General features: G+C 41.0%; 5 protein-coding genes across 7 annotated transcripts in view; 3 read left to right on the forward strand and 2 right to left on the reverse strand.

Annotated features, from left to right (window-relative positions):
• Positions 1 to 6,535, forward strand: part of LOC143289498 (ciliary microtubule inner protein 2B-like) — a 9,771-nt gene extending 3,236 nt beyond the window's left edge. Inside the window, exons 4-6 of the mRNA XM_076598484.1 lie at positions 3,364 to 3,502; positions 4,415 to 4,636; positions 6,407 to 6,535. Coding sequence (XP_076454599.1) covers positions 3,364 to 3,502; positions 4,415 to 4,636; positions 6,407 to 6,486 — 441 coding nt within the window. The 3' untranslated portion in view covers positions 6,487 to 6,535. The remainder of the gene's footprint in view (positions 1 to 3,363; positions 3,503 to 4,414; positions 4,637 to 6,406) is intronic.
• Positions 6,536 to 18,403: 11,868 nt separating this feature from the next.
• On the reverse strand, positions 18,404 to 85,575 carry LOC143289853 (superkiller complex protein 2-like). 2 transcript variants are annotated; one of them, XM_076599044.1, is made up of 25 exons: positions 85,489 to 85,575; positions 81,973 to 82,086; positions 74,072 to 74,178; positions 71,553 to 71,670; positions 70,700 to 70,814; positions 68,728 to 68,802; positions 66,558 to 66,760; positions 64,922 to 64,984; positions 64,324 to 64,461; positions 62,445 to 62,590; positions 60,568 to 60,714; positions 59,100 to 59,184; positions 58,412 to 58,518; positions 55,861 to 56,007; positions 55,109 to 55,202; positions 45,884 to 46,096; positions 44,192 to 44,302; positions 41,658 to 41,888; positions 39,373 to 39,648; positions 36,937 to 37,319; positions 36,113 to 36,323; positions 29,797 to 29,907; positions 26,355 to 26,573; positions 23,454 to 23,594; positions 18,628 to 20,272 (listed from the first exon to the last, which is right to left on the reverse strand). In XM_076599044.1, the coding sequence occupies exons 2-25, from the start codon at positions 82,084 to 82,086 to the stop codon at positions 20,072 to 20,074; spliced, it is 3,756 nt and encodes a 1,251-aa protein (XP_076455159.1). In that variant the 5' UTR covers positions 85,489 to 85,575; the 3' UTR covers positions 18,628 to 20,071. The 2 variants fall into 2 exon arrangements, with proteins under 2 accessions (XP_076455160.1, XP_076455159.1); XM_076599045.1 differs by lacking the exons at positions 55,109 to 55,202; positions 55,861 to 56,007; positions 58,412 to 58,518; ... (10 more) ...; positions 81,973 to 82,086; positions 85,489 to 85,575 and adding an exon at positions 50,933 to 52,241 and having other exon boundaries at positions 18,404 to 20,272.
• A 212-nt stretch (positions 85,576 to 85,787) lies between these two features.
• On the forward strand, positions 85,788 to 116,784 carry LOC143289854 (uncharacterized). Of its 2 annotated transcripts, none has more exons than XM_076599046.1 (4): positions 85,788 to 86,480; positions 99,726 to 100,005; positions 104,065 to 104,501; positions 108,813 to 116,784. In XM_076599046.1, exons 1-4 carry the CDS (start codon positions 86,397 to 86,399, stop codon positions 109,695 to 109,697), a joined length of 1,686 nt encoding a protein of 561 aa, XP_076455161.1. In that variant the 5' UTR covers positions 85,788 to 86,396; the 3' UTR covers positions 109,698 to 116,784. The 2 variants fall into 2 exon arrangements, with proteins under 2 accessions (XP_076455161.1, XP_076455162.1); XM_076599047.1 differs by having other exon boundaries at positions 108,816 to 116,784.
• Positions 116,785 to 121,475: 4,691 nt separating this feature from the next.
• On the forward strand, positions 121,476 to 142,800 carry LOC143289855 (multivesicular body subunit 12B-like). Its single transcript, XM_076599048.1, has 10 exons — positions 121,476 to 121,581; positions 123,197 to 123,287; positions 124,019 to 124,126; positions 125,603 to 125,693; positions 125,854 to 125,986; positions 129,172 to 129,309; positions 131,549 to 131,661; positions 133,709 to 133,770; positions 135,732 to 135,782; positions 136,067 to 142,800. The coding sequence occupies exons 2-10, from the start codon at positions 123,207 to 123,209 to the stop codon at positions 136,124 to 136,126; spliced, it is 837 nt and encodes a 278-aa protein (XP_076455163.1). The 5' UTR covers positions 121,476 to 121,581; positions 123,197 to 123,206; the 3' UTR covers positions 136,127 to 142,800.
• Positions 142,801 to 142,895: 95 nt separating this feature from the next.
• Positions 142,896 to 144,179, reverse strand: part of LOC143289856 (apicoplast pyruvate carrier 1-like) — a 26,053-nt gene continuing 24,769 nt past the window's right edge. Inside the window, exon 12 of the mRNA XM_076599049.1 lies at positions 142,896 to 144,179. This exon is cut by the window's right edge and continues 191 nt beyond it. The gene's annotated coding sequence lies outside the window, so the exon portion shown is untranslated.

Consider the following 144,179-nt stretch of genomic DNA (forward strand, 5'->3'; position numbering starts at 1 on the left):
ACATATAGACAGACAGAAAGACAGACAGATAGATAGATAGACGGGCAGATGGATAGGTAGACATACAGACAGACAGACAGATAGATAAACAGATGGGCAGATGGATAGGTAGATATATAGACAGACAGACAGGTAATACAAATAGACAGATAGATAGATAGATGGGCAGATGGGTAGGCAGACATGTAGACAAACAGACAGACAAACAGGCAGATAGATAGATAGATGAGCAGATGGATAGATATACATATAGACGGACAGACAGACAGACAAACAGACAGACAGCAGATAGATAGACAAACAGACAGACAGACAGACAGACAGACAGATAGATAGATAGATAGACAGACAAGACAAAGACAACGACAACTTGTTTAATGTGTTTCGACCACAGGCATAAATACACAGGGGGTGTTGGGGAGGGATGTAGAGTATTGTGAATTTCAAAATAACGATGTCATAACATTACTTTAAACACATCAGTTACATTTGATACACTTCAGTTCCCATTTTGTTCAAGCAAACTGCATGTCTTATATTCTGAGCAGTTGATGTCGTTGATATTCAAGGTTCGGTTGAAAAACTATAATCACATTTCTCATATATATATATATATATATATATATATATTCGCTTCATTCATTTGCATTAATTTGCTGTCTCCTAGATAGCTAGATGACAGATAGATAGACGGATACATAGATAGAAAGGCTTATCAAATCAATGTTATTCTTCTTTTTTTCTTTCTTTTTCTTTTTATTTATTTTTTTTTTTTTTGTTCAGACTTTCTTGGGTCGACCACCGTTTTATTTTGCATACAAATTACACAATCAACTAAAAAACGAGGCAACAATCAAAACTAATACCCGGTATTCACAGCAATCAATAGCACCCATGGAACAAACCACCCATACGAAAAAAGGCACACAACCCCTCATTTACTTTACACAAATATAATCATATTCATGCACTCGGGTATCATATAGTGGATTTGTCTGAGTTCAGTCGTTTTTTTTTTGTTTTTTTTGGTTTTTTTGTTTGTTTGTTTGTTTTAGTTGATTTTTCACAGAAGTACATAAAAGCAACATGGGAAACAAAGCAATGAAGATACACAAAACATGAAAACATGGTAACTAAGTTTTATATATACAAGGCTCATCCATTTATACATTTCTTTTTTTTTTTCAGGGACAAAAGATTCATCCTTTTTTTTAACATTTCAAATGACAAGACAGTCTTAAATGAAGTTTGAAAAACAAAAGAAGAAAAAAAAAGGTTATAATGTCTACGCAGACTATGCTGCACTCATTAATCATTGTTCACTCTGTTTAAAAAGAAAAAAAAAAGTAATTCTTTTTGATTTCCGCATATCTTGTTTTATTGAACATAATCTGTGTACCTTTGGCGATTGCGTTTGCTGATTGTATGAATTACATGATAAAGTACGACCTAAGCTCAAGCCTGCTTCTTTAATCAATGGATATCAACCGCTGATCAGTGCGCTGTGTTTATGCGGATGTCACGCATCTGTTCCTAATTTCAAAATGCAGCAGATGTGGTGTAGAGTATATGGATCAATCCGCATGGTTAGACACCTACTTGAAAGTGAAACTACTGAATCAGAACTTTTTGAACCCAATATCTGAGAAAGGTCATATCGAGGGAGCGAAGAAAGAAGGGCAGATAGAAAAGGCAGAATTATGGTCTGAATTTGAACTGAACTGATTATAATCATTTATTAAATTCAGATGATCAGAACTGGCTGATGGCAATAGTGTGTGTGTGTGTGTGTGTGTGTGTGTGTGTGTGTGTGTGTGTGTCTGTCTGTCTGTGTGTGTTCTCCATGGCTTGTAGCCGCTGCGTACGAAATAGCATTGTTTTGAGTGTCTGTAAAGAGGAAGGTGGCAGAATGGTTAAGACTCTCAGCTGCCAATACAGAGTCCGTGAGGGTGTGGGTTCGAATCCCGCTCTCGCCCTTTCTTCCAAGTTTGACTGGAAAATCAAACTGAGCGTCCACTGAGTCATTCGGATGCGATGATAAACCGAAGTCCCGTGTGCAGCATGCTCTTGGCGCAGTGAAAAAGAACCCATGGCAACGACAGCGTTGTTCTCTGAACGCAAAATCCTGTGGCAGAAATCTGTTCTGACAGGTGCACATACATACTCGCATGCACTCAAGGACTACTGAGCGCCTTGGGTTTCGCTACTGGTCAGGCATCTGCCTAGCAGATGTATTGTATCGTATCGTATCGTATCGTATCGTATTGTATTGTATTGTATCGTATTGTATTGTATTACTCTTTTCGTCACAACAGATTTCTCTGTGTGAAATTCGGACTGCTCTCCCCAGGCAGAGCGCGTCGCTACACTTAGAGCCCCCCCCCCCCCCCCACCTCCCCCCCCCCCCGCTTTTTTGTTTTTTGTTTTGTTTTTGTTTTGTATTCTTTTCTGCCTTCAGTTTTGTTTGTTTTCCTATCGAAGTGGATTTTTCTACAGAATTTTGCCAGGGACAACCCACTTTTGTTGCCGTGGGTTCCTTTACGTGCGCTAAGTGCATGCGGCACACGGGACCTAGGTTTATCATCTCATCCGAATGTTTAGCGACCAGACCACCACCCCGGGTCCAGCGGAGCGGGAGAAATACTGGCGACTTTGGGATTCGAACCAGCTAGTGCGCTCAGATTCTCTAGATTCTCTCGCTTCCCAGGTGGACGTTACCTCTAGGCCGGGCAACACTCCGCATAACATAGTATATAGTGAGGTATATAGTGTAGCGTATATGGATTTGTGTGTGTGTGTGCGTGTGTGTGTGTGTGTGTGTGTGTGTGTGTGTGTGTGTGTGTGTGTGCTGCCCTATCATCTGCACCGTTTCAGTGGCCGCTCAGTCATTCCGAGTCCCCCCACCCCCACACCCCCAATCTCTGCCCCCCTTCCCCCATACACGGCCACACCCGTATTCGTCTGTCGCAGTCCCAGAGCCGACAGTCCACAGGAACCATCGATGTTAGGTCGCTAGAAGGCCACACACCAGAGGAGACCCTGCACTGCTGCTGAGTCCCTTTGGTGGTGTTCGGTAGTGCCTGTTCTGATTCAAAGTGACATAGGACGCAGGGCGTTTATGGATATATGTCGAACGCCTCTTTGAGAAATCGAAACTGAAGCTTCATTTTTTGTTTGATACTTTCACGGCGTTTTTGTTCCCTCTGTCCTCTCTCCTTTTCCAACATGTATGTATTTATGTCGTTTTTGTCAATTGTCTATGTTTTATAAAATGGGAATAAAAAAAAAAGAAAAAAAAAGAAGAAGAAGAAGAAGAAAAGAAACTGAAACCGCTGCTGTGTGCCTGTCTTCTTGGCCGTGCAGCCGCTGAACACCAAGCTGGTGACGCCCTTGAAGGCCGTGGCGGACAAGGCGGCACCCTTTGTGTCCAGCTCTGAACCCCCTCCCACCGTCTCCCCCTACTACCTGGCCAACAACGACGACAACAAAAAGTTCATGTCAGGTGAGTACCGGCTGGAAATCACCCCGACCGCGGAGTATGGCTGCCTGTATACATGGCGGGGTAAAAACAAACAAACAAACAAAACAACAACAACACGGTCATGTACGTAAAATCCTACTTCCTGCGAAAGCCGAAGTAGAAGTAGTCAGAAGAGTGCAGGGTGGGAGGTGGGAAGGAAGGACCTGGATTATAATGGGAATGGGTATATATATATATATATATATATATATATATGTGTGTGTGTGTGTGTGTGTGTGTGTGTGTGTGTGTATCTAGAACTGAGGAAAAAAAAAGAAAGAAAAAAAAGATACAACACTATGCTATACTTCCGGGATTGGCAATAGCCGAATGGTTAAAGCGTTGGACTTTCAATCTGAGGGACCTGGGTTCGAAATCGTTGATGGCGCCTGGTGGGTAAAGAGTGAAGATTTTTCCGATCTCCCAGGTCAACATATGAGCAGACCTGCTAGTGCCTGAATCCCCTTTGTGTGTATACGCACACAGAAGATCAAATACGCACCTTAAAGATCCTGTAATCCATGTCAACGTTCGGTGCGTTATGGAAACAAAAACATACCCAGCATGCACATTCCCGAAAACGGAGTGTGGCTGCCTACATGGCGGGGGTAAATAAACAAAAAAACGGCCATACTCTTAAAATGTTACATGTCTGTCTGAGTGTGTATGTGTGCGTGCCTGAAATCTGATTGAATGACACAGGAAACGAATGATGAGTGCTCAGAGGCAGGTGGCAGTCGGCTCTACCCAGGTAGGTGGCAGCTTGTTGTGCAAATGACTCCGTGTTGTAAAACGCTTAGAGCCTGGTCTCCGACCGAGGGGATAGGCGCCGTAATATATGTATCCATATCAATCAATCAATATTATTATCATTATTATTACCACTTGTTCCAGGGTACACAGGGTTCGTACCCCGTTCCAGAGGGCAGCTGGGACTGGGCTACCCGATCATCACCAGCCAGGCGCTGAACGAGTTCACGGACGACACCTCGCGACAGGAGGAGGTGGCCAAACAGCCCGTGGTGGTCAGCCAGCCACCCGCCGCCACCCGGGACAGCAAGAAGATCTACCCCACCGAGTCCGGGCTGGTGCCTCACTACACCGGCCACATCCCGGGTAGGTTGGTGGATGGATGGATGGATGGAAAGAGGGTGCGGGTGTGTGGGGGTGTGTGGGGTGGTGGTGGGGACCGGATGGTGCCTATATAAATGTGTGTGTGTGTGTGTGTGTGTGTGTGTTGATGTCTGTAATGGTTGTATTTGTAGCTGTTATTATCATTGTTGTTGTTGTTATACCTATTATTATCAATTATGCCTATTGTTATTATCATTATTATGCATATTATCATTATGCTTATGCCTATCATTATTATCAGTAATGATAGCAGTTTATGTTCAGTGTGTAATTAATGATGCCCTTAGCCTAGTAGTAGTAGTAATAGCAGTACTGAGTAGAAGTCGTTGTTATCGAAATAGTTCAAGTGATTGGGTTATTGATTAGCAAATTGATTAGTGTATTGATTGATTATAAGCTAATTAATCGGTTCACTGATTGATTGTTTTGACTGTTAACTTTTCTTGAAAATGTCAAAATATCCTTGAACACGTCAGTTTTAATCTGATTTTACGTGACTCTTTGAACGCTTAGTTAAACATGTCGTGTTTGTCTTATATGTTTGCATTGTGTTCAGCATGACGACATGGTAATTATTTCTCTCGAGAGATAACAAAGCTGACTTGACTCAACCTGTCTGTGTCTATCTCTGTCTCTTTGATATTAATAAACAATGAGGCCAGGAGATCAAATAATTATCAAACAGTAAAGAGCAGTAACTCTCTCCCCACACACAAGGCACATAATTTCAAACCAGCGCTACCAATTCAGCTGGCACACAGGTAAATAAAAGATACATTGGAACAAACCCAGACGCTTCCTCAAAAAAGGAAGCGCCGGGCCTGTCCTCATACCGATCATTTGACATGTGCACACAGCAGCAAAGACAGGAGAAATGTGCAAACACAAAACTAGCTTTTATTCCAGATTGGCATAGCCTCTTTAACCCTGAACAAGCCACACAGAACACACATCTCTGTCTCTGTTCCTGTTTCTCTCTCTCTCTCTCTCTCTCTCAATCCTCTTGTACATCCCAATGTTATTAAAGACGTCTGTGATTGGCTGTAGGCCTATCTTTAATGCTGTATTGGCCGACTTGTTTGTATGCGCATGATGAACAGCAATGGCAAATTGTGAAACTGTAGGCTTTGGTCAGAACATCGATCTTCATCTTCGAGTATACAAGATCAATCGATCAGCCAGTGTCTCTCCTGCAAACAGAATTAAGATAATACTCCAAAGAGAGAGAGAGAGAGAGAGACAGAGACAGAGAATGAATGAATGAATGAATCTTTATTTTCCAACGGTGAAGATATTAGCACTTTGGCCGACTTATACATCTGCCGTTGTTCTAAGAGACACACAAACATATACGCATATAAATTTTGTTACACGTGTATAATGTACAAGTATAACACAGCGTCAAACTGAGAGACACAACATCACTCACATCTGTACGAAACGGAAGCGAGTAACACACACACACACACACCAAGGGAAAAACAACTACAACAAAACCCTAGCATGAATGCTTCGAATGAAACTGATACAGAAAAGTAATGATAAAATTTATAACACAGATGTGAGAGACATAAAAGATAGCAAATAAGGAGACGGGTAATAGGGATATGGACAGATGGACACATTATGTGGGGGAAGAGAGAGAGAGAGAGAGAGAGAGAGAGAGAAGTCTCAGTTCTAACTCTTGTAAGAGAATAACATATCAATGTACGGCAATACGCAAACAAACAAGTCTGTTCTTTATTTTTGCAGTGCAAAAATTCCGTTTCGGCGAGACTTTTGGCAACAGCACCCAGGATGCAATGAGCAAGACACTTCCGCCAGTGTCTTAAAAACAGTGACGTCACCAGATCACGTCATACAGGAAGATTACTCAACCAGTCGCAGACATCTCCAAAGAACAGACATTTACAGCCAACACCTTGTCAATATGGACATAGTTTACTTGGGTTTTGTGAAAACACAACATGCTTCTTCGTTATTCGTGTCTTTGAGAAACCTGTTGCGTCGGTGTTCGTTCAATCATTAAATTTGTACAAAAAATAAAACCAGTGGTTATGTGGATTAGATAGTGTGTGTGTGTGTGTGTGTGTGTTTGTATTTCTTTTTATCACAACAGATTTCTCTGTGTGAAATTCGGGCTGCTCTCCCTAGGGAGAACGCGTCGCTACACTACAGCGCCACCCATTTTTGTTTTTTTGTTTTGTTTTGTTTTGGGTTTTTTTGTATTTTTTCCTGCATGCAGTTTTATTTGCTTTTCCTATCGATGTGGATTTTTCTACAGAATTTTGCCAGGAACAACCCTTTTGTTGCCGTGGGTTCTTTTACGTGCGCTAAGTGCATGCTGCACACGGGACCTCGGTTTATCGTCTCATCCGAATGACTAGCGTCCAGACCACCACTCAAGGTCTAGTGGAGGGGGAGAAAATATCGGCGGCTGAACCGTGATTCGAACCAGCGCGCTCAGATTCTCTCGCTTCCTAGGCGGACGCGTTACCTCTAGGCCATCACTCCATATATATATATATATATATATATATATATATATATATATATATATATATATATATATATATATATATATATATATATATATATGTGTGTGTGTGTGTGTGTGTGTGTGTGTGTGTGTGTGTGTGACAAAATGAGGTTTGTTTTTTGTTGTTGTTTTTTTTGATGGAATGTGATGGCTTGTGGTTCTTATTCTTTATTAACAGCCTTGTGTTCTGCATTGCCCCTATTTTTTTTAGCTGTGGCTTCGTGGTAATGCACCCGACTAGAAAGCAAGTGTCCAATGGTTCCAGTCCCACACGGACCGGGTTTTTTTTGTTTTATTCCCCCCCTCCATATGACCATGGGTGGTGGTCCGGGAGCCAGTCTTTCGGACGAGACGATAAACCGAGGCCCCGTGTGCAGCATGCACCTCAGTACGGGCACGTAAAAAAAACAACCCAGCAACAACAACAACAAAAAACACCCCCAAAAAACCACACAGCAACGCGGAAAGGGTTGTCTGGCAAAATTCGGTAGAAAAAATCCACCCAAACTCTACTAGTAAAACAAACACACTTACAGACAGAAAGAGAAGAAGAAAAATTCGGATGGCTTTCCACTGTGGCGGTGCGCTTTCTGCCCGGCCGGGGTAGAGCAGCCTGGATTTCAAGAGAAATCTGTTGTGGCAAAAAAGTAATGCAATACAATACGATACAATACAATTTCTTTACCTGCTCAAGCTGTTCACCACGTATTCTCCCGTCCTTACTCAGAGGGCGTTTACCTGTATACCAAATCAAACGCTATGCATGATATGTTCGGCACAGAAATGCTGATTGCTGGTGATGGATGGGTGGACAAATTAGCTGAGGCGATCTGACCATCAGTTTTTTTAGGTTTCGTCATGCTATGACGACTCCCTGGGCAGTCCTGTCCAGTTTGATGTTCTTACCCCTGGACAACCACTGTGTCGACTGCTGTGAACCTGGTCAACGTCTGCTGTTCTTCATTGGGTTTAGACTGCTAACATCGTTGTTTTTAAAGAATCTGCTGCACCATATCTCGTTATAACGTTAATTTTGTACTTACTGGTCTGAAGAGCGCAATACCCGGGTGGTTAAAGTGTTGGACTTTCAATCTGAGGGTCCCGGGTTCGAATCTCGGTGTCGGCGCCTGGTGGGTAAAGGGTGGAGATTTTTCCGATCTCCCAGGTCAACATATGTGCAGACCTGCTCTGCCAGTGCCTGAACCCCCTTCGTGTGAATACGCAAGCAGAAGATCAAATACGAACGTTAAAGATCCTGTAATCCATGTCAGCGTTCGGTGAGTTATGGCAACAAGAACATATCCAGTATGCACACCTCCGAAAGCGGGGTATGGTTGCCTACATGGCGGGGTAGAAACGGTCATATACGTAAACGCCCACTCGAGTACAAAAGAGTGAACGTGGGAGTTGCAGATCAGGAACGAAGAAGAAGTACTTACTCGTCTAGAGAAATGGAAAGCAGAACTGAAATTTGACGACAAAATTTAATCATCATCTCCGCCTCTCATCTTTCCTTGTCTTCCATTGTCAGTTATGTCCCCTATATTTTCCGGTCTGCGCCCCCCTCCCCTCCCGCTCCACTTTCCACCCCCTTTTCTGTCCTCTTCCAATTGAGTGGCTGACCCTCCCTCTAACACCTGCACAATCTTCTAAATATTTCGCCTGCAGGTGTGATTTGGGGCTCGACTCTTACCCCTCTAATGGTTTCCGTTGGGTGCCTTTTCAATAGTTAGGTTTATGAACAACCATATCCTTTTCCTACTATGAGGGCAGTGGATACACACCTACTGTGTCTAGTGCTGGGTATTGGAAGGGGGTTGGGGGGGCGGGGGGGGGGGGGGCATCCAATCCTCTCCTTCCACCGTTTTAACCTTCCCCACCTGAAGTCAGGAACCCATTCACACCTGTGTGGAGTGAGGAAACTCGGAACAAAGTGTCTTTCCCAAGGACACAACACCATGCCGAAAACGGGGATATGACTGACGGGGACAGTCATCCCAGGGCAGTGAGGGGTGTGGGTGTGGGTGTGTGTGGCCGGATGAGGAGGGGGTGAGGGGGGTGACCTGACCTACCGCTACGACACTGACATCATCAGAACTGCAACACGTTCAGACCGGCAGTAAACATGACAGTCTGTATGTTGGATGAATGACTCGGACACAACAACAGTTTGACAGTAAGCTCAGCGCTCAACCAACCAGGCACTCAGCAGTGTGTGGACTGAGGTACATTTGTAACTGCACGTGATTCAGTGGTCAGGATCATCAGCACTTCTCCCCGGGGCTTTCAAACTCGGCCGAGCTGTCGGTCTGTGGGCGGCGCCGATTTCATTTCCTCCCTCGTCAGTATCGATGGCCTGCATTTCTCACCCCGTGTGTGGCAGCCACTGCACTGGGAGTGGATGTCGAGGTCGCCAATCTCTTGCAGTCTGCTTCAGAGACGCAACTTATCCGAAGGACGGCTGCCGGAGAGCGAGTATCGGCTTAACTTGTGACTGCTATCACTCCCTTTGCTAGACTAAGTGCTAGTGTGGTATTGTGGGACGCGCAGATCGTCAGAGGAGCATTAAGACAGGCTACCCAGTTGCCCTGAAGACGGCCAAAGGCACTCTGACTTCCTCCTCACACAACAGTGAAACCGCGGCTGCAAATTTTATCTCAATGCTGCCGAACAATGCAATGAACTACTGCAGTGAAAATTTCTGAAGATTACAGTTTTTGAACAACTTGACTAGCCAATAATTATGCCGTTTAACTTCGTGCACGTTAAAGCACCCATGGCAACAAAGTGGCTGTCCTTGGCAAAATTCTTTCAAGAGATCAGCTCATACTCGTGTTTGTGTGCGTATGACTGAAGCCTGACTAAATGACACAGGAAACGATTGATGAGAGTCTTGGCTTAATACCCTAAACAAAATTAACGGGGAGAGAGAGAAAAACAAACAACCCCCCCAAAAAAACAACAACAACAACAACAAAAACAAAAAAACACACACACAAACTGTTGACCTGCTTAAACCATTCTCCTTTATGAGTGCAATGATTTACCTTGATAAGCAAACTGTATCTCTATGAGCTGATTTACCTACAAAATCTGATGAATGTCTTACTTACATTCCATAGAAATATACACTTAAAGCATGTAGCCAATAAAAATAACTGAAAGCTTTTTAACTTGTTGCTAAATTTTTGGTAGATATGTTTTCCCCCCTCTAAATCTATTTATCAACCAACCAGTTGATGTTGCTATTGTTAATTGTGAGCACAATGCTGAACGTATTTCATATTTTGAACAGGCTACATGAAATATGTCACCTTTTCAAGTACTGCCGCAGGGTTTCCTGAAACAAGAATGTCTTGGATCTTATTTGGAAAAGTCATTTCAAAATAAAATGAGTCAGAAACGCAGACTCATGTATGCCGAGGACAAACCTTGAGTGGCCATTGATGGTAAAGGGCACTTGCACATTATAAGGGCCCGCCAGCACCCGCCTCATTATAACGTTTTGTATTGTACTGTATAACTTTTTATCACAACGGATTTCACTGCGTGAAATTCCTTCTCAGTGTAATGTATTGTATACCTTTTTGTCACAACAGATGTGAAATTCCTCCTCAGTGTAATGTATTGTATAACTTTTTATCATAAGATTTCACTGTGTGAAATTCCTCCTCAGTGTAATGTATTGTATAACTTTTTATCGTAAGATTTCACTGTGTGAAATTCCTCCTCAGTGTAATGTATTGTATAACTTTTTATCATAAGATTTCACTGTGTGAAATTCCTCCTCAATGTAATGTACTGCATAGCTTTTTATCATAACAGATTTCACTGTGTGAAATTCCTCCTCAGTGTAATGTACTGTATAGCTTTTTATCATAACAGATTTCACTGTGTGAAATTCCTCTTCTAATGTATTGTATAGCTTTTTCTCACAACAGATTTCACAGCGTGGAATTCCTCCTCAGTGTAATGTATTGTATAGCTTTTTCTCACAACAGATTTCACTGTGTGAAATTCCTCCTCAGTGCAATGTACTGTATAGCTTTTTATCATAACAGATTTCACTGTGTGAAATTCCTCCTCAGTGTAATGTATTGTATAACTTTTTATCATAAGATTTCACTGTGTGAAATTCCTCCTCAGTGTAATGTACTGTATAGCTTTTTATCATAACAGATTTCACTGTGTGAAATTCCTCTTCTAATGTATTGTATAGCTTTTTCTCACAACAGATTTCACTGTGTGAAATTCCTCCTCAGTGTAATGTACTGTATAGCTTTTTATCATAACAGATTTCACTGTGTGAAATTCCTCCTCAGTGCAATGTATTGTATAGCTTTTTCTCACAACAGATTTCACTGTGTGAAATTCCTCCTCAGTGTAATGTATTGTATAACTTTTTATCACAACAGATTTCACTGTGTGAAATTCCTCTTCTGTCTAATGTATTGTATAACTTTTTATCACAACAGATTTCACTGTGTGAAATTCCTCCTCAGTGTAATGTATTGTATAGCTTTTTCTCACAACAGATTTCACTGTGTGAAATTCCTCCTCAGTGTAATGTATTGTATACCTTTTTGTCACAACAGATGTGAAATTCCTCCTCAGTGTAATGTATTGTATAACTTTTTATCATAAGATTTCACTGTGTGAAATTCCTCCTCAGTGTAATGTATTGTATAGCTTTTTATCACAACAGATTTCACAACGTGAAATTCCTCCTCAGTGTAATGTATTGTATAGCTTTTTATCATAACAGATTTCACTGTGTGAAATTGGGGGTGCTCCCCCTGGGGAGAGAGATTACCACAGTTCAGCACCACACTTTTCTGGGTTTTTCTTTTTTTTTCTGTCTACAAGCATATTTGTTTACACTATCAAAGTGGATTTTTCAGCAGCATTTTGCCAGAAACAACCCTTTTGCTGCTGTGGGTTAAGCATGCAAAGAGCATGCTGCAAACAGGACCTTGTTTTATCGTCTCATCTGAATGACTGGCACCCAGACCACCTCTCCATGTCTAGTGAAAGGGAGGGTATGGGGGAAGGGGGGGGGGGGGAGGGGAGAGTCAAAATCCCGGTCCATGTATCGGACTCAAACTTGTGGACACTCCTTCCCAGTTGGGCCCTTTACCACTGGGCCAACATTCCACCTGTATAAAATTCCGAAACATGTACACTGTATAAAATGTACAAAACTATGTATAAAACAAATCAATTAAATAAAAGAAACATTTTCCATTTACCAAGCAGTCCTCTGACATACTGTATATAACTGGATAGAGGATTTCCATGTGGTCACGGGCGTGTGCAATGTGTTGTATCAATCTGAGGAGATGAAGTGGGAAGAGGGGTGTGAGGATGGGGGTTCTGGAGTATTGTGTGTTGTGTATATTATGTGTTACTTCAGTGGGGGGTGAGGGGGCTGGGTGATAAGGAGAATGAGGGGAGGGAGGATGTAAGCATTTGAGTAATGGTATTTTGCATAGATATACCTGTGCAAGTTTTGTTGTCTTTGATCAAAGCTGGACATGTCTGTTCCCATGCATGCACACACACACACACACACACACACACACGCCTGCGCATGTGCACATGCTCACATACGCACATACACCACGCATATATGCACATATACACACACACAACTACACACCACACACACACATGTACAGACATATACAGATACATACACACACCACACACAACACACAGAAGGATGACAAAGAAGGTGACATATATACATTATATATTTTTTTTTGCGATGCTTTTTCTCTCCAGCCCAAGCAATATTCATCATGCAATCACCGCCCCTTTCCCTTGTCTACACTTCTGCTCTCTCCCCTGTGCACACTCACACTTTCACACACAACACACCACACAATGTGGCGAGGAACCCTGAACCAACACCTCAAGACTGGGGAGCAAAAAGCTGTTGAGGCGCAGCGGACAACAAACAAGCATGCAGACAGGCGTGTGGCAACTCCCGACAGACCCGACACCGCTTACAGATGTGACACCTTGTGACAGAGACTGCCACTCCTGCCTTGGTGTGCACAGTCACAAGTGAGGCAACTCAGTAGCTGAGCAGCCAGCCCAAAACTCAACAGCCAGGAAGCATCATCCATGACCAACCTTGACCGGAGGAAGCCCCAATTAACACCTCCCTTGAACACTGACACACAAACTCGACACCATGTCCACCACAGCCGTCATCACCATAATGTTCAGTGATATTTTGGAACCATTTTTCTTTTTAAAGATGCTCAGCTCCACATACACAGGAAATATCATCCACACACCCTTACCTTCAAGGTCCCCCTCTACCTCTCGAATCCACGACACATGTCTCTCTAGCTCTCTCTCTCTTTCTCTCTCTCTCTATATATATATACATATACAGCATGGGTGGGAGGGACTGGTTTTTGTAATGCTGAAGAGTCTGCGACCAGAAAAACCAAAGTGCGTGTCTTAATACTAAAGCAAAGTAAAATAAAGGAAAAAAACTTTTAAAAAAACTATCAAAAAATAGAGACCCCCCCCCCCGCCCCCAACCTACCCCCGCACATTCAGAACATTAAACATCAGAACAGCAGACAAGGTACCACAGGTATATGTATGATAGTTGTGACTAACTATGGCCATTCAGAATAGTAGACGAGGTACCACAGGTATATGTATGATAGTTGTGTCTAACTATGGCCATCAGAACAGTAGACAAGGTACCACAGGTATATGTATGATAGTTGTGTCAAACTTTGGCCATCAGAACAGTAGACAAGGTACCACAGGTATATGTATGATAGTTGTGTCTAACTATGGCTATCAGAACAGTAGACGAGGTACCACAGGTATGCGTATGATAGTTGTGTCTAACTATGGCCATCAGAACAGTAGACAAGGTACCACAGGTATGTGTATGATAGTTGTGTCTAACTATGGCCATTCGGAACAGTAGACGAGGTACCACAGGTATGTGAATGATAGTGTCTGACTATAGCCATCAGAACAGCAGACAAGTTACCACAGGTATATGTATGATAGTTGTGTCTAACTATGGCTATCAGAACAGCAGACGAGGTAACTGCTGTCCTGACTATCTCTATCATAATGGAGAGTGTCTTAACCAAATTACATCCCCACTCTCTCAGCCAAAAGGGGTTTAGGACAATTGGTGTTGGGATGGTCCCCAAAGGCCAACTAGCCCCCAAGTTGCAGCACTAAGAGCCTGTGCAATATATAAAATGATAAACGAAAACGAAATGAAATAACATTAATCATTAACAACAGAATACCAACGAACACATGATCTCCTTGATGACCCAGTGCCAAATGAAATGTTTGGAAATCAATTTCCATTTCAGATGAGAGAAAAACTTTGCACATAAAATCATGATGCAATGTGGTACCTAATTTTCTGGACACAACAAAGACAGTCTTTGTCATTTATTTTGCGTAGGACTAAAGAAATACTGCTTCCACTCACGAGCAAATTTCAATGGGGCGCCTGTACAAAAAGAACGTATCTCACTCAAAGAAATGAGAATACTGGTTGATCATAATTGCAATGTTTGAATGTATTGATTCTGTCTTTTGGAAATGTTGCGACATGCAGGTTTTTTTGGAAACACATTCAGACTATATTACAGCCAAAAGGTATTACTCCAAAATATAAGCATGGTTTCAGTTTCAGTTTCATGGGCGTGGCAAAGCATGTACACTGATCCATACATTATAATTATGCTACACCACATCTGCTGTAAAAAAGAAAAAAAAAACCCAACAGAGCAGATGCCTGATCTTTGTATAAACCCAACATGCTGATCAGGCCTTTAGAGCCTTCCTTAGGTCCATGTAAACTATTAAAACAGAATGGATAATAACCCAAACAATAACAATAAAATACACCAAAGTGAAAAAAAATAGAATGGATAAAAACCCCAAACAATAACAATAAAATACAGCAAAGTGAAAGAAAACAGAATGGAAAAAAAAAAAGAAAAACAAGAACGATTACAATAAAACACAGCAAAGTGAAAGAAAACAGAATGGATAAAAACTCAAACAATAACAATAAAACACAGCAAAGTGAAAGAAAACAGAATGGATAAAAACTCAAACAATAACAATAAAACACGGCAAAGTGAAAGAAAACAGAATGGATAAAAACTCAAACAATAACAATAAAACACAGCAAAGTGAAAGAAAACAGAATGGATAAAAACTCAAACAATAACAATAAAACACAGCAAAGTGAAAGAAAACAGAATGGATAAAAACTCAAACAATAACAATAAAACACGGCAAAGTGAAAGAAAATAGGATGAAAAAAAACAAACAAACAATACCAACAAAATACAGCAAAGTGAAAGGTACACTGAGCAGCACATAGAAAAAAAAACTCACTCCATTATGCAACTTTCAGGTCTAAGTTCGGTTGCTCAAGGAAATACATCTCCACAAATTAGTGTTTATACTGTGTCATGCATGTTGTTGGTTTACAATATACAGCTTGCATGTGGAATCTGGAAAATTATCATAGTACTCTGAATACCATCACTAACATTTACTTGCAACAGTAGACAAGGTACCACAGGTATATGTATGATAGTTGTGTCTAACTATGGCCATTCAGAACAGCAGACAAGGTACCACAGGTATATGTATGACAGTTGTGTCTAACTATGGCCATTCAGAACAGCCATCAGAACACCTAGGAGGAAGGTGGCAGAATGGTTAAGACGCTCAGCTGCCAATACAGAGAGTCCGTGAGGGTGTGGGTTCGAATCCCGCTCTCGCCCTTTCTCCTAAGTTTGACTGGAAAATCAAACTGAGCGTCTAGTCTTTCGGATGAGACGATAAACCGAGGTCCCGTGTGCAGCACGCACTTGGCGCACTGAAAAAGAACCCATGGCAACGAGAGTGTTGTCCTCTGGCGAAATTACATAAAATGAAATCCACTTTCATAGGTACACAAATATGTAAGCATGCACTCAAGGCCTGACTAAGCGCGTTGGGTTATGCTGCTGGTCAGGCATCTGCTCAACAGATGTGGTGTAGCGTGTATGGATTTGTCCGAACGCAGTGACGCCTCCTTGAGAAAGTGAAACTGAAACTGAAACTGCAAATGATTATAATGGGTTTTTTTCCGTATTTTCTATACTTTCACTGATAGAAAAGTTTTGTTCTTGTGCTTTTCAGGCTTTTAAACTTGTATGCATGTGTGAGTGCATTTCTTGTGAGTGCATTGTCATTAAAAAATAAAATAAAATAAAATAAAAATAAAAATAAAAATATCTCACTATCCTTCCAATACCAAAATATCGTGTTTGACATATACCTGAAAAAGTGGTGACACTACTCACTGTTAGGTCAAAACCAGAAGTCAATATAATTTAAATTTTCATGACTCAAAATAATCATACAACAATGAAATTGAAACGAAAAAAGAAACATTCATCTTGTACAACAATAAAGAGTTTGCCTCGTCTCATGGAAACTAAGGGAAAATGGAACAAACATGCTCTTAGTCTTACACAAATTACACTACTGAAAAAGAACAAAATGCTAACTTCATTTGGCACAACGATTCAGATTCTCTTTATAAGCTAACAAGGAAATTTTTTCCATACTGCATCAGCACAACATGCGCACACACAATCTGAAAACACAACCTCAACTTAATACAAGCAATGAATACAGAATGGTTAACAGCATACTGATGGAAGACCACTCCATGGGATTGGACACACCACACTAATGCACACAAAAAGCGCGCACACACACACACACACACACACACAGGTCAAAATTGTAGCCATTAGATCAAGTAAAAGAAACATGTAGGCTACAAAATAAAAATCTTTCGAGTGATATCAAAGAATCTGGGTTTTTTAAACTGCTAGATTCACCGTTTTAACTCACTCAGTACGGCCAGTCCTCTCTTCTCCTCTACACAGACCCCTGGGATGTCCAGTGGGTGTCTCAATGACCCAACCTTTAGCTTCCGTTGTCAGAATTGTGGTATTCTTTGTCAACATTCACCTCTTCAGTATAAGAGCCTTCCGCTTGCAATATTTTGATGGTGGTAATTGGGGTGAAACGCTGTTAACGTTGTCTCTTTTGCCGTTCGTATGGAGAGAGTTAAGGTGCGAAAACAGAGTCAGACAAACCACCTGGTCCTAAACACAGTGAAGAAATGCAAACGGTGCAAAATAGTTGGAGCATGTCCCAGGATCAGCAGAACTGGCCAAGACGATCCTGACAATGCACAGTGCAAAGGAGAAGGAGAGGCAGACAGAAAAAGAGATGGGAGGACAATATCCCACAGTGGACAAAGTCTGAGACTGATACCCGAGAGAGATGAGGAACAGGGAGGGATGGAGAGAGCTGGTTGAGACTGATACCCTGAGAGATGAGGAACAGGGAGGGATGGAGAGAGCTGGTTGAGACTGATACCCTGAGAGATGAGGAACAGGGAGGGATGGAGACAGCTGGTTGAGACTGATACCCAAGAGAGAGATGAGGAACAGGGAGGGATGGAGACAGCTGGTTGAGACTGATACCTGAGAGATGAGGAACAGGGAGGGATGGAGAGAGCTGGTTGAGACTGATACCTGAGAGATGAGGAACAGGGAGGGATGGAGAGAGCTGGCTGAGACTGATACCCTGAGAGAGATGAGGAACAGGGAGGGATGGAGACAGCTGGTTGAGACTGATACCCGAGAGAGATGAGGAACAGGGAGGGATGGAGACAGCTGGTTGAGACTGATACCCGAGAGAGACCAGGAACAGGGAGGGATGGAGACAGCTGGTTGAGACTGATACCCGAGAGATGAGGAACAGGGAGGGATGGAGACAGCTGGTTGAGACTGATACCCGAGAGATGAGGAACAGGGAGGGATGGAGACAGCTGGTTGAGACTGATACCCGAGAGATGAGGAACAGGGAGGGATGGAGAGAGCTGGTTGAGACTGATACCCTGAGAGATGAGGAACAGGGAGGGATGGAGACAGCTGGTTGAGACTGATACCCTGAGAGAGATGAGGAACAGGGAGGGATGGAGACAGCTGGTTGAGACTGATACCCGAGAGAGATGAGGAACAGGGAGGGATGGAGACAGCTGGTTGAGACTGATACCTGAGAGATGAGGAACAGGGAGGGATGGAGAGAGCTGGTTGAGACTGATACCTGAGAAATGAGGAACAGGGAGGGATGGAGAGAGCTGGTTGAGACTGATACCCTGAGAGAGATGAGGAACAGGGAGGGATGGAGACAGCTGGTTGAGACTGATACCCGAGAGAGATGAGGAACAGGGAGGGATGGAGACAGCTGGTTGAGACTGATACCCGAGAGAGACCAGGAACAGGGAGGGATGGAGACAGCTGGTTGAGACTGATACCCGAGAGATGAGGAACAGGGAGGGATGGAGAGAGCTGGTTGAGACTGATACCCGAGAGATGAGGAACAGGGAGGGATGGAGAGAGCTGGTTGAGACTGATACCCTGAGAGATGAGGAACAGGGAGGGATGGAGACAGCTGGTTGAGACTGATACCCTGAGAGATGAGGAACAGGGAGGGATGGAGACAGCTGGTTGAGACTGATACCCGAGAGAGACCAGGAACAGGGAGGGATGGAGAGAGCTGGTTGCCAGGTTGTCAGTGGTGACCACACAGCTGGAGGCTGCGGGACAGAAGAAGATTTATATTTTGCCCACATGGACAAGCTTCAATGACTGATTACCATCTGGGTTAAAACTAATAAAATGTAAGATTGTTCTTGCTTCACATACAGGCTGAATATATCATACATGGGTGTGAGTTGACTGACTCAGCTGAGGGACAACGTTAGCAGTATTATCACCATAATCATTGTCAATCTTGCCTACAGCCAAGCTGACCACAAGGGGCCATATCAGGGCTGCAGACATAATCAATAACAATCCCCAAGAACCTGAAAATAATCAAAAAAACAGGTCTTAAATAAATGGAAATGGCACATGTTTTTCATGTTAACATTCAAATGTGTACAATTTATTGTAATTTTTTAACCCATTCCATGTAAAGTCACAATCATGACAACTAATTTCTGACTGATTCTTTCGATCAGGCAGACATGCTGTAGCACACACACACACACACACACACACACACTCAGAGCAGAAGCTAACATCGTCCAGCCAGAATCACTGTATGCATGTAACAACTGATGTTCCTTGTGATCCATGACACCTGTCTGCTGTCGTGAGCTAATAATCGAGGCATCATGTTCTTTGTGCTAATCCATATTTTGTGGTGTTTTTTTTAATTGTGTGTGTGTTGGAAAAACCATCTGTTACTGCACTGCACATGTACTGCCATTGCTGAATGCATCACAAGTTGTCATTCTGCGATACTGATGCGGTGTAGATTGGAGCTGTGGTGGTGATGATGCTTAAGAGAATAAAAAACATTCTACGCAGGAGGGGGGGGGGGGGGGAAACAACTCTGATTCCTACCACCAGACACACATCAGCACACAACTGTCTTCATATACATAACCAGCGTGAAGCTTGCATCAATCAAAACTAAATAAAACTGAATGCAGATGAGTCCAGCACGAATCACGGCATGCAGAGACTTATGACCAAACACAGGAGCTGTGGCTCACAACCATCTTCAAACACACATACACACACACTCACACACATACACACACACTCACACACATACACGCATACACACACACACACACACACACTCACAGACACACACACTCACAGACACACACACACACACACAGAACTGGAAGCATGCATCAATCAATTGCCCCCACACCCTCACCCTCCCCTCCACCCGTCCCCCTCAAAACCGAAAGCAGAAGATTCCAGCCAGAATCACTGCGTGTAGAGACTTGCAGCGAAGACGATGTCCCGCTTGATCAAAGTCATGCACTCCTCCATCTTGTTGAAGAGGACGGGTTCGCCGATGATGCGGGCGGCATTCCTCACATCTCGCAGCAACTCATAGAGGCGCTGGATGCAGCGCACGATGATTCCTTCCTGGACGTCTGTCAGGGCCGTGATCTCGGAGAACGGCTGCCGACACATTGGTAACGACGATAATAACTGATGAATCACATTACAATACAACACAACACAATACAATACATATCTATTCATCCATTTGGAAATTAACTGCGCATCCATAGGCTCGTCACTTACCCAACACAATATCTCAGCCCATAGCTGAGTCCAGTACAAACACACACACAACATGACAAAGGTTGGACCAAAGGATCAAAAAGCAAAAATACATACAAACAAGTAATACATGACAGCCGCTTCATTTCTACACACACCCCTAATCACCCTCACCCTCCACACACACACACACACACACACACACTAACACATACAGCATTCATAAAATAACATGTATACAAAAAAACACATTTTCAGAATAAGTCATGCTTCTACAAGAACATCATAATATGTCAAATGAAAGGTTGATTGTTAAAAAAAAAAAAAAAACAAAGACAAAAAAACAAAACAAAAACGTACACTGTATAGCGTTTTCAACATGTTCATAATGATAGTACCAATAATAACACTAACAATACACTTATACAACATTTTCAAATCCTCTCAAAGCACTTCCAATATACTGATAATGATAATAACAATAATGATAATAACAGTATACTTACATAGTGCTTTCAATTCCTCTCAAAGCACTTTCAATATATTGATATGATAATGATAATTACAACAATGATAACAGTACACTTATAGAGTGGTTTCAATTCTTCTCAAAGCACTTTCAAAATATTGATATGATAATGATAACAATAATGATAACAGTACACTTATATAGTGCTTTCAGTTCCTCTCAAAACACTTTCAGCATATTGATAATAATAATAATAATAATAACAACAATAAAGATAACTAATAGTACAAGTATATATAATGCTTCCATATCCTCTAAAAGCACTTACAATATACTGATGATGATGATAGCAACAATGATGATAATAACAGTACATTTATACAGAGCTATCAAATCCTCCCAAAGTACTTTCATCACACTGATGATAATAATAATAGTAATAATAATAACAATAGTAGCAGTACATTTATATAGTACTTTCAGATCCCCTCAAACACTTTCAAGTAACACATTGTCATAATAACAATAACAATAGTAACGGTACATTTATATAACACTTTCAAATCCTCTCAAAACACTCTTGACATGATGATGATAATAATAATTATAGTGATAATTACAGCAAATCATATAGCGCTTTCAAATTCTCTCGGAGCACTTTCAACATGTTGGCAATAATATAAAGAAGAATGATAGTAACAGTACATTCATATAATGCATTAGAATTCTCTAAAAACGCTTTAACTCACTCAGGATGGATAGTTTTCTCACATGCTTTTCCCTACAGACGGCCCATTTGTTAGGGTTTGGAAAGAAATCACAAAAAATACAAAACATAAAGTAACTGAATGAAACTCACTGTACCTGACCCACTGACCCCTCTCCTCACGTCATGTGAACGCCCACCCCCCTCGCTCTTCACTGCCTTCCGAATCTGAGTCACTGTCAGTACCTTCTTGCTGGTAGCTTTCTTCACTGCAGATACTTTATTCAACATCTTCATCATCCTTGTCGATGTCGGACTCTTCAGTCTGAAGCTTTTCAATAACTTCAGCAGCAGTAAAAAGCCGCTGTTATGACCTATTTTGCTCCAAAAATTTTCATTGTTTCGCCTGCAACGCCATTTTCGATACATATGCAGATTAGCTTGTCATGTGGGGTGCCGAAGTCAATCGCTCGCCGGTGAGTTTGTTGTTACAGAATCTCACGATGAAACTTTCCATTTGACCCTTGACACGTTCACAATGCCTGGTGTAGCTGCCATTGTTATGCTACCTCATGAGGAAAACGTGGAAAAAAATTTTAATTGCTGAAATCGCTATCGCGTTCCGTCGTCTGGAACCGCGCCTTACATCAGGAGCGCTATAGTGTTCCATCATCCAGAGTGAGTTAAAATAAACCAAAGTCAGATGCTAAGTGCACAAGAATATGCATATTGATAACATGCTTGGAAATTGTTGTCTCAGTGTTCAAAAGCACGTGTCACACATTGGTTTTGACAATGCATGGCGCATGCGAGCATATTTTACATAGAAAGGTGCTAAAAAATGAATCTATCATTATCATTTACAATGTGCTCTGCCTCTTTAGCACATGGGCCTAAAGCGCAAAAAATCAACATCAATATGGGAAAAAAAGATTTACATTTATACTTTTGTATAAGCACACTCCAGACGATGGAATGCTATAGCGTTCTGATGTAAGGTAGCGTTCCGGACAATTTAAATTTTGTTCATGTTTTCCTCATGGGGTAGCATAAAAATCGCAGCCACACCGGGCACTGCAAACATATAAAGGGTCAAATGGGAAGTTTCTTCGTGAGGTTCCGTAACAACACACTCGCCAGTGAGCCTTTGAGTTCAGCACCCTACATGACAAGCTAATCTGCATACACATCGAAAATGGCGCTGCAGGCGATACAAGTGGGAAGTTTTGGCTTTTTACCGCTGCTGAAGTGATTGAAATGCTTCAAACTAAAGGTTTCGACATCGATGAGGATGATGAAGATGTTGAATAAAGTATCTGCAATGAAGAAAGCCACCAGCAAGAAGGTACTGACAGTGACTCGGCTTCTGAGGGTTGTGAAGAGAGGGAGGGGGGTGGGTGTGTACACACAATGTGAGGAGAGGGGCCAGTGGGTCAAGAACAAGGAGTTTCATTTAGTTACTTTTCGTTTTGTATTTTTTTATGATTTTTTTCCTAAACCCAACAAATGGGTTGTCTGCAGGGGAAAGCAAGGGAGAGAACTATTTGTCCAGAGTGATTTAAAATGAGGGATCACACATGTTCTTTGACACAATGAGATAGGATTGCGAATAAAAAATAAAAAGTTTGTCGTGTTGTTTGAAGTCATGCTGACAGCAACAGACTGACACTCAGTCACACACACACACACAATCACAAACACACACAAACATACATGCATACACACACACACACACACGCACACAAACACAGCGACACTCAGTCACACACACACCCACAAAGACATACTCACACACACACAGAGTCATGCACACACATACACACACACACACCCTCCCAAACCAACACAAACATCCCCCACCCCACTACCCACACCCCCAGTCCCCACCCCTCCCCACTCACCATTCCTCTCGCCCACTCAAAGACGACCTCCATCAGCCCGAAATGAAACATGTCCTTGTAGTCGCCCACAGCAACCTTCATGCCAGCTTCCTTCTGCAGGCCACCTATCTGCTCTGCTTTGGACAGCACCTTCTGCTTGCCCTGTTCAACGTCTGTCACTTCAGTTTCACTTTCTCAAAGACGTGAAGGAGGAAGGTGGCAGAATGGTTGAAACACTCAACTGCCAATACAGAGAGTCTGTAAGGGTGTGCGTTCAAATCCTGCTCTCGCCCTTTCTCCCAAGTTTGACTGGAAAATCAAACTGAGCGTCTAGTCTTTCGAATGAGACGATAAACCGAGGTCCCGTGTGCAGCATGCACTTGGCGCACTGAAAAAGAACCCATGGCAACGAGAGTGTTGTCCTCTGGCAAAATTGTGTCAAAAGAAATCCACGCTGATAGGTACACAAATATATAAGCATGCACTCCAGGCCTGACAGGCGCACTGGGTTATGCTGCTGGTCAGGCATCTACCAAGCAGATGTGGTGAAGCATATACAGATTTGCCTGAACACAGTGACGCCTCCTTGAGAAACTGAAACTGAAAACAAAGAGGTGTCACTGCGTTCAGACAAATCCTTTTCTTTTTTAAAATTCTTTTTTTAAAACTTGTTTCATTCAATATAAGTACATTATAAGCAACCACATTCAACTACCTGTTTTATTATATTTGTATGTGTGGGAAAAGACGGGAAAAATATTGGATAATCAATGCATTCATAAACGAGTGGGACTCCATTACTCTGTAATGACATACAGACTGCAGAATTACAACACACCATTTCCAGTGGGACTTATACTGTCAGGTCTTAAGGACATTTTGTAACATATTAATAATGGAGACATTCCATGTTCACATTTCTAGTAAATAAATTCAAAATATGGGGAGGAAAAAAACCCATCTTTTGAGCAACAATTATTCAGGTAGCAGATGGGAAGAAAGAAGTTACTCAAAGAATATAGGCTTATATGGTGACCAGGTGTTCTGAAAATCAGAATATCTTGAATTTATTCCTGCTATATATTCTTCAATTTTGTACCTATGCTTGATCTTACTAAGGAATACGCTTAAAAGAGGGATTATTTTTGTTCATTTTACACTGGTACAAATACTTTTTTGCTAGTAATAATATACAGTAAAAAGTAGCATCTGTGCATATGTTTTGATCAAGTCCAAGAATAACAAGACTTTCCGTCAACTGCATGCTGAAAGCATTTGTACACCTTTCATTCACCACTGCACTAAAGTCCAAATCAGAGTGGATTTCCTCAGCACAATCTTGCCAGAGGACGTCACTTACGTTGCCATGGGTTGTTTTTCAATGCACCAATTCTGAATTGCGCGCTGCATGTGGGACTCCAGTTTAGTGTCTTATCAGAGTAACTAGGTGCTCAGTTCGATTTTCTACTCTAACTTGGGAGAAAGGGCGAAACTAGGATTCAAACCCAGACCCCCACAGACACTGTATTGGCAGATAAGTATCTTAACCATTCTGCCACCTTCCTAGCGTCATTCATCACTGCAGCATATTGACATTAAGGCACATTACCTCTTTAAATGCAATGAAAAATAAATATAGTAGTAAACATGTCCAATGCTTATATGGGATGAATAGACAGATAGATTGATATACTTTTTAAATCTGAGGTCTTAACTCACTCAGTACGGCCAGTCCTCTCTTCTCATCTACACAGACACCTCTGATGTCCAGTGGGTTTCTCAATGACCCAACCTTTAGCTTCCGTCGTCAGAATTGTGGTATTCTTTGTCAACATTCACCTCTTCAGTATAAGAGCCTTCCGCTTGCAATATTTTGATGGTGGTAATTGGGGTGAAACGCTGTTAACGTCGTCTCTTTCGCCATTCGTATGGAGAGAGTTAAAGCCTTTCATATCAAACTCTTCAGAAAAAAAAAAGATATTGTTTACAATTTCTTGTTACCGTTAAAATGTTCTGATGTTTGTATCACAGTTCACTTGGACAAGTTTTCATGTTCTTGGTTCTTCATATATGTTCATGAGGCTGTCCAAAATTTTGTTTGTTTTTGTTTTTGAGGCATTAGAAGGCCTTTTCCTGGCTGATAATATTGGTTTTTGATTCTGATTTAGAAAATTTCTTCTCCTTAGCATACCTCTTCTAGTGTTTTGGAGTTCAATTCTAGATTCAGTGTTAGGGAATTTCTTCTACTTAACATACCCCTTCCAGCATTTTGGAGTTAAAGTTTGTTTCCAAGATAGGAAATTTCTTCCATACAATATACTTCTTCCAATGTTTTGGAGTTCAGTTTTTGATCCGGAGTTAGGGAATTTCTTCTGCTCAACATATGTGCACAACAGCCCAGTGGTTAAAGTGTTGGACTTTCAATCTGAGGGTCCTGGGTTCGAATCTCGGCACATCGCCTGGTGGGAAAAGGGTGGAGATTTTTCCTATCTCCCAGATCAACATATGTGCAGACCTGCTAGTGCCTGAACCTCCTTTGTGTGTATACATACACAGAAGATCCAATACGCACATTAAAGATCCTGTAATCCATGTCAGCTTTCGGTGGGTTAAGGAAACAAGAACATACCCAGCAAGCACACCCCCAAAAACAGCTGCCTACATGTCCAGGTAAATAAAAAAAACTGTCATACATGTAAATGTTACATGTCTGTCTGAGTGTGTGTGTGTGTGCAAGCCTGAAATCTGACTGAATGACACAGGAAGCGAATGATGAGCGCCCAATGACAGCTGTCAGTCAGCTCTACCCAGGTAGGTGGCAGCTTGTTGTGCAAATGACCCCGTGTTTGTAAAGCATGGAAGAGCTTGGTCTCCGACCGAGAATAGGCACTATGTAAGTATCCATATCATATCACAACATACCTCTTCCAGCGTTTTGGACAGCTCGGGGTCGGAGCAGTGCTTCTGTTCAAAGACCATGCAGGACAAGATGGCAGCGATGTCAGTGGGGTGCAGCTCCGTCAGCACATTCTCGAACACCAGCTCCGTGATCATCAGCTCGTGGTTGGAGATCTCACAGGCCACTCGGCCCTTCAGCTGCACCGCATTGTGGTCGTCAATGTAGTTCAGCGCTCGCAACACCTGGGTGGAAGATAATGATAATAATAAGAAGAAGAATGACAATGATGAAGATGATGACGATGATGATAACATACACATTGAGTTCGTCGATGTAGTTCAGCGCTCGCAACACCTGGGTGGAAGACAATGATAATAATAAGAAGAATGACGATGATGATGATGATGACGATGATGATAACATTCACATTGAGTTCGTCAATGTAGTTCAGCGCTCGCAACACCTGGGTGGAAGATAATGATAATAATAAGAAGAAGAATGACGATGATGAAGATGATGACGACGATGATGATAACATACACATTGAGTTCGTCGATGTAGTTCAGCGCTCGCAACACCTGGGTGAAGATAATGATAATAATAAGAAGAAGAATGACAATGATGAAGATGATGATGACGATGATGATAACATACACATTGAGTTCGTCGATGTAGTTCAGCGCTCGCAACACCTGGGTGGAAGACAATGATAATAAGAAAAATGACGATGATGATGATGATGACGATGATGATAACATTCACATTGAGTTCGTCAATGTAGTTCAGCGCTCGCAACACCTGGGTGGAAGATAATGATAATAATAAGAAGAAGAATGACAATGATGAAGATGATGATGACGATGATGATAACATACACATTGAGTTCGTCGATGTAGTTCAGCGCTCGCAACACCTGGGTGGAAGATAATGATAATAATAAGAAGAAGAATGACAATGATGAAGATGATGATGACGATGATGATAACATACACATTGAGTTCGTCGATGTAGTTCAGCGCTCGCAACACCTGGGTGGAAGACAATGATAATAAGAAGAAGAATGATGATGATGATGATGATGACGATGATGATAACATTCACATTGAGTTCGTCAATGTAGTTCAGCGCTCGCAACACCTGGGTGGAAGATAATGATAATAATAAGAAGAAGAATGACAATGATGAAGATGATGATGACGATGATGATAACATACACATTGAGTTCGTCGATTTAGTTCAGCGCTCGCAACACCTGGGTGGAAGACAATGATAATAATAAGAAGAATGACGATGATGATGATGATGACGATGATGATAACATACACATTGAGTTCGTCGATGTAGTTCAGCGCTCGCAACACCTGGGTGGAAGATAATGATAATAATAAGAAGAAGAATGACGATGATGAAGATGATGATGACGATGATGATAACATACACATTGAGTTCGTCGATGTAGTTCAGCGCTCGCAACACCTGGGTGGAAGATAATGACAATAATAAGAAGAAGAATGACGATGATGATGATGATGACGATGATGATAACATTCACATTGAGTTCATCGATGTAGTTCAGCGATCGCAACACCTGGGTGGAAGATAATGATAATAATAAGAAGAAGAATGACGATGATGATGATGATGACGATGATGATAACATTCACATTGAGTTCTTCGATGTAATTCAGCGATCGCAACACCTGGGTGGAAGATAATTATAATAATAATATGAAGAAGAATGATGATGATGATGATGATGACGATGATAACACACGCACTGAGTTCATCGATATAGTTCAGCGCTCGCAACACCTGGGTGGAAGATAATGATAATAATAAGAAGAATGACGATGATGATGATGATGATAACACACACATTGAGTTCGTCGATGTAGTTCAGCGCTCGCAACACCTGGGTGGAAGATAATGATAATAATAAGAAGAAGAATGATGATGATGATGATGATGACGATGATGATAACATACGCACTGAGTTCATCGATATAGTTCAGCGCTCGCAACACCTGGGTGGAAGATAATGATAATAATAAGAAGAAGAATGACGATGATGATGATGATGATGACGATGATGATAACACACACATTGAGTTCGTCGATGTAGTTCAGCGCTCGCAACACCTGGGTGGAAGATAATGATAATAATAAGAAGAATGACGATGATGATGATGATGACGATGATAACACACACACTGAGTTCATCGATGTAGTTCAGCGCTCGCAACACCTGGGTGGAAGATAATGATAATAATAAGAAGAAGAATGATGATGATGATATGACAATGATGATAACACACGCACTGAGTTCGTCGATGTAGTTCAGCGCTCGCAACACCTGGGTGGAAGATAATTATAATAATAAGAAGAATAATGATGATGATGATATGACAATGATGATAACACACGCACTGAGTTCGTCGATGTAGTTCAGCGCTCGCAACACCTGGGTGGTAGATAATAATAATAAGAAGAAGAAGAATGATGATGATGATGATGATGACGATGATGATAACACACACACTGAGTTCGTCGATGTAGTTCAGCGCTCGCAACACCTGTGTGGAAAATAATTATAATAATAAGAAGAATAATGATGATGATGATATGACAATGATGATAACAAACGCACTGAGTTCGTCGATGTAGTTCAGCGCTCGCAACACCTGGGTGGTAGATAATAATAATAATAAGAAGAAGAATGATGATGATGATGATGAAGATGGTGATAACACACGCATTGAGTTCGTTGATATAGTTCAGCGCTCGCAACACCTGGGTGGAAGACAATGATAATAATAATGATTATGGTTATAATGACAATAATGATAATTATTATTGTAATAACAATCATAATGAACATCTGGGTGGAAGATACTACTACTACTAATAACGATGATGATTATGATAACAATGTTAATGATTGTAATGATAATCATAATAACAATAAATAATAATGATGATGACACTGATGAAGATGATGATGATGATGAAAAAGAAAAGATGGTGATGATGATAATAATAATAATGATAATAACAAGAACAATCATCATCATCAGCAGCTTGATTATAAAACATATTGGCTAGCGCTTACTACTACTGCTACTACTTCTGCTGCTGCTGCTATTACTACTACTATTACTCCCAATGACAGTAATAATGATGATGATAATGATGATCATAAAACATTTATACAGGCTGGCACATAACAATACCACTGCTTCTACTACTCCCTCACTACTACCACCCCCCCCCCCCAAGAAAATCACACGCACAAAACACACCCTACACATCACATCTCCCCTCTCCTCTCCCTACACATACCAACTCCACCCCGCCACACACACACACACACACACACACACATCATGGCACCCCCCCACATCACAACCACATGCCCCCCCTAGGCCCCTCCCCCCCCACACGCCCCCTCCCAAATCGCCCACTCACCTCCATCCTCTGATGGTACTCAGGCAGCAGCTGCAGACTCTGGTCAGACAGCAGGAACTGCAGGCGTCGGTACTCCTCCTTCAGACCCATGTTGTGGCTCAGCTGTGTGAACTGTCCACACACACACACACACACACACATATTTACACACACACACATGCACACATGCGCACACACATATTTACACACACACACACACACATGCACGCACTCATACACACATGCACACAGACACACACACATCATGTTACTGCTCAGCTGTGCGAACTGTAAATTCACACATACATGGTGTATGCGCACACACATACGCACATACACATGTGCATGCACCCACACACACATATCATGTTACTGCTCAGCTGTGCGCACTCTGAACATCAGTCACACACACACCTACACATACACAGTTACTGCTCAGCTATGCAAACTATGCCACCACACACACGTACACACACACACATACATACACACACACATACGCACAATGTTACTGCTCGCACACACACACAAACACACACACACACAAACACACACAACATGTGACATGCATGGCAGATGGACACACACAAAAAATTAATGCACACAACTTTCCAAAATCAACTCTCTCCATCAGAACATTCACATGCACAACCAACACCAACACCCATACACACACGTACCCACACACACATACACAACTACACATGCCCATCTCTTCCGCACACACAGAGACAAACACACACAAAAACAACCAGAAACAGTGTTTATCACACAGGCTCACCTTTAACCCCACTCCCACATCCCCTAAACCCATTCTCTCTAAAAAAAACACACCAAAAAACCAAAACAAACAAACAAATAAAACAACAACATACAACCCACACACAACAGATGACCAGACTTACAAGCTCCTCAAATTTGGTGCAGTACATATGCACAGACACACAGACACACACACACAAACACACACAACCCACACGACACACACCACCAGACTCATGTGCTCCTCAAACTTGGCGCAGTGCACACACACTCTCACACACAGACACAGACACAGACACACACACACACAACCCACACGACACACACCACCAGATTCATGTGCTCTTCAAATTTAGCGCAGTGCACACACACACACACACACACACACACACACACACCCCACAACCCACAGGACACACACCACCACACTCACATGCTCCTCAGAGGAATTCGAGTCTCAACGAAAAAGTCACCCAGTTAGAATTGGTAGATGTTCTGAAGACTCAGTTCTTAACAATTACGGAAAACTGTTATTGAATATGTGTACTGCAGTTGATTTGTGCATGCATACTTAATGGAATGTGTCACGGCGACCAGAAAGGTTGCTACACGTATATATCGGACAGTGGATGCAGTGTGAACGATTATGTTATTACTGAAAAAATCAGTTTGATTATCATTTTGTATTAGAAAAATATGTGTGGAATGACGACTTGGCTGATACAAACATTCGTAATGTAAACTCTGATGAATTTCAAGAAAAAATAAACTCTGCAATTAGCCTAATTAGTGTTGATATAAATCAGGCATTGAACGTTTTTAATGTATGTATTAAAGATGCTGCTCAACATATGAAAAAACAAGTAAGTATTAGAAATGCGATAAAACCAAGAGATTGGTTTGATGCAGAATGTCATAGCTCTAGAAAAAATGTTCACAGGTTACTTAACAAATACAGACATACTTTAGATGCTAACGATCATCATTGTTTTTGCAAAGCCAGAAGGGAATACAAACATTTACTAAAAAGAAAGAGAAAACAGTCTAACGACACACTGCTAACAGAACTAATTGCTTCTATTAAGAACCAGAAAGAATTTTGGAACAATATACATAAAATGTCGTTTAAATGAAAACAGCCAGTTAATAACATTACTAATGATGTTTGGTTAGAACACTTTAAAACTCTGCTGCCAAAAGATGTTATTTCTGACAATGTACTGCAATGGGAACAAGATGTAGAGGATGAAGATTATTTGAATCAACCAATTTCAATAAAAGAAGTGATGTTTGCTATAAGGAAAAAAAAATCGTAAAGCTGCAGGACCAGATTGTATAATTGAAGAATTGCTGAAATATGCCAGTAAATCTGACTTGATTCTGAATTTCTTTGTAACTTTTTTCAACTCGCTGTTTGACAGGGGAATTTATCCTGAAAACTGGACTCATCTATTGTTTTACCACTGTATAAAAAAGGCGATGTGAATAATCCGAATAACTATAGAGGAATTTCTATTTGCGATATAAGATAAGTAGTAAGTTGTACAGTACAATTATCAATCAGAGGCTGTAAGAGTGGGTAGAAGAAAATAATATCACAGGTGAATACCAGGCAGGGTTTAAATGCAACTACTCAGCTGTTGATCACATGTTTACTTTGATAGCCTTTGTTCAAAAACAGTTCTCTTTAAATCGAAAATTATATGTTGTTTTTATAGATTTTGAAAAAGCCTTTGACTCTATAAATAGAACAATTCTATGGCCTATTCTTTTAAAAGCAGGTGTTCGTGGCAAGTTATTGAAATGTATAATGAGCATGTATGTATGTGTGAAAGCTAGGGTTAGATGTGGAGATAAGATGACAGATTTTATTCACTGCACTTGTGGTGTGAAACAAGGTGATGTCTGCAGTCCTGTTCTTTTCTCTCTTTTTATCAATGAACTAACTCCAGAAATTGTTAGAAATGGAAAACACGGTGCAAAATTTATTGGTGATATTCTAGAGTTGTTTATCCTTCTTTTAGCTGATGATGTTGTGTTAATGTCTGAAACTGTTGTTGGTCTGCAAATTCAATTAAATAGTCTATCTAGAGCTGCACAATCACTTTAATTGAAAGTAAACATGTCAAAAAGTAATATAACTGTTTTTAGAAAAGGTGGATATTTAGGAATGAGGGAAAAATGGGCTTATAATGGGATAATGATGCCTGAAGTGAATGCTTATAAATACCTAGGTATATATTTTTCAACCAAATTGAGTTTCACGGTTGCATGTAAAGATCCTGCAAGTAGAGCCTAGCACGCATTACTCTGCAAAAACTGTCAAGTGTAGAAAATCATTCTTTAGATCTATTTATGAATCTGTTTGACTCACAAGTACAGCCCATTGTTCAGTATGGAGTGGAGATTTGGGGTCTTTCTAATGCTGCAGCTTGTTGTGAGAATGTCCATCTATTTGCACTAAAAAAAGTTTCTTGGAGTCACAATGAAAACACCAAATGATTTAATCTATGGTGAGACGAATAGGTATCCAATCTATCTCAATTCTGCAGAAATATGTATTAGTTATTGTTTAAAAATAACACAAATGGAAAATTCAAGGCTACCAAAAAAGCTTATAACATGTTATATGATCTCGACTCTAGGGGTAAGGTAAACTGGGTGTCAAAAGTTAGGGTTAGGTTAAATGAACTGGGGTTTGGTTATGTTTGGTTACAGCAGGGGGTAGGCGACATAAATGGATTTATTTGTGTGCTTTGTACAAGATTAACTGATTGTAGATGGCAAGAATGGTCAGATCATATTCAAGAAAGCGATCGTTTCAGGTTTTATAAGCAGTTCAATTATATGCATTCTATTCCAACTTATTTATCAATGAAAATGGCTAGGCATTTAAAATACATCACGACAAGGTTCAGATTAGGGATTTCTGACATCTTAATGCGCTGTCTTCATTATCGTAAGTTCAGTGTTTGTGATCTTATTTGTCCGGTTTCAGTTTCAGTTTCACTTTCTCAAGGAGGCGTCACTGCGTTCGGACAAATCCATACACGCTACACCACATCTGTTGAGCAGATGCCTGACCAGCAGCATAACCCAACGCGCTTAGTCAGGCCTTGAGTGCATGCTTACATATTTGTGTACCTATGAAAGTGGATTTCATTTTACGTAATTTCGCCAGAGGACAACACTCTCGTTGCCATGGGTTCTTTTTCAGTGCGCCAAGTGCGTGCTGCACACGGGACCTCGGTTTATCGTCTCATCCGAAAGACTAGACGCTCAGTTTGATTTTCCAGTCAAACTTAGGAGAAAGGGCGAGAGCGGGATTCGAACCCACACCCTCACGGACTCTCTGTATTGGCAGCTGAGCGTCTTAACCATTCTGCCACCTTCCTCCATTATGTAGATATTTGTCCATTATGTAGATGTGCTGAAGAAACTGAACTTCACTTTGTGTTATGCTACTCTGCTTTGGAAGACCTTAGATTTCAGTTAATTCCACAAAAATATTACACACGCCCAACTTCATTTGGACTTGTTTTGCTGATGTCACTGACAAGCGAAACCATTATAAAACAGTTTGCTGTTTGCTTGTATAAAGCGTTTAAAATATGCAATGCATTATGTAGTTAATTATTATTTGTTGTGTATTATCAGCTTGTAGTTGAACATTTACTGACGTGTATTGTTGGTAGTATGACTTTATTGTTGTGAATTACTGTTCACTGTACCCCCTTCATGAGGGGCCATGGCCTTATTAAATAAATCATCTGTATCCGTATCCATATCCTCAAAGTTGGTGCAGTGCACACACACAACACACAACCCATACCAGACAGATGACCAAACTAACGTACACAACACACAACCCATGCACAACACACCACCAGACTCATGTGCTCCTCATACTTGGCGCAGTGCACACATACTGACAAAACCCATAACGCACAGATGACTGGACTCTAAATCTCCTCAAACTCTGTGCAGTACATACACACACGCACACCACACATCCCACTGCTGACAAACCACCAGACTCACATGCTCCTCAAACTTGGTGCAGTGCACAGACAGAACACACACAGCACTCAACACACAACAAAAAGATGACCAGACTCATGTGCTCTCAAACTTGATGCAGTGCACACACACACAAAAAACACACATCCCACTGCTGACACACCACCAGACTCACGTGCTCCTCAAACTTGGTGAAGTGCAAACACACTCACAAAAACCCATAACCCTCAGATGACTGGACTCTAATTCTCCTCAAATTTTGCCCAGTGCATACACACACACACACATACACACAACACACACCACCAGACTCACATGCTCCTCATACTTGGCGCAGTGCACACATACTGAGAAAACCCACAATGCACAGATGACTGGACTCTTAAGTCTCCTCAAACTCTGCGCAGTGCACACACACACACACACACACACACCACACATCCCACTGCCGACACACCACCAGACTCACGTGCTCCTCAAACTTGGTGAAGTGCCAACACACTCACACAAACCCACAAACCTCAGATAACTGGACTCTAATTCTCCTCAAACTTTGCACAGTGCACACACACATGCACATACACACAATGCACAACACACCACCAGACTCATGTGCTCCTCAAACTTGGCGCAGTGCACACACACAACACACAACCCATACCAGACAGATGACCAGACTCACATGCTCCTCAAACTTGGCGCAGTACACACACACAACACACAACCCATACCAGACAGATGACCAGATTCATGTGCTCCTCTAACTTGGTGCAGTACACACACACAATAAACACCCACAACAAACAGACCACCAGACTCATGTGCTCCTCCAACTTGGCGCGGTGCACACAAACAATAAACACCCACAACAAACAGACCACCAGACTCACATGCTCCTCAAACTTGGTGCAGTACACACACACAATAAACACCCACAACAAACAGACCACCAGACTCATGTGCTCCTCCAACTTGGCGCGGTGCACACAAACAATAAACACCCACAACAAACAGACTACCAGACTCACATGCTCCTCAAACTTGGTGCAGTGCACACAAACAATAAACACCCACAACAAACAGACCACCAGACTCACGTGCTCCTCAAACTTGGTGCAGTGCACACAAACAATAAACACCCACAACAAACAGACCACCAGACTCACGTGCTCCTCCAACTTGGCGCGGTGCACACAAACAATAAACACCCACAACAAACAGACCACCAGACTCACGTGCTCCTCCAACTTGGTGCAGTGCACACAAACAATAAACACCCACAACAAACAGACCACCAGACTCACGTGCTCCTCCAACTTGGCGCGGTGCACACAAACAATAAACACCCACAACAAACAGACCACCAGACTCACGTGCTCCTCCAACTTGGCGCGGTGCACACAAACAATAAACACCCACAACAAACAGACCACCAGACTCATGTGCTCCTCCAACTTGGCGTGGTGCACACACACAACACACAACCCATACTAGACAGACGACCAAACTAACGTACACAACACACAACCCAGACACGACACACAACCAGACTCACGTGCTCCTCAAACTTTGCGCAGTGCACACACTGGAACTGGCCAATGCCCTCCTCCATGAAGCGCAGAGAGCGGAACTGCTCCACAAGGTCAATGTCACGCAGGTTCAGGTCCTTGACCGGGTCCAGTCCCTTCAGGCCCCCGGGGTTCTTCTCTGACAGACGCAGCAGCTCCTGCGTGGCCACCGTCACCGACTGGGAGGGCGGGTCGTCCCTGTGGTGCAAAGGGTTCAACCCCCCTGATCTGAGTGAATCTGTGTTGTGAGTGAGAGCAGCTGTACTTGGTGTGAGGTTGAAAACAATTCACAGCAAATAGAGCAATGATGCTCAGAACCATTCTGTATTTTCAGGGAAACTATGCAAAGAAAAAGGTTCAAATCTTTTCAAAGCAAATCTGCACTGTGAGAGCAGATGTACTCAGATTAAGTCTATATTGTAAAAGCAACTATACTGAGAATGATTCTCTTTTGCAAAAACAACTGTACTCAAACAACTATGCTCAGAATAAGGTTCCAACATTAACAGAGAAAACCTGTGTTCTAAGAGCCTTTCTGAGCAAATTTGTGTTGTAAGAGCAGCTATACCCAGAGTAAATCTGTATTGTAAGAGCAACTATACTCAGAATCATTGTGTATTTCCAGCCATGGAAATGGCTCTCACATTCTTCCAAGGCTTTTCCAGCCCTGGAAATGGTTCTCTCATTTTTTCCATGGCTTTTTCCAGACTTCTATGTTTCTGTAATAACCCTAAAAAAGCAACCACCATGCTTCCATCAAAGACGTTTATGAAAGAGAGAGAACTAAAAGCATCACCACAGGCTCACTCACTTAAAGCGCGGCTGCTGTCGCTTTTTGACGTCCTTGATAATTTTGTCAGCTTCCACCTTGATGGTCGTTGTGGTGATGAGGGAGATCTGAGCGGCAGTGACCTCCACAAGGTCATGCCAGCACACCCCCTCTGGAATGAACAGCGATAAAGCTTTCATGGGTGTCACCTTCATGTCATCATTAGTGGCAGGAGTAGCTTCCCTTGCATCAGAGTTGTGGCCCTTGTTGCAGATAAGCAGGACGGTGAAGGTGCGCATGTTGTTGCTTCCCATGCTGCTCTGAAGGACGACGGCCAGGACGTTGCTATGGTGACTGTTGTTGATAACAACCACTCGTCCGGCAGACAAAGACTTGATGGCAGCTGGGTGAGACAGCACAACTTCCTGAAAAATGAGGAACAAATGATAAAAGAAAGACTAATAATAATAAAAGAAAAAAAAGAACAATAAAAAAAAAAGAAAAAAGTTTTAAAGTAAATGATGATTCAATAAAAAAAAGGATATAAAAAAAGAAAACATACTAAACAAGCACACATAAACAGATGAGTAACAAAAAGCTAACAGCTTATATCATGGCTCCAAAACATGAGACAAATCCATTTGTCATTTGATTTAGTTTCAATGGCTGATGAATGGTGGTCTGGATGTTAGTCACCCCGGTGAGACAATCAACTGAGGACCCACACGTAGCATGCACTTATCACATGAAAAAGAACCCACAGCAACAAAAGGGCCATCCCTGACAAAGTTCTGTAGAAAAATCCACTTTGATAGGAACACAAATTCACTTGCAGGCAACAACAACAAAAAACAAGAAAGGCAAGGCCTTCAAGACTCACTTGTGACGCACTTTGAGAAAATGAAAAATAAATAAACAAATAAAAACTTATAAAAATTAGTTTGTTGAAATGTGTTCTCTATTCGTTGTTATAATCATATAAAGATTCACGTTAAAAAATTTAAAAAAAGGCTTCGAAGCAGATTCGAACCAAGGAGGTTTGGATCAAGAATGATTGGTTTTATCCATTAGGCTGATGCAGGTTCAACAGTGACGTTAAAAAATTATTACTTAAGCATGTTCTTTTAACAGAATAAATCGACAGCGGCAATCAAAGTGTTAACGCCGCTTAAATCATGTTATTTTGGTATATCTCCAGCATTTGAAAATTTCTTTCAAGTCCAAGGTAAAGGAGATGTTCCCACACACTGTAACATGTTTCTGTTTCTTTATAGATCTCCAGAGATCTGTGTTCAACAACTCTTTGCGGCAGTCACTGAGAAACTACAATATGGTCCATTCAATTTCTCTTTTCTGTTCATTCTAGTTAATTCAGTTTCCACTGTAAAACATTCACATGCAGTAAACACGTCAATAATTACTTAAGAAATTCTTTTAATTCGACAGTAAAAGAGGTTGCCATCGCGTCAGGCTCTGCATCAGTTTTGTCAAGATCTGCACAGACCAGTGTAGACAAGGACCTTAACTCAGTGAAAAGGTCGATTCAAATTTTCTTTTATGTTCATTCTAGATAATTCAGTGTCCACTTTAGAATATTCATATGCAGAAACATGTCAATAATGTAGTTAGTGTCACTGTATGTGCTCTGTCCAGAATTTGTATTTCTTTGCTTTTAACTGCGAACAAGAAAAACGAGGTCACGGCACCTTCTTACAAGAGATTGTCTTCATTTGGGCAGCTGCAAAGGGGTAACAGTGTTTTCGGATTCTGGATCGAGCATCAATGAAATAAACTGTTAATGACTCAGAAACACGTCTAAATTTGGGAGACGTACAACCTATTATTGGTATGACTGTGAAATTTTTTTCCTACTATGTTTAAGCCAAATTTGGTTTTGGACAGAAAAGTATTTCCTGAGAAAAAGGCAATATTAAAGTTTACCACGGACACACAGACACACACACAGACAACCGAACACCAGGCTATAACACACTCACTTTGTTTACACAAGTAAGTCAAAAAGGGTAGCGCTCTTGCTGCAGCGACATGCTTTCCGTAGGGAAGAGTAACAGAGATTTTACCCTGCCGGAGTCTGCACTGGTGGGTCACGGTAAAGTATGCGTAGTTAAACACAGATTTCACACAGAGACAGAAAGAGTAATATGGTCTCTATTTTCATGTTTAACACAATATTAAGTTATCTAATGCCACCATGAAATTATGTTAGTGAATATGCATTCTTCTGCTTACATTATGTTGTTGTGGACTTGTCAGTACATACATCATTATGTCATAACCCTGTACCTTCTAATGCACACAGTACATAAATTTTGTGTCTGTAAACCTTTGTCTGAATATAAAAAATGTTGAAAAAAACCCCCAGTAATATGATACATTACAAACAATACAAATAAATGTTTTCCAGTCGGCAAAAAAAAGAAAAGAAAAAGAAAAAAAACGCCCAAAACCACCTCTCACCTGCAGCGTTCTCTTCAGCTCCTGGTACTCCTTGCACGCCCGGTAGTAGGGCTCCAGGTCCTCTGAGCACATGTAGCACTCGATGTCCTTGACCTGGGCAATGCGACCCTTGAGGTCGTCCATGGCCTGGCGGTGGCTGCCCTGGTGGCGCTGCGCGTGGAACTCGGAGAAGCTGCGACGCATCATGTCCTCCACGCGGAGCTGCTCCACCCGCAGCAGGTTGAGGATCATGGTGTCTGTCAGCCGGAACTGCGACTCCAGCTGGGTGGGCCTTCCCTGGGGAAACAGGACCAGAGATCTATGCCAACCGCTGTCAGGTGTTTGTTGGAACACCAGCCTGGCCTTCCCTGGGGAAAAGAGGAGTACCAGAGATGCCAACCCCTGTCAAGTGTGTGTCTGAACAATCAGGAAATTTGGTAGGAGCATTCTGAATTTGGTAGCACCAACCTCTGTCAAGTGTTTGTAGGCACACCAGCTGGGCCTTCCATGGGGAAACAGGATCAGAGGTGCCAACACCTGTCAAGTGTTTGTCGGAGCAATCAGGAAATTTGGAAGGAACATTCTGAATTTGGTAGGAAAACACTCAGACTCTCAACCCACATCAGCTAACGTAAATTTTATCTACAAGGCTTACAAATACTTGGGCCGATCTGCAACACAGTGTAACTGCTATGATTAAGCTGATTGGTCCACTCAATGCTATTTCGATGTAAACATGCAGGCGATTAGCTGAGCATCATCACGTGAGATCAAGGTTACTGGTGATTGCCCTGGCTTCATGATCAATAGGTCTACAGCATCTGGGTAATATTATGACAGAAAAAGCATGTGACCAAGCTATATAGTCGAAATTTGAACTCATCGTAACAATTTTGACGTTGGCGTAACATGAGAACAAATGGCGATCGAGTGTAACAATATACCGCAAAATCATAACTGTTGGCATCTCTGGAGGACGGAGGGGGTTGTAGTTTGCTGTAGCTTCAGACATACCTACTCCAATCACTTCTACAGCTTCAGAAACTATGGAATGACAGGCACAACAGCCAAGTGGTTCAAGCGTTGGATTTTCAATCTTAGGGTCCAGGATCAAATCTTGGCCACTGTGCCTGGTGGGTAATGGGTGGAGATTTGTACGATCTTCTAGATCAACAGATGTGCAGACCTGCTAGTGCCTGAACCCCCTTCTTGTGTATATGCACGCAGAAGATTAAATATGCACGTAAAATATCTGATAATCTATGTCAGTGTTCTGTGGATTATAGACACAAAAACGTACCTGGTATGCATTACCCCTCTCCCTCTAAAATGGAGTACGGCTGCCTAAATGGCAGGTATAAAAACGGTTGTACATGTTAAAACCTACTTGTGTTACTATATGCACCATGAATACCTTGAAAAATGCGTTTGAAAAATCCATGTTTAAGCAAAAAATTACTATGGCTGTGTGGTTTTTCTTTGAAAAAAAAAAAGAAAAAAAAGGAAGTGCACATGCAATAAAGCACCTCTAGTCATGGTAGATGCATACACCACTGTTTGCTGAAAATCAGGCCACAGCTGCAGCAGTGTCTCTCACCAGCATCATTTTGTGAAGCTCGGACGTCTTTGGTATGTCCCCCTTATACAGTATGATGACCAAGCCTGTATTATAATACAACACAACGCAATACAACCCAACAAAAGGCAACATCAGCGACTCTCACCAGCATCACCTTGTGAAACTCTGACGTTTCAGGCATGTCCGCCTTACACAGGACAATGACCGTGCCTGTATCACAATACAACACAATACAACAGAACACAACATAACACACCACAACATAATACACCACAACACAATACAGTACAACACAATACAAAACAACACAACACAGTGCAAAACAACACAACACAATACAACAGAACACAACATAATACAACACAACATAATACACCACAACACAATACAGTACAACACAATACAAAACAACACAACACAGTGCAAAACAACACAACACAATACAAAACAACACAACACAATGCAAAACAACACAACACAGTGCAAAACAACACAACACAGTGTAAAACAACATAAGACAACACAAGTCCACAGCTGCAACAATGACTCACCAGCATCATCTTATGAAGCTCCGACGTTTCGGGCACGTTCTTCTTGCACAGGACAATGACCATGCCTGTATTACAACATAATACAGTACAATACAAAACAACACAGTACAACACAACACAATACAACACAGTACAACACAACACAAGGCCACAGCTGCAGCATCCGCGACTCTCACCAGCATCATCTTGTGAAGCTCCGATGTCTCAGGCACGTCCCCCTTGCACAGGATGATGACGGTGCCCGTGGTGTCCAGCCCACGCCTACCTGCCCTCCCTGCCATCTGAATGTACTCCCCCGGCAGCAGGGTGCGCAGGCTCGTCCCATCGTGCTTCTTGATGCTGTCGAAGACCACTGTGCGAGCCGGCATGTTCACCCCCATGGCGAACGTCTCCGTCGCAAACAGGATCTGGTCACACACAGAGAAATATTCAAAGCAACTTCCGGCCTAGAATGCTCAACTTAAAAAAAAAAAAAACAACCTCAAATCTCTGACCACTGCATCTTATCGGCTGTATGCACCCTATCTGTGTCTGAAAACTAAAATTATGACCGCCACTTGATGCTACCTGTCACAGCAAACTCAATATTTGACATTGTTTATCACAATAAATGCATGCCATCATTGTTGGTCACAATAAACGTGCATGATCGTTGTTGTCCACAATAAACGCACACGATCACACTGAACAGCAACACTTGTATGCTTCAGTCTTAACGCTGTTCCATTCAACATGGTTCATGTTCACCATCACATTGAATTAAAACCAAACCACATTTGACACCAAATATAAAGTGAACATGACTGCAATTCACCTGTACAGCATGAAAAAACAGAGCAGAATATCAGTTGGGGATAAATTCATGGTACGAAAATAGAGAAATCAGAAATGTGAATTGAACACCTTCCAATCTTTTCTAACATGGAAAGCAAAATGGTGGGCAGGACTTAATGCAGTGTTAGCAGACTGGATTCTGATTCGCAAGATAATAAACCATAGCTTTACAACAATGTTCATTTGACTAGAGGCTTTTGTAAAAAAATGTTTGAAAAATAAAAGATGACAAAAAATCAGCATATAACATAGCAGATGAACCAACAGAGCTGTGTCAACAAGCAGATGAAAACAATGTCGGATACCAAAAATGACGTCATTATTCAGATAATAAAATGCAGGATCAGCAGAGCCACTGCACCAGACAACATGGAGGACTTTCACTTTTGGGGATTATATGGAGGACTTTCACTTTTGGGGATTATATGGAGGACTTTCACTTTTGGGGATTTTCAGTCATGGTGCAGAAGAGGCTGTTCGGATGTTCAAACATCATACAAGTCTAAAAAAAACCTAAAAGATTAATTAACAGACAGAAATGATATTTACCAAAAAAAGATCACTTTACAGACAGAAACAGCAATACAAAAATTTCAGATTACGGACAGAAATAGTATCAAACAAAAACATCAGTAAGCAGACTAAAAACTGTCAAAAAATTATCCGTTTACAGACAGAAATAGTATCAGCATAAAGATCAATCTGTAAAAAAGAAATAACAAATCACAAAAAAGTTTAATTGTCATACAGAAATGATACAAAATATCAATTCATAGACAGAAATAATACAAAAATATCAATTTACAGACAGAAACAATATTTACAAAAAGATAATTTTAAAAAGATAGAAATAGCGTTTACAAAAATATCAATCAACAGACAGATAAAGCATTTAAAAACGATCAGCTCCATCAGATACTGGTCACGGCTACTGCTTTTCAAACGCAAAGCAACTCATCATATCAATTTATTTTTAGATTGTGTATTAGTATTATCTATAAAAATTCACTTTTACAAGTTCTGTCTTTCACCCCTTGTTACATATGTTATAGTTTACCTTGACGGGTGCAACGCTGGACATTCAATCTTAGGGTCCTGTGTTCAGGTCCTGGTCATGGCACCTTGTGGGGTTAAGGGTGGAGATTTTTTCTGATCTCCCAAGTCAACAGATACGCAGACCTAGCTGCTAGTGCCTGAACCCCCTTCATATGTGTACTGCATAAACTCTCCCCCTTCACTGGACCTTGAGTGGTGGTGCGGATGCTACTCATTCAGATGAGACAATAAACCGAAGTCCTGTGAGCAGTATGCACTTAGCGCACCTCAGGAACCCATGGCAACAAGAGAGTTGTGCATGGCAAAATTTGTTGCAAAATCCACTCTAAAATACATGTGTGTGTTCAAGCTTGTAACTGAAGCCTGACTGAACGACACAGGAAACCAATGATGAGCACCTAAAGGCAGCTGTCAGTCGAATCTACCCTGGCAGGCAGACTGTTGTGCAAATGACTCCATGTCTGTGAAGCGCTCTCAAAAAGTTTGGTCTCTGACTGAAGACGGGCGTTATATATCTTACAATACCACTACTACTGCTAATAATAATAACCAGATTCTTTTCAGTTTCCAGTTTCATTTTCAAGAAGCGGGGGAAAATATGTTTAAAAAAAATCATACAACAAATATCATGGGGAAATACGGATGGTAGGCAGCCATTTGTGCAAATGACTCTGCGTTTGTAAAGCGCTTAGAATCTGGTCTCTGACCCAAGACAGGCGCTATATAAGTATCAATAATGATGATGATGATATCAACCATGACCTCGAGACGTTACATGATGGTGGTGATAATGTTAACCATGACCTTGACCCCCACTGACCTTGACAAGCCCCCGCTGAAACAGCATCTCCACGACCTCCTTGAGGATGGGCAGGATGCCGCTGTGGTGCACCCCCAGTCCTCTCTTCAGCACGTTCTCCATGTGAAGCACCTGCACACGGCAAGCCATTGTGTTGTGGTGTGTTGTATTGTGTTGTATTGTGTTGTGTTGTCTTGCACTGCAATGTAATGTGTTGTGTGTATTGTACTGTTTTGTATTGAACTGAAATCACTGTATTGTATTGTACTGTATTGTTTTGTATTGTATTGTATCGTACTGTATGCAAAAAAAACCACATCAACATTTAAAAGCAAATTTAGGTATAGTATTTCACTGCTGTGCTTTGACAGAAAAAAAGGTTTTCCCCTGTAAAGAGAGCAAAAAAAAAAAAAAAAAAAAAAAATCAAAGAAAACGTTTATAAACCTAGTTCATTTTTTAAAAGAATGTCAAGGATTTAGGAAAAAAAAAGTCAATTTTTTCAAACCCCCCCCTAAAAATCAACCACCATAAAAACCTGTACAAACCTTGCAAAACAAACCCACACAACAAATAAACATCACAGACCTATGGCAGCTCATGGATGTTCTCTATTAAAGAAAAAAAAATGTGTCCCTGCAACACACACAGCAATAAACCAAACACGGCAGAACTATGGCGGCTGACAGTCATTCCCTGCTTAAAAAAGAACATTCTTTTTTTAATTTAAAGAGCATGTATGAACCCTGCAACACACACACACAGCAAGAAACCAAACATGGCAGACCTGTGGCAGCTCACGGTTGTTCCCTACTCGAAAGAGAAAAGTTGGTTTTTTGGGGGGTTTTTTAGAGCATGTACAAACCCCTGCAACACACACACAGAGCAAGAAACCAAACACAGCAGACCTGTGGAAGCTCACAGTTGTTCCTTGTTTAACTCACTCAGGACGGAAAGTTTTCTCCCTTGCTTTTCCCTCCAGACCTCCCATTTCTTAGGGTTAGAAAAAAAATCACAAAAAATACAAAACATAAGGTAACTGAATGAAACTCACTGTACCTGACCCACTGACCCCTCTCCTCATGTTGTGTGTAGGCCACCTCCCTCCCTCTTCACTGCCTTCCGAATCTGAGTCACTGTCAATACCTTCTTGCTGGTAGCTTTCTTCACTGCAGATACTTTATTCAACGTCTTCATCATCCTCGTCAATGTCAGAACCTTCAGTCTGAAGCATTTAAATCACTTCAGCAGCCGTAAAAGCTGCTGTCGTGATCTATTTTGCTCCAAAGATTTACACTTGTATCACCTGTGACGCCATTTTCAATACGTATGCAGATTAGCTTGTAATGTGGGGTGCTGAACTCAGACGCTTGCCAGCAAGTGTGTTTTTACGGAACCTCACGATGAAACTTTCCATTTGACCCTTGAGATGTTTGCAATGCCCAGTGTAGCTGCAATTTTTATACTACCTCACGAGGAAAACATGGAAAATATTTTAATTGTCAAAACTGCTATAGCGTTCCGTCATCCGAAACGCTGCCTTACGTCAGGAACGCTATAGCATTCCATAATTCAGAATGCTGCCTTATGTCAGGATCGCTATAGCATTCCATCATCCAGATTGAGTTAAGAAAGAAATGATAAAAGAATAAAAAGTGTACGAATGCCTGCAACACACACACACACACAGCAATAAAACCAAAAACATGGCAGACCTGCGGCAGCTGGCGGTCATTCCCCTTGAGGCGCTGGATACAGCGGTGGAAGAAGATGTGGATCTCTGCTTTCTCTGCCTGTGTGGTCAGGTCCACGCTCTGCAGGTTGAAGATGTTGTCCTCGATGCGCCTCTTGGAGAAGACAAACGCCACCATGGGCAGCTTGTCCTTCTTCTTCAGCATCTCAATCACTGACAACCACACGTTCTTGTCCTGTCAGGGCAGGGACACACAGTTTCAGTTTCAGTTGATGAAGGATGCAAGAAAAGTAACCTTCAGTTTCAGTTTCAATTTCTCTAGGAGGGGTCACTGTGTTAGGACAAATCCATTATACCTTACACCACATGTGCTAGGCAGATGCCTGACCAGCAGCACAACCCAACTCGCTTGTCAGGCCTAGAGTGCATGCGCATATATGTACCTGTCAGAGTGGATTTCTTTTTACATAATTTTGCCAGAGAACAATATGCGCGTTGCCATGAGTTCTTTTTCAGTGTGCCAAGTGCATGCTGCACACGGGACCTCGGTTTATCATCTCATCTGAAAGACTAGATGCTCGTTTCTATTTTCCAGTCAAACTCGGGAGAAAGGAAGAGAGCAGGATTTGACAAATCCACACCCTCATGGACTCTCTGTATTGGCAGCCGAGTGTCTTAACCATTCTGCCACAGAGGACACACACACAGACACACAGTACTGACGAACACAAACGGAAAGCAGAGAAATGATTGGGTTGAGGGGTGGGGGGAGCTATCATTGTAAACTCACAATCACACCACATTCACAATGACATCTCAGTTTTGTTTTCTCATTGTCTTAACTAACAAAGAGACAATTAATCACAGGGGTTTGGGTGAGTGGAAGTGTGTGTGTGTGGGGGGGGGGATGTAAGGGGGAGGAAACTGCGCCGGGGTGCAGGGTGTGGGTCCAGGGAGAGAGGTAACCCCTTGACTTACGTCAAGCAGGTCAAGTGAGAAGGGAGGGAGGGAGGGAGGGAGAAAGAGAGAGAGAGAGAGGAGAGGGAGAGAGAGAGGAGAGGGAGAGAGAGAGGAGAGGGAGAGAGAAGGGGGGAGGGAGAGAGAGAGAGAGGGGGGGAGTAAGAGAGAGAGAGAGAGGAGAGGGAGAGAGGGGTTGGAGGGAGAGAGGGAGAGAGGGGGGGGAGAGAGGGAGAGAGAGGGGGAGGGAGAGGGAGAGGGAAGGCAGGAGGGGGGGAGAAAGATAGAGAGAGAGAAGTCTGAAGTCTGAAGTCTGAATGGTTTATTGTTTAGGCCTTTCTGCCCGTGACAACAGGGGTGGGGGGGAGGGGGGGGGGCTTCCGTGTTAACATCCATTATAAAGAACAGCGCCAATATATGTAAAGCAAACAAAGGGTAGAAAAGAGAGAAAGGACAGAGTAAGACAGAGAGAGAGAGAGAGAGAGAGAGAGAGAGAGGGAGAGAGGGACAGAAAGAAGAAGAAAAAGACAAAAGATAGATGGGCTGATTGGTGTGTAATCATGCGTCATTAACCAAAGATAGACTTGTTTCTATGGGTGAAGGCTTTGGACAAGAACAGAGAGAGTGGAATGCATGTCTTCACATCTGCAAACAACAGTGACAATTTAAATGCATTGGGGCGCACATGATACTTCTTCGGTATATACTGTTCTCTGAGATTTTTGTATTCTGGGCATGTCAAAATAAAATGGAGTTCGGTTTCTTGTTCATCTTTACAGAATAAGCAACACATATTTTCACGCTTTTTTGAATATCTCAATCTATGCGGTTTCAATGGAGATACACCAAGTCTGACTCTTGTGAGAACTTTTCTTAAAACAGGGTTCTTGATTATGTTTAGATATTGCGGGGCGTTGTGTAGTTGTCTGAATGTAGAATATAAGGTAAATCTATCATGTGATGTTACACTGCTTTCCAAATCTTGCAGATGGCAATCAAATAATCTCTGTTTAAAAGCACACAAGAAACTGTTTATATTTTCCACACCCTGGTTTTCCCACACATAGCCAAATCCATATCTATATAATGTAAAACAAATTCGTGATGCCCAGTTGTATTTATCCCTACAATGGAGACCATACAACATTCTATATGCTTTAAATGGAATGCGAGTTTCATGCATCCTAGTAACATTTAACCAATATCTAATACAATTAGTGTAGGTCTGGATATATAAAGGATATCTACCCGTTTCACAGTAAATTAAAGTGCTTGGTGTTTTCACACTGATATTTAGCAGACGTTTGATAGCGAATAAGTGTACTCTCTCAATGACAGTATGGTCTGCCATTAATCCCCAGACTTCTGACCCATAGGTTAACATCGGTTGAATTTGACAATCAAATAATTTGAAGAAGATTTTCAGACAATTTTCCCCTAACGTCCACAAGAATTTAAGGATTCCATACACACCCTTTTTTGCTTTCAAAGACATTTCCTCAAGTGCATATGAAAATGTCAAACCAGTGGAAAAAACTACGCCTAAATATTTGTAAGTGTTCACAACTTCCAGTTTTTCGCAATTATAGAACCATTTCTCTCTTGATGCAATATGTCCTCCTTTCCTAAATACTACAATTTTCGACTTTTCAACGTTTACTGTAAGGTTCAGAGTCTCGGCAGTATTACTAAGTACATTTAACTGACACTGAAGACCTACTACTGTATCAGAAAACAGAATAACATCATCTGCAAAAAGAAGAATGAGGATTTGAATAATATCAGGAGAAAGTGTTATACCATGTCTACCTTGTTGCATGACTTCATCAGCTAGTTCATTTATTAGGAACAAAAATAAAATTGGACTGCAATTGTCACCTTGCTTTAAGCCTCTCGGGCACAGAAACGGTTCAGTCATATCGTTATTCACTCGCACTCTCGCTTTCACAACCGCATACATACTCTTTATCGCTCTGTACATTTTCCCATGAATACCGTTTTTTCGTAACACTAGCCAGAGATGATTCCTATCAACGAAATCAAATGCCTTTTTGAAATCAATAAAGGCGGCATATAATTTAGAATGGCTCGACAGTTGCTTTTGTACTAAGGCAAGTAATGTAAAAATGTGGTCAACAGTACTGTAACCTTTTCGAAACCCCGCTTGTGACTCATTCAATACAGAATTTTCTTCAACCCATGCAGTTAGGCGCTTGTTTAGAATGAAAGTATATAATTTACCAGATACGTTAAGCAAAGATATCCCTCTGTAATTGTCCGGATAATTAGTATCACCTTTCTTATGTAGTGGGTGTATAACTGCTTCAGACCAAGTCACTGGGAATGTTCCAGAGTCGAATAATTTATTGAATAATTGTGTAAAAAATGTTACTACAATTGGTGAACCATACTTATAAAATTCGCCACTAATCCCATCAGGACCGGCAGCTTTTCCTAATTTCAGAGCTTTTATTGCTCCAATAACTTCTGTTTCGGTTATGGTGGCATCTAAAATACTGTTATACATGCTAGAACTTTGCAAAGTTTCGTCAAAATCAGCTTCGTTTGTTGTGTTTTCGATATTAATCACTATATCATCCTCCAATACGTCACATCCAAATACTGACTTAAAATGTCTAAACCATTCATCGCTTGAAATACGACTAGGTAGTGTTCTACTATATGTTGCAGATTTGATCATACCCCAGAACTTTTTCTGATCTTTTCCACAACTCTCTAGAATTTCTAGAATGTGCTTTTTATAATCTGAGCTTTTCTTTTTCAGGAGCTTTTTATACTCTCTTCGTTCAATTGTATATACTGTTCTAAGTAAATCATTTTCATCTTTATTTTCAACTTTACAAGCTGCATGTTTCTTTAAAGCCTGGCGTACCTTTGCCCTGGTTTTTCTACATTCTTCGTCAAACCACGGACTGTTCTTTACCATACCAGTTTTAAAGTTTCTTTTCATGCACTTACCAGCAAGAAAAATACCTTTATTAAATGTTATTAAAGCTGCCTCAATGTCAGAATCAATTAAATTGGTGGCTGTGTTGAAGAAATCTAAAACTTCAGGGGATGCAAGTGCATCAGTATATTCGTCAGTTTTATCTTGGTTCCAGATGTATTTTTGGATTACAGTTTTTCCTAATGTATTTATATGTTGTGCTTGTATCTGATTGATTTTGAGAAACATTTCTACAGGCATGTGTTTTGATTCTATCTTATGGATTACTTGTAGTCTTAATGCACTTTCAATGAAACATTTAGATACCAAAAAATAGTCAATAACGCTAGCCCCATTATGCGCAATGTAAGTAAATTCACCAGACTCATCCCCTGGCAAAAAGCCATTCAAAATTAATAACGAGAACTGTTCACAAACATTCAAAAGATAACGTCCAAAACCATTAACAACACTGTCTTTCGAGTGACGTAAGTACTCCTCTGGTTCTTCGTCGTCCATCATCAAAGTGTCCGGCAGCAAGGCGTCTCTGCTATTTCTGGTTCCTGTCCTCGCATTCAGATCACCAAATACAATTATTGGGACCTCTCCGTGTTCCTCAAATATATCTAAAATACAGTGCTCTAACATGTAAACCCCATTATCAATTTCTGATTCCGAATAATAAATGCTGTCTGACGGAGGTAAATACAACCCTATCAGCATACAATCTGATGATAAACCTGTCAACTCGCCAGAAATCTTTAGGACAATGCAGTTATCGTATTCTACATGAATGTGTTTGACACAAGAAACAAATGACTGCCGTATTAGTAAGGCTACACCGCTGGACAGACGTGAGGTTGTAGCGTCAGATAATCTGATACCTGGTGAAATGAATGTTTTATATGATGGAAAAAGATCTGATGGAAAATTAGATGAAAACGTTTCTGTCAATAAAATGATATCATACTTGGACAAAAATAGTCTTATTTCTGGTTGATGAATGTTAGCAACACCCTCAATGTTATATGTTAGGAATGAAATACGCCCTAAACATGTATGTTCGGAATCACCAGGACAGTTTTCCATGGGACCAATGACACGGGCAGGGCCGTATCCCTATCCTGAGGACTGTTCTTGTGGACCTGGGGGTCGTGACGCACTCACACCGATGCGCGGAAAGCTGTCCGTCACCTGGGCCTGTCTGGATCTTGTTCTGCTCCGGGTTTCACATCCTCGGTGTCTGGGGGTCTCGCTTATCAATGAGCAGTCCTGTTCTGTGGATCCTATATCTAGCTGGCCTTCAGCTGCTTTACCACTTTCATGGATATTCGCTCGTGAGAGAACGGGGGACTGGTTTTCAATGTCTGCGTGCACTGGCTGAGCTTCCACCGGTTGCTTCACAAATGTTTGGCTGCTATCATCTTCACTGCGGGGTGACATTGCTGGAGTGAGTTGCGAAGGAGATGAACAGTCTGCAACTGCACCATTACCGTCACGAGGCAGGGGGGTACTGTTGGGGTTCGCCATGTCTCTTACAGCATTCAAAGAGGTAGGGATTGTGGAGGGCATTCCAGGGTTGGGGCTGGGATGGTCACCGGGACTCTGGGAGGGGACAACACGGAGGGGCTGCCCAAAGTTATCAGCAGTGCGAGTCTGACAGCCATCATGGGCGGCAGAGACAAAGTGAGCCGCAGTACTTGTGTCACTGGTATTTTCGGGTTCATCCACAAGCCTCACACCCCACTGGTCAATCAGTTTCCTCGTTCTCGGCTGAGGTGGACGCCGAGGTCGAGGGCTGGCTGGGGGAGGTGGTAAGTGCACCACATTGGAAGACAGAAAATCGTTTCTGTCTGTGTCATCCACAGTACGCTGTGTCTGGTCGGTGTGACGATCAGCAGCATGATGAGTGTCGACCTGCTGCTGGTAGGAGGGCTTTCCTCTCCAAGATGTTGTGATGCCTGTGGGAGCGGCGAGGGAGGCAGGTGGAGGATCCCTGTGCCTGTCCTCCAGCCGTTTCCGACCTGGGAGTGTTGGGAAGGCGTGCATGTCAAACATCGAGGGAGGGTTACCGTTCGTGACATTTTGTTCCATTGTTTCATGGTTTTGAGGAAAGTAGTGAGGTGGGATTTCACGGGGAGAACTGTTGTTTGCAGCATCCCGTCGTTCGTCTGCTGTCGTCTGCGTGAGGTCATCAGGAGTTGAGTTCCTGGTCATATGTCTACCAGGACGTACATGTGTGGGTCTTTCTCTGTGGTCTCTGTGGAGATTGCGTCGATGGGGTGATCGGTTGTTGTTGTTGTACTTGTTGTAGTACAGCCGACCTTTCCAGAAGTACGCCTTCTTCCCAGCTTCTCTTTCCTCCCTAAGAATTTGATTCTGGCGTTGAGTCAGATCGGAAGCAACCCTGACATTCAGCGTGTTTGCCATCTCTCGTCTGCTTTCGTTGGATTGTAAGATGGACAACTTGTCGCACCAGCGATGTAAGCGAGCGATGATGGGGCGGGGACGATTGCTGTCCTGGCTCTTTGGTCCAGTGCGATGGGCACGCTCCACGTCGTCTTCTGTCCAGCGTTTCTTGTCTGGGTAGAAGCGGTTCAGCAACTGCACCACCAAACTGACACACTGATTATTGTCCTCCTCGAAGCTTTCGGGCACATTGAAGAACCGTATGTTGTTGCGCCTCGAGAACGATTCTAATTTGTCCATTTGGATGTCCATTTTCTTGCTCACATCGAGGACATAGTCCTTCCACTGGCGCAGGTTGTCACATTCTTGCTCCAAAATGTGGTGTTTGTTTGCAACAGTTCCCATGTCGTGTTTCAGTTGGTGATTCTGCTCTTGAAGGGAATGACACCACGATTGCAGTTTGTGCACCGTTTCAGCTAAAGATAGTGCAGCAGGGCAGGAGCTTGAGTTGTGAGGAAAACTGTCGACTTGGTGAGGATAGCCTGCTAGAGACAGCATTCTTCTCTGCACTGAAGAGCTTGGGTCAAGGGTTTGAGCACTGCTACACCAACCATGCGTTGAAGTTCTTGGATCACCATGAAGATGATCAGGATTTTGATTGTAGTCAATGTGTTGCTCAAGCTGGTATCTCTGATCGTTCTGCCAAGTTGGTCCAGGGTTTGCTTCCACATCCCCACAAGCCAGTAGCAGCCAGGTGATGAATACTGCCGACACACCTGCAAAGCAGCAACTGAGATGTACAGTGTTATACCTCAACTTTATGATATGACGTGTCGGATTGCTGAATGTCAAAGTCACAAGATTGTGGAACCTGATGACTACAGCCCACATGACAAAACATCGTCTGACGTGAGAAACACCATCTTCCAGTGAGGGAGAGAGACCGTAGATGTTTTTACGATGTTAGAGAGAGAGAGAGAGACAGGGAGAGGGAGAGAGAGGGAAGGAGGGGGAGAGAGAGAAGGGGTGGAGAGAGAGAGAAAGAGAGGGAGGGAGAGAGAGACAGGGAGAGGGGGAGAGAGAGAGAGAGGGAGAGAGAAAGTGAGAGAGGGAAAGAGGGAGAGAGAGAGAGAGGGGGAGGGAGAGGGAGACAGAGAGAGAGGGAGAAAGAGAGGGAGGGAGAGGGAGAGAGGAAGAGAGAGAGGGAGAGAGACAGAACAGAGACAGAGACAGACAGACAAAGAGTTTTAGCTATTCAGCTGTGAAAAGCCAAGTTAAACGATACAGGTCCCATAACCTCTCACAGTCATGGAGGTGGTAAATTCATAACCACTGTGTTCAGGGCACGGCACAGGCAGGTGGGGCCTAGTCCTCTCCTCCCACTGTTTTTAACCTTCCCTGATGGAAGTCAGGTACCTGTTCACCAGCTGGGTGGGGGAGGTAAGGAAAACAGGTAAGTGCCTTTCCCAAGGACACCACACCATGCTGAAACGGGGGCCTCGAACCCTGATCATAATAATAATAACAATACCAATAATAATGGTATTTATATAGCGCTGAATCTTGCGCAGAGACAAATCTAAGCGCTTTCGCACCAGTCATTCTCACGCACGCATAACCCTAAAACTGGGGAAACTGAAGACAAGGAAGAGGCAGGGAAGGGAGGCTATTTTGGGAAGAGGTGGGTTTTAAGGCCAGACTTGAAAGAGCGGAGTGTGGAGGCTTGACGAAGCGAAAGAGGAAGTTCACTCCAATTGCAAGGCCAGAGAAAGAGAAAGAACGGCGGCCAACAGTCGAGAGTTTGAATCTGGGTATGCATAAATGGAGTGGATCCGAACCTGATCGTAGTGAGCGAGATGGAGTGTAGAGGTGAAGGCAGCCACAGAGATAGGAAGGGGCTGATATGTGAAAACATTTGTAGCATAGAGTGCTGATCTTGTACTTTATTCGGTGTGAGACAGGGAGCCAGTGGAGATGTTGCAAAAGAGGAGTGATGTGCTCAGATCTTTTCTTTCTGAGGACGAGTCGGGCAGCAGAGTTTTGTATGGGCTGAAGGGACTGAATGGTTGAAGCAGGCAAACCAGACAATAGAGAGTTACAGTAGTCAAGGCGAGAGAGAATGAAAGAAACGACAAGTCTAGATGTTGCGTCAATGGACAGATATTTCCGGATGGAACTGATGCGCTGCAGTTGACAGTAGCAGGACTGACATGTCTGACTGATAAATTTTTGCATGGACAGTGTGTTGTCAAGGACAACGCCGTCAAATTGGTGAACACTGGATCACGAGTCCAACGTCTAACCAATTCTGCCATGAGCGCCTACTGCTTTTCCAGCTGAGCAAAGCCAGAATGGAATTCACTGCCTTTTTCTGTCCATCACGGTCCCTCACTCACACCCTTTAAAACAAAGCTAAAAGCATTCCTTTTCAAACAGTCTCTACTTAAGTAAGGCAGTCCAATCCATGTCTATTTTGCTGATCCATATCTGTTCCCTCCACACGTTTGTGTGCACATGTATGTGTGTGTGTGTGTGTGTGTGTGTGTGTGTGTGTGTGTGCGTGGTCTTGTATGTTTTATATCTGATTGACATATTCTAGAGGTTTGAAAGTGCTATCTGACCAGCTATTAGTCATGTTCAATAAAGGGCAATTTAATGAATAATAATTAAAAAAAACAACAACATTTTGATCTTCATAGCCCAGAATGTTTGAAATTGATAAATATGTTTGCAAAGCCACTTTCACAATATCAAACTAAACAGCATGTTATACAGTTACACAAATTTCAGATCTATGCGTTTTTCTCAAAACCTACCCAGAACAACCGAAGAGCCAGTTGTGGCAGGAAAAAACTGAAGTGGGTTAACAAGAAATTTGCAAACTGATATATTTCCTGGAGCGGTTTGAAAATAAAAGATAAGATGTGAAGTTACCTGATGTGGGTTACCTCCCCTGGTGCCCTTGGCGCCAAAGTTCTGGGAGCTTTGACTGGCACGCTCTTTCTTGGCGGCCACCGCCTTGTTGTAGCTGTCACAGACATTGTTCTGCTTTCTCAATAATAATACTAATGATAATGGATATTTATAATAATGTGCTCTCTACCTCCCAGACTGCTAGCCTTGTTGTAGCTGTCACAGACATTGTTCTGCTTTCTCAATAATAATACTAATGATAATGGATATTTATAATAATGTGCTCTCTACCTCCCAGACTGCTAGCCTTGTTGTAGCTGTCACAGACATTGTTCTGCTTTCTCAATAATAATACTAATGATAATGGATATTTATAATAATGTGCTCTCTACCTCCCAGACTGCTAGCCTTGTTGTACCTGTCACAGACATCGTTCTGCTTTTTTAATAATGATAATACTAACAACGTATGATAGTCAGTTGCATCCAACTATGACCACCAGAAAAGCAGAGGAGGCAACAGCTGTCCCAACTATCTGGGCTAAAATTTGATTATAGTGGAGAGCGTCTTGCCCAAGTTACATCCCCACTCTTTCAGCTTAGAGGGCCAACCAGCTCCCAAGGCTGTAATAATAATAATGGATATTTATATGCACTCTCTAACTCCCAGACTGCTAACAGAGCTGGTACATACCACACACGCATTGCACAACCACCACCCCCCTCCCCCCCCGCCCCACACACACACACAATCATCAACACCCCCACACACACCCAGCAGTGAGGAAGCTCCCCTTGGCATCCAGCAGCAGGAAGAGTTCAGAGCTGGTCTTGTTGCTGTTGCCGGTGTACAGGTAGTGCTCCAGGGGCACCGGGCGTTTGGTCGTGCTGATCACGTAGATGTGCTTCCGCTTTGTTCTCCTAACAAGGGGGGAGGGGGGGGGGGGGGGGGAAGAAAATCATATGCAGGACTTCAGACTTCATTATGTCCTCATCAAAATACCAAAAATTTCATTGCAAGCATGTGAAAAGACAAAATGCAAGTGCGAAGACATGCTTGTACATGCGCTACCAAACATTGTGTTTTCTTTCGCGAGTGCAAACACACACACACACACACACACACATATATATACATAAACAAACAGAAGAGGAGGTGGAAAGGATCATAAGTATGTTTTCGCTTTGCCTTTGGGGTGAGGGTGGGAGTTTTACATGTGTGTATGTGTGTGTGTGTGTGTGTGTGTGTGTGTGTGTGTGTGTATGTATGCATGTGTGTGTGTTGAAAATGGTGTGTTTGTGCGCATATGTCTATGTGTCTTTGGCAGTGTTGCTCAAATTTCCTGACCTGTATTGCAGGTGTTTTTATCTGTCAGGAATGGTTGATGTGTGGATATATCATGAGAGTACAGCCGTGTCAAGTAGTCCAAGACCTAAATGGAAAGTACAGCCATGTCAAGTAGTCCAAGACCTAAATGGAGAGTACAGCCGTGTCCAGTAGTCCAAGACCTAATAGTCAGACCTAACAGACAGCCGTGTCCAGTAGTCCAAGACCTAAATGGAGAGTACAGCCGTGTCAAGTAGTCCAAGACCTAAACGGAGAGTACAGCCGTGTCAAGTAGTCCAAGACCTAAATGGAGAGTACAGCCGTGTCAAGTAGTCCAAGACCTAAATGGAGAGTACAGCCATGTCAAGTAGTCCAAGACCTAAATGGAGAGTACAGCCGTGTCAAGTAGTCCAAGACCTAAATGGAGAGTACAGCCGTGTCAAGTAGTCCAAGACCTAAATGGAGAGTACAGCTGTGTCAAGTAGTCCAAGACCTAAATGGACCCCTACAGCAGCAGTATCACCGCCCTCTTCCTATATCATCAAAACACAGGGCTCCCACACATGTAACCAAATAAAATTCCTTATCTTTTTCCAGACTAACTGAGAATTTCCCATACCAAACACAAAGGCAAACTGATTCAAAAATTTGTCAGCTACACTGATGCCAAAAGAGAGTGGCATATAACTCGCAATCTTCACCTTTTTTTTTTTTTTTTGTTGTTGTTGATTTTTAATGCATTTGGATCCTTAATGAATGGCACTGCACAAAAATACCCCACCCCACCCCAATCCACCACAAATACTTCTCCAGACTTCCATGAGTACTATATATACATAAACCCTGAACAATATATTAAACAAAACATCCCAAAATACTGATGGCATGAAGAAAAAACAAATAAATAAATAAACAGATAGATATAGAGATAGATAGATAAACAAATATGTGAATGAATAAATAAACAAACAAATAAACAAACAAAGAGATAAATAAATGAATACATACATACACAGATACATAAATAAACACACAAATAAATAAAAAACGAATGAATAAACACATACACATACACAAACACACCAATGAATAAATAAACAAACATATAAAAAAACACAAAAAAACCCAAACATATATACATATATAGATACATAAATAAACACACATATAAACGAATACATAGACAAGTAGATAACTAAACAGATGCACACACAGATACACGAACAAACAAGTTAAGAAACAAACAGATACATGAATAAACAAGCAAACAAACAAACAAACAGATACGCGGAATAAGCAAGCATACAAACAAGTACATTAACAAACAAGAGAGGCAAGGCCTTCAAGACTGACTTGTGATACACTTAAAAAAAAAAAAATCCAAGCTTCTTATGTATTGAGTATAATTTCAAAATGTAATGTTTAAAATGAGAAAGATCAGTTTAAAGCAAATTAAGTCCCCTAGCATTAATTACAGGGTAATTTCCCTTTTTTACTCTCTGCACCAAAACGTTTGCAAAATAAATAAAACTTCCATGCTTAGCAAAAGAAGTTCCTGTTTGAACAAAAAATGATAGTAATTACTGCTCTTGTTGTTGGGTCAGAATATCAGATCAAAGTGCCAAGTTTAGAGAATACAAAAAATATAAATATAACAGTAAATGCAGTTTGCAAATAATTAGGCTTCATTTTTTTTGTTTTTTTGTGCCCATCCCAGAGGTGCAATATTGTTTTAAACAAGATGACTGGAAAGAACTGAATTTTTCCTATTTTTACGCCTAATTTGGCGTCAACTGACAAAGTATGTGCAGAGAAAATGTCAATGTTAAAGTTTACCACGGACACATGGACACACACACACAGACAACCGAACACCGGGTTAAAACATAGACTCACTTTGTTTACACAAGTGAGTCAATCAACAAATAAACCAACCAACAAATACACTGACAAGAAAACCAGTTTTCCACTGGACAAGCACAAAGGCTAAAGACGCACCCGATCCAGTCAGCGAACTCCATGGTGTTGGGGACAGTGGCGCTGAGCAGGATGATGTTGACGTGCTGGGGCAGCATGATGAGAACCTCCTCCCACACCACCCCCCTCTGAAACCATTGAATGTGTGTGTGTGTGTGTGTGTGTGTGCACCTCCTCCCACACATCCACGCCCTCTAAAACCATTAAATTACATGTGTGTGTGTGTGTGTGTGTGTGTGTGTGTGTGATGTTAACGTGTTGGGGCACCTCCTCCCACACCCTCTGAAACCATTATGTGTGTGTGTGTGTGTGTGTGTGTGTGTGTGTGTGTGGTGAGGTGCATGCATGCATGCATGCGTTCATGTGTGTGTGTGGGTGTGATGTTGACGTGTTGAGGCACCTCCTCCCACACCCTCTGAAACCATTATATGTGCATATGTGTGTGTGTGTGTGTGTGTGTGTGTGTGTGTGTGTGTGGAGGTGAGGTGCGTGCGTGCATGCATACGTTCATGTGTGTGTGTGTGTGTGTGTGTGTGCAATTTATGGGCTGTCCTTGGCAAGATTATTAGGAAAAAATTGACAGTGAACGATAAAACATAATTCCAAAAGACCCTGTGGCAAACCATGAGGTATCCTTGACAAAACTAAGTGGAAAAAAAACTGACTGTGACAACTACAACATTATTCCACCAGATACACGGAATCTTACCTCAGCATCATTGATGTAATGCACCTCGTCAAAAATAACCCACTCCAGATCTCGAATAACATCAGATCCGTTGTATAACATAGACCTGTAAGATACAATCAACTGCTGCTGTACAATGTTCTCTTTCTTTATTAAAAAATAAAAGTAAAAAGATTAACATAATAAATAATATAAACACATTAATGGAAACATTCTCAATATAAAAAAAAGTATACCACCAATTATGTCGTCAGCTCTTGCACAAAAAGCTTTTTCTTATATATATATATATATATATATATATATATATATATATATATATATATATATATATACATACATACATACATATATATATATATATATATATATATATATATATATATATATAAAAAGAGGAACTAAACAAAATAAACAAATAAGTTAATAGGAAAATATAAATTAAATCAAGCTTATTAAAAACTTCACAGCCAGCTTCACACATTGTACATTCTCTTCCAAATTAGTAACTAAACAAACTGTATAAATCAATTAATGAGAAAATATCAAGAAAACAAGTTACCTCCAAAAAATTAGTAACAAAACAAATTATACAAAAAAATGAATGACAAAATATCAAGAAAATAAGTTACCTTCCAAAAACTTGTAACTAAACAACCTATACAAGCATTTTAATGGGAAAATATCAAGAGACAAAGTTATCTTCCGGAAATTAGTAACTGAACAAATTATATAAACAACTAAATGGCAAAATATCAAGAAAACAAGTTATCTTCCAAAAAATAGTAACCAAACAACCAAAACAAACAAATCAATAGGAAAATATCAAGAGAACATGTTATCTTCCCCATAGTAACTAAAAAAAAAAAGGTTATCTTCCCCACAGCAACTAAACAAACTAGCAAAATAGATAAAATGGAACTCATCAAACTAAACAAATAAATCAAAAGTAAAAATTTTCAAGAAAACAAGTTCTCTTCCACAAAAATAGTAACTAAACAAACAGATTAATGGGAAAAACATGAAGAAAACAAGTGTTTCAACAATGACACTGTTAACCTTTGTCATCATAAAAAACACTCATGATATTAATGATTATTTCACATGCCTATGTTCCTGATCCTCCCCCCGCCCCCAAACACTCCACCCCCCTTTCTTCTTCTTCTTCTTCTTATCATCATTATCATAATTAATATTATCATCATCGTCTTCATTATCAGTATCGTCATCATATTTATTATGATAACAAAATAAATAATAATAATTAATATAATAATCATTATTATCATTATCATCATCATCACCATTATTATCATTATTATCATCATCATTATTCCAATTATTCTTATTTTTGTTGTTGTTCTTCTTCATCTTAACATCATCATCATTTTCATTATCGTTATCATTTTCATCATCATTATCATCATTATAAATATAATTATTATCATCATCATCATCACTATTATCATAATTATCCTTCTCACTCTACCTTAAAATCTCTGTCGTCATGATCAGACAGGCAGCCGTGGTGTTGATCTGAACATCGCCAGTGATGAGGCCAACATCTCCAAACGTGGTCTTAAAGTCACGGAACTTCTGATTGGACAAGGCCTTGATGGGCGACGTGTACACAGTCCTGCGATGGAAACCAACAGCACATGAAGGAACAGGCGGGGGAATGATCGGACCAATGAATTAATTCAATATCAATGAATGAATGGTATCTTCTTCTTCTTCTTCAGCGTTCGTGGGCTGCAACTCCCACGTTCACTCGCATGTACACGAGTGGGCTGTTACGTGTATGACTGTTTTTACCATGCCATTTAGGCAGCCATACTCTGCTTTCTGAGGTGTGCATGCTGGTTATGTTCTTGTTTCTATAACCCATGCAACGCTGACATGGATTACAGGATCTTTATTGTGCGTATTTGATGTTCTGCTTGCGTATACACAGGAAGGGAGTTAAGGCACTAGCAGGTCTGCATATACGTTGACCTGGGAGATCGGAAAAATCTCCATCCTTTACCCACCAGGCGCCATCACCGAGATTCAAACCTGGGACCCTCAGATTGGAAGTCTAACGCTTTAACCCTTGGCTATTGCGCCCGTTGAATGAATCGTATAAAAACTAATCAAAGAATGAATTATCAAAGAATGAATGGTATAAAAAGTAATCCAACAAATGAATGAATTCAGTATCAATGAATGAGTGACGTAAAAACCAATAAAGTAATGGATGAATGCATAAATGAACGAATGAATGAACCAAATAACTCATTTAATCAAATTTTCAACAAAAATACACAGCTATTCCTTTCAAGACATCAATGAAGATATACTTTGATCACTGAATAACACACACACACACACACACACACGCACACACACATAAAATGAGAAAAATAAGTACACATCAGATTTGAAAAGAAAAAAGAAGAAAAAGAAAGAGGCTTGATTCCAGCCACAACATCACTCAAACCAAACTTTGTCCCACAGTGCAACATCCCACCCACTAGAGCTTGTACATTTAACTAGCATTTCAAACCTCTCAAAACGCTTCAAAATAATACATCAGTCATACACAGAGCACACAAAACACCCACACACATGTGCACACAAACACACACATATGCACACAAACACAAACACCCTCCCCCTTCCTCCAACCTCCCCTATACCATCTCCTCTTGACCAGTTGATTCTAAAATCACACTGAACCACCATCCCCTCATCCACCCTCTCTCCCCTAACCCTCGCTTCCCCCTCACCCCCCTCCCTCAGACCACTCCTACCTCCGACCTCTTCTACACCTCACCCTTTTTGCCAGTTGATACCAAAATCACACAACCCCCACACCACCCCCTCACCCACCCTCTCTCCCCTACCCCTCACACCCCCCACCCTCCCCCCATCCTAACCGCCCTCCTTTAGATCTTCCCTCTTCCTTAGACCTCCCCTACACCATCTCCTCTTTGCCAGTGGATTCTGAAATCGCACTCAACCCCCACCCACCCTCTCTCCCCTGCCCCATCCTCTTCACCCCCTTCCCCAAGACCACCCCCTCCCCCTACCTCCAACCCATCTCCTCTTAGCCAATTGATTCCAAATTCACACTCACCCCCCAAAAACACCCCCTTCACCCTCCCTCCCCTAGATCCCCCCCTCCCCCTGACCCCCCACCTCCCATCCAAACCATCTCCTGTTTGCCATTTGATTCCAAAATCACACTGAACCCCCTCCCCTTCCTTCACCAACCCTCTCTACCCTACCCCTACCCCCCCATCCTCCACCCCCTCCACCCACCCCTACGTCCATCCTTCCCTTCTAAAACCATCTCCTCTTTGTATATATCTCGCATGTACTTACTTCGTCATGTGCTTGAGGGAGAGAGCGATGGCGTACTCGGCGACCACGGTTTTCCCTGCGGAGGTGTGTGCGGCCACAAACACGCTCTCGTGTCTCTCCAGGTGCAGGATGGCCTGCTTCTGGAAGACGTCCGGTTCAAACGGCCACTGGAAACCACACCACACACAGCATGCAGGTCCCGTTTCACCTGTTCCCCTTTCGGCCACTACGCTCTGACTGTGCTGCCACCCTCAACGGCTCTTTGTCCTGTTTTGCCTACTCACCCTTCCTGTTTAGCCTATTCAACCTCTCTCTCCCTCTCTTTCTCTCTCTAAAACACACAAACACACATACACACAAGCACGCACACACACACACACACTCCATACATAGATGAGTATCCAAATTTGTTTGTTGGACAGATACCAATGCTCAGGTCGCCAGCAACACAGAGGTGCATGCGCACACACACACACACACACACACACACACACTCACACATCCATACATGGATGAGTATCAAAATTTGTTTGTTGGACAGATACCAATGCTCAGGTTGCCAACAACACAGAGGCATGCAAACAAATGCAAAAAATTTAACTTTTCTTTTTGGCATAAACAACATAAATTTCCACCTACACTCCTCTCCGTATCTTTCCCCTGCCACCCCCCCTCCCCCACGCCCTTCTTCTTTTTTTTTTAAATACTCGTTTTTGATGAGTTCAGTCTATTAATGCAGCTATTATGAATGTTAGTTACAATTTACTTTCAGAATGATAAAAAAAACATAATCCACATGATGAAAACAAAAAAGGAAAAATACGAAAAAGAAACTTTAGGAGAAGCTGAATGCCATAAGAATTGGAGGAGATGTGTATCCTCACAGCCTTTGGACCACGACACAGACAAACTGGATATAGGCAAATCAGGATCATCAGGTCTGTGACAGGCAAATCAGCAATAGGCAAATCAGGAATAGGTGAATTGGGATGACACCAAGCAAACTACCCGGCCAGTCATCATGATCACCATGCTTATTGCCCACCCTGCTGCCGACTGTACAGGGTCACATCGTGGCTTAAAAACACCCATCATTACCCATCCCATTGCAGTCTGTTTCTTAACATACATGTCATTTCATAAACTTTGTGTGTATGTGTGTGCGTGTGGTGGGGGAGGGGGGTTAGGAGTGTGTGTGGAAAAAGAAGCCGCTGTCTTTTATTACTTGCTTGTGTGTATTCAGCTTTATGTAAGTAGCTTTTTGATCTTTTGGTCCAACCTTTGTCATGTTGTGTGTGTGTCAGTGTGTGTTGGACTCGGCTGTGGGCTGAGATATTGTGTTGGGTGTGTGACGAGCCTATGGATGCACAATTAATTTCCAAATGGATAAATAAAGATGTATTGTATTGTACTGTATTGTACTGTACTTTATTGTACTGTATTGTATTGTATTGTATTGTATTGTATTGTATAGAGCCTGAAAAGAAAGTAACTCGGGAGGCAAAATGACACGCCATGTGAATTACTAATATGCAAAATGTGTAATGTGTCAGTCATTGGAGACAAATTTCCTTTTCATTCTGGAAAGTCCAAAGTATGCTGGAGCCAAATATTTTAAACTTGACGCTCTTGGTCACACAACGCAGTTGTGTCAAAACAACACAGCGGCACTCCCGCTTCAAACAAGATCAAGGGGGGAAGGTCAGTCAATTTCCTATAGCACAGGAAAGTTGGCTGCAGCTGTCAAACTTTGCTACAATGTGAAAAACGGTCCCCTGGACGTTGACTAAAGTCGCCTATGGTGGTGAACTGTCTGGTGGACTTAAGTCACCGATGGTAGCAAGAGAGTTGAAGACTTCTTGACCTTGAAAATATCAAAGATTCAGGGGACACCACTCACCTTGTAGGCCATGTCAGGGACTCGCTTGTAGAAGTTGGAGACGGGCGTGTTGACGTCCACCATCACTGCCCACTGCTCTTTCTTTCTCTCTGCCTTCCTCTTGGGCGCTGCTTCCTGGTCTACCTTCTTCTCTTCCACCTGCCGGACAGGTGTGACAAGGTGGGCAGGTGAGGGAAAGAATTCTGTTCAGTGTCCAATACTGGTGATTTTTATGTTGTTGTTTTTTTTGTTTTTTGTTTGTTGATCTTTTTTTTTTTTTACTACTTGAATTGATTGTACAGACTTGGCTCAGATTTTTTTCTTTTCTGATTGGATGTAAGTTCCTGAATATTGCAATTCAAACACTTTACATTATGATGTAAATTTTCCTTATCTGACGGCTCTTTTGTTTCATTTGATGCTCTGTATATGTGGTTATGTCTGTCAGTCTGTCTGTGTCTAATCATTTTTCTTTCTTTTTTTTTTTTTTGCTTTCTTTTTTTCTGTACATTTTTTCCTTCTAATGCTGCATTGCATAATCACACTTATATGTGTATTTTTAAACAGACGTAAAACAAAATGCACTGGAGGCAAAACGAGGGAGGGATCACCGACGAACCTGTACAAGGTTTTCCAGACTCTCACTTTTGCCGACCTGGGCCAAAGCAGCTGTATCCTCATTCTGCACATAAAAAACAACAACAACAAATCACATACACACACTGATATATATGATAGTCAGTCATGTCCAACTATGACCACCAGAAGAGCAGAGGAGACAACTACTTTTCCGACTATTTGGGCTAGAATTTATCATAGTGGAGAGTGTCTTGCCCAAGTTACATCCCCACTCTCACGGCCAAGAGGGTTTTAGGACAGTCGGCACTGGGATGACTCCCAATGGCCAACTTGCCCACAAGGCTGCAGCACTAAGAGCCAGTGCAGTTTTGCCTCCTAGTTTGAGAGTCATAATCCTTCACAAAAGACTAAGTTGGAAATGATTTCCCACTGACTGGTTTCTACACACACTTATGGTGTATACAAATGCATGTACACACACATACACACAGGTATACACAATGCCTTGACAAGAATAATGGCTATCCATTTTTTTTCTTTTTTTTTCAACTTATCACTGACTTGTTTGTGATTTTCTGTTTTGAAGGGGGGAGGGGGATCTTGTATCTAGCTCTGTTTCCTTCAGAATGATGTGAATTTGTACTTCATGTTTTGTTTATCTTTTGATAAAATGTTGAAGCAAGCATTGAACAAAATCAAAAAGTGTTCCGATCAGTCATTTCCAAACAATGTACACGCAACTGTATACATGTCACTTTTCTTGTTTCCTGACCATTTGCAGCTAACTCTGTACAATGATCACAAAACAAATACATCCGTCTGTTTGCATTCTGTGTAACAACCACAAAAAACACACAACTGTCCGTTTGCATCCAACTCTTAATAATGACCACAAACCACATACATCTGTCCATTTGCTGTTAACTCTGTGTATAACAACCACAAAAAAAACCCAAAACACATCTGTCAATCTGCAGCTAAATCTGTGTAACGACCACAAAACAAACACATTTCATGGATGAATTCATGAGTTGTAAAATGGATGAGAGAATAATGAATGAAAATAAAAACCAAAGCAATTCATTAAAAAAACAAAAAACAAAAAAAAAAACTATGAGCAACTAGTCTTAGACTTTTGTTAAAGTCAATAAATGAAGCTCCAAATGTCTCGGATAGGTAATGCTCAATGTCTCAATGCGTACATATGAAAGCATCCATCAGCATATATACGCACATAAAATTATTTGAATAATGTGTCAGCATCTACATCAATAATTCTATGAAAGCCTCCAAAGAGTTTGCCTTTCTCTGTGGTGAATATGTTGTTCATAAGCATTTAAGATTTGTGAGTGTGCGTGCGTGCGTGCGTACGTGTGTGTTGTGTATGTGTGTGTGTGTGTGTGTGTGTGTGTGTGTGTGTGTGTGTGTGTGTGTGTGTGTGTGTGTGTGTGATGCTGACATGTTGGGGCAGCATGATGTGCTGAAGATATATGCATTGTTCACAAGCAATTACGTTTCGTGTTTGTTTCTGTGTTGAGCTGTGGTCTTCAAAATTAAATGTGCATGCGTGCGTGCATGCATGTGTGTGTGTTTGAGTGGTGTGTGCGTGCATAGAGTACATGCCTGAGTGTGCTGCGTCAGTGCTGCTGTCATATTACACCCCAAAGTCAACTCACGTCCTTCTCAGTCTTTCCTTTCTCCTCCGTCCCCTCCTCATCACTGTCGCCAAGGTCAAGGTCATCAGTGGCCGCCAAAATGTCCGCCAGGTTGATGACATCACTGCTGGTGCTGTCCTCTGCAGGCAGAGTGGGCGTGGCTTCTTTGGTGGCATTGGCAAAGGTCATACCGTCCAGCATCCCTGGTGCCACAGTCAGCAGGTCTGCGACAAAAGCAGATGACTTCAGACATGAGTGCAGTCAATTCTTGAAATACACGCTCATCCAACTGTCCAGGACAACTACCATAAAAATTCCGACCATCAGCTGCAATTTTTTCCCTCATCAATGACTCCTGTAGCTAAAATAACGATGAGGTGTGTTTGCGCAGATTTTTCTGATGTTGCGGGGTTTCCTGTGATGAAATGTTCAAGACAAATCAAGTGTTGCTGTCAGTCTCCAGTCTATTTTTAAAGTCATATTAAGTTTCAAAACTGATTTTGCCTCTTTGTGAATTCAAAACCTGTAAAAGTGTATTTGTGTTAACTGTTCACATTTTTTCCCCAAGTTTACACATGGTCTTTATCAGTTTATGCACACAAAACGTTCACCTTACTAAGACAACTTCCATCATGCCGAAAACATGACGCAATGCTTACATATGCCACTTTCAAAGTGAAAGCGATCAAACTGGCCATTGGTTTTTGCACTTTCTTTCTTTTTTTGATGTCACAAAAATATCTAGGCCATGCAGCTTGTATGACGATGTGCTCAATAACCCTGATTTTCATGGTAAACCTGCTGGCAGACAAATGGAAATGCTGCCTTCACTTGTCTGCTGTGCATCCAGTTTTTGACTGCATCAGTTGAAGGACTGATCACACATCCCTGCTCCCTTTTTCTCACTGTAACACCACCACCACCACCCCCTCCCCGGGCCCACCAACTACCCCCCTCCCCCCAGTCTTACTTTTCTTGTTTTCAGTTTCAGTTTCTCTAAGGAGGCGTCAGTGTGTTCAGGCAAATCTACATACACAACTCCACATCTGCTTGGCAGATGCCTGACCAGCAGCATAACCCAAGGGGCTTGGTCAGGCCCTGAGTGCATGCATTTATACTTGTTCATCTGTCAGAGTGGATTTCTGCTACAGAATTTTGCCAGAGGACAACACCCCATAACACATACTATTTACATAATGAAAAATGTCTGCTGACCTGTTGTTGCACTGGCAGTAGTTTCTTCTATCAACTGCCTCTTTACATAGGGAGAGCAAGCAGAAACTGAGAGGGTAGAGGGGTGGGGGGCAAGCAGATTTATTTCTCTACAAACATCTCCAGGAGAATTAAAAATCACCTGGGAATTTCTAGCCCTGGACATACTACTGGGAAGACCCCAAGTTATTATCAAACATAAAAAATTGCCTCAAGAACCAGACAAGCACAACAGCTGAGTGGTTAAAGCCTTGCACTTTCAACCTGAGGGTCCACGGTTCAAATCCCAGTCATGACACCTGGTGGGCTGAGGGTTGAGGTGTTTTTTTTTCAGTATCTCGTGTCATTCCTGCAAGTACCTGAACACCCTTTGTGTGTATATGCATGGCATGCAGAAGATCAGATGCACACATTTAAGAACTCTGTTTCAGTTTCTTGAGGAAGCGTCACTGCGTTTGAACAAATCCATATATGCGACACCACATCTGCTAGGCAGATGCCTGACCAGCAGCATAACTCAACGAGCTTAAGTCAGGCCTTGACTGCATGCATGTGATTCTGTACCTAACAGAGTGGATTTCTTTGACAGAGGACAACATTCTCTTTTTCAGTATGCCAGTCCGAATGACGGGATGCTCAGTTTGATTTTCCAGCCAAACTTGGGAGAAAGGGCGAGAGCGGGATTCAAACCCAGACCCTCAAGGATTCTCTGTATTGGCAGATGAGCATCTCAATCATTCTGCCACCTTCCTCCTAAGAACTCATAATCCATCATTCCATGTCAGAATGGAGAACATATGACACACACACACATTGTTAGCATACATAACACACACACACACACACACACACACACACGACTACCCCCTCTCCCCAGCCCCTCGAGTTTCTGATGAGCAAGCAAAGATCTCACAATACCTGTTTTTCATGTCCATCTAACAAACGACAAGAAGAAGAAAGAAAGAAAGAAAGAAGATACCTGTTTCAAAATTGAGAGTTGTGGAACTGGAGGCTTCCTCATCAAGTTTGTCCAGTGACGGTTCCTCCAGCCCCCCTGAAGAACAGAGAACAAAATGACTGTTAACACCTGCATACCAGAGTAAACACCTGCCTACTGGCACACCAGAGTTAACTGTATACAGACACAACACCTGCATACCAGAGAAAACACCTGCCTACTGGCACACCAGAGTTAACTGTATACAGACACAACACCTGCATACCAGAGAAAACACCTGCCTACTGGCACACCAGAGTTAACTGTATACAGACACAACACCTGCATACCAGAGAAAACACCTGTTCACCACAGAAAACACCTATATACAGACAAAACACCTCCACACCAGTGGAAACACCTGCACATTAGATAAAAACACCTGTACACCAGAGAAAACATCTGCACACAAACACATATATATACACCTGAGAAAGCTCCTACATACAGACAAAACACCTGTACACCAGAGGAAATACCTACACACAGACAAAACACCTGTACACCAGAGGAAATACCTACACACAGACAAAACACCTGTACACCAGAGGAAATACCTACACACAGACAAAACACCTGTACACCAGAGGAAATACCTACACACAGACAAAACACCTGTACACCAGAGGAAATACCTACATACAGACAAAACACCTGCACACAGAGGAAACACCTACACACCAGAAAAAAAAACACCTGTGCACATGAGAAAACACCCATGCACATGAGAAAACACCTATGCACATGAGAAATGAGAAAACGCCTGTGCACCAGAGAAAACACCAGTGCACCTGAGAAATGGGAAAACACCTGGGCACCTGAGAAATGAGAAAACGCCTGGGCACCAGAGAAAACACCAGTGCACCTGAGAAATGGGAAAACACCTGGGCACCTGAGAAATGAGAAAACGCCTGTGCACCAGAGAAAACACCAGTGCACCTGAGAAATGGGAAAACACCTGGGCACCTGAGAAATGAGAAAACGCCTGTGCACCAGAGAAAACACCAGTGCACCTGAGAAATGGGAAAACACCTGGGCACCTGAGAAATGAGAAAACGCCTGGGCACCAGGGAAAACACCAGTGCACCTGAGAAATGGGAAAACACCTGGGCACCTGAGAAATGAGAAAACGCCTGTGCACCAGAGAAAACACCAGTGCACCTGAGAAATGGGAAAACACCTGGGCACCTGAGAAATGAGAAAACGCCTGGGCACCAGAGAAAACACCAGTGCACCTGAGAAATGGGAAAACACCTGGGCACCTGAGAAATGAGAAAACGCCTGGGCACCAGAGAAAACACCAGTGCACCTGAGAAATGGGAAAACACCTGGGCACCAGAGAAAACACCAGTGCACCTGAGAAATGAGAAAACGCCTGGGCACCAGAGAAAACACCTATGCACATGAGAAATGAGAAAACACCTGGGCACCAGAGAAAACACCTGTTCACTACAGAAAACACCTGCAGACCAGAGAACACACCTGTGCACCAGAGAAAACACCAGCACTCCAAACACCTGCACACCAGAGAAAACACCTGCAACCTAGAACAGAACACCTGCACACTGGAATAAAACACCTACACACCAGAACAAAACGCCTCCACAACAGAAAAACCACAATCACATCATAAAAACACATGTAGACTGTTTCATACAAAATCATACGAGAATGTGCAATTGTGTGTGTATGTGTGTGAGCGTAAATTAAATATGCATACATGTAGACATAAACATGGAAGAAAGGATCAGGAATTCTGTTTAACATTCCTTCACACATACCCATGATCGGAGACACATAAAAATTTTCATACTCTTAAAAAGAAAAATACAAGGGAAGGGAAGGATGAGGGGGTGGGGGAAGTTGTATGGTGATGAGGGAGGGAAACAGGATACATGTACACAACCTACACGCACAATCGTTCACTAGGGTGTGACTGGGTGATCTCACTGACCGGGCCAGAAGGGCATGTTGGCCGCCGAACCCCTCACGTCGCTGTAGGCCGGTCCTGGGGCCCTGCGCAGGGACAGTGAATTTCTGGACGTCTTGTTGCTGTCTGGCAAGTACTCCTGAAGACAGTTCAAGTTCAGTTCAGTTACTCAAGGAGGCTTCACTGCCTTCTGACAAATCCATATATTATATACGCTTCACCACATCTGCTAGGCAGATGCGTGAAGAAAAAACCCCTAATGATTAATCTGTTGTTGTTGTTTTTGTTTTGGTGGTGCTGTTTTTTAGGAGACTGAAAGAGAGAGAGAGAGAGAGAGAGACAGAAAGTGAGCGTGACAGAGTGAGAGACAGAAACAGAGAAACACAGAGAGAGAGCGAGGAAAAGAAGGAAACAGAGACAGAAAGAGAGAGAGAGGGAAAGAAGGAGTGAGAGACAGAGAGACACACACACACATTTGCACACATAAACATAATTAAATCACAAGCAAAGCACTTACTTCTACATACATACATTATACACATACACACACACACACACATAGCACACAGATATAACACACACACACACACAATGACACACATATACAACACACACACATGCACACACACACACATGACACACAAATACAACATCCACATCCACCCCCCCCACCACCCCCCCCCCCCCCCCCACACACACACACAAACTCACAAAACAAAAAAAAAAACACACACACAAAACTCAAACACACCCACCCACGCAGCACCCAAACAGCAGACACACCCACACACAACCCTTCTACAACCCCCTCCCTCACCCCTCCTACCCCTTCCCCCCCCCCCCCCCCCCCCCCCGACCCCCCACTCCCAAACACAACCTCTTTGTATCCTAGGAGGTGACCAGTGGCAGGATTTCTCTCCACCACGATGGTGGTCTGCAGTGGACAGACGTCACACAGGTACAGCGCCTCAGGGTCTCTTTCGCGGGGAATGTACCTACACACACATGCTCATTTCTTCTTCTTCTTCTTCTACATTCACTCGTATGCACACGAGTGGGCTTTTACGTGTATGACCGTTTTTACCCCGCCATGTAGGCAGCCATACTCCGTTTTCGGGGGTGTGCATGCTGGGTATGTTCTTGTTTCCATAACCCACCGAACGTTGACATGGATTACAGGATCTTTAATGTGCGTATTTGATCTTCTGCTTGCATATACACACGAAGGGGGTTCAGGCACTAGCAGGTCTGCACATATGTTGACCAGGGAGATCGTAAAAATCTCCACCCTTTACCCACCAGACGCCGTCACCGTGATTCGAACCCGGGACCCTCAGATTGACAGTCCAACGCTTTAACCACTCGGCTATTGCGTCCGTCGATGCTCATTTCATGGCTGGAGTACATTTGCACACACACAAGTGTCGGTGCCGGTGGTTGGGTGGGATGAGCGGCATCGTGATGATTGTTTGCAATGAGTTGGTGAACTGCTTTTATATGATCATTTCATCATTTCCAGTGTGGGTGGGGGTGGGGGTGGGGGGTGAGGGTTAAATATTTATATTTTATTTGCTGGATGTTTTCTATTGGTATACATTGTTGTGAAATACTTTATTGTCTTAAATGTGTGTGTATGTGAGGGTGTGGGGGGGTTGTTCTAGTCAGCTACTGTGAGTTTTTATCTGACTTGTTTTAGTGTATTGTATGGCACATATGTTCATTTTTATGTTGGTGTCTACAACGAGCCTGTGATTACACACATTAATTTCCATGTGGATTAATAAAGTGTTTTTGAATTGAACTGAATCAGTTTCATAAACATGTAACAGTGCTTGGAGCTTTATTTGAAAAAAAAGGGCGGCAAAAGTGTTCATTATCATCATCATTATTATCATCATTACAATTAAATCATTATCATTATGATTAATTTTTCATTATAATCGTGATCATCATCATCATCATCATAATATATGGAACAGGATTCTTACTCCCACCTCCACTATACCTTGAGTCTTGAGTGGTGGTCTGGGTGCTGGTCTTTCAGAAAGAAGGATAAACTGAGGGTTCTTGGGCAGCATACACTTAGCGCATATAATATATAAATATAATATTATATATATATATATATACATACATGCATACATACATACATATATATATATATGTGTGTGTGTGTGTGTACCACACACATGAAAAAAAATCATATAGAAAAATCCACTCTGATAATAAAACAAATACACTTGCAGACAGAAAACGAAAGAACTGATATAAATGGTGCAGAGCATCCCAAGTTTCACACAGAGTCTCTGCATTTTGGTGCAGGGATCAGGTTCGACATCGGTCATTGACGCATTTAATTTTGAAATGACCTATTGTTTTTCAAGTTGCCAGGTCACATGACTTATTGTTTTTATGACCAGTCGGTCAACCAAAGTAACCATCTCTCTCTCTCTCTCTCTCTCTTTAACAATCGCGATCGCTTTGTCGTCTGCTCCTACAGGAAATGACTATAAACTGGTTTATTAAAATACGGATCCGTGACGAAACGAAATCCGAAACGAATCTTTATCGCTGCCTTTCGTGAGCTTCGGCGAGAAGAATTGGCGTTCCCACTTTTGCATTAACCATTAGCCTGGGACGGGTGATATTTGACCTATTGATTTTCAAAATGACCTATTGATTTTATGTTCTTCCGGTCATATGACCTATTGTCTATTGAACCCAACCTGATCTCTGTTGGTGTGACCAAAGCAATATGATAACAAGAGAGGCAAGGCCCTCAAGACTCACTTGTGATCAATTAAGTCCTCTAGCATTAATTACAGAGTAATTTCCCTTTTTTTACTATCTGCACCAAAACGTTTGCAAAATAAATAAAAATTCCATGCTTAGCAAAAGAAGTTCCTGTTTGAACAAAAAATGATAATAATGACTCCTCTTGTTGTTTTGTCGAATAAAAGGTCAAAGTGCCAAGTTTAGAGAATACAAAAAATATAAATATAACAGTAAATGCAGTTTGCATATAATTAGGCTTCTTTTTTTTTTTTTTTTTTTGGTGCCCATCCCAGAGGTGCAATATTGTTTTAAACAAGATGACTGGAAAGAACTGAATTTTTCCTATTTTTATGCCTAATTTGGTGTAAACTGACAAAGTATTTGCAGAGAAAATGTCAATGTTAAAGTTTACCACGGACACACAGACACACACACACACACACACAGACAACCGAACACCAGGTTAAAACATAGACTCACTTTGTTTACACAAGTGAGTCAAAAACACAGAAATATCTGTTGTGACAAAAAGCATTACAGTATAAAACAATACAAAACAATACATATACAAAATTTGCTGCTCACAAGGAAAAGTTAAGCTCACAACTGAAGTCCCCTTACTTCTGAGTCCGTCTGAAGTCATGGATGCTCAGACACTCTGGCTTTGTTAAATACTCTTCCAGTTCATCCTGGATCTCTGGCAGCGCAGGGGGTAAGCCCACTGGAATCTGAAAAAAGCATCATGATATAAATTAAATCTCTCTCTCTCTCTCTCTCTCTATATATATATATATATGTGTGTGTGTGTGTGTGTGTAGATAGCTATATAGATATATATAGAGATAGATAGATATACAGATAGACAGACAGACAGATAGAAAGACAGATAGACAGACTTTTTACAACTCTTAAACCTAAGAAAAAATCAAGCATAAACTTTTGACATCAGCGAACGTAGTACCAACATTGCCGCGCCTTTTCACTGTGTTTTGTGCATGTGCTTTGGATTAAAAAGATCGATTTCTACCATGAAGCGTGCAGAGTCTCAACCTGACACGCCTCCTTTGATCAACTGATTCTGCATGCTCAGATTCATTTTCAACATCACTATCTGTTGCAAAATTATCCAATTTGAATTCCACCTCACTATCAGAGTAATCATTGTCATACTCTACTTCCGATAAATCAAGCATATCAATTACTTGCTGCATTGTGTACAGTTGTTTTCCCGCATGTTTTGTCCCTGATTTCTGCCCTGACAGGCCAGGTTGAGACTCTGCATGCTTCAAGTGTTTACGCACTGCTCAACCAGTGGCTGGGCATTATGTCATTTTTCTCTGCCACCGGTAAAGCGGTGGTCAGGGCTCAAAGGGTTTAATACCAATTATTTGCAAATTTTGGCTCAGGAGCTCAGGCAGAAGGGTTAAAATTGCTCAGGACCTCAGGGCTCAAAGGGTTAAAGGTTAAAGAATTAACCAAGACTTTTTTTTGGTATGTTCGCCATTCCATTATGGAAATACAAAGACATCTGGGCCTGGATTTAATATTTCTTATATATATATATATATATAATATATATATACACACACACACACACATATATATATAATCAAAGGATAAATCAAAATGTTTTTACAAAGGGCAAAATTAAAACGATAAAAAAAAAAAAGTGAAGAAGAATTCTCTGGTAACCTAAGCACCATGCAGTCAACCATCTTTATAACCTGTTCATTCAGCAAACATTATGAATGAAGATGAACATCCACACAAAGTAGTTTGTGTGTTTCTTCTTTTTTGTTTTTGTTTTTTTCAATCATTACCCTGGTTTCTTTTTTCTTTCTTTCTGTCAGGTGTATTCTACTCACAACCATTATCAATGCATGTCAATGTCTGCTATAAATTATAATGTAGAATTTGAATAAAAAAACATGTTTCAAACATATAAATTTTAGTTTTATAAGGCTAATAACAGTAATAATGATGATAATGATCATAATAATAATAGTGATAAGAAGAAGAATAAAAAGAAGAAGAAGAAAAATGATAATACTGATAATCCTAATATTCATTTATTCATCTATTCAGTTTTTATCTATTCAGGGGTTTTTGTTGTTGTTGTTGTTGTTTTTTGTTTTTTGTTGTTTTTTTTGCTGTACCATCATCTGAACTGCTTCAGTGGCATCACCCCAACACCACTCATTCGGAATCTCCTATACCTTTACAACCAAGCCTGGGTTTATCTGTCACACTCCCAGCATCAGCAGTCTACAGGGGACTATCGATGATAGGTTGCCAGGAGGCCACACACCAGAGGAGACCCTGCACTGCTGCTGAGTCACTTTGGTGGTATTCAGTTGTGACTGTTCTGACTTAATGTACTCAGGACACCATCCACTAGAATATTAACCACCCTACTGACATCAATAATGGCTTCGTCACAGAGCCAGACTGTGTGAGCAACCCCCTGAGTGTAGAGACCACTACCATGTTCCCCCAACGACATCCAAAGCACAGAAGTTTGGAGGTGGGGGGGGGGGGGGGGGGTGGGGGGGGGGGGGGGGGGTCGAAAATGAGGACACCATGAGAGCAGAGCATGATAGGACACAGAATCTGGGACATTTTTTTTTATTACTGATAATGGAGGAGGAGGAGGGTGACGATATTGCTGTGGATGTCTGTTTAGGTTTTGATCTATGTGACAAGACTGTACGCTTCCTTTCATAATGATATCCAGGCAAGACTGTATGCTTCCTTTCATAATGATATCCAGGCAAGACTGTACGCTTCCTTTCATAATGATATCCAGGCAAGACTGTATGCTTCCTTTCATAATGATATCCAGGCCCAAGTGATAAGACACTTGCAGTGTTGTCAGGAACTTTGAGCAACACACCCAAAGATGCATCTGTAAAGTGGATGATACTCAACTGTGTGGTCCTATTTAAGCCCATAGCACACTTAACTATGGGTAAGAGCTGGCTACAGGCCGAAAACCCAACTCTGCTGGAAATTGAACATGATTATTATCACTCAGTAGTAGTAGTTGTAGTAATGGTAGTGGTAATGGCTAGCCCCAATGCTCAGCTTATATCACAGATTGACACAAGTTTACAGTTAGGCCAACAGCAAAGTGAGAATGTATGATCAATGGCTTCTCCATTTCAAGTCATTAATTTACTCTCAGTCTTTTGTGAAGGACCATGAGTCTCAAAATGGGTGACAAGATTTCACTGGCTCTTTGTGCTGCAGCCCTAGGGGCTTGTTTGCCTTTGGGAACCATCCCAATGCCGACTTTCCTAAAACTCCCACTCTCTCCACCATAATTGAATTCTAGCACATATAGCCCAGACAGCAGTTGTCTCCTCTGCTGCTCTGATGGTCATAGTTGATCACAACTGACTATCATACAATGATAGTGGTAGCAGCAGCAACAGTAGTCGTACTAGTTGCAGCAGTAGTGGTAGTATACATGTACATATTCTCTTTGAACAGATAAATGGACTGCGTCAGTTGTGAACAGTTCAGCCAGGGGTTTACACATGCTGGGACAGGTTTCCGTTTATTCAGCAGTTCTGAAGATACCTGTTTCCTGTCTTCTTTCTGTCTTCATCTTTCCTCCTCTCCTTCTTCACCCACAGTATTTAGAAATAAAGTAATGCTCATTTTAAAAAAGTTATAAAAAAAAGAAAAAAAAGTAAAAGTCAGTTAACTGCAGAAGTTTTACAGACATTTAATGTGTATTTGTTTTAATTTCATTACAATTTGATATATATCTATATGGCAACATACCTATACATCATAATACAATCAATGAGGTACACACACACACACACACATATATATATATATATATACACACACACACACACCTAACATCACATACAAATTCTTATTGTTTACCTTTCCTCCCCCCCCCCTCCCTCCCCCACATTATTTGGCTTAGTTTTGTACTGCAATGTACCAAATTTAGTTGTTAATTGTTGTTGTTGTTTTTTTTAGTTTTGTTTTCAGATTTCAATCAATGGTTTATAGAAATGTGAACTGGTAAGGAACATTCAGAAAAGGAAATTTTTTTTCCTAAAGTTATGTTTACAATAATAATAATGGATGCTTATATAGCACACTATCCAGAAATCTGCTCTAGGTGCTTTACCAAAACGCTTTTGTTAACATAAAACAATCCATCAATGTTACATACACACACACACCAAAATGTGACTACACACACACACACACACACACACACACACACACTGCATACATACATTTTAACATACATGTGTATCTAACAGCTACCCTAACACATACGCACACATAGGCAGGCACAAACTTACATAAACAAAAGCACACACAATACACATTCATATACATGCATGTAGTTATGTACACATACATATGTATATGCACATAGTCAAGCACAGCTAACACAAAGGAAGTGGACCTGCCACAATTGAACTTATTGCTGAGGGAAAAGGTGAGTTTTGAGACGAGATTTAAAAGATGCGAGGGAATCAGAATGACGGATGTTATCAGGGAGCTTGTTCCACGTCTTTGGCGACTGAAAAGAAAACGATCTGCGTCCATAGGTCTTACTTCTGCCGTGAGGTATCCTGAGAAGTTGAGTATCAGAGGATAACGGAGCTGGCGAGACGGGGTACAGATATGGAGGAGTTCAGAAAGATACTTGGGGCCAGATCCGTTGACTGCAGAAAAGGTCAGAGTGGATAGCTTATAGTCTATTCGATCAGAAACAAGCAACCAGTGGAGAGACTGAAGGAGAGGAGAAACATGGTCAAATTTAGAAGCTCTGCAAACGAGTCTGTCAGCATTATTCTGAATTCGTTGGAGTCTGTCTAACAAATATTTGGGAAGGCCGACCAAAAGAGAGCTGCAGAAATCCAATCTTGAGAGAACCAGAGAGCATACAAGTGTCTTGGTTGCATCGGTTGAGAGATAGTGGCGGATAGAGCTGATTCTATGCAGTTCCAAATAGGCAACTTTACAGATATTCGAAATGTGCTGTTGGAAGGAAAGAGACTGGTCTAGGATTACACCAAGACTGCGAACAGAAGGAGAAAGTGAAACAGGTGTGCTATTGATCAGAACAGAGTCAGGAAAGGAAGGATGTTGATGAAACTTCTTTGGACAGGTTATCATAAATTCAGTCTTATCATCATTTAGTTGCAGCTTGTTGAGAGTCATCCAGTCCTTTAGGCCAGCAATGCACTCCTGTGTTTGAGTCACCAGTGCATCAAATTCAGCTATGGAAGCCGACTGATAAAGTTGTGTGTCATCAGCAAAGCTCTCATGCAGCATGAACATTGCATGATGACTGATGACATCCGACACAGGAGCCGCATACAGCACGAAAAGAACAGGACCTAGGACGGACCCCTGTGGGACACCATATTTTAAGGCAGATACTCTAGAGTATCTACCATTTACACACTCTTTCTGTGTACGATCTGACAGGTAAGACGTGATCCATGCTAGTGCAGTGTCAAGAATACCAAAGGAAGTTTTAAGTCTGTTCAAGAGGATAGAGTGGTCGATAGTGTCAAAAGCTGCTGACAAATCTAAGAGAGCGAGAACAGATATCTTATCCTCATCAAATCTGCTGACAAATCTAAGAGAGCGAGAACAGATATCTTATCCTCATCAAATCCCAAAAGCAAATCATTCACTATTCTAAGAACGGCCGTTTCGCAACTATGACCACGTCTATAAGCTGACTGGTGGGAATTAAGTAAACCATTTTGTTCCAGATGAGCTAAGAGCTGAGACAATATGATCTTTTCTAGCAGTTTTGATAAAAATGACAGATTAGAGACAGGTCGATAATTTTTCAAAAAATTATGATCCAAAGATGGTTTCTTGATGAGTGGACGTACAACAGCAGATTTGAAGTTTTCAGGGAAACAACCAGACAGTAAGGAAGAATTGATGACATGAGTAATATGTGGCAGTAGAACATCAATACATTCAACCAACAAAGAAGACAGGACAGGGTCAAGCTCACAGGATTTCGGACAAGCGCTCAGACACACTTTCTTCACAAAATCTTCAGTAACCGGTTGGAAACAATGTAAAACAGGACCACTGTACATGCGTTCTTTAACGGGTGAAGAAGAAGACACAACAGAGTCAAGCTTCTCACGAATGCATGATATTTTGCCGGTGAAGAAGTCAGAAAACTTTTGAGGAGTTCCTGCACCGAAAATGTTGTAGGGAGAGGAGTGTTTTTCATTTTACCTAGTAGATTGTTCGTAGCATTGAAAAGCTGTTTGGCTGTGGTGCATGCAAGGATTTTAGAAGAGTAGAACTTTGACTTTGCCCTGTCAACAATGTTTGTTACACTATTCCTGGCTGTCTGAAAAATGTCCCAATTGACGGTCAAACTAGTGGCGTGCCAGTGCCTCTCAGCTCTCCTTCTCTCCCGATTGGCCTCCAACAGCTCTGGTCCGACAGTGTTGTACCAAGGTGACGGGGGACAATTGGAGATCAGGTGCTGAGTCGACGGGGCATGCTTGTCGAGTACAGCGCGTAGGACAGTGGATAGCTGGTCAGCAGTTGGCTCAAAAGAGATATCAGTCAGCAGGTCAGCTCTAAATAAGTCTAAGTCAATTGAGGTCAATGTGCACACCTCCCTATACACATGGGGCGTGGGAGGTTTGGTGAGGTTCAGATGACACATCACACTGTGATGGTCAGGGGACAGGGTGTGATCAACGGTGGCAGACTTCAGGAGGCAGTTCTCATTTCTGTGCAACACCCAATCGATGATGTGACCACGATTACAGACTGGTTAAGATCGAACAAACTGATAATTTCAAGTAATTTAGAGGTACAAAACTGTGTGGGTGAATCAAAATGAAAATTAAAGTCACCGATAATAAGTAGGGAGCCTGGTAAACTGTCAGCATATTCTAAGAAGTCCAGAAACTGTTCTATGAACTTCATATCAGAAAGTTTATTTTTCTTGTTTGGTGGCGGGCGGTAGAGGCAGAACACATTGAGGTGGGAATGTGGCAGTGACAGTGAAAGCTGGGCCAGTTCAAAGGAGGCATGGTTGAAGGGGAAGGCAGTTGTGTACGTTGTGTGTGGGAGCAGCCTGTCTGACACAACGAAGGTGATTCCTCCCCCGCAAGTTGTTGTAACACGAGGGAAGGAGGTGGTAGTGTAGCCAGGGGGAGCGAGATCTCGACACTTAGCTTCATCCCCAGTACTGCGAAGCCAAGTTTCTGTGACACACAGGATGTCGAGACTGATCGAAAGCAGATGTTCGTTGATCGCCGAGCGTTTCAGGCAAAGACCACCTGACTGGGCGTTGAACAGACCTGGAGAAATTTGAGCTGAGCAGTGGGAGGGAAAGCAGGACAGAGGTACACGAATAAGGTTATTAAAGTTGATACATTTAACAGTATGGTCAGTGGAAGTTACATGTCCAGTACCACACACAACAGCTATCTTCCTCTGCTTGCAATGTCCTGCACAATGAGTGTGAACACGGGGGAGGTGACAACCTATACCCACACCTCTGATGGTGTCGATGACAGAAGGGTCAAGTGCTGCAGGAGGCACGGACAGGAGCTGGTCCCATGTGTAAGACACACGGGGAGAATGAACATCAAGCGAGGGCCTGTGGTAGAGGTACCTTCATCTAACATACTTACCCTGACCCACTAGTGTAGACTCCAGCAGGAAGTCCGATTCCTGCCCTGTTCAAACTACTATCCGCCTGTGTGGAGAACATGAAAGTAGCTATGGCCGATAACCTCCCGGAAGTAGGTTACCTCCCCTCTGTATCCCTGACTAGCTTCCTCTTTAGAAATTAAAATTTGATGTTTCCTTTCCTTTTCAGATAATTGAATAATTTACTTGTCATCATGGTAGACATTCATGTCAGTGCCTCTGTGTGTGTGTGTGTGTGTGTGTGTGTGTGTGTGTGTGTGTGTGTGTGTGTACACATGCACCTGAGTGTGCTTGTGAGCATGCATCCTTGCGAATCAATCACTTGGTGTATACATGTAATTATTGACTGTTGTATGCAACACACTCAGTTGAATGTTTTGTGTATGTTTGTTCTCACATTACTTTCTGTGTCCTTTTTCTGAATATTCACTGAAAATGAAATTAAAATCAAGGGAAAACAACAAAGATGTTACCAACAAATGCTGACACAGTCATATTAAAAGACTGTGTGGTTCACATCAGTCGTTTGCAACATCAAATAAATTGTTCCCTATGTTTCTCAACTCCATCATTTTCTTTTCTTTTCTTTTTTCTTTTTTAACTTGTTACTCAGAGACAAAAAGAATCTAGTTCTAGCTAATTCCCCATCACTCTCTCTCTTTCTCCCTCCGTGGGACCCTCTTTGGTTTAAACAAATTCATATTTTAATGAAAGTGCTTTTCAAGTGAATGCATTTATGCTACAAAATGGGAGTTGGTGGCACATTACAAGCAAAATGTTTCAGATGTACAGAAAATACATTCATATAAAAAGAAAGCAGCCAGGCTTACTGTTTTCAGCGGCAGACGTGAGACGCACTTTTCATCCTTCGTTACAAGCTCCAAGTGACCTTGACACCCCAACTCCAAAAGGTCAAGGCCTCTTGTCAGTTCTGTCTCCGCCATCTTGGGACAACAAGAGACAGCAGCAACAATAAAGATGATAACAAGAACAACAACAATTACATATAAAACAGCAGCTCTACCAGCTCCCACATGACATGACCTTTATCAACTCAAGCTGCTTCTACTTTTCTTATCTATTTATCAATTAACATTCAAATATGAAAATTGATACTTTCAAAAAATGTCCACCATCACCGGTATGTGTGGCAGGACATACTCAAAATTCTTTCTCCTCCAGAGCAACTCAGCATGGCAGAAAATAAAAAAAGGGAGAGACTATGTACACACCAACGAAAGGAAAAGGACAAAACCAAAGAACAACCAATAAAAAAAAATCAAATAAATAAATAAGAAATTCCTAGCATCTACTTTTTTTTTATATAAGAATTTCCTGATACTATTCTTACTGATCGAATAAGACCTCTGCCGGAGAAGACAGTACAAGAGACACCTCATAAACTGTGGGTTATTGTGTTGCTGTTCTGGAAGAATTGCAAAATATAATTCAGTGCAACAGTGCTGGAACTTGGAAAAATTCAAAATTGTAGTTCATCATTAAATAAATCATCAAACAGAACCTTAATGACACTGATATTTCTTACCTGTTGAGTGTTCAAGGAGGTTTTTGAATGTGTAAGTATTATATGCATTTCCAACAAATCCAGTTAACTTATTGCATCAAGCTGTGGTTCTGTTACTAAAAGGAAATATTCACATCTTGCTCCTTGACTTCTTCTTCTAGTTCATCGATCTTCTTCAAGATGAGTTGCCACAATCAGCACACAGATTTGGTCTTTAGTTTTACTTAGACCAAATTTTTACTTGTTGATAATTAATTTGATGATAATAAAAAAAAGAATAACAAAGTTTTTGGCTGTCAGAGAAAAAGACCTGGTGAGATAGCTGGCCTGGGACATGTTCCCTACCATTTTATAGGAGCCTGTCACATGTTGCTGTCTCATCTATTCATGCGGTGTTGGAACTTTTGGCTGCTCCCTCTCTCTACCTTCATTTCTTTGAGGCGACTGATGGAGTGATGGCCTTGTACCTGTTCTTTTTGGTATTCTTTGACTTTTTTCTGAGGATTTCCGATTTTCCTAGATGTAGGCCGCTCCTTGTTATTGCATTACCAGCAAGTCTGTCAGCTTGCTCATTTCCCTTAACACCTGCATGTCCCGGGCAGTATGACCATGCAAGTTTTTTAATCTGAAAGTTGCGCATTGCCTCATGCCACCCTGGGCTTCCCATTCCATTTTTGGTTTTCTGTGTGAGGTTCATTAAGTCCGTTAGAATCATGGCATATTGGTTTCCAGGCATATGGATAGATGATAGCCACTGGAGAGCATGTGTCACAGCTTCAACTTCCATCTAGCAAGTCTAGCATGAAAGGTGGAGCACGATGCTTTGCAAATCAAATGAATATTGGCATCATTTCCAAACCAATATTGCACATATTTCTTCACAATGGAACAGAGTCTCTGTGGGCTTTTCCAATTACAATAGACTGAGCAACATGCAAGACGCCATGTTCCTGGCATCAGAGATCTTTTCCCACCCCTCTTGCAGCCAATCAGTGGCAGCTTGTGTGTGTGTGTGTGTGTGTGTGTGTGTGTGTGTGTGTGTGTGTGTGTGGAAGGGGGGGGGGGGATGCGGGGTGTGTGTGCGCGCGCACACGTGTCTGTGTGTTTGTGTGCATATATGTGTGCGCAAGTGTGTAAGTGTACACATGTGTCAGGAGAGCTTTGTGCAACTGCGTGTACGTGTGTGTGTGTGTGTGTGTGTAGGCTGTATGTTATATATTTATTTGCTTATTTGTTTATTCATTATCACTATTGTCTTTTTATTTTATTTTTACTTATTATTATCATTATTTATATTATTATTCTTAATTTACCATTATCATTATTATAGCCATTATTATCTTTTCTTTTTCTTTCTTTTTTTCTTATATATGTATATATATATATATATATATATCTATATATATATATATATATTTATATATTTCAGATATTCATTTACCTCTTTTTTTCCTTCTTCTTTTTTTTTTCTTCTATCTCTCAAGGCCTGACTAAGCGCGTTGGGTTACGCTGCTGGTCAGGCATCTGCTTGGCAGATGTGGAGTAGCATATGGATTTGTCTGAACACAGTGACACCTTAAGCTACTGATACTGATACTGACAACTTTTTTTCACTCGATCTGCTTCAGCATGCTGGTGACACAACACAGACTATTGAGAAATGCCATAATGAGAAAGACCTAGAAATAATGTTTGACAATAACCTATCCTTTGATACACATGTGGATAATATAAATAAAGCCAATCAAGTGTTTGGTGTTATTAAGAGAACCTTCAATTACCTAGATAAAGATATATTTCTCAAACTATATAAAGCACTGGTCAGATCAAAAGTAGAATATGGTAATATTGTGTGGCACCCATATCTTAAGAGACATTCAGACAATCTATAGCAATAGAAAGGGTCCAAAGAAGGGCAACCAAAATTATTAAAAGAATGCAAGGATATGAGTTATCAACAAAGACAAGTTTACATACTTAAATCTACTCAGTAAAAGGTAAAGATTAAGAGGAGATTTGATCGAAACTTTTAAGATACTGAATAACATAAATGATGTAATTAGATATATCTTTTGAATGTCAGCTTATGACAGTACAAGAAACTCAGTAAAGAAAATTTGTTTAGAACACTGCAACATCAAGCTTAGAAATAAATCACTGGCTAACCAAATTGCACAAATATGGAATGCATTATCAACTGAAGTTAAACTTGCACAAAATACTAACACGTTCAAAAATTTCCTTGACACCAATATACCATCTTTTTTTTTTCTTTTTCTTTTTTTATTATGATGAATGAAAACAAAGTTCTTGCAGAAGCGTACTTGTGTATCCCGCCCAACAACAGACAAAAAAAGAAAACATATAAATAAAATAATGGATATCTGTGAAGATGAAGATTCGATAGGGACATAAAAAAAGGCCTAGAGGTCTAGACAGATGACCTGCCAGTCTCCATACTACTACTACTACTACGTCCTGGGAAACGATCTTAAAACGCTTATAGTTCATAACTTGTTACATTTGAGAAATAACACTCAGTGATGCAGATTCTTAGAATTGCTGATCCTGAGATCTTGCCATCATCAATCAAAAAGAGCGAATCTTTTGACGCTGATGTGACAGAAACGGGTCAACAGTAATTCACCTGACACAGCAGACCCGTCTTGGAATCGGGCACAGTTCTGCGACAAGCTCGACAGACACAGGGCAGAAGGCATAACTTTTCCTTGATCTTCGTCCAAATTATTCCATCATTGCAAATTGGATCATGTTGAAATTTAGTTTAGTTGCAGCTGTCGTCTAGCAAACCATAAATTACCTCTTGTATGTGACTAGTCCGTACTTTCGCTATTGAAACCAGACGATTTCACCACTGCCAACAGGGCGCCGCCATTTTCGGTATAAGCCTGATCTTTGTTAAGTCGTACAACATTTTCTTCGGAAAGAAAATCGCAGCTGTAATGTGTATCATATCATCGTGTCAGTGAAATTATCAGTAAGCTGCAACTTATTCATTTTTAGAGTGTATTATGCAATATAAAGCGTAAACGATAAGTCGTAAAAATACCAGGAAATAACCAATCTTCGCATCCCGACACCATGGGTTTGGAGGGAAACCGAAACCCGGAAGACATTGGCCTTCGCATGCCCTCACTCGGGAAGCCACCCCACGGATTTAAATAGATTTATCAATCACAAGTGCGCGGGTTGTTCTTCACGGACCTATATATAAGTCCGTGGTTGGTCCACCTTGCGACTCCATTCAGATGTCGATCAACAGCTCTTCTACACACACACACACACACACACACGGTCATGCTGGTGGGCTGGAACTCCACCCACACGCTCAATAACTTGATGTGCCCTTTGTACAGCCACGAGTAAAATTAGATATTCATGTGTGCTCCTAATTGGACATAACAAGTGAAGTGGTGTCTGTGGAAGACCAATACGTGTATCGAGTGAGTTAAATCAGACTGGCAAAGATATGTAGAGAGAGGCGGTGCTGAATTACACGAATTTGAGTAACAAAAAACAAAAAAGTGTTGATTTTCAAGATCGGAATGGTTATGCAGACCCTCCCTTTTTGACTTTGCAAAGGAAGTGCGTAATTCGATAGCCACATGAGGAAAAAGTCATAGTGAACAGATTGTCCACTGCAGTGATGAAGCAGTTGAAACTGTGTTGACCAACCAACAAGAATTTATTGTACTTCAGCAGTTCAGTATGGAGCAAAGGTGGTTTGTGAATGGACGTCCAGCTCTCCCTCATCCTTCAGAACAACAAATTTTTGATTTCATCAAGTGTGAGGTGAGCTTACTTCCTTCCTTCCTTCCGTCAAGAACTGACTATTCTATCACTGAATAAAAGGGGATCTGCGGAAGATACATTTAGGTCTATATAGGTTTCTTTAAAAAAACAAAAAAAAGTAAAAAAAAAGAAGAAGTATATTCTGTTATTTATATCCTGGAGACCATTGACACAAAGGTGTCGACTGAGCTGGCCTCCACAGCTCTCTGGGGCAAGGCGTTCCAATCCCGCATGGTACGTGGGAGGAAACCAGCCTGCCTGTATCTAGTTTTGCAGAAGATTTGCTCCAGCTGCTCAGTGTGGGTATGTCGCTGCCGTGGTGGTGGTGGTACCAGTTTTTCTTTCAGTGAATCCATGGTTACATAATTATGCTTGATTTTATACAGCATGGTCAGTCTGGCAGTTTGGTGGCATTGTTGCATGGTGGACCATCCAAGGTCTTGTAGCATTGCTGATACGCTCAAGGTGTTTCAGTAGTGTCTCAGCACAAAGAGAGGTTTCTGAGGAAATCTGTGATCCACTCTTTGGTCTGTCCGCGAACTCCGTAGTGATAGAGCTTGTGCAGGAGTAGGCTGTGATTGACTTTGTCAAACGCCTTAGCAAAGTCCATGATAAGGACGTTTGTCTGTTTTCCCTACTCTGTGCATTCCAGGAGCTCGTCAATAAATTCCAGGTGCTGGGCCTCACAAGATTTTCTCTTCTGGAAGCCATGCTGTTCTTCTCGTAGTATCCCATGTCGTTCTAGATGTTGCATTATTGCACTGGTGATAATGTGCTCCATGATCTTACAGGGTATGCTAGTTAGGGATACTGGGCGGCAGTATATTGCTGTCCTTTTTTGAAAATTGGAGTGACATTGGCATCTTTCCAGTCAGATGGAACTGTCCTGGTGGAAAGGGATGACTGGAATATTGTTGTTAGGATTGGGGCAATTTCTGAAGCCAGCTCTTTGAGTATACGTGGGCTGATGTTGTCTGGTCCACTTGCTTTGTCCGGCTTTAGTCCCTGCAACAACTTCTTTACTCCCTCCACTGATATTTTGATGTCATCTAATTCGGGGAAGTCTGCTGGTTTCATGTTGCATTTCTGGGTGAATTCAGTCGAGTACCCATTTCCTTTGCTGAAGACTGACTGGAAATGCCTGTTCAGAATCTCATCCTGTGCTGAGGGTTCTGAGGTCAGAAGTCTGTCAGCCTTCAGTGGGGCCACTCCTGTTTTTGATGACTTCTGGTGTTTAATGAACGACCAGAAACGTTGGTACTTTGGCTCTGGCGCTTGGTCCGGTCCTGAGTCACTGGCTGTAGTGAAGATTAGAACTCTCTCTCTCTCTCTCTCTCTCTCTCTCTCTCTCTCTCTCTCTCTCTCTCTATCTATCTATCTATCTATCTCTATCTCTATCTGTCTATCTATCTATCTATCTATCTCTCTCGCACTGTTGTTCATTCTGTAGTTTTTAAAGACAACTGCATGGTGCACCTCACGTCACTCTCTCTTTCCATATTTTGTCTGCCCCATCTCCACTTATCTTGCTTGATGTCATTGTGTGTATATGTGTCTGTATGTGTGTTTTGCAGACAACAAAGTCTGGTATTAGACACTGTAAATAACTTGGTGAAGTTCTGTTAAAGTGTTTTGCATGCATGCAGTGCTGACCAAATGTACAGTTAGTGACATTCTTACCTGGTGATTTAGTCGTATATCCCTGATCTGTAATAATCTTCAGTGTTGACAGTTTTCAGTAGTTCATTACTAATGTATGTGTGTGTGTCTGTGTATGTGAACATGTGTGCAGGTGTGCATATAATAATAGTTTGTGTGCAGGCTTGTCTCTTCTCTCTCTCTCCTCTCTCTCTCCTTTATTATTAACTTGCAAAATTATTCATCAGTCATTTATGTCTGTCTGCCTGAAAAAGGGTTTATCCTTTGCTATGAAAAATAATATGATTACACTTGTAATAAAAAAAAATATATAAAAAAAAAACTTTGTAAGATCATATCATATGACTATGTTTATTTCATTTTTTCAGCAATTCATCCAATTTCAGTCCCTCCCCGCCACCTCACCCCTTGACCTCCGTAATGTATCCTCTACTAAAAAACAACAACACTTATATGCTTTCTTAGCGTGCTGTGCAGAGATACATATATCCGTATTATAAAAGGAAAGTCTTAGAGCTGACACATGGAACAGATGACATCAAACTACATGGATTCTGCTTCTAGGAAATAGGTTGCACCTTCAGTGTTTATGTAGACTGTAGAGCTGTTTAACGATCCACAAATGTCTCCATTGTGATGTGAATGGGAAGGAAAGTGTTGCAGACCCATCGAGAGGTATCTATGGCAACAGGTGACACAGTTTCTTGGAAATGGGTTGCATATCTGGATGTCTCTTCCCTTGGGTTATCACCTTCCTCAAAATAGGTTTTCTTCAAGTTTCGCATTGCATGTGTCTGAGTTACTGTCTAAGTCTCTTTCAGCCATATGTATCATTATAAGCAGTATCTAGGTCTGTTTGTTCTCTCATACAGTGACTGAGACTTTCTGATGGTATCATGAGCCACTGTGTGAATTTTACATGTATGTGTGTGTGTATATATGTAACCAAGCGCTATGCTTGCTTCAAAACTTGCCTCACGCACAAGCTGCATTAGCAGACGACAGTTTTCGCAACTGACCCGCGCGCAGAATGTGTGACGCCACTCCCGGTTTGAACGCAAAGCCCATTCTAAACTTAATTCCTAATCATCTATTAAATCAAGTCTCTGTATTGTTCACTGCAATATTATATGTGTCATGCTTACACACACACTTTAATAAGTTAGAAGCGTGCTTGATTTTAGCTTAATCATTCGTCAACACACACTTTAATAAGTTAGAAGTGTGCTTGATTTTAGCTTAATCATTTGTCAGTCTAAAGATTTCAACTGACGCTAAGCCGCTTATGTAATTTTGTCTTCCTCGCCAGACAGCTCCCTCACTGCTCGACCAGTGTCACGGTACGCTATTGGCTGAGCTGGAATCTGTGTTTCTGCTCCACTGTATTTGATTAATATCTCTTTTGTCAGATTACTAAACTACAAGTATTATATACTGGCAGAATCATCGTGATTCCATCTTTAAATCTATTCCATTTGTGTTTGCCTACGTTAAACTGATTTAACGTAGTTTGTAATTTTCCGTGATGAGCTTGTTAAAACTGACCGTGTTCAGGTGACTTAAATTAAGATTATAAATTCATAGTAATAAATCAACACTTCATTTTATACTCATTAGAAAGTAGGCATTGAGCTCTTTCTTTTGCAACTTATCCGATGTAAATCGGTTCAGGAATCATTTAGAAATCACTGAACACCTTGTAAGAAACACAGTTGACGTCGGATTTGGCCTGATTTGTGCCGATCTGCTTTGCAGCACATGTGATTGTCTTTGCAGTCCGCTTAACTTGCATAAATTGGCACAGTGAGTGATGAGTGGTGACTTCATACCTGGTCAGCCATCTGACCAGAGCCGTGCTCTCTCTCTCTTGCTGCGTCGCAAGCAGTGTGTGAGTGTGTGTCATGTGTGTTCCCACAACGGCTGACATCTCACTACATATCACTGCACTGCCTTCTCTTCTTATGTCTTCTCTTCTTATATCTTCTTCTTAGCTCTTCTTCTCATCTAATAATTATTGTAAATAAAACAATAGAAAAACCCATTTGTGACTGGCCTCTATATGTTCCTGGCCTGTGCGCGGGAATTCTTGTCTATCCGTTAATACAGTGAATCATCATTTAGTTTAGTTCTTTTGTACCGTCCCCTATTAGAACCACTCAGTTCAGTAACACGGCTACATATATATATATATATATTTATATATATATATATATATATATATATATATATATATATATACATACATACATATATATATATATATATATATGTATATATATATATATATATATATATATATGCATTTCATCCTTATTGTTTGTTTTACTCATTTGTTTGAAATTCTCTTAATTACCTTTTTTTTTTTAAATAGTAGAAATGTGTGTGTGTGTGTGTGTGTGTGTTGTGTGTTCACTCATGTTTTCATAATTATGATAATTGAAATCAGTTAGTGCAATGTAACATTTATATTGTAACAATGTAAGGCAGATAGAACCATGAAGACATAGGCTAATATATATAGAGAGAGAGACAGAGACAGAGAGACACAGAGATTCTGAACATTCCAGCTCGCACAGTTACATACCATTGCTGCTTGTGATAGGTGTTCCTGTCCTGAACGCCCACAATGAGATGTTATTGTCAGTATTTTCCTGGAAATGCAACTTAGAGGAAACTGTGCTGTCACATCCAGCTGTATTGGTGGTGATCTTGTTAGTGTATGAATAATGATAATAATAATAGTAATAATACTAATAATGGATACTTAGCACACCATCCAGAAATCTGCTGTAGGCGCTGAAATGCTGTGTTGAAAAACACTTATAGGTTATACCACACTTAAAAGAAATACTAGTTTTGCATGATGTGACAGCAGGCTTACCAAACTGTTATCAATACAGAATTCAGTATAAAATTGCCATATTGGCTCATTGCCACTTTGAAGGATCTCTCCCATCCAGTAAATCTCCATACACCCCTTCCCATTTTCTCAGTTTTTCTGTTTAAAAGCTCCTTTGAGTCCCCTAAACCTGTTCAGACATTTGGCCAAAGGGCCTTTCAGTATCAAGAACCTTCTGCATGACTGGAAATCTCTTTCTCTGGACCTCCTTCAAAAGAAATGTGAAAACAAAAAATGTTTGCTGTGTGTGTGTGTGTGTGTGTGTGTGTGTGTGTGTTGCATCATAGTATGAGTGTGTGTGTGTGTGTGTGTGTGTGTGTGCACGTTAGGTGTGTGTTGTGTGTGTGTGTGGACACATGTGCATGTATGTGCACATGTAGGGCATATTTTGTGCCTTTGTTGTGTGTTTGTGTGTGCATGTTGTGTGTGTGTGTGTGTGTGCGTGTGTGTGTGTGTGTTCTCACGCGCGCGTGGGCGTGAGCATGTGTGATCATTCATATCTGCAGTTTGTAGTACTTATCAAGAGATATATGAGTGTTTTATTTTTTCATGTGCAGAGGTATTTTTTATGCACTATTGTGTGTGTGTGTATATGTATATATATATATTATTATTATTATTATTATTATAAACACTTTGTGTGCATATGTTTGCGCATGTGTATGCGAGGAGAGAAGGTGGCAGAATGTTTTAGATATTACCTACCATTACAGTGTGCATGAGGGTCTGGTTTCAAATCCCTGTCACAGCCTTTCTCCCATGTTTCACTGGAAAATCAAACTGAGCATCTGGTCATTCAGATGAGCTGTTTAACAGGGGTCCTGTGAGCAGCGCATACTTGGCACACTGAAAAAATCCCAAAACAAAACAAGAAAACATAGCAATTTCTTTACACAAACATTGTCCACTGGCTTAATTCTGTAGAAGAACTACACTCTGATTGTGATAGGTGCATAAATATATATGCATGCACCAGTGAAGATAAAGTATCAGAAATGTCCCACATGGCGTCAGCCAGCGGACGTTAAACAACATTTCTCAGATGAAGTGGTTAGTGTTGCAGACTGACGGCTGGGAGGACACAGGTTCAAATCCCAGTGGAGGTGGGTTTATCGGCCCGCAGCCGGCTCCTACTCAGAGTTGAGTGTGCTATGGGCTTAAATGGGAAGACTAGGACAACACAGACGAGTATCCACTTAATGGATGTGTTTTTTGGGTATGTTGCTCAAATTATCTGACTAACACTGCAAGTGCCTGTATCTCTCAGACCTGGTTGACACCAGGATATCCTTATGACAGGAAGCATAGAGTACAGCCTTGTCACGTATTCCCAAACCTAAATGGACCTCCATAGCAGTATCATCATCATTATCATCCTCCTCCTTTATCATCAGTATCATTTTTAAAAGCCCCATGTGTGGCCTTTCATGCCCTGCTCTCATGGTGACCTCAGTTTCGATGCCCCTCCACTTTTGCACTGGGGGAAGTCTCGTCAAGGTCTTCAGTGTCAGCAGATTCATAGGGGATTGCTGTTGGAGGGACGTAGTGATGGTCTCCACTCTGGGAGGGACGCTCACTCTGTCTGGTTCCGCGACTAAAACATTATTATCTTCAGTAGGGGTCTTAGTTGGTGGTGTCCTAAGTACGTTAAATCAGAACAGGCACTACCGAACACCACCGAAGTGACTCAGCCACAGTGCAGGGTCACCTCTGGTGTATGACCTCCTGGCAGCCTAAATGGGTGGTTCCCTGTGGACTGCTGGTACTGGGACTGTGACAGACGGCCCCAGGTGTGGCCATGTATGGGGGACTCAGAATTGTGTCCACACTGTTGTTCATGTTTTGATTCTCAAGTATTTTCTAAATCAGTGCAAGATTGTGAGTCCCCACCACCGGACATGAGTTGGTTTTTAGTTGCATTTCTGGGCTTGTACAGATTGTTGCAACTAAAGTTATTGAAAAGTGTGTGTGTGTGTGTGTGTGTTCTTGTGTGCATGTGCACGTAGGTGTCTTTGTGTGTGCATGCTCATGCCTTTCATAATTTTTGTCAAATGTCAACAGTGTCATTGCATGAAATGCGAAAATATGAGAATAACCCAAAGACTTCTAAAATTTAAGTGTCTAGAGCTTGGTCTCTGACCAAGGATAGGTGCTATGTAAGTGTCCATACATACCAATCACTAGTTTACATGAAATGAGTGCTATATTTTGTAGTGATAGCATCAAAAGTATAAAACTGCCGGTCTTAACTTTTGCCTTAACTTTTGCCTTTTTGCTGATACACACTGTGAAACGCCAGTCACTGGATTCAGTTTTTCAGTTTATGTGCTGCATGTTTCTGTATCCATGAAGTTTCACTTTCATTTATAACAGAATGGTCCAGCATTATCTGATAAGGCGAAAAGGGGAGTAACTGAAATGGCAAATTTGACCAGGCTACATTATCATCTTGAAGAGACTGAACCGCTTTTGGTGCATTATCTGCATCCTGTTGGGATTTCGACACAAGGATTGGCTGTTGGTGCAGTTAGGACTGCTTGAGGAAAAACCTGCAGAAATATTTTCGGTAACACTTTATTGAGTTACTTCGTGGGAGGAAAGAGTGAGGACTGATTGGGTAATTCATTGATTGAGCTCTTGTTAATGGAACTTGCCTGTCGTGGTTGACTGTAAGCTCTGTTGTCAGTCTGTGTGCTGGCGTTGGGGGGTGGGGTGGGGGAGGACAGGGAGGGTATGGGGGGAGGGGGGGTAGGTGGGGCAGGAGTGCGCATGTGAGTGAAGGAGTGTGTGTGTGTGTGTGCAACTATGTACATGTGTCTGTGGTGTTTATGTGAGTGATTCAGTGAGTGTGTGTATTATGTGTGTGTGTGCGTGTGTGTGTGTGTGTGTACATGCATGCATGTATTTGAGAAAATGTATCTATATCTCTGTGTATGTGCATGGCTGTTTTAACATGATTCTGTGTGTGTGTGTGTGTGTGTGTGTGTTGATTGCATGGTGTGTGTATGTGTGTGTGTTTGTGTGTACATGTATGTGTGTGTGCATCGATTGCATGGTGTATGTGTGTGTGTGTGTGTGTACATGTATGTGTGTGTACATTGATTGCATGGTGTGTGTGTGTGTGTGTGGGGGGGGGGGGGTGCGTGTGTGTGAGTGTGTGTTATCACCTGTCTGAGGTTGCAACCCACTTTCTCCCTGATTCTTAGCTCAGTGACCTGAGCACCCTGTACCACTGCTGCTGATCAAATTGGGGACAGTTGCTGATAGGGTTCCGGTCATGTACATTTTTCTTGAGTTATCAAAACATCCAGAGGTGCCAACTGTTATTATTTTACCATATTTTGTTCCGTTCAGTCACAGTTTGTTCTTACATGCCAATGTCAAAATTGTTCCAACGAGTTCATTTTTGACTACATAGCATGGTGACATGCTTTCTTGTAACATAACTCAGACACTCTAGACCTATGGCTCATGAGGCCATCAGCTTTATTGTCTGCCCGAACAAGAGAGAATGTGGCTAAATGAAGTTGCGTCTCGGTCAGACAGCGTCTGTGCCTGGTGGATTAAGCTGTGGAGCGCAAGGAAGGAGCAAGCAGCTCGAAAGAGTGAAGTTAGCCATGGATTCCGATTGTGAGAAACAAGACAAACAAAAGATCAAGATCAGGATTTGGGGCATTGTTAAAGACCAGGGAAGCGACATTGCCACAGATGTGTCAGCTTTAAAGAAGCAACGGTGGGAAGAGAAGTTTTGCCAAACTGAAAAATATCCATTTGCTGATGTGGCTGTGAGTCAAATTCATTACGGACCAAGTATTGTTCTAATGTCAAGTGTATATGCTTTACTAACCTGACAATTGAGCATATAATTTTTCACTGTAGCTTGATGAAGCCTTTTGTACACGAAAGTGTGTCTTCACAAGTGACTGAGAACGTTGATGTTTTTGACTTTTTGCATTCATTATCAGTTGTTTCGCTTGTCAGTTTAACGACTTCTCTCTTACGAAGTCCTTTAAGTAATTTCCTGTAACTGTATTTAGAGGGTTTTTTGTTTTTGTTTTGTTTGTCTTCCAAATTTCACCCACATTTTTACCCTCATTTGCCCAGTTTCCCTCAACCCTCCATTCATCCACATCTCCCACCCCTTCTAACCGATAATACTCAGATGTATTCATAAATACTTTAACAAAATGTCTTCAATCACCGATATGTGTGACGGGAAATTAAACAAAAATTCCTCCTCCTGTGAGTCTTGAGTGTTCCTACCAAGTATCCTGATTGTTCCTACAATCACTTGACAGGGGTTGGCATCTCTGAACATCCTCCCTAGCTGAGTCATCGCTCTGTGTTGATGACCTGACTGATATCATTGATGTGCCACTGCTGCTGATCAAAACTGGGACAGTTTAAGTTTTCGATGTAGACATAGTTTTTCTGTCACAGTGAATGATATGGCAGCAAACAAAGATTTTTTATTTGTGATTTTATTGTTGCTTTTTTGTTGTTGTTTGTTTGATAAAAATAATAATTTGTACTGTGACTGATGATGACAGCAGACAATGAAATATACAGCACTTGGAAAACGAAGAGTATGGAATTGCTGGAAAACAAGCATTTCACAATTGTAGTCGTATTCATTCGTATCTAGATCTGTATATATATATTTCTTTTTGTCACAATAGATTTATTCAGGTTGCTGTCCCTTGGGAGGATGTGTGGCCTCAGTACGGTGCCACCCATTTCTATATATACTGCATTTTTTTCTGTCTGCAATGTGCTTGTTTTTCTGTCAAAATGGATTTTTTTTCACAGAATTTTGCCTGAGACAACCCTTTTTCAAGCAGTACATGGGTTCTTTCGTGTACACAAAGTGCATGCGACAGACCTGACCTCAATTTATCATCTCATCCGAACGACTTGCACGCAGATCACCACTCAGTGGAGGGGTCACCAGCAGTCTTGGTCCATACTTGTGGGAGTCAAATCAATGGACACTTACTTCCTGGTCAGTGTTACCACCATGCTGCTGTCATGCTGCATACGTGCTGAGAGAAGAGAAAAGAATATAGTAGAAAAAAAGGAAGCAGGAAGTAGTAGCAAAGCACACAGTTTCAGGCCAAAAGAGCCCACCCAAAGTTTGTGTGATGCATTAACATAGAATGTTTATTGGAAAAAAAAAAGATTTAAAAAAGATATATACAATAACACACACACACACACACACACACACACACACACACACACACACATTATTTATCCTCTGAAAAAATACAGACCTATTTCAAATTTACCCAGTCTATCAAAATTACTCAATAGAGAAGTATTATGTCAACTTCTTTCATTTGTCATCCAATTTCCTTCTTGAGGTGTTCCAGTCTGCACATACATAGAATCACAGTACTGAGACAGCATTCTTACACATGTCTAACACATTATTGCCCTGTGCAGACAAGAAGGAAGTCTGAATTCTGTGTCTTCTTGATTTCTCGGCAGCTTTTGACACAATAGATCACGATATTCTTCTCAATCATCATCATCACACTTTTGGAATCTGTGGCACAGCCCTCACTTGGTTTCAAATCTTATCTTTCCATTTGCACAAAAGAGTGTTCATCTCAAGTTCTCATCCTGAATCGAGACCTCTTCCCGTCTGATATGGTGTTCCCCATGGTTCAGTTCTTGTTCCAGTACCATTTAGTTTGTACTCTCAGCCACTGTCCAACATCATCAGTGAACATTAAGTTTGCAGATGACACCCAACTCACAAAAGCTTCTTCCCCAAGTTTTGTTTTTTGCTATCCTTTGCAAAAACAAAGAGATGTGCATTGTTGCAGTGAAGGAATGGATGCTGACTAACAAGCTCAGACTCAAATGATGTCAAGTACAGAAGCCATGCTTGTAGACTCTAACTCAGTCTAAGTCTGTGCTTAGTCATGTTTTCGGGCCATACCTTGACTGTCTGCAATGCTGTTGTCAGCTTTCAAAATTCTGTCAGAAACCTGGGTTCATGCTTTGATTCAGCTCTGTCAATGCATGACCATGTCAGTAATTTATGCAAACAGCAAATTTCTAGCTGAGAAAAATATACTATTCAATCATATCTGACCGTTGAAGCAACCTCTCAGCTTGTCTGTTCCTTGATTCTCAGTGGCATTGACTACTGCAATTCACTGCTTGCTGGCTTGCCTTCTGATCTGATATCACACCTTCAGATGATCTTGAACAATGCTGCCAGAGTTGTTCTCAAAAAATCAAAAAAAGATCAAGTTACCCCTCTTGTGCGTCATCTTCATTGGTTGCTCATACAGTATATAATTCAAAACAAAATTGGCATATTGGTTTATCACCATTTTGGCGTTCCCTTCCCATCTTACTTATCTTCTGTCCTTCATATTTACACTCCATCCTGTTCTCACAGGTCTCCTGGAGAAAAGCTCCTTCGAGTCCCCAATGTCTCCAACTCTGTCCACTTTGAAAAGAAAACTGAAAACCCACCTGTTGAAAACGGCCTCTGGATGTGATGAAGCACAGTTCTTTGTCTCCTCTACACTCCCCTTGTATCCCCCTCCATTGGAGTATTCCTGTGGTGTGTGTGCTTGTGGGCTGGCGGTTGCTGTGTCAGTGTGTGTGTGTGTGTGTGTGTGCGCGCACACACCTGCGTGCGCATATGGGGGCGGTGGGAGGGGGGGGGGGGGGTTGTGCCTTTTTTTGTGATAATTCATAAATGATGTGCAATTTGTAGACTTCTATGTCCTTGTGTGCTCTAATGCTTTGTATAATGCACTGTTGTATATATGCACTGCTTCATGTGAGGCACTTGGAGCCCATCTGTTGGGAGTTTGCACTATATAAGTACAATATATTATTATTATATATATATATATTATTATATATAGTTATCATATATTATCTTTCACTTTGATATATATATATATATATATATATATATATATATATATATATAACAAAGTGAAAGATAAGTGGAGGATAGATTAATTTATAAGTAAAAGAAGAGTAAAAATGGGCCACACTAAGTGAACCTGCACTCACCCATACACTTGTGCACACAGAAACACATTCACAAACACCCATCCACTCACCCCACAAACACAGACACACACACACACACACACACAACACAGACACACACACACACACACACACACACACACACACACACACACACACACACACACACACACTGACACATGGGGAGGAAGGAAGCTCATCATTCAGTTGCACTTGACCTTGATATTCATCTCTTTGCTTCATTTTCTCTCAATTGAAGCAAACACACGCGCCCACACACACACACACACACACTCTCTCTCTCTCTCTCTCTCTCTCTCTCTATCACACACACACACACACACACACACACACACACACACACACACACACACTCTCTCTCTCTCTCTCTCTCTCTCTCTTTTTCTCTATCACACACACACACACACACACACACACACTCTCTCTCTCTCTCTCTCTTTTTCTCTATCACTCACACACACACACACACACACACACACACACACTCTCTCTCTCTCTCTCTCTCTCTCTCTCTCTCTCTCTCTTTTTCTCTATCACACACACACACACACACACACACACTCTCTCTCTCTCTCTCTCTCTTTTTCTCCAACACACACACACACACACACACACACTCATTCACCACTCTGTGTCCGTGTGTTTTCATAATGATGGACAATAGCTGTGTTCTTCAATATTTTGACAAGTGTTAACACATTGTTTATGCTTGGTTTCATTCTCGTTGTTGTCCTCATCAGCATGATTTGTGTGCATTTCCTCTGTGTGTGTGTGTGTGTCAGAAACAGGCGTCCAAGTTTCTGAACGTATTGGAGAAGAAAGGGGTGGGAGCATATGATGTGGTGTGTGTGTGTGTGTGTGCGTGTTTGTGTGTTATTCACATGCATGTGTGTGTCTTGGTCAGCCTGCGTCTCTGTGTGAGTGTATGCAATATCTGTATGCATCCCTTGAAATCTTTGGATGAAAATACAGGTGGTTACTACATGTTTACCAGTTTGTGGACCTGTGTGCACACTTCGACTTTAGAATGAAGTCCTCTTTTCAAATCCTGGGAACAACAAGTTTTGAAGATTTGCTCTTCAAGTTGTGATTATTATTATTAGCATTATTATTAGCATTATTATTAGTATTATGAATATCATTACCATTATTGTTAGTATTATTCTCAACATGCAACATTGTGTGTGTGTGTGTGTGTGTGTGTGCCTGTTTTTGTAAAATGCCTAGAGTCCTATTTAGAGATCAGTTGCTATATAAGTTCATGTTATCGTTATTGCTATTATTGCTCATTGCTAGCTATTTTTGTAGCTGTTCATTATATTGTAATGAGTAGAAGTAGTACTAGTAGTGGTAGCGGCGATAGAAGTAGTCGTATTGTGATGATGATGATGATTGTTGTTGTTGTTGTTATAATTATTATCATTATTTTTTTTTTTATCTTTATTAAAAAAAATATATCTATATTTTTTTTTTTCATTATTGTGATCATCATAATCATCATCATCATTAGTAATAGTAGTAGTATCATCATCATCATCATCATCAACGTCATCACCAATATGCGATTGTGATTGCTAGCTCGCTGGCTAGAAGACCGTGCACTGTGAGGTTTCTCACTCTCCAGTGTCTCTGTGACCCAGGTGTTGACCTCCCTTCGTCAGATGTTGACCCGCTCACTCATCCCCGACCGGCACACGGACTTCCTGCGATCCCAGCACGTGCTGTCGGAGGAGGACTGTGAGGAGATCCTGTGCCAGCAGACACGGCAGAAACAGGCGTCCAAGTTCCTGAACATACTAGAGAAGAAAGGGGCGGAGGCGTACAACGCGCTGTGTGCGTCCCTGAAAGAAGAAGGCACTCAGATGTTCCTCCTGCGAGCGCTGCACGAAGACTTTGAGCGACGGCAGCGGAGCTATCGAGGTAATGATCCGTATTTTGGACTTTTTCTTTTTCTTTTCTTTTTTTTTTTGTCTTTTTTTTCTGGGTGTGGGGGGTGGGGTGGAGAGGGGTGTTGTGTCCCTCTGTGTCAGTCATTTTTGACTCACTTTTGTTATCAAAATGAGTCTGTGTTATAATCCGTTGTTGAGTTGTGTGTGTGTGTGTGTGTGTGTGCATGTGTGTGTGTGTGTGTGTATGTGTGTGTGTGTGTGCGTGTGTGTGTGCGTATATCAGTGTGTTCATGGTAAACTTTAACAGTGCCATTTTCTCTGGAAGTACTTTGTCTGCCAGTGCCAAATTTTGCTTAAACATAGTGGGAAAAAATTCTTCACAGTCATACCATTGATAGACTGTAAATCATCTGAATTAAGTCGTATATCCAGATCATTAACGGTTTATTTTGTTGAGGCTTGTTCTGGTTCCAAAAACACCATATTATGCTTCCTAGTTTCCGGAACATAGGTTATGTTTGGTAAGAAGATGGCATGACCTAGTTTTTCTTATTCATAATGAAAAGAAAAGGAATACAAGTTCAGCACAGAACACATACAGTGACACTAGCCACACCATCGACAAGTTTGCTGCATATAAATATTCTTAAGTGGACACTGAATTAGCTAGAATGAATATAAAAGAAAACATGAATCAACCTGAGTTTTGAATCGACCTGAGTTTCGGTCAGCCTTGTCTAGACTGGTCTCTGCAGATCTTGAGAAAATAGCTACATGTTGCAGTGTGCCTGAGGCGATGGCAGCATCTCCTTTACTGCCAAAACAACAGAATTTCTTGAATAATCAAGATATAAAAAAAAATAAGAAAAAACTTAAGTTAAATGGTGTTATTACCTCCGGTACAATAATATATTTATCACAGTAAAAAAAACAACAACAACAACATAACTTTTGATATAAAATTTGGTTGCTGGTTGCGTCACAGTGTTGTGGATAAGTCCAGTTGCTTCGGAACTGAACATGCATGGTTTGATCCCGCTCGCACACCCCTTTTTTGTCTTTCTTCCAAGCATATTGATATATATATATTTATTTATACAGAACACATTTTAACAGGTTTTTTTCCCGTGACGATTCCTTTATGGGATAAAGCGTGTATCACAAGTGAGTCTTGAAGGCCTTGTCTCTTGTCAGACCTTAATTATGCAGTGATACTTACTCAAGTTTACAGCCAGCCAGCCAGTCAGTCAAGTGATTGGAGAGGTCTTCTTAGGAAGCAAAAGAATGTGAGCCTAAAGTTTAAACCATTCTGCCTTTGGCCACAGACTGTATGCTTTTTCTTCAGTGATAATTATGTCAGTGGGTTTGTCAGTTGTTGACATACCAAGGGAACAATGTAAGAGTTGAGTGATGAAGAACTACAGGGTGATAAGTGTGTAGTAGCTGTGTATAGGTAACTACTTTTTGGTTAGCAACTCCTAAATTCAATTTTGAGGCTTGCCCTACCCATTTTGTGTGTAAGGTAATGATATGGTATTCAAGGTGAACAAATCTACAGGTTAAATGTGTGTTGAGGAATTTACATGTGTGGGTGTGCGCGCATTGGACAACACACACAATTGTAATGTGGTTGATAAAATTCAAGTTCACTGAGAGTGAGTCTTATAGCTGGTACACTAAGATTGCTAAAAGTTTACCAGAGGCATTTTGCTTGGTAACTATTTTCCCCAGGTAATAAGTGTACCAGTGATATACTTTGTAGAGACAAAGTGGAGATTTGTTCAGTCTTAACTGAAACGGCTAATATTGCATAGTTCAGTCTTAACTGAAATTGCATGGTGGTTAACGGGAGTTCATTAATACTGCATGCTTGTTGTCGTCAATCGTATCTTGTGTACAGTATCTCATATCACTGATTGTTTGTAGTAAGCTAATGGAGCTTGTTTTACTTCTTTGCATAGATTTCTTTGGGAGAGTGTGCACTGCTGAACATTGAATGAAGGAATGGTAAAAAGTTACATGTGGTGTTGTTTAATTTGTCTGGACAACATATTGATGTTTTAACTTTCTCTTTTATATGTTGGTATGGGGGTTTTGCTGTAAAAAAATAAGAATATGCTGAACAAGATTTTGAGTGTGTGCAGTAAGGTTGTGGGTGTGAGACAGGACAGCTTGAGTGAGTTGTAACAATGTCAGTCCAAAAGAAAGCCACATGCATTTAAAGAGACAGCAACCATACGATGGCAAGTTATTATATCTTTCCTTCACTGGCTTCAGGCAAACATTTCTTTGTTCCAAAATCTAAAACAAACAGAACCAAATGCAGCTTCATTCCAATGTCAGTTCAGCTGTTAAACAACGCTACTTGATAATGAATATGCGACTCCATACAAATGTATGCTTGAGTGTATGTGCGTGAGATTTGACTTAACACAAATTGATAATAACTCAAACTCGTAACCCAAATTACTGTGAAACTGCATATTTGTATTATACGACTACGCTTATTTTTAGTACGCTATTTCATGCCTATCCCTTTACTGTGATTATCATTGCATGTGTATGGCTGTCAGATGATATATGTGATAAACTCTAAGTTACCTTTTGTGGGTTTTTGTTGTGTTGTTGTCTACTGTAAAGATTGGTTGAATGCATGGTTTGCTCTAGGTTTGCCTCCAAACATTTGAGAGCTTTTATGTTTTCATGTTGAATGACTGTGTTTCTCATTTATTATTTATGTGTTTTAAACCACAAATGAATATTTCTCTTGTTAAGATAATAAGGTATGTTTTATCAGTCTTGCATGGCAATGCTGTCCAGCATATGATTTGTTATTGTTTTTGACCTTGGGTTTTGTGTGTGTGTGTGCATGTGTGTGTGTGTGTGTGTGTGTGTGTGTCCCAGATGTACCACTTTAGTTAGACCCTGCTTGTGTTACGAGGAAAGAGTGGAACATGCACCTATCCTCTACCAGCGATCCTACCCTGTTCCTTTCTTCTCTTTCTTCCTACCCTGCTTCCAAGACACCCCCTTTTAACACATATTATGACTAGTCTTGGACACATCCAGTATTTCCTTAAGTAGTCTGGGACACATCCAGTATTTCCTTAAGTAGTCTGGGACACATCCAGTATTTCCTTAAGTAGTCTGGGACACATCGGGACACATCCAGTATTTCCTTAAGTAGTCTGGGACACATCCAGTATTTCCTTAAGTAGTCTGGGACACATCCAATATTTCCTTAAGTAGTCTGGGACACATCCAGTATTTCCTTAAGTAGTCTGGGACACATCCAGTATTTCCTTAAGTAGTCTGGGACACATCCAGTATTTCCTTAAGTAGTCTGGGACACATCCAGTATTTCCTTAAGTCGTCTGGGACACATCCAGTATTTCCTTTAGTAGTCTGGGACACATCCAGTATTTCCTTAAGTAGTCTGGGACACATCCAGTATTTCCTTCAGTAGTCTGAGACACATCCAGTATTTCCTTAAGTCGTCTGAGACACATCCAGTATTTCCTTCAGTAGTCTGGGACACATCCAGTATTTCCTTAAGCTGAGATTAAAGGTTAAAGATCCCACAGCCTTTTATGGTCATCAGTGCAGTGAATTCATGTCCACTGTGTCTAGGGCTTTGCAAAGGGGCTATTTCAGGCCAAAGTATGTACGATGTTTGTTTTCATAGTACGTGTAGTTTTCTCTTATATGTAATTTATTCATCTGTTTGTTTATCAGTGGACTTATTAATGTATTTATTTATTGATTTATCTGTATTTGTTTGTTAGTCTGATTTTCTTGTATTTATCTGTCTTTGTATATCTGTATCTATCTATATTTATCTATGTATCTATCTGTCTGTCTGTCTGTGTAATATACATGTATGTACGAATGTATGTATGTATGTATGTATGTATGTATGTATGTACGTATGTATGTATGTATGTATTTGTGTTATATATTTGTACTTCTGTCTGTCTCTGTGTTTAACAATATACTCATTTATGTATTTATTTGTTTATTTATCTATTCATTCATGTATTTATTCATTTATTCCACTATTCATTCATTATCTATTCACCCCTCTGAGCAGATGTCATGGGCCAGCAGAGGTCTGAGCAGATCCACCTTGACCTTGCACCCCCTGCCATCAAACCTCCTCCCCCTCCATCCAGCCACCACCACCACCACCACCACCACCATGCCGGCACCGGCACCGGCACCAGCACCAACGACCTCAGCCCCCCAGCAGGGAAGACGAGCCCCGGTTTTTACCCCCCCTGCCCTTCCTTTCCCTCCTCCAGCACCCCTAACGCCTGCCCTGGCTATGCATCTGTGTCGACCGGCCCCGTGTCTCCCTCGACAGACGGGAGCTGCGGAACGTTTGCCACGGATGGTTGCAGGGAGGAAGGGGCCACCAAGGTGGTGGACCTCCAGAAGCAAAAGGAGATGTACGTGGCGGCGTACTTGCTCAGCCTCCAGACGGCTGCTGAGGACGGGGATGGGGAGGCTGTCGGCGCTGACACAGTAGTACGGTCTTGTTCACGGTTTTTTTGGGGGGATTTTCTTTTTTTTTTTTGCATTGCGTTGTGTTGTGGTGTGTTGTGTTGTGTTGTTTTTTTGGTTTTTTTGTAGTGTTGTATTAAGTTGTATTCTGTTGTGTTGTTTTGTTTTGTATTATGTTGTTCTATATTGTATTAGTTTGTGGTGTGGTGTGTTGCGTTGCATAGAGTTGTATTGTATTGTATTTTATTATATTTTTGTCACAGCAGATTTCTCTGTGCGAAAGTAGGGGTTGTTCTCCCTCTGGGGATGCATAAGGGGATGGGGGCGGGCGGTGGCGGGGATGGAGGGGTGTGTGTGTGGGGGGGGGGGGGGGGTGGGGGGGGGTGAGGGGAGAGTGCATTGTTTCAGTACAGCACCTCTTTTTTTTTCTGTCTGAAAAGCTGTTTTTATGTTTTTCTATCAAAGTGGCTTTTACTTCAGAACACTTTTGACAGGATACAACTGTTTTGTTGCCGTGGGTTCTTCTTGGAGTGCTAAAGCACTTCCTGCACAAAGGACCTGGGTTTATTTTCTCATCTGAATGAACAGCACCCTGATCATAGCTCGAGGTCTAATGGAGGGGAGAGTAAAATCCCGGTCTGTGTGTGGGAGTCGAACCAGTGAGCACTCACTTCCTGGTTGGGTGAATTAACCACTTGGCCACCGCTCCACTTTTGTGGGTGGACGTACACTCATGGACTTGACCTCTTGGCTGCTGAAGTGAGATTAGTGTGGCGTGAGTTTGAAGTGTGCTTACCGTTTTGTGTGTGTGTGTGTGTGTTCATATCAGTCATGTAACTAGTTGTAAGGCAAGCTGAGTGTTGTGCTCTGGCAACATTTGTTTATATACATCAGTGTAGGAGAGAGAGTGAGAGAGGAAGAGAGAGAGGGAGAAAGGGAAAATGGAAAAAAAAAAGAAGTAAATACTCCAGTGTCATGAAAGATTTTCTGCATTTGATTTTGCAAAAATTTATGATGTCAGACTGACAAATTCAAAAGTCCACATTTTTTGTTTGTTTGTTTGTTTTTTGCTACAAGTACGTTTTTGCTGCAATAAGTGTTACAGTTTCAATAGATTGTGAGGATGATGGAGATTCTGTTCAACACTTAAAATGGATTTGCAGACTTGTTTGTGAATCTTGGTATTCTGTTGAAAGGCAGATCAATGAAAATGTCTTCCAACACAAAAATTTAACATGACTTTGTCCTTTTTGGTTTGGATAAACATTTAAAACAATATGCTACTTTTGATTTGATTTTTTTTTTTTTTTTTTTTTTTTTCATTAATAAATCATATATTTGTTTATTCAAAGTTGATAATGATTATTGTCTTACCAAACATATGTGTTGCGGAGGTAGTAAAGCACAAAATTGAAAAAGAAGTGAATTGTTAGAAAACATATCTTTAAAATTCTTTATGAAAAATGCGTAAGAGTCGAGCTCATTAATCAGTGATACATACTCAGCAATATTCTCCCAAGGTAAAACTCTAATGTTGTTATCTATTCCCCATTTATGATTACTTTATAAGCATTTGCATATATACCACCTGTATGTCTTAAAGTTTGTGAATATCTCATCATCTATTCATTGCTTCATTTGTTTCTTCTTTTTTTTCTCCTTCTTTGTGTGTGTGTGTGTGTGTGTGTGTGTGTGTGTGTGTGTGTGTGTGTGTGTGTGTCTTTTACTTTTTATGTTTTCATTAATGATGTTTATGAAATTCCTCCATGAATATTATGTTTGTCATCTATTCCATTAAGGAGGGTGTGTGTGTCAGGGTGATGGAGGTGGGGGGTGGGGGAAGGGGGGTGTGATGAAGGGGTTGAGCATAGTATAACAGGTAAAACCCATGTTTGTGTATATATTTCCATATTCTAATAAAAAAAAGATTTAAAAACCCCACACATTTGAATGATATAATGAAATACAACACAGTACAGTGCAGTTCAATATATTATGAGCAAAACATACTTTTTCATTTGGTGATTTATGTATGGTTTATTCCTTTCTTCAGTGCCAAACCTAATTCATGCTCAGCGACAACTGTTTGCTAAGGGATGTTTTGGTCACAGAGGGTGATAATTAGAAGAAAAAAATTCTAGCATTCAAGCTACTAAAAGAAAGTATGTATATAACCTAAAAAACAATCATACACGTAAAATCCCATTCATGTTTTCGAGTAAACGTGGGAGTCACAGCCCATGAACAAAGAAGAAGAAGAATATATTGCCTTTATTTTTCAGAAAGGAAAATGAACACACTTTCCAATTATGACAGTTTCACATAAATTCAAAATGATTTTGCAATTGGGGAAATTCCTACAATGATATGGATGGAAATTTCTATCTTCGGGCACTTTTTTTGGACACCTTAAGGGGATGGAAATTTCTATCTTCGGGCACTTTTTTGGCACACCTTAAGGGGATAGAAATTTCCATCTTTAGACACTTTTTTTTAGCACACTTGAAGGGGATGGAAATTTCTATCTTTGGGCACTTTTTTTGCACACCTTAAGGGGATGGAAATTTCTATCTTCAGGCACTTTTTTTTGCACACCTTAAGGGGATGGAAATTTCTATCTTTGGGCACTTTTTTTGGACACCTTAAGGGGATGGAAATTTCTATCTCTGGGCACTTTTTTTGGACACCTGAAGGGGATGGAAATTTCTATCTTCGGGCACTTTTTTTGGACACCTTAAGGGGATGGAAATTTCTATCTTCGGGCACTTTTTTTTGGACACCTGAAGGGGATGGAAATTTCTATCTTCGGGCACTTTTTTTGCACACCTTAAGGGGATGGAAATTTCTATCTTCAGGCACTTTTTTGGCACACCTTAAGGGAATGGAAATTTCTATCTTCAGGCACTTTTTTTGCACACCTTAAGGGGATGGAAATTTCTATCTTCAGGCACTTTTTTTGCACACCTTAAGGGGATGGAAATTTCTATCTTCAGGCACTTTTTTTGCACACCTGAAGGGGATGGAAATTTCTATCTTCTGGCACTTTTTTTGCACACCTGAAGGGGATGGAAATTTCTATCTTCAGGCACTTTTTTTGCACACCTGAAGGGGATGGAAATTTCTATCTTCTGGCACTTTTTTTGCACACCTTAAGGGAATGGAAATTTCTGTCTTCTGGCGCTTTTTTTGCACACCTTAAGGGGATGGAAATTTCTATCTTCAGGCACTTTTTTTGCACACCTTAAGGGGATGGAAATTTCTATCTTCGGGCACTTTTTTTGCACACCTTAAGGGAATGGAACTTTCTGTCTTCAGGCGCTTTTTTTGCACACCTTAAGGGGATGGAAATTTCTATCTTCAGGCACTGTTTTTGCACACCTGAAGGGAATGGAAATTTCTATCTTCTGGCACTTTTTTTGCACACCTTAAGGGGATGGAAATTTCTATCTTCAGGGCACTGTTTTTGCACACCTGAAGGGGATGGAAATTTCTATCTTCAGGCACTTTTTTGGCACACCTTAAGGGATGGAAATTTCTATCTTCAGGCACTTTTTTTGCACACCTTAAGGGGATGGAAATTTCTATCTTCGGGCACCTTTTTTTGCACACCTTAAGGGGATGGAAATTTCTATCTTCAGGCACTTTTTTGGCACACCTTAAGGGATGGAAATTTCTATCTTCAGGCACTTTTTTTGCACACCTTAAGGGATGGATATTTCTATCTTCGGGCACTTTTTTTGCACACCTTAAGGGGATGGAAATTTCTGTCTTCAGGCACTTTTTTTGCACACCTTAAGGGAATGGAAATTTCTGTCTTCTGGCACTTTTTTTGCACACCTTAAGGGGATGGAAATTTCTATCTTCAGGCACTTTTTTGCACACCTTAAGGGGATGGAAATTTCTATCTTCAGGGCACTTTTTTGCACACCTTAAGGGGATGGAAATTTCTGTCTTGGTCACTCATGGGGTTAAGAGGCATGCAAGTTAATAAACGTGAAGATTCTTCAACATATATAAAAACGTTAGATAAAAAGTCTCTCAGAACTCACCTCTTCCATTCTGCCTACCTATAGACTAGTGTGCTTCATGAACTTTTGCTGGTTGTGTAAATTGTGTGTGTATATATTTGCGGGTTTATATATGCAGTCTCATGTTTATGTATGGTATGTTGTACTTGAACATATGTATGAATCTGTATGTACAGCTTTTATTGTAAATGCCATGAGCTCCCAGTCTGTGAGGTGTGAGCATGATTATAACTGTATCAGCATTGTGTGTCAGAATGCTGTTTCAAAGATATGCACATGTGATTCATGACGGTCGGTTTGCTTCCAGAAGACTGGTGTCTCAGCCAGGCCGGAGTTCACTGAGCTGCCACCAACCTCCATTGTGGAACACCTGTCCACCACCGCCACCTGTGGCAGCAGCATGGGCCATAACTCCAACACAAGGACAGGTTTAGCGGCCTTACCCACTGTCTTACCTCACCCGACACAGGATTCTCAAAAGCCATCAGCAGCAGACAGCAGTATCGTTGTCCGGCATCATCAGCTTCAGCAGATATCTTCTCGTGGATTACCACAGGAAGTGGGGAACTCCGTGACCCCTGCTGGAGGGGTCAGCGCCGGTCATCCGTCGCTCCTAGTGTCCTCTGGCTCTGAGCCTGTGGAAAACGAAGACAGGTCCATGGACCCCAGTTCTTTACCTCTGCCTGTCATTCAAAGTCTGGAGCCAGTTGAGAACGAAGACACGTCCTTGGAGAACTCCGACTTCTTTGGGTCGCTGGGCAACAGATCCTTGGCACCGTCATCCTCGGGGGTGGGCTCCATTGCCATTAGCGATCAGCAGGAAGCGTTAGACAAATGTGCCTGCTCTCCCAAGGGGGAGGAAAAGGAGAGCGTGAAAGCAGGGGAGGAGCTTCTAAACCTGAACACTCCCGTGACAAGCAGTATGGAGCAAACCTCTAATCTGTCCTGCATCTCCAGCTGTCATAACACAGACAAGAAGACTGTGGTTCAGCCGTCCTCACTCCCTCACTCGCTCCAGTCATGCACGGCCAAGGAAAGCTCAGAGCCGTCATCCACTGAGGAGGATGGTGGGGGGAAGGAAGGTGGCCCAAAGAGCAAGGAGGGGATGGTGTTTGAGGAGGGGATGTCCCGAGAAACACGAGGTAGTGTGTATGATAAATCGGGGTCCAGTCAGCACTCTTCACAGTGCTGATCAGTCTTCTGGGAAAATGCTTTCCAAAAAAACAACAACAAAAAAACAAGACAACGTTAAGACTTTTGTCATATAGTTAGCATTTCATCTTTTTTTTTCTTTGCCATTGTTTGCGAGCAGCACCTATCATGCCCACCATTTTGTACGAGTAATCTTTTAAGTTTGTGACTGTTTTCCCTGTCATTTTAACAGACAGACTTGACTTGTTTAAGGTGGGAAAAGTCTGGATCATGTTTTTGTTTCCATCACCAAGCAAGTGCTGAAATGGACTGTAGTATCCTCATTGTCAGATGTTTTATCTCCAACATTCTTTACCAGTGTTTGTGAGCTGCAACTGTCATGCCCAGCGTTTTGTACAAGTGACCTTTTAAGTTTGTGACTGTTTTCCCTGTCATTTAGACAGACAGACTTGACTTGTTTAAGGTGGGAAAAGTCTGGATCATGTTTATGTTTCCATCAACAACCAAACGCTGAAACGGACTATATAATCTTCATTGTGAGATGTTTTATCCCCTGCATGTGTGTGTGATCAATGAACAGCATCAACTCACTTACTATGGTGAGTTTTCTCCACTTTTTTTTCCCTACAGATGGAATATTTGTATGGGTTAGGAAAAAATCACAAAAAAATGCAAAACAAAAGTCAGAAATGAAACCTTCTTCAGAACTGATTATTGACATGTTGGGTTAAGACATGTGAAAATAGTCTTACTTCAGTGTCACAGTTTTGTGGACCATGTGGAAAGTTCTCCAAATTTTGCCTTCAGCATAACCACACACTCATACAGTTTAATTATGTCAGTGGAAACATGGTAAACAGGAAAGTCTACAGGTTCACCAAATACCTTGTTGATGTGTTGTAATTTTCAAGATGTAAAAAAAAATACACACCCAAAAAACATTTAACTAAGACATATTATTTACAGATGTGAAAGATTGTCAAAGGGGGTGTGGCTTCAGCTGACAAGTGCCTGACTAGAAGAGCCATAAAAGTCAGAAAAATCTGAAGTCTTCATGCCAGTCATGCGTCAGAAACTGTAGAAACACCCCCTCATTCATTTTCATCACAGCTTGCAGTGCCCTTTCTTCCTGTGTTGTGTGACAGACACGTCTCCACCCCTCTCCCTGTACTAACCTCTGATGTGTTGTCAGTGTCTGATTCATCTGACAGATCGCTTGGCTCCCATGTCTTCATCGACTTCAACCACCCCTACAACAACTGAACCTTCCCTTTGTATCAGTTCAAGGGCTTAAAAGTGACAGTGAAATGCTGATGTGGTTGTCTGCTTTCAGTTGCAACATTCTGAGAAGAGCTCGTTAGATTCGCCATTGTTGACATGAATGCAGTTAAACATTGCTCATCTACATTCGGCATACTGTGTGGTAGCCCAACCAAACTTTCCTTTTGATGTTACACGTATTGATGATATTATATCAGTAAGTCATCTGATCAAACGAGTGCCACGTGAAACATTACCAGTCAGCAAAAACGCAATAGTGTTCCTTCACCTGAAAATGTTCTGACTTCCAAAACACTGTAGTGTCTGTTTGCAAGGAGTGAGGTGAAGATTTTGCATGTTTGTTCAGTACTGCACCCATTGAAAACTTTGCCATTAACCTTGCTGTGTAGTTATGTTCACTGCAAGAGTGACAGACATTCAGCCATGGGTTTCCACTTGTCATGATTTATTTGCTCTGGAGCCTTGAAATACTGTAAATTATCAGACACTGTTTGGCTGCCTGGTGGACCCAGTTTACAATGAAAAGATTCAACTGAGTTTGCTCAAAGTACTCAGGAACATGTGCATAATATTTTGGCTGCCCAACATTGGCTATTTCTAAATATGTTGGCTGCATACAGTAATTCATTTGTGTACATCAAACATCTTGAAAACTTTCCTTTAAAACTGCTGGAGTTTAGTTTTGATTTGTTTGCATGTTTTATGTTCTTTTGATGATGCATTAAAAACAAAGTTGGTGATGGAAGCTTTTGGTGCCAGAGGGAGAGGGGAAGAGTTAATATCCCTGACAATCTTATGACTGGCTTAGGTGTATCTTACAACCAAAATATATAGGACTTTAGCATTAAACATCCCCCCCCCCCCCACCTCCTCCTCCTTTGAAGAGGCGGTGTAACATATCACTAAAAGGCAACTTGAGGTGACTAGAGTCAAAGTGACTGATGCATGCACAAAAGTTAATAAAAAAAATTTAAAAGAGAGAGAGAGAGGAAACAATATTTCATTTACAAGAGGAAGCCGAATCTTTTGCATGGCAGCATTATTGGACAGCTGAACATCTAAAACAATGGTTTTTCTATGAATTGATTCTTTGAATAAATCTTAATATCAGCAGTCATCTTCTGCCGACGTGTCTTTTTGTACATCTTTAAAAAAAATCCCATTTCTCAAAAAAAAGGAAGATAAGTAGGTAAATAGGTACGTACATGAATGAGTGAATTATTTGATAAAGGAATAGATGAATGAATAACAAATTCTTACTTTGTACCTTCCTGATAATGGGTATTACATTATTGCTCTGGGTCTCAGTGCTATGGTAGGGCACACTAAAAATATCCAACATAGTAGTAGTAGTTGTACTTGCGGAAGTTGCAGTTCATAGTAGTAGCATCATTATGATTGTTATTATTATTATCATCATCATTATTATTGTTATTATCATTATCATTATTGTTGTTATTATTATAAAAAGGAAAAGAAGAAAAGAATGATATTTTCTGCAGGGTCTGCCACAGAGATTCTCATTCTAACATGGGGAGCATAATTTTACTCCAGATCTTTTCTTGTTTTTGACATCTTGCAGCCCAGAAAGAGGAATAAGGATAGGGGGGATCTTTCTGCATTTTTTCTGGTCGTTGTGGAAGCTTGTATGGTGAAATCCAAAGACCAGAAAAACAGATTTGAAATCAACATGCAAAATTTTTCACTGGAAGAAAAAAAAAAAAAGAAATTGCATAAACCTTTTTGTCACTGCGTAAAATCATGGACCAAATTTCACATGAAGTTCATTCACAGCAAAAGTTTTCTTTCGCACGAGGGAGTGAAACTTTTCACTTTGCAGGCCAATTAAAATTTTGGGTCAGATCCCTTCTTGGCTGAGGCAGTGTGTTTGATGAGATCCTCCTCTACCATTATTTGGGCAAATGGCTCCCTCGTGTTAGCTGCTTATCTATCGTGAAGAGATCTCCATCAAAACCAAGCTCCCTGATCAGGTTTTTATGAGCATCCTGCCGCTGCCTGAGCTTCAGAACGTTGTTCACCCAAATTCAATGCTTCCTCTTTGCTTCACATGTAACGTTTTCCACAGCAACAGGATTGCATACAAATTTCTTTATTTATTTTGACGCAGAGCGCTTGCTTTGATTGTAATGGTGACATGGTTTCAATCAGAACTGTTAGGTACGTTTTATGTCAGTGGATGAAGAGGTCTTTTTTTTTTCTTTTTTTTTGCATGCGAAATTTTACACTACCTCTTCATATGCGGATTTCACATAATTTAGGGGGGCTGATGGAATTCTTCCTTTAGTCTCAGCTGGCTTTGGGTACAGGGAGTCCAGCATCCTGTGACCTCCAGCATAAAGACTGACTTGAACTGCACAGGCTAGGTTGACAAAAATGAGGGCCATCCATTTTATGGAGTCTTCCAATGAAATACCAGGTCTATTTTTACCCCTGGTGATGCTGATGTTGAAAAATAATAGTTTTTGACATTAGAAACTCTGCATAAGAAATTTCTTTTAATTAGTAAGTGAACAGCATGTGGATGAATGTGCATGTGTGTCTGTGTCTGTGTGTGTGTGTCTGGGTAAATGTGTCAGTAATAAGCATTCCAGAACTCCAGTGTTATAGGATGGTCACGTTACATTGTTTACAGTTACATGTCTTTAATATGAAAACATGTATACTTGATATCGTGTTTCTGCTCAAAAAGATACATTATGATAATGCAGGGAAAGAGTATTGCGGGCTATTTTTGTTGGCATGTGTACATTATTACAGCTTTGGAATTAAAAATGTTATGCATATTTTGTTTTGTATTGTTGATATACAGACTTTGTGATCACACTCCTCATACAGTATTTGGTAATGGTTTGTTCAAATCAAGGATGTTTTTTTTTTCTCTTTTTTGCTTTGTTTTTCTTTATCACAAGTATTGCTCAAGTTTCCTTCCTTACCCCTTCCCTAATTCATTTATTGTGACAATTTCTAACTTTGTAGGATCGTTGTGATAATGTGTGTCATATAGGAACGTTATTGTGACAGTTTTTGTTGTTATAGGATCATTGTGACAATTTGTGTCACAGTAGGTAATTATTGAAACACTATTTCATGGTGTGATCATTATTCTGACATTTTTTGTCATTGTGAGATCATTATTGTGACAATATGTGCCACCATAGAATCATTATTGTGACAATGTTTGTCACAGTGGCATCATTACTGTGACAATTTGTGTTGTTGCAGGATCGTTATTGTAACAGTTTGTGTCATTGTTGGATAATTATTGTAACAATTTGTGTTGTTGAAGGATAATTATTGTGACAGTTTGTGTTATTGTAGGATCATCATTGTGACAATTTGTGTTATCGTTGTATCATCATTGTGATAATTTGTGTTATTGTAGGATCATCATTGTGACAGATTGTGTCATTGTAGTATCATTGTTGTGACAATGTATGTTGTAGGATCATTGTTGAGACAATTTGTGTCATTGCAGGATCATTATTGTGACACTTTGTGCTGTTGTGAGATCATCATTGTGACAATGTGTGCCACTGTAGGATTATTATTGTGACCATGTGTGCCACTGTAGGATTATTATTGTGACCATGTGTGCTTTGTAACATCATTATTGTGAAAACTTATTCCATTGTAGGATCATTATTGTAAGAGTCTGTGCTTTGTAGGGATCATCATTTTGAAAACCTCCACACCGGAGGCGATGATATGACAGTCTATCCTGCTGAAAAAATCATCATTGTCATCAGTAAGTACAAAATAGTTGTTGCTCAGCATGCACTGAATCAGAGCAAGTATTATTTAACATCACTGAAGCAATTAAGTGGTAGTGCAGGGTCATCTCTGGTGGATGGCCTGACGGTAAACTGTGGAGGCAGTGACAGGATAAGCATAGGTGTCGATGTGTGTGGAGAAACAGGAGTCAGTGATGTGTGAATAACAACAGTGAACACACACACTCACATGCTTGTTTGTATACACACATACACACACACACACACATGCATGCATGTGCGTGCACACACACACACACACACACACACACACACACACACAAACATACACACATACACACACACTCCAAGTGTGTCCTCAAATACTCTGTTTTCTCACCCAGCCATACATACACCCGCATACTCACACACTCTCTCTGTCTGTGCCTTGTATCTCCCTTCATTTCTCCCTGTTTGTTGATGACCAAAAATCAGTATTCTGTTGAAACCAAGCAGATAAAATGGCTTGTAAATATATACATGTTACAGAAAATGCAGTGCAGCTGCCCAGCCAAGATAAACACTAACATGCATAATAACAGCTTACTTTGCTGTATAAAGTCATGTGGAAGTGGCAGCCAGTGCACACAGAAGAAAATACTTTGTGTCAATGTTTGGAAAATATTGGTTGTTCCAATGCCAGAAATACCATGAAAGAATATATTAGTTGTTGTTGTTGTTTTTGCTGCCCCATCTTTTCAGTTGCATTACCCCCAACACTGCTGCTCAATTTGAGTACCCAGTACACAGCCATACATAGATATATAATAGGTGCAAAGATAGATTATTTTTAAGGTAATCTATAAGTAAACACCCTCTTTTTCTTCATGATATATTTTGTTGCTTTGTTTTCTTCTTAAAAAAAAAAAAATCAATATTCATGGGCTGCTTTTTGAAGTCATTGGATTGTGACATTCCCTGTTATGATTGAGAACAACACAGAACTATTATTGGTGTCTCTTGATCACTTGCAATAGGAGATGACAGTTCACTGCCAATGCTGGGATACCTGAGGAATTTACAGGGGATGTAACTGCAGTCATATCAGGCATACAATTGACTCTCTCCCTCAGAGAGAATCCAAATGGCGCCCAATCGCAGCCTTTGAAGGATTTTTGTTGTTATTTTTTTAATTTCCCCTCTTTTTTTCATCTTTGCAAAGTTATTTTTAAATGTTGGAGGGATTGTTTAGTTGTAACCTGCACTTGCACTTGTTATCACTATTATGTTATACACGTGTGTGTGTGTGTGTGTGTGTGTGTGTGTGTGTGTTTCCTTTAAATGAATGGTGATGAAGATTGGTAATTGTGGTTTTTTTGTTTGTTTTTTTTTTTTTTAATGAATGACCATGAAGATTTGTGCCTTAGCCTTTTCATAACAATTTGTTGTGTGATTATTCCAGACCAAAGGTGAATCCCATAGATCTGAAAACCTGATAAAACTTTGCACTGAAATTTAGAGAAAAAAAAATTGCATAAACCTGTTTTTCATTGTGTAAATTCATACCCCAGAATTTCAAATGAACTTTGCACAAACTTTGTTGGGAAACTTTCTTTTTTTGATTGCGAATTTTGCTAATCTTTGGGCAGATCCTTTGTCGACAGAGACAGCGTTTGATGAGATCCCCCTCCAGCAGGTCCATCGGTTGACTGAGCACAATGCAGCTCCCTTCTTAGCCGCTTGTACATCATGAAGAGATCTCCATCAAAACAAATCTAGATCAGGTTGCTGCAAGCATCCTGCTGCTGCGTTGAGATTGAAAATGTTGTTCTCCCCAAATTTGATGCTTCCCTTTTGCTTCTTATCACATTTTCCACGGCAACAGGACTGTGTTTGAAATTCTCTCACTTTCGCCACAGATTACTGGCTTTGATTGAGTTGGTGGTTTGATTTCAATCAAAACTGGTGGGTAAATTTCATGTCTGTGGATGAACAGCTCTTTTTTCCTTCGCATGGAAAATTCATAAGAGTTCTTTACATGCGAGTTTGACTTCATTTTTTGGGGGGCCAATGGAATTTCACCTTAATTTGACCAATAAACTCCAACAGAATTGCCGATGACTCATGGAACGTTGATTCTGGTGAGAGTGGGAGAGAGAGAGTGGGGAGTGTGGGCTTGTACATGTTGTTGTATTGACATGGGTAATTGACTGTATTTCTTGTGTATACTTATATGTAAGCATCTTCTATACATTTCACATTACTTGTGCTTCTTTTTTTTTCTTTTTGGGGGGGGGCTTTTTTTTTCCTCTCAATTTAATATATTTTCACTTTGAGTAACATGTAAAATGAGTGTGTGTGTGTGTCTGTGTCTGTGTGTCTGTGTGTGCTTACGTTTTGAACTGATATATTACATGTGTGTGTGTGTGTGTGTGTGTGTGTAGAAAAATATATATATCTTTAGAAGTGTATGGGTTAGCAAAGGTATGTGTGCTTGAGCTTGCATGCAGATATCCATGGCTGTGTGCATATGCAATTTCTTTCTCTCTGTCACACACACATAACACACACACACACACACACACACACACACACACACACACACACTAATCAGGAAATTGGTGTTTGTTATGAAATATTAGAACAGATTGAATGAAGAACACACTATATACCTAATGTATGGGCAACCCACTGTGCTGACAATTATAACTGTTTCAGTTTTGCATGGTATTGATGCAGATGTTTTGACATGTGCAAGAGTATTCTTATACATTTTGATGTGTCAAAAACTATTCTTATATATTTTGACATGAGGAAAAATGTTCTTATATAATTTGACATGTCCAAAAAGTATTTACACAGAGGGTACCTAAATAGCAGGCCGTCAGATCTTGACCAGTCCCAAACAAATGTGCACTTGAAAGTCAGTTTCATCACCTGCATGCTTAGGAATGTTGTGATCGGAGTGACAATCAAAGGGTTAAAGCACCTGAATTCTGCCCTGCAGGTTGTGAGGTGTGTGGTCAATTCAGTTCTGGCAGTTAAAAGGTTAAAGGTCCTATAGCCCCCCTGTGCCCCCTCCACCCCCTCTCCACACACCCCCACCCACACACACACACACCCCACCCCTTTTTTTTTTTCTTTTTAGTCTGTTCCTATTTACAAAAATGAATACCTTGACAAAGTCATTCTATCGCCTAAACAGGCCACTCCAGTTGACAGAATTGAAGACCTTTACAAAGTCAAGAAATGTTGAACGCAGAGGCCTCTATCTTGAATTGTTTGACAGCATAAAATATTAGTTGTGCTTTGGATCTTTCTGATGTGAATCTGCACTGGGATTGTGGGTAATAAGGTACTATGTGAATCTGCACTGGGATTGTGGGTAATAAGGTACCATGTGAATCTGCACTGGGATTGTGGGTAATAAGGTACCATGTGAATCTGCACTGGGATTGTGGGTAATAAGGTACCATGTGAATCTGCACTGGGATTGTGGGTAATAAGGTACTATGTGAATCTGCACTGGGATTGTGGGTAATAAGGTACTATGTGAATCTGCACTGGGATTGTGGGTAATAAGGTACCATGTGAATCTGCACTGGGATTGTGGGTAATAAGGTACTATGTGAATCTGCACTGGGATTGTGGGTAATAAGGTACCATCAGGGATTGTAGTAAGGAGACAACTCAGGCTAAGCTCTTACCTGGCAGTCCAAGTTCTCTGTTAATTGTTGCTTTAAACAGCACTTTGTTTCAAAATGTCGCAGATACCAATAGAACGACTTTGACAAGACAACAGTTAAAAAAAAGTCTTATATTCAGTCCTGTCTAATATACATATTTACACACACTTCATGTATAACAGATGACTCAGTGGGTAGATGTTGATACAAGTAGATTGATATAGACACAAAAGAAAAATCAGAACAAAACAGTTGACAAATAGAAAATGAAAAGGAAAGATGTGGCAGAGAGAAGAAAATGGATCAGCAGCAGGAGCGAAATGATACTGGGCTTTGTAAGCGACAGCATGTTTGTGAGACAGTATCCTCTACATTCTGCTGAGCATGGACTTTGGATGACAAAGCAACGTACAATAAACATCCCACCAGAGTGCTTGGTGCCAAGGACCTTCTCCTCAATGATCTGCAGATCCAAGGAACCAGCCATCATCATCAGTATGTACAGTTCTCTATTGTTCTTGAAGAAGGAAAGGAGGAAGGTGGCAGAATGGTTAAGACGTTCATCTGCCAGTACAGTGTCTGTGAGGGTCTGGGTTTGAATCCCACTCTCGCCCTTTCTCCCACGTTTGACTGGAACATTGAACTGAGGATCTAGTCATTCAGATGAGATGATAAACCGACATCCCATTTGCAGCACGCACTTGGCCCACTGAAAAAGAACCCTTGGCAACGAGGGTGTTGTCCTCTGGCAAAATTCTTTGGAAGAAATCCACTCTCAGTGATAGGTACACAAACATAATATGCATGCACTTAAGGCCTGACTAAGTGTGTTGGGTTATGCTGCTGGTCAGGCATCTACATAGCAGATGTGGTGTAGTGTATGGATTTGTCTGAACGCAGTGACGCCTCCTTGAGAAATTGAAACTGAAACTGAAGGTTACTTTTCTTGCATCTTTCATATCTTGAGGGGCTACAGCACTTGTCTCCAGCAACAGCAAAAGGTCAAGCAGCATCATGCAGAAGGATGTCTAATGGTGACTGGGTATGAGGTGGGTTGAAAGAATGTGCTTGTGGATGGTTTATAATCTGATCTGGTGACACAGGTAAGCAGTACATGTCTTGAAGTGTGTGTGTGTGTGTTCATTCTTTAGTCTAACGTCTTTTCACTGTAAGTGATGTCAGACAAGGGTAGGGAAAAAATAAAGGGAGGGAAAAGAAATTATTGTTTTTCTATGCAACTGTGTGTGTGTATGCATGTGTGCGTACACACGTGCATGCACGCTTGCGCGCGCATGTGTATGTGTGTGTATGAGCATATATGTGTGTGTGGTGGGGGTGTGCACATGAGTAAGTGTTTGTTTGCATGCATATGGGATGTAACTGGTGGGAGGCATACATGATTATTTCTTTTTAATGTTTGGGCAATATCAGTTGACAAACAAGATAAATTCTTTATCAAGGAGGGAACTAGATATGCAGCATACATGCTTCTTTTTACATGCAGCCCTCACCCGTAACAAGGACTAAAGTGAAAGAAGCAATTTGTAAACAAAAGGAACAGCAAAGTAAAACAGTAATTTATGATTATAATTAGTATAATTTGTATTCCTATTTCTTTTGATCACAACAGATTTCTCTGTGTGAAATTCGGGCTGCTCTCCTCAGGGAGAGCGTGTCGCTATGCTACAGCACTACCTTTTTTTCTTTAAAAATTTTTTTTTTTTGTGCAGGTTTATCTGTTTTTCCTATTGAAGTGGGTTTTTCTACAGAATTTTGACAGGAACAACCATTTTGTTGCCATCGGTTCTTCTACGTGTGCTTAGTGCATGCTGCACACGGGACCTCGGTTTATCATCTCATCTGAATGACTAGCGTCCAGACCACCACTCAAGGTATAGTGGAGGGGGAGAAAATATCGGCGGCTGAGCTGTGATTCAAACCAGCACACTCAGATTCTCTCACTTCCTAGGTGGACGCGTTACCTCTAGGCCATCACTCCACTCCACTATGATAGATAGTACTTATATGGTGCAAACTCCCATAAATTATAATGGGCTGTATGAAACAATGTCATGTATACTAGTGCATAATAACATACCTCTGCACATGAAAAAACAACACATATATGTAAATATATACACTAAGCCAATACTAAAAAATTGAGGATATGAACAATCATACACACACACACACACACACACACACACTCGTGCACACACAAACAGCCACTGACAGACACACACACACTACACTGTAATTTCAGCAGAAGGTAAAGTGGGGTGGGTAGGAAGAGGAAGAATGCAGACAATTAGCTTTGCTTCATCACACACAAAGGCATGTTTCAACAGGTGGGTTTCCAAGTTTGTTTTGAAAGAGGACAGCGTTGGTAAGTGACGGAGAGCTAGAGGAAGAGAATTCCAGACAAACGGTGCTTGATACTGAAAGGCCCTTGAGCCAAATGTCTTTGAAGAAGTTCTGGGGACTCAAAGGAGCTTTTCAGCAGAAGACCTGAGAGAACGGGAATGGGTGTATAAGCATAAAGGACTGAAGATAATGCAACTGAGTTTGTGAATGTCTGAGTGTGCTTCGTGTGTGTGTGTGTGTGTGTGTGTGTGTGCGTGAGAGAGGGAGAGAGAAAGAGAGAGAGAGAGTGCGCAATTCCATGTGCTTAGGTGTGTGCTTGTGAAATGCGGTAGGAATACGTATATACGCTTGATGGCATTAAATATCAATATATATTTTCAATGCCAAATTGGGTTTTGGAAAGTGGTGGCATATTGTCCTGACTTGACATTTGCCTTCTGTCTGTACTTGTTTTTCCTGGATGTGTTATTTAGAAATAATCTTTGGAGTTAAAAAAAAAAAAAAAAAAAAAAAAAAGAAAAAAGAAGAAGGAAACTTGAAACCATTTTCAGTTTTGTTTCTATGGGCAAAAAAGTCAGCTTCTGATTTTCATTCGATTTAATATTGATTGCTTGTATTTTTGTATTTAACACTTATGTCATTGCAACAGCAATGCACTCTCGCGATGGAATTTTTTTTAGGTCCATGAAATGGAATATAAACCTTTTCTTGTGTATATTTTCGGTAAATAGAAAGTAAGATTCATTTTGTTCAATTCTCAGATTCATCGCTTCCTACTCTGAACAGACGGAAACAAACAAGAAAACGCATCAGCTTCATCGGTATTCGTCTGCATCCCAGTTTTCCTTTTTTTTGGCAAATTGTGAGTATTTCAGGAAGTTAAACTGAAGTCCTAGTGTTTTTTTGTGCGGACATCCTGCATAGATATCACACTGAACAGTGTAAGAAATAAAGCCTGGTCAGTTATGATTGTTACAAAATGTAAGACCCTTGGCGACATCCGTATCGAAACTTGCGAAATTTATTATGGACCGTAGTACCTTAGCAGAAGAAAAGATGATCTAATTATATAATTATATTAAGAGTTCAGGTTCTCAGTGCTTTTTAGTTTGTTTGTTCCAATGATGAGTCTCTCTCTCTCTCTCTCTCTCTCTCTCTCTCTCTCGCCACACACACACACACACACACACACACACACACACACACACACACACTCACACACACACACGCTCACACACACATACACACACATCTAATATTCACAGTAAAAAGGTATTAAATAATGAACACCGAACACAGTTCCTGTTTGTTTTGTGTTTTCTATCTTCTTTTTCTTCTCCCCTTTCTTCTGCTTCTTTTTATTATTATTATTTTTTAATAGGGCTATTTTTGTTGAATGGAATTGTAAGCAAGATCTTTACTGGAAGGCAGAAAATCATGAATTGAAGCACTAGGCAAGGTTTAGATGCTTTTAAATACTTTAAAAAAAATTCATTGTCATGCAAGTTATTTAGATAAGTTTTGGGAATGTATAGCTCATTAGGAAACAAGAATATGACAGCAGTTCTTTTTTTTTTTTCTATAGCCAGTATAGGTATTGATTAATTTTGAAATAAGAAATTATTAGAATGAAAGTTGTAAGATCTGTATTTGTAGAACTTGCAATTGAAGAGTGAATTGATTTCACCACATGAAAATAAGAAGAAAAAATCTTATGTTAATTGCATGTATATTCCAGTTTTGGTATATATATTTTCTTTTACTCTGACTAGTTAAAGATCTTTTTTTTCTTTTTTTTTCTTTTTTTTTTGACAGTCACATTGTTGAATATAAAATACAGTGTATAATCCTATGTTCATCAGTGAGTGTAAATTATTTTCATGCCAGTATACTGGGTATATGTGTGTGCCGTTTTCTTTGACACTTTCCATCCCCAACCTTCCTTCCTTCCCTACCTCACCCTTCCACTCCCACTGGCAGAGCTGTCAAAATCACTGCAGCGCTATCCCTGTCCCCTCACCACCCTCCCTCCCCTCCTATACTTTGACTGCCATCTCTCTCTCTCTGTCGCTCTCTCTCTTCCCAAGTTTCTGTCTCTCTCTCCATCGCTGTCTTTCTTATTGTAATATTTTCTATCTACAGGGAAGACACAAGCACTGAAGCAGGGGAAGTGCTGTCAAGGTGTGATGATAAGTTTTTGGCTGAACAGTATGTGTTCAGCTTTTGGCTGAGACTACAGTGAGCTTATGTGGTGTTCAGTTTTTGGCCAAAAAGTGTGTGTTCAGTTTTTGGCTGAAACTTCAGTGAAACTGAAAGTATGTGTTGTTCAGTTTTTTTGCTGAAAAGTTTGTGTTGTTCAGTTTTTAGCTGAAAAGCAAGTACAAATATTGCAGGCTGGACATGTGATGTTCTTTGTTGAATTATGAATACATACATGACAATATGACAATGATGTGATGGTGAAACTTGTGTTGCAGGTGAGGGAACATGGACAGTCACAGTGATTTGCCCATCACGGGCATCTGTGTGGTTACTGACCCAAACAACACGCCTTCCGACTATACTGTGGTACGACTGATCTGCTTTTGTTTGTTAGATTAAAAAAAAAATTGTCTGGAATTTTAAAAGCACATAGATATATATATATATATAGCAGAATATTGAGTCACAGTCAGTTCCAAGCAGTGTTCCAAAATACTATCTGATCATTGGTGTGCACATATCAGTCTCACGGTTGATTTTGTTTTCAGTGAAAGCAGGTAGTCGAGCACATGCACACCCAGTGACTTCTGTGAGCTGTGGATTCTCCAGACAAGTGAAATTAGCATTTAAGTGAAGTAGACCTCACACACACACACACACACACACATTTTCCTGTGACAGTACAGTCCAGTGGAATTTGATACAAAACAATACAATACAAATTACAATATTAAAAAAACCCAAACATGTTATCTTTTAGATTTAATGCACATCACTTTGGTTGGTTTTGTCCTTTGTTGTTTTGTGATTCAGAACACCTTAGAACACAGTGCATAGAGTGCACAGCCTCAAATTTTGTGTGCACGTATGCCTGCTCATGCACGCACACACAAACGCATACACAAACACATGTGTGTATATGCTGACATGTGCATATTCGTGTACACACACGTGCATGCTCGCCCACACGCACACACCATTTTCATAATCAGTGGGATGTTTTGATAATATCGCATGGCACCAATATCATTATTTATTGTGCAATGAGAATGCACCATCCTATGGTCGCATCCTTGAAATGCTTTTTGTATCTTCAGATCGACAGAACCTTTGACAAATCAGAAGATGCAGATCTGTGGAAAGATGGACTGTTTGGTCGACGCACCATGCGATACCTATGTGTGGAGCGTTCTGTGCCTGATATGGTGAGACAGATTATGTCTTGTGAAAATGTTATGAATGTGTGTGTGTGTATATGCCACTGTATATGCCAAAAAGGATGTTTCCAGTGTTTGAAAATTGTTTTAAAAATGTATCATTAACTGGTTAAGATTTTGAAAAAAACCCTTTTTTTCAGAGATAATTATTTTGTATTTACTTACAGTCAAAAGATGCTCTGGTTGCATTGTTTAAATTTCCTGAACAAAATTTCAAAAATTAGATTTTAAAAATAATTGTTGTGTTAATTTTGTAGCCAAGTACTCAGCTGGCTGCTAATAACCGTAGTAAACTCACAGCACAAGCTGAAAGCTGCACCATAGCAGACGCCTTTTCCACAGCATACTTGCCGCCCTTCAATGACTAAAGGAGTAACGCATAATGTGTGACGCCATCCCAAATTTGAATGCAAAGTCCCTTTTGCTCAGAACATAATTATTAAATCAAATCTCTGTATCATTCACTGCCATATTGTATCTGTTGTGTAGTGTTATAATATTATTATAGTGTTTGGATGAGAATAGATCAGGCACTTAGAAGATACAAAGCTGATTTTCATTTTCAACACTTTGTGACAATCACTACACAACCGGTGTCACTTGATGGCTTGGGCTCAGTTGAAAACTGTGTTTCCGACACACTGTAATTAATTAAATATCTTTCGTCGGATCAGTAAACTACAAGTATTATATACTAGCAGAATTGTCGCAATTCCGTCTTTAAATCTGTTCCATTTGTGTTTGCCTACATTAATCTGATTTAACGCAGTTTGTAATTTTCAGCGACAAACTCGTTAAAAGCTGATCAGTCCAAGTGACATAGATTAAGATTGTAAATTCATCTTAAATAATCAACACTTCATTTTATACTCATTTGAAAGGTTGTGTTGAGCTCTTTGTTTTGCGACCAATCCGACGTAATTCGGTTCAGGAATCGTTTAGAAATCTATCACTGAACATCCAAAAACAAACACAGATTATTCAAATATCCAACCCAACACACGCCATTCGCTCGCAGGCATTGAGTGTGATCATTGCAATTCGTGTAACTCACATAAATAGCGACAGTGGTGACCACTGATGACTTTTTCAACTGAGCTTGCTTGTGGTGATAGCTTGCTAGCTGACCACTGGCTGTGTGTATCAGTCTATCACACACAGTGTGTGTTGCCCCAACGGCCAGCGTCGCACATCTTTGCTGCATTGTCTTCTTTTCTTCTTTACTTCTCTTAATATTGTAATAAAACAATAGAAAAACCCTATTGTGAGTGGCCATCTGTATGTCCTTGGCTGGTGCGCAGATCTTTTCTATCCTTTCACCTTCATACTCTTTCATTCAGTAATAATCTAAATTCTTTTGTACCGTCCCCTTTTATATACCACTCGGTTTAAAACACGGCTATAATTTGCTGTGAAAAGATGTTTCGATTGTGTGTTGCTTTGATTTGTTCTGTTGACTTTCAGACAAAAGATGTTCTCATCGATGTTGCCTTCATCAACGAGAAAGATCCAATCCCACCTGGCTTCACAGTCGTGGAAAACACCGTGGACACTAGTGAGCATGAATTGGTTTTATGTTCTGTTAATGTGTGTGTGTGTGTGTGTGTGTGTGAGAGAGAGAGAGAGAGAGAGAGAGAGAGAGAGAGAATTAACAAAAGAAAGGTATGTAAGCCAAACATGCACAAACATCACTGTCTGCATGGTTTCTATGGCAGGGGAGAAAGCGCTGAAAAAGAAACTGCTGTGCGGACGATGGATGCTGCCGAGCATGACCAACGATGCCATCACGGAACTTATCTTTCTGTCACGCTCCACGCGCAAACCTCCCCCCGGTTACACTCTTGTCGGGTAGGTTGGAAGGTGCCGTCAGCCCCTGGATCACTCCATTATTCTCCCTGTGTACTTCTTGTGTGTGTATGTGTGTGTCTGTGTATGTATGTTCATGATTGTTTGTCTGTTTGTGTGTGTGTGATTGTGTGTGTGTGTTCGTGATTGTGTGTGTGTGTGTGTTTGCATGTGTGTGTGTGTGTGTTTCTGCTTGTGTGTGTGTCTTACCATTTTTGTGTAGCGCCTAGAGCCGTATTTAGAGAATAGGTGTGATATAGATTCACAGTATTATTACTGCTATTGTGATTTTGATGATAATGATGAAGAATATCATTATTATGGTGGTTATTATTAGTAGTAATATTAGTAGCAGTATTAGCATCACTGGTATTATCATTATTATTGTTTTATCAGTGATAAGGAATTACATGGTTGGAAGTATTTCTGTATCATACTTATTTTCTTATATTGGCTTTTAAATGATTCTTTTCCCCCTTTTTGACTAAGTTGTGTAAACAAAGTGAGTCTATGTTATAACCCGGTGTTCAGTTGTCTGTGTGTGTGAGTCTGGTAAACTTTGACATTGTCATTTTCTCTGGAAATGCTTTGTCTGCCAATACCAAATTTGGCTTAAACATAGTATGAAAAAAAATCTTCACAATCATACCAATAATAGATTGTAAGTCTTCCAAATTAAGCTGTATTTCTGGATTGTCAGTGGTTTATTTCGTTGAGGTTCATTCCGAAATCCGAAAATTCCTAAAAACCGCTTCCCACCAAGTTGCTAGAAGTGTTTGGTGAGAAGAGAAGACACATGACCTCGTCTTTCTTCACAATTCAAAGGAAAGAAATACAAATTCTGGACAGAACACATACAATACTAACTACACCATCGACGTGTTTACTGCACATAAACATTCTCAAGTAGACACTGAATTAACTGGAATGAACATAAAAGAAAAATTGAAATGATTGTTTCTTTCAGCCCGTTGTAGACTGGTTTGTGCAGATCTAGAGATCTACCATGTTTTGCGATGTGCTTGAAGTGATGGCAACGTCACCATTGCTGCTGAAATAAAAAAATAATCGAGATATACTAAAACACACAAAAAACATGCTTTAAACTGTGTTATTACGTCCAGTGCAATGACATTTATTTATCGCACGAAGAAGAAAACAGCAACATTGCTTTAGGTATTAATTTTTGGCAGTTGATGTCAGATGCGCCGCAGCAGTGGGGATTAGTCTGCTTGCTTCGGAACTGAACATGCATGGTTCGATCCCACTTGCATACCTTTCTTTTTTCTTTTTTTTTTCTCCCAAGCTAATTTCATGTCATGTTTAACCTCTAGACTGCCAATATGACGAGATAACTTGTCAGCGCAAGCATGTACGCTTCGCTGCCACATTGACGAGATAACTTGTCATCAAAATATTCTGACATTTCCCTGGTTTGCATTGAGTTCGTTGACAAAAATACTGGTAGATTTAGCTAAGGGAATCTTTCTAGATTCTATTCACAGCTAGAAACCCCATCTACATCATGAGGCAGTCATTTATTTGAACGTTTTTGTTGGATTACTGCCGCAGTGTTTGCCTGGTTCCTCTCTTCGCTCGCTCAACAAAATGTCAGACCCTGTGCTCATGACATGCAATCGTGGTTGCACTGAATCGACCAAGATTGCTTCCTTTAGCGAGTGCTCAGAAAGAATTGAAGTGCAAATTCGGAGAAGACAGTGATGAACTTTTGTAGGATGATTTGATAGAAAATAAAGGGAGGAATGAAGAGACTGGCCAAGATACGACTATCAGTGAGTGATGCCGACTTTACAGCTGTAGCAGATGACAGAAAGTGACCAAATTTTTAGCAGGACACAGTGTGAGTGATTTTCTTGGCACTCAGCCAACGTGATCTAGAACTGGATGAAGTGACCATGTGTGAGGGGTGAAGAGGATGGGGGGTGGAGACCGAGGGGGCATGGTCCCACATCCATATTATCACTTGGAGAGGTCACAATGCAAAATTTTTATTGTGGTTGTTCTGGTATAATTTGTGTGTGCAGGTATTATCCGTTTGTCCAGAAAATTTGATAGTGCAAATTACCTGACTAATGTTTGTTATGAACATGAAAATGTGACAAAAATGAAAACACTGATTTCAAAACAGCAGCATGTCACTGAAAATATACAAAATGGGGAAATATGTGTTTTGTATTCTTTATTCATTTACCTTTGAGAAAATATATACTTTTATGGGTCTTTCTTCAATGACAAAGAGCACAGAACTTTTTGAAAATATATACCCGTTTCTTGGGAAGAACCCCCTGGCAAATAGATTTCACTTAAATCTTATTTTCCTGGCAACGAAAGGGTTAATACAGAACACTTTTTAACGATTTTTTTTTCTCTTTTTTTAATTTTTTATTAACAAATTTTTTTTTATACTCCTCATGATTCATTTACTGGAAAAAGTGCGAAGCACAAGAGAGTCTTGAAGGCTTTGCCTCTTTTTATATATTTTACTTTGCTCTGGTACTAAGACATTGCAGGGAGACAAACAACATGTCACCATGGCAACATTCTTTTTTTCCCCCCATACATGTATACACCATGCTTTTGCAATTGTGTGCGTGTGTGTGTGTGTGTGTGTACATGAATGTAATGTGTTATGTAAACAAAAGTGTGTTGTAAAGCACCTAGAGCAGATTTCTGGATAGTGTGCTATATTTCTTCTTCTTCTTCTTCGTTCGTGGACTGCAACTCCCACGTTCACTTGTGTGTACATGAGTGGGCTTTTTCGTGTATGATCATTTTTGCCCCGCCATGTAGGCAGCCATACTCTGTGTTTGGGGGTGTGCATGCTGGGTATGTTCTTTCCATAAACCACCGAACGCTGACATGAATTACAGGATCATTAAGTGTGATTAACGTGTGTATTTGATCTTCTGCTTGCGAAAACACACGAAGAGGGTTCAGGCACAAGCAGGTCTGAAACATATGTTGACCTGGGAGATTGAAAAAATCTCCACCCTTTACCCTCCAGGCGCCATTACCGAGATTCGAACTTGGGGACCCTCAGATTGAAAGTCCAACTTTTTAACCACTTGGATATTGCGCCCGTTGTGTGCTGTATAAGCATCCATTATTGTTGTTGTTATTATGCACCAGCAGAAGTACTGTAGTCATAGGCAAGAGTTCACTTGCAGGGAGACCAACAACATGGCGCTGTGCTACAAGATGGGCAGACTGGCCAAGCCGAACACACAGCCCCCACAGGTGCAGCAGCCACCACCGCCACAGCAAGCTACCACCGTTCAGGGCTACACTCAGCAGCCGTTCAACATGTGAGTGGTGCCTTTGTGTTCATCATTTGTTGGTTGGTTTTGTGTGTGTGTGTATGTGTGTGTGTGTGTGTGTGTGTGTGTGTGTGAGGGGATGTGGGGGGCTGAGTGTGTGTGGGGGTGGTTGTTTATGTTTTTTCTTGTTAACTCACTCGGGATGACAAGTTTTCTCCCTTGCTTTTCCCCACAGATGGCCCATTTGTAAGGGTTTGGAAAAAAATTACAAAAAAAAAAAAAATACTGTGTAAGAAAATGAAACTTTCAGAACTGGTTAGCTATTACATATTAAAAAAAATCAAATTTCTCATCTTATTTTTACAGTTTTGCCATATGTAGAAAATACTGCCAATTTTTCACCCCGAATCACCATACTCATGCTCGCTTTCTGCATTAAATTCGCTTTCTTCTTCGTCATCATTCACCTCTTCAGTGTCCGACCCTTCAGTTTGTAGCATTTCAAGTACTTCGGCAACCCTAAAACATTGCCGTCACTGCCTTGTTCGCTTCACAACATTCTGAGAAGAGGCCGCTTTGCTAACAGGTTGGCACGCGAGCAGACAACCGGTCAGTGACTTTGTCAGCGTGTGTGTGAGACAGGCCACACATCCCACACTAACCAATCATACTGTTCGATTGTGGAGTGACCCAGAATAGCGCACTCTGCTTGGCTAATCACAGAATCACGTGTACAGCGCATGATGGAATTTTACTTTCGGAGAATGCTATTCCATTCCTTCGTCCGAAACCGAATACGTTTTGTGTAGGAATGCGTGAGCATTCCTTTGTCCGGAAAGAGTTAAAGGAGAAGGGGAAAAAAAAAGAGGAGCGCAGGTGTGCGTGCGTTGTCATTTTTGTGCGTTTATGTATGTGAGGGTTTGTGTGTTGGGGTGTGTGAGTGTTTGTGTGTTGATATGTGTATATGTGTGTTTGTAGGTGTGTGTGTTAGTATGTTTGTGTGTTGGGGTGTGTGTGTCTGTGTGTTGGTGTGTGTGTGTGGGAGGGGGGGGTGAGGGGGGTTGGGGTGGTGGTTTGTGTGTGTGTGTGTGTGTGTGTGTGTGTGTGCATGTGAATGATTGTGTGTGTGTGTGTGTGTGTGTGGATACAATAAGTGGGTAGGGGGGAGCATCAGATGTGTGCCTGCATTTGTTGTGCATAAAAATGCATTGGTCTGCAAAAAAGTATCTGTACAGAAAGGTCTGTGTTCCTTGTTTCAGAAGATTTTGGCAAGTTTTATCACACACACACACACACACACACACACACACACACACACACACACTCACTAATGATCTGCTCACACACACACACACACACACACACTACACCACATCACATCACATCACACCATACACCACACAAACAATACACACACACACACACCATACTCCACTAATAGTGAAAAGACGCTAAACTAAAGAACACACCAACCACACCACATCATGTCACATCACACACCACATCACATCACATCACACCACACCATACACCACACAAACAACACACACACACACACACACCACACCATACTCCACACACACACACACACACACACACACACACACACACACACCACACCATAGACCACACACACACACATCACACCACACCACACCACACACACTCACACACACACACACAGACACACACACACACCACCATACACCACACACACACACACACACCACACCATACACCACACACCAGTGGAGTGATGGCCTAGAGGTAACGCGTCCGCCTAGGAAGCGAGAGAATCTGAGGGCTCTGGTTCAAATCACGGCTCTGCCGCCGATATTTTCTCCCCCTCCATTAGACCTTGAGTGGTGGTCTGGACGCTAGTCATTCGGATGAGATGATAAACCAAGGTCCAGTGTGCAGCATGCACTTAGCGCACGTAAAAGAATCCACAGCAACAAAAGGGTTGTTCCTGGCAAAATTCTGTAGAAAAATCCACTTCGATAGGAAAAACAAATAAAACTGCATGCAGAAAAAAATACAAAAAAATGGGTGGCACTGTAGTGTAGCGATGCCCTCTCCCTGGGGAGAGCAGCCCGAATTTCACACAGAGAAATCTGTTGTGATAAAAAGGAATACAAATACAAATGCAAATACACACACACACACCACACCACACCATACACACACACACACACCACACCACACTCACACACACACACACACACACACACACACACACACACACACACACACACACACACACACTAATGATCTGTTCTGCCCACAGGAATCCATTGAACTCAAACCTGCCATACCCGTCTAACAACAGCAGCAGTGGTGGAACCGCAACTCCCCGACGTGTGGAAGCCTCTGGGAGTCTGATGGGCACGGTCAATGCTCGTGAGTAGCGTTGTGTTTTGTCTTGTCTTTCCCACTGTCAGGTAAAGTCAGTGCTCGTGAGTAGTGTTGTGTTTTGTCTTGTCTTTCCCACTGTCAGGTATAGTCAGTGCTGGTGAGTAGCGTTGTGTTTTGTCTTGTCTTTCCCACTGTCAGGTAAAGTCAGTGTCGTGTAGGTAGTGTAGTGTGTTTGTTGTCTTGTCTTTCCCACTGTCAGGTAAAGTCAGCGTTGTGTTTTGTCTTGTCTTTCCCACTGTCAGGTAAAGTCAGTTGCGTGGTTTGTGTCTTTCATTAGTAAGTAGCGTTGTTGTTTTGTCTTGTCTTTCCCACTGTCAGGTAAAGTCAGTGCTGGTGAGTAGCGTTGTGTTTTGTCTTGTCTTTCCCACTGTCAGGTAAAGTCAGTGCTGGTGAGTAGCGTTGTGTTTTGTCTTGTCTTTCCCACTGTCGGTAAAGTCAGTGCTGTGAGTAGGTTGTGTTGTTGTTTTCATGTCGAAGTCAGTGTGTAGTAGTTGTGTCTTGTCTGTCTTTCCCACTGTCAGGTAAAGTCAGTGCTGGTGAGTAGCGTTGTGTTTTGTCTTGTCTTTCCCACTGTCGTTTTGTCTTGTCTTTCCCACTGTCAGGTATAGTCAGTGCTGGTGAGTAGCGTTGTGTTTTGTCTTGTCTTTCCCACTGTCAGGTAAAGTCAGTACTCGTGAGTAGTGTTGTGTTTTGTCTTGTCTTTCCCACTGTCAGGTAAAGTCAGTGCTGGTGAGTAGCGTTGTGTTTTGTCTTGTCTTTCCCACTGTCAGGTATAGTCAGTGCTGGTGAGTAGCGTTGTGTTTTGTCTTGTCTTTCCCACTGTCAGGTATAGTCCGTGCTGGTGAGTAGCGTTGTGTTTTGTCTTGTCTTTCCCACTGTCAGGTATAGTCAGTGCTGGTGAGTAGTGTTGTGTTTTGTCTTGTCTTTCCCACTGTCAGGTATAGTCAGTGCTGGTGAGTAGCGTTGTGTTTTGTCTGTCTTTCCCACTGTCAGGTATAGTCAGTGCTCATGAGTAGCGTTGTGTTTTGTCTTGTCTTTCCCACTGTCAGGTATAGTCAGTGCTGGTGAGTAGCGTTGTGTTTTGTCTTGTCTTTCCCACTGTCAGGTATAGTCAGTGCTGGTGAGTAGCGTTGTGGTCTGTTCCATCTGTGTCTTTCCCACTATTAGACATATTCGATGGCTACAGTAGCCGAGTGGTTAAAGCGTTGGACTTTCAATCTGAGGGTCCCCAGTTTGAATCTCGGTAACGCACATGGTGGGTAAAGGGTGGAGATTTTTCTGATCTCCCAGGTCAACATATTTGCAGACATGTTTGTGCCTGAACCCTCTTCGCGTGTATAGGCAAGCAGAAGATCAAAAACGCATATTAAAGATCCTGCAATCCATATCGGCGTTCAGTGGGTTATGGAAAACAAGAACATACCCAGCATGCACCCCCCCGAAAATGGAGTATGGCTGCCTACATGGCGGTATAAAAACGGTCATACATGTAAAAGCCCAGTCTTGTACACACAAGTCAACGTAGGAGTTGCAGCCCACAAATGAAGGCACATTCAGTGCTTGTGAGTGGTGTTGTGTTTCATCCATTCATTTATGTCTGGATGTGTTGTTTGTGCAACATGTGTATATGAGAGAGAGAGAGAGTTTGGATGTGTTGTATATGTGGTGTGTATGTGAGAGGGAGAGAGAGAGAGAGTGTGTGTGTGCACTTTAATGAAGTGTTCCCCTTAACATTTTTGTGAAGCCTGTATAGCCTTTCAGTCGCTTAACTTTTTGTCCAAGTTTATTTTGATTTCTGTTTCTTGTTTTATGCATGGAGAGTGATTGTTATTTGTGCTCTCATTGTAGCAAATTGCTCTCCTTCGGGAGAGCAGCCTAAGTTTCACACAGCCTAAATTTCACACTGAGAAATTTTATGACAAAAGAACAATACAACACACTACAACACACTACCATACCATACCATACTATACTATACTATACCATACTATACTATACTATACTATACTATACTATACAACATATTGTGCAGCTATCTGTGGTGTGCCATGGCAACTGAACCCTCGCTTCCAGACCTTGGCAGAACTTCAGAGAGTGAGTTGGAGGCCTTTCGTGTGGTGTTTGTGAGAGGACGGAAGGGTGTATGTGTTAGGGGAACCATGGGGTATGTGTGTGTGGTGTGAGAAAAAGAGAGGTGTGTGTGAGTGTGTGTGTGTGTGTGTGTGTGAGTGTGTGTGTACATGAGTGTGGTTTGTGTTTGTTTTTTGTGTGGTGTGCATGTGTATGAGTGAGTGTGTGGGTGAATGTGTGTGTGCGTGCGTGGTGTATATGTGTATGGTGTGTTCTTTTTATGAGTGTGGGTGAATATGACTGTGTTTGGTGTGGTGTTGTGTGATACTATGTATGAGCATAGGTGAATATGAGTGTGTCAAGTCAAGTCAGGATTTTATTTCATGATGGTAAATTGAATAAGCAACAACTGCTTTTTTACATCAAGCCATCAATGAAAAAGAAAAGCTACAAGAGAGAGAGAGAAAGAGAGAGAGAGAGAGAGAACGAGCAAAATAAAAGCAAACAAAATGAATATATATATATATATAAAAGAACATTGTGATAATGAAATACACAATTGCATTTCTATTTCTCTCTCTCTCTCTCACACACACACACTCACACACACACTTGAACACAAATGCTCGGACATAAATACACTATGCCCATCCCATTCACGTGCACATATTCCCTCATATACTAAAAATTCTTGCCAACACAAGCGCGAGTGTGTGTGTGTATGTGTGTGTGTGTGTGCGCGCACGCATGCGTGTGTAAGCGTGTATGTGGTGTGCGTGTCAGTGTGGTGTGTGTGATGCATGTTTGTGTGCGAGTGTGGGTGAATATGCAAGTGTGTCCATGAGTGTGTATGTGCATGCATGTGGTTTGTGTGTGTGGTACGCATCAGTGTGTTTGTGTGGTTTGATGTGTGTGGGTGAGCGTTTACTGGGATGGGTTGCACAAAGCGATCTGAGCAGTACTAACTTTGCCATCTAAACATTAATGAATTTCCTGAGTCAGTGGAATTGGCATTGTTAGCACCACTGATTAAGGTCGTTCGTGGATGATTAAGGTCGCTCGTGGAACCTCGTCCCAGTTTTTTTTGTGGGAAGGAGTGAGGGCAGCGTGGTGTCGGTGAGCTCTGCTGTTTTGCCAGTAACATAACCAGTGACTTTTGCCAGGAATGTTTGAGAAACCTGAATCTGGTAAAAAAAAAAGAAAACATGTTTTCCGGTTTTCATTGGTTTTTGTTTTGCTTTGTTTTTTTTTTTAACTGTTGGATTCCTGACTTTCTGATTCCTTCTTTTGATTTCAGCTTGTTTTACGTTTTTTTTTGGTTCACTTTTGATTTTGTTGCTCTTTTGAAGTTGTTTTTGAAGACTTTATTTTCTTTTCTTTTTTCTTTTTTTTTCTTTTTTTTGACAGATTTTTTTTCCAGTGTTTTTTATCTGTGCAAACAAATAAATAACAGTAGTACTAATAATGTGATAATTAGTTAAAAAAAAAAAAAAAAAAAAAAAAAAAAAAGGACAAAAACTGAATGTATGAGAAATATAAACATGGTATGTTTCCCTGAGAAAGAGGGAAAGAGAGTTTGTGAGTGTGTGTGTAAGTGTGTGTGCGTGTCCGCATGCGGATGTGCTTCCATATGAATGTGTTGTCTGGGATTGTAAAAAGAATATATGGGTTGGAGAGAGAGATATGGGGAAGAGAGAGACTGCAAGGGTGGATTTGAAATAAACAAAAGTAATTGCTGTTAAAGAGAGACATGCAAGTGACAGTTTTGTTACTTGGTGTGTGTGATATATATTTTGTATAATTATTATGTTTCATATTTTTGAATATACACATATCTGTCTATCTGTCTGTCTGTCTATCTATCTCTCTTTCTCTCTATATATATACACATATATATATGTTTTCTTCTGTATATATCTATATCTATTTATCTATATATCTATATATATCTCTATATATATCTATATCTTTTTCTTCTTTTGCAGTTGACGATTCCTGAAATTAGGTACAAGTCAATTATGGACATAGAGAGAGAGGTAGGTGGAGCAATATTTAATGTTATACGTGTGTGTGTGTGTGTGTGTGTGTGTGTGCGCGCGCGCCTGTGTGTGTATGTGTGTGTGTGTTTGTGAGTGTGAGCTTGTGTGTGTGTGTGTTTTGCGTGTGTGTTTTATGGTTTTATGTGTGTGTGTGTGTGTGCATGTGAGAGAGAGAGAGATCTTTGTAATCCCTTCTTAATCCACTCCCTAAAGTTTGTTTATTTTCAGGTAAAACCCTTTTTTTTTCTTTCGTAAGAGGAACATACTTTTTGCTTTTTCAGTATGAGTACGATTTCAAAATGGAACGACAAGCTGCCCGCTTGGAACCGGACCGAAGGTAATGCCCCCATGTAACCCTTTCCCCACTTTACGCCCACACATATATGAAGGCCTTGCCACATCTGCTGTCAGCATCCTCCCAGCCAACCTTGTCAGGAGATGACGACAGATTCTTCATCAGAGCCGTCTCCTCATTGGTTGTCATCGTGTGCCAGAGTAGCTTTCAAATTTTTGTCGTATTTACCCCCCTCCCCTTGCATGCATGTTTCTTTATCTGTTCTTTCCCTCCCTTCATCCTGATTCACACATCCCTCACTTTCTCTTCATGGAAAAAAATAAAGAAAGGTTGTGAGGCGTGGATGCTTCTCCTTCCCTTCTCCTTTCCCTCCTAACCATCCTTTATTCCTTCTTTCTCTGAGTACAAAATAGGGGGAGGGTGTGGTTATGAGGGAGACATCCTCTTCCGCCTCCTTCTCCTCCGTCTCCTCTTCCTTCCTCTGGTTTCCTGATTCAGAACCCAGAACAGGGAGATGGTGAAACATTTTTTTGCGTTTTTTAAGCAATGCACACAATGTTATAAGCAATAACACACAATGCTTATATACGCACACATGCTCATGCAATCTCGCAGACACAAACAAAGACATACACACAAACATGCACACACACAGAGCGTCACATATGCATGAACATCAGTGAAACCTAATGCTATCAATTTCTTGTAAGGAACCAAACAGACTGTAATGTGAAAAATAGGAGGAAAGGTTTGCTGTTGTATAGTGAGGTCTTTTCCTTTCTTTTTCTTTTTCTTTTATTCTTTTTTTTTAATCTTGGAAATCTTTTGTATTTTGTCAGTGAGATAGGGGTGCAAGTCTTTGTGATTAAGTTAGATTTCCAGATCGGAAACAAAATGAATTTGTGCCCCTCTTTTGATCAGCAAAATTTTCTTTTGGTCATTTTCAGATAGTTGCCTGATTGGGTGAAAATCATTCTTGGCAGATTCAGTTTTGATATGTCTTGCAGTTTCAAAACTGCATGCAGCACGTTTTTGTGTTCGAAAAGTAACGTTTGAAAAATGCATTGACTGATTATCCAGACTACACTGTTGATGGCTTTATTCTGTGTCAGCCTTAGAAATGGAGAACTGAATTAAGCAGAACTATTATTTGTTGAATATGCAAGTCGAATACATGATTTAAAAAGCTTGGCTGTCAGTTTGATTTTTTTTATTTTTTATATATATTTTCTTTTTGGGGGGATGAACGGAAAGGTTGAGGAAAAAGATTATTTTTCAGTATTGTTATGTTCATGGGTTGGATGTGCATTGTTTTTGCATTATGTATATGGGAACTATTTTTATATACAGTTGTGTTGAAAATATATGTGATTGGTGTGTGTGAAAGATGTTTGTGAAATTTTTGTGACCATACCTCCTTATTCTCTTTGTATATATACACACAGATTCAGGCATGTTTGCACACACACACACACACACACACACACACACACACACACACACACACGCACACACAGAGGAATGAATCCTAATATTGTTACTGACTCTATGTCTGTATATGTTAATAAAGTGATTTAATTGTTGTGAAAAATATTTGATGATGAAGAAGAAGAAATGTCCAATATTCTGTGAAACATCACGTTGACAGTGCTACAGTGACCTCAAACTGTTTCTTGCCAGTCATATTCACTGCATGATGAAAACTTCAGGAAGCAGGTAATATTGATTGTTGAAAGTTTTTGAGAAGTTGTGAGAAGTTTGCATGGGGGAGGAAGGGGGTGGGGGGTTGGTGGGAGGGGGGGAGAAAATGGTTTAAATGTCTGCCCCCCTTCCTAAACATATGTTGCTTAGTTTCAGCTATTTTTAACACACATTTTTTTTTTTTTTTTTTTTTTTTTTAACACTCACGTTTTTTTAAATTTATTTTGTTAACGTCAAATACCCTTTGAGAAAAGCAAGCAAACGATAAGCTAGGCAAGTTTTTTTCCATGAATAAAAGTTAGATTTCCTTTCCCTTGACAAAGGTTTGGTGTTTTTTTTCAAACCAAAGGCTTGGGTCAGCCACAAAGAAGAACATTTTGGGAGGGTTGGGATTATTTTGCTTCTTCACCACCTAGTTGCCCTAATAAAATGTCTGGGAAAGCTTACTGTGCTGTGCTTAGTGAAGTACCACCAAAAAGAGGGCAAGAGGAAGGGGGGAAGGACAAAACGCTGTGAATTTACACACTGAAAAACAGTTGAAGGTTTAATAGCATCAGGTGCTTTTATTAAAGGGAACAAAATGAAGAATTTGACACAGTTATGTAGCAGGAAATACTTTGTGAAGGAGAAAAGCACTGTGGTTGTGCTTCAGAGGACAGTGGATGATTTTCAGCTTGTTTCTTGTAGTTTGGGGTTGGGGATGGGTTCATGGAGGAGGGTTGGAGAGAACAGGAGAGAGAGAGAGATGGATATTATTGGCTTTTGAATTTGGATTTTGGATAAGTGGTTCATGGGTAGAGAGACGATGGAGGGGGGAGAGAGAGAGAGACATGGAGATGGTTGGTTTATAAATTTGTTCGTTGTTGTTTTCAGTGATAAAAACAACCAAAAACAACTATACCTCCCCCCCACTATTCCCCCCCCCCCCCCAACCCTGCCTGTTATATATTTTTCTTCTTCTTGTTTTTGTTGCCAACCCATTATCTTCATGGATTTAGTGGCATTACTTCCACACCATTCATTCCCAGTACCCATTCACGGCCACGACCATAGTCTCAGTGCAGGCAGTCCACATGTTGCTGTCGGTGTTAGGTCGCCAGGAGACCACACACCAGAGAGACCCTGCACTGCTGCTGAGTCACTTTGGTGGTGTTCACTTGTGTAAGGTCTGACATAAGTTTGCAGTTGGGCCAACAGCAAAGTGAGAGCTGTATTATCAGTGGTTTCTCCAGTGCAATGGGAAATCATTCACAGCATAGTCTTTTGTGAAGGACTATGACTCTCAGACTAGGAGGCAAAATTGCACTGGCTCCTAGTGCTGCAGCCTTGAGGGCAAGTTGGCCTTTGGGAACCATCCCAGCACCAACTGTCCTAAAACTCTCTTGGCCAAGAGAGTAGGGATGTAACTTGAACAAGACACTCTCCACCATAATCAAATTCCAGCCCAGATAGTCGGGGCAGCAGTTACCTCCTCTGCTGTTCTGATGGTCATAGTCGAAAGCGACTGACTGACATACATACATGTTCTGATTCAACACGTGTAGGACACCATCTGCATAGTTCGCTAGAGACGACAGTTATGATTTAGGTGTAGAACCAGAGTGGTTGAGCATCCCCTCCAAAGTGGAGACCCCCACCACATCCCTTCAAGGACTGCCCTACCATGAATCAGCTGACAGCGAAGACCTTGACAGGAACTGGCCCCAGGGCATGGAAGTGGAGGGGGAATCGAAAACGGAGCTCATCGTGTGTGAGCAGGGTGTTGAAAAAAATAAATAAATAAAATAAAAAAAAGGCCACAGAATCTGTCCCTGTCACAGTTTGCCTTCTGGTTGTTGTGACTGAAACTTGGCAGTCAGTCCAGTTGAACTGCCGCAGTCCTTGTTGAATGGAGACGTCTTTTGGGAATGGAGTTGAAACTCCTTGCTGTGTTCAGTGAAGCACAGCCAGAGAGAGTACATGCAGGAAGGAAAACAATTTTTTGTAGAAAAAACAGTCTTGAATTTATATATTTGTATGATAATTCCCCCAGTCCCCCCTTTCCCCCCCTCCCCCAGCCCTCTCAATCTTTGTTTCTTCCCACAACGTCTCGTTGTTCTTGTTTTGTTGTTTCTTTTTGTTTGCACGTTGGTTACTGTTCTTTTATTGATTGACTGATTTATTTATTTATTCATTTTTTACTCTTTCTGTTCCCTGAGTACTGCCAGAGATTCCTCACCTACCCAGCCGTGCTGTGCACGCCATTATTTGCTTCTCAACACAAAAAGCAAATAGTGCCAACAAATCATTTGAGAAGGAGTTTGTTACAGAACTGAATGATTCTTGGATATCGCTGAATGGGAATGCTCCGTTCAAGCTCAGTGTTCTGTTATGAGCATACTTGTAATCTGGGTCAGATCAGATATGGATGGTTCTGTATTATGAGTTGAGGTGGAGTGAGTTGAATGAAGTCTGCTCTTTTTGAGTGACTGAAGTTTTTGTTTCACTTAGTTAATTATTTTCCTCACTGTGTATTTCTTGTCTAAACAGTGAGGGATGTTTTGGGGGTTGGTTTGTTCTCTTTGCTTTGAGAATATTTTGTTTCTACAGTTTATCTTATTTTATTTTTACTTGCTGTTTTGATATATGTAAATGTATGTACACACACACACACACACACACACACACACACACACGGGTCTAAGCTAGGTCAGGCATGTGGTTCATTAAAAAAAAAAAAAAAAAGCAGATGTGATGTAGCTCATATGGGTCAGTTTACATGCATTGATACCTCCTTGAAGCTGGAAACTGCAGTCGGTTTATTTTGATAATGGTTTTGTGCCTCATCAGTCAGTTTTTTCTCTTGTCTCATTCATTCTCCTGCCGTCTTTCTTTTCCTCCCTCTCTCTCTCTCTCTCTGTCTCTCTTTGTTCACCCTTCTCTCTCTGTTTCTGTCTCAGTGCCTCCTCATTCCTTTCTTTTCTCTCCCTCTCTTTTTCACTCATCCAGCCTCTCTGTCAGTCTGTGCGTCTCTCCCCAACTTTCAAATTATGCTGCAGTTGGTATACACCTGGTACATGCGTAAAATTGTTTGGCTGTGTTAATGTTCATACTGACATGAGTAACGTTGATGTGAAAAATGTTATTATATGTCCGTTTTCATTTCATTTTCAGTGGGTTGATTTGTTCATGTGAAACTGTTTGTGATACCCTTGTTACATGGAGGGGAAAAAAGAGAGGTTTTTTTTTCAGTCAAGAGTATTTGTAAGATACCATACAATGCGATCCTAAATTGTGGGGGTGGGGTGGGGGTGGGGGATGTTTTAGAAACAAAAAACAAAACAAATGCACTTTCAAATGCATTAAAGAAAACAGTACCACAGAAACAATCACCAAGTATTTCAAGCCTTTAAAAAAATGCTCAACAGCAGTTTGTATTATATCAGCATTAGTTTGTGGCTTGGTATAAACTGAACTACAGAATTTATAACTGTTCTTAGATGTACATTTGATAGTGTTGTTTTTATTCTTATTCTTTTCTTTTTTGTGTGTGTGTGCCCCAGAATATGGAAAATTTTGTTTTCTATATTTTGATGATGGGGGTGATGAAGATGCTGCTATTTAGGTTTGGTATCACTTGACAAGGCTGTACTCAGCATGATTTATCCCAGCATCAACCAGGCTGAGAAATGCAGACACCTGCAGTGTTGGTCAGGAAGTGTGATCAGGACTCTGAAAGACGCTTCCTTGAAGTGGATGACCCTCAGCTGTGTGATCCCAGTCTTCCCATTTGAACCCACAGCACACTCAGCTCTGGGTTGGAGCTGGTCAAAAAGTGAACCCCCCCCTCTGATGGGGATCGAACCCATGACCTCCCAGTCATCAGTCCGTGATGCTAAGCAGTTCGCCACAGCGCCTGGTTCATATGTATATCTTTTTTTTTGTTAAATGGACCTGTGGAATGTAATCATGTCAGTCTTGAGTATGAAATGATAAACCAAGCCTCATGTGCCCAGTGTACTTTGCACACATAAAAGAACCCACGGCGACAGGAGAACTGGCCATGGGAACATATTCTGACAGAAAACTGAAATTAGAGATTTTTTTCTTTCTTGCTTTGCTTTTATCATTTTAATTAAAACATTTTTTAATTATTGACTCTTGTTTTAAACCATACTGACTTGAAGAACCTGTCTGTTGAACTGAATGAAGCGTGAAATTGATGATCAACGAAGCTGTGATTGGTTTTTGGGGTGTGGATGGATGGATTTGACTTCGTTTCTGTGTTTGTTTAAACAAATGTTTTTTTGTTTTTTTTTATATAACTGTAAAAAGGAGATTAAAAATAAGTGAAAATACATCATGAATCCGGAAAAGATTCAAAGGTGAAAAATTCATTTTGAACTTAAAAGAAAGATTTTAAATGTATGAAATAATGATGATAAGAATTAAAAAGAAAATAGAGTGCTTGTCTTGTTGAGCAATACATGTGCGTTGTTGAGTAATATGTATAAATTTTGGTGGATTTATATGCATTTGATCATATCTTTTTGTGTGTGTGTGTCTTCTTTTCCAATACTGTGTAGTGCTTTCATGCAAGTGACGAGCAAGGTAGATGAAATGATGCGACAAGTTGGATGCTTCGTGAAGACAAATTTACACACACATAGAGATGCCAGCACTCATCTTTAACATCGTCTCTCAGTTTCTGTTCTCAATGAAAATGAAAAAAAAAGTATTAAAAAAAGACAAAAGAAAGAAAGAGATTTGGATTTGAGAAAGGTCTTGTGGCATATATGTGTGGAATGTAAATGTGTGTGTGTGTGTGTGTGTGTTTTGGAGTGTGCATTCATGATCATAACTCAGAGACATTTGGTTATTTTTTCTACTTGTCTGAATTTTATAACACTGGTAAAGTAGTAGTCTCATGTTTTAATTACCACATTTAAAATGTATCAGGAAACCAAGAAACTTGTGTATATAAATGTTTGTTTCTTTTGAGGAGACATGGCGAATTAACTAGTAAAGTTTGCCCACTGACTGTGTGTGTTTATTTTTTTCTCTTTCTCTCTATTCATTCGTTCATTCTCAGTCTCTTTCTCAAGCGCGGGTCACACAGCCACACACACACACAGTTTGCACTTGTTCATTTAATCTATTTTATTTTTCAACAATATCATATTTATGCATTTCAAACTGTTCCTTTTACCTTCAGGCATTGTTTTAATTCAGAGGTTGCATTGTAAATACAGTAAAATACGGCCACAGAATATTTTAGAAACAACAGTAATGCAACATCGTAACAATGACAGTAACACATAAACTGATAATTATCATTTCATATAAGACTAGTCAGATCTGACGATAAACGTTCAACTTTGTACATGATTCCAGACAAACAACCACCAGTGAATCATTGTGGTAACACTATCATTGGCAGTTGAAACTTCAACTCTAGATCCAGTTAGCTTTTGCTGGTACATCAATTACATTAATTGGCTTGAGTTTGTATAGACAATTCAAAGTCATGTATGACTCCAGAAGTGCGCTGTGAATTGACCAAAACTGCTTCTGATTCAGGTGGGACATTAGTAATATATATATATATATATATATATATAAATTATATATATATATATATATTAATGTAACACACTTTTTAGGTTATTTCAAAACGGTTAAGGGCACAAATGCTTGCATGCAGTTGCACTCATTCGAAGATGCACATACTCAAATACATTCAAACTTGCACGCTTATTTTCACACACACACACACACAGGTTTCTCATGGGCATAATCATGGCAATATGTGTATGTTTTAAAGTTCAGTAACCTAGACCTAGAACCTATATAATTTATTTATTTATTATACTCTTGAGATTCAAGTTACCAACTTCTTTCAACAAAACCAATGCTATCCCCCCCCCCCTCCCTACCCCCCTCCTCCTCCCCCCACCCCCGAAAAAAAAGGCGTGTAGTTGAATTGTTGTGCTGTAGCACAATCAATCATTTGACTGACACTATGATCTATGTTAACTTCTGCATTATAATGATTATGATGGGGATTTTTTTTTTTTAATCTTTGGCGCACTCATAAACTCCAGTTCAGAGCTGCATGCACTTCATGGTTTTTAGAAAGGAAAATGCATACTCACTTCCCCAGCTTTCTACAGTCTCTCTCTCCCTCAGTAGACCTAAATATATTCACCCATCCACATATCCACTTCTTCATTTTGCTTCTGTTCGTGTGTGTGTTTTTCATCTACATACACACACACACACGCATGCACACGTGCACACAGACCGACAGACAGACAGACACACGCACGCACACACACACACACAGATATCACACACACACACACACACAGAGGGATATGACACAACTTTCCTATAACGACTAGCTTTTTTCTAATTTT

This window comes from Babylonia areolata, chromosome 14 (assembly GCF_041734735.1).
Source record: "Babylonia areolata isolate BAREFJ2019XMU chromosome 14, ASM4173473v1, whole genome shotgun sequence".
In the NCBI taxonomy this organism is placed as follows: domain Eukaryota; kingdom Metazoa; phylum Mollusca; class Gastropoda; order Neogastropoda; family Buccinidae; genus Babylonia; species Babylonia areolata.

Bases quoted from the DNA above. Each gene is read 5' to 3' on its own strand.
- LOC143289854 (XM_076599046.1), top strand. From the start codon at position 86,397: ATGGAGCAAAGGTGGTTTGTGAATGGACGTCCAGCTCTCCCTCATCCT. The intron at 100,006-104,064 runs GTAATGATCCGT...CCCTCTGAGCAG, and splicing joins ACGGCAGCGGAGCTATCGAG to ATGTCATGGGCCAGCAGAGG. The intron at 104,502-108,812 runs GTACGGTCTTGT...GTTTGCTTCCAG, and splicing joins CTGTCGGCGCTGACACAGTA to AAGACTGGTGTCTCAGCCAG.
- LOC143289855 (XM_076599048.1), top strand. From the start codon at position 123,207: ATGGACAGTCACAGTGATTTGCCCATCACGGGCATCTGTGTGGTTACT. The intron at 123,288-124,018 runs GTACGACTGATC...TTGTATCTTCAG, and splicing joins CGCCTTCCGACTATACTGTG to ATCGACAGAACCTTTGACAA. The intron at 125,694-125,853 runs GTGAGCATGAAT...TTTCTATGGCAG, and splicing joins GGAAAACACCGTGGACACTA to GGGAGAAAGCGCTGAAAAAG.
- LOC143289853 (XM_076599044.1), bottom strand. From the start codon at position 82,086: ATGGCGGAGACAGAACTGACAAGAGGCCTTGACCTTTTGGAGTTGGGG. The intron at 55,203-55,860 runs GTGTGTGTGGGG...TGTCTGTGACAG, and splicing joins GGGAGCTTCCTCACTGCTGG to CTACAACAAGGCGGTGGCCG. The intron at 20,273-23,453 runs GTGAGTGGGGAG...ATGTGTCGGCAG, and splicing joins TTGAGTGGGCGAGAGGAATG to CCGTTCTCCGAGATCACGGC.